The sequence below is a fragment of the Hibiscus syriacus genome, unplaced genomic scaffold (assembly GCF_006381635.1).
Source record: "Hibiscus syriacus cultivar Baekdansim isolate YM2019G1 unplaced genomic scaffold, ASM638163v2 tig00110812_pilon, whole genome shotgun sequence".
In the NCBI taxonomy this organism is placed as follows: domain Eukaryota; kingdom Viridiplantae; phylum Streptophyta; class Magnoliopsida; order Malvales; family Malvaceae; genus Hibiscus; species Hibiscus syriacus.
The window spans coordinates 525554-655841 of NW_024062870.1; the positions used below are offsets into that span (position 1 = coordinate 525554).

The 130288-nt window shown below is 35.4% G+C and overlaps 7 protein-coding genes, 1 long non-coding RNA gene and 12 pseudogenes across 12 annotated transcripts in view; 11 read left to right on the top strand and 9 right to left on the bottom strand.

The window, feature by feature from the left end:
* The first annotated feature begins 34827 nt into the window (after positions 1-34827).
* On the top strand, positions 34828-36509 carry LOC120141575 (annotated as a pseudogene).
* Positions 36510-36850: 341 nt separating this feature from the next.
* Positions 36851-45356, bottom strand: LOC120141550 (annotated as a pseudogene).
* Positions 45357-46178: 822 nt separating this feature from the next.
* Positions 46179-49629, bottom strand: LOC120141579 (catalase isozyme 2-like). Its single transcript, XM_039156403.1, has 8 exons — positions 49524-49629; positions 48874-48970; positions 48246-48523; positions 47225-48001; positions 46926-47015; positions 46719-46786; positions 46531-46624; positions 46179-46318 (listed from the first exon to the last, which is right to left on the bottom strand). The coding sequence occupies exons 1-8, from the start codon at positions 49536-49538 to the stop codon at positions 46259-46261; spliced, it is 1479 nt and encodes a 492-aa protein (XP_039012334.1). The 5' UTR covers positions 49539-49629; the 3' UTR covers positions 46179-46258.
* A 1050-nt stretch (positions 49630-50679) lies between these two features.
* Positions 50680-54671, bottom strand: LOC120141582 (annotated as a pseudogene).
* A 1810-nt stretch (positions 54672-56481) lies between these two features.
* On the top strand, positions 56482-58906 carry LOC120141559 (G2/mitotic-specific cyclin-2-like). Of its 3 annotated transcripts, none has more exons than XM_039156390.1 (8): positions 56482-56658; positions 56756-56891; positions 56993-57049; positions 57261-57309; positions 57423-57701; positions 57786-57875; positions 57965-58464; positions 58551-58906. In XM_039156390.1, exons 1-8 carry the CDS (start codon positions 56601-56603, stop codon positions 58693-58695), a joined length of 1314 nt encoding a protein of 437 aa, XP_039012321.1. In that variant the 5' UTR covers positions 56482-56600; the 3' UTR covers positions 58696-58906. The 3 variants fall into 3 exon arrangements, with proteins under 3 accessions (XP_039012321.1, XP_039012322.1, XP_039012324.1); XM_039156391.1 differs by having other exon boundaries at positions 56774-56891; XM_039156393.1 differs by lacking the exon at positions 58551-58906 and having other exon boundaries at positions 56482-56659; positions 56754-56891; positions 57965-58468.
* An 890-nt stretch (positions 58907-59796) lies between these two features.
* On the bottom strand, positions 59797-60572 carry LOC120141560 (annotated as a pseudogene).
* Positions 60573-61986: 1414 nt separating this feature from the next.
* LOC120141653 lies at positions 61987-63227 on the top strand (annotated as a pseudogene).
* Positions 63228-63377: 150 nt separating this feature from the next.
* Positions 63378-64863, top strand: LOC120141654 (annotated as a pseudogene).
* Positions 64864-66039: 1176 nt separating this feature from the next.
* Positions 66040-68663, top strand: LOC120141609 (annotated as a pseudogene).
* LOC120141612 lies at positions 68575-70253 on the bottom strand (annotated as a pseudogene).
* An 11103-nt stretch (positions 70254-81356) lies between these two features.
* On the bottom strand, positions 81357-83690 carry LOC120141611 (annotated as a pseudogene).
* Positions 83691-86192: 2502 nt separating this feature from the next.
* Positions 86193-88334, top strand: LOC120141655 (annotated as a pseudogene).
* A 4924-nt stretch (positions 88335-93258) lies between these two features.
* Positions 93259-94163, top strand: LOC120141656 (annotated as a pseudogene).
* Positions 94164-95583: 1420 nt separating this feature from the next.
* Positions 95584-96549, top strand: LOC120141600 (annotated as a pseudogene).
* A 1282-nt stretch (positions 96550-97831) lies between these two features.
* On the top strand, positions 97832-98928 carry LOC120141601. Its single transcript, XM_039156416.1, has one exon. It carries the CDS (start codon positions 97839-97841, stop codon positions 98679-98681), a length of 843 nt encoding a protein of 280 aa, XP_039012347.1. The 5' UTR covers positions 97832-97838; the 3' UTR covers positions 98682-98928.
* A 1011-nt stretch (positions 98929-99939) lies between these two features.
* Positions 99940-106862, bottom strand: LOC120141598 (protein S-acyltransferase 10-like). Its single transcript, XM_039156415.1, has 11 exons — positions 106630-106862; positions 106339-106453; positions 105967-106041; positions 105802-105873; positions 105501-105638; positions 105050-105083; positions 101486-101595; positions 101109-101195; positions 100849-100932; positions 100671-100736; positions 99940-100393 (listed from the first exon to the last, which is right to left on the bottom strand). Exons 1-11 carry the CDS (start codon positions 106715-106717, stop codon positions 100219-100221), a joined length of 1044 nt encoding a protein of 347 aa, XP_039012346.1. The 5' UTR covers positions 106718-106862; the 3' UTR covers positions 99940-100218.
* A 1565-nt stretch (positions 106863-108427) lies between these two features.
* On the bottom strand, positions 108428-111387 carry LOC120141597 (thiol-disulfide oxidoreductase LTO1). Its single transcript, XM_039156414.1, has 7 exons — positions 111214-111387; positions 110844-111129; positions 110232-110488; positions 110007-110119; positions 109736-109883; positions 108981-109118; positions 108428-108777 (listed from the first exon to the last, which is right to left on the bottom strand). Exons 1-7 carry the CDS (start codon positions 111370-111372, stop codon positions 108712-108714), a joined length of 1167 nt encoding a protein of 388 aa, XP_039012345.1. The 5' UTR covers positions 111373-111387; the 3' UTR covers positions 108428-108711.
* Positions 110402-121667, top strand: LOC120141603. Its single transcript, XR_005517785.1, has 3 exons — positions 110402-110533; positions 112254-112259; positions 121656-121667. It is a non-coding gene; the product is annotated as an uncharacterized LOC120141603 (long non-coding RNA).
* A 3339-nt stretch (positions 121668-125006) lies between these two features.
* Positions 125007-125812, top strand: LOC120141602 (protein IQ-DOMAIN 1). Its single transcript, XM_039156417.1, has 2 exons — positions 125007-125343; positions 125445-125812. The coding sequence occupies exons 1-2, from the start codon at positions 125113-125115 to the stop codon at positions 125598-125600; spliced, it is 387 nt and encodes a 128-aa protein (XP_039012348.1). The 5' UTR covers positions 125007-125112; the 3' UTR covers positions 125601-125812.
* The window catches only part of LOC120141596 (serine/threonine-protein kinase STY17-like), a 13315-nt gene continuing 8821 nt past the window's right edge, over positions 125795-130288 (bottom strand). For 2 of the 3 annotated variants that reach the window (XM_039156411.1, XM_039156413.1), the window contains exons 13-16: positions 126556-126636; positions 126361-126414; positions 126145-126279; positions 125795-126073 (exon numbers count right to left, since the gene is read on the bottom strand). In XM_039156411.1, coding sequence (XP_039012342.1) covers positions 125993-126073; positions 126145-126279; positions 126361-126414; positions 126556-126636 — 351 coding nt within the window. In that variant the 3' untranslated portion in view covers positions 125795-125992. The remainder of the gene's footprint in view (positions 126074-126144; positions 126280-126360; positions 126415-126555; positions 126637-130288) is intronic. The other variant, XM_039156412.1, reaches the window with a different exon arrangement.

Consider the following 130288-nt stretch of genomic DNA (forward strand, 5'->3'; position numbering starts at 1 on the left):
CCAAAAGTGAGATTTAAATTAAAATAAAATTTATAGAGAGATTCACATAGGATGTGAGTAAAGATTTTAAGTTTTTTTTAAATAATTGTAAATATTCAATTTATTTATTAATTGATCTGAATCGAGTGTTATAAGATCCATCATAAGGTAACTCTTTCAAGTTAATTTATTTCATTTACAATGTTAAGATTTAAATTTCAGATTTTATTTAATGAATCTAATATCTTATTACATAAGACCAACTAATTATAATATATTTATAATATTATTATTTTTATAGTGTGATGTTAACGTATGCTAACACGAAAGTTTAAAAAAATATTCTTTTTATTTCATCACAGAATCCTTTTTATCAAAATTATAATATTTCATCATAAATAAATAAAAATTAATGTTTCATTAATTTTAAATCGTAGTAGAAACCGTCACTTTTTGATATCTTTTATGTCCACCTTAAATATTAATAAACTTTTTCTATTACCTTTTACATTAAATCGATGTCTTTATCTCGTCCTCGAATTAATAAATTTATTTACCATTTAACGATGCTTGACATAATTAAATTTAAAATTTAATGTTACAATTATATAAATTTATAATTTAATAATATTTTTTTAAAAAAAATTACATAATATGATATGATTTATACTTAAGTTCATACTTGAGCATATTTATCTATATCAGAATTCAGAATAAATATTTAAAATTGATTATGGTAAAGCTGGGGTGAAACCCTAAAATAAAGGTTACAAATACGAACCCTGTAAATAATTGAGGTCACGGCTCAATGAAAGCCTGCAAGCCAAATCATTTCGTGACATGGAGGCAGAGAATTTTTTATCACCTCTACTTTATTTGCGTTTAATTTTAGTATTTCTCACTCTCTTCTATTTCATTCATTATACTTATAATTTTTTTATTTGTTTACTACCTTTCAAATTACTTCTATTTTGGTCATTTTGAATTATTTTATTATTATTTTGACATGATATGACATTTATTATTATTATCTTTATTTTAAATCATTTTTATATTAAATAATCATGATAAATGTCATATCATACCAAAATAATAATAAAATAATTTAGAGTGATCAAAACAGGAATAATTCAAAAGTTTATTGAGTAAATTGAAAAACTTAAAAGTACAATAAGTAAAATAAGAGAAAGGGTAAAATTTAGTGAGAACTAGTGTAATTTACCCTTTAATTTTTCTGGTTATCTTGTAATTAATTCTGTTGTTTTATGTGGTCCATTTCCCTCTTTATCAAAAAGATTAATTTTAGTTGTAAAAAATTGTAACTAAATTTGATAAAATAATTATATAAATAATTATTCATCAAACTGAGAATCTCTTATAATTTTAATATTATAATGTATTTCTTTCTTCTATATTTACTTAAATCTGGTGAATTTTTATTTTTTTTACGCTCGTTTCTCACTTTAGCTGTTATTTGAAGATATTAATTTTTTATCCATATTATTATTATTAATATTATTATTACTATTATTATTATTATTATTATTATCATTATTATTATTATTATTATTAAATATATATTAAACATATATATATAAATAATAATTACATACCAATTACAACTGGACCGGCCCAGTTACAAACCAACCATAACCGATCCAAATCAAACCAGAAACCCTAAACATTTGGGTTTCCAGTTAGGGTTTCCTAACCCTAATCTAAACCAGCCGCCTCATCACAACCGTTGGATCTGGCACGATCCAACGGTCCAGATGGCTCCAGAGGGAAACCCTAGGGTTTGATACCCTAGGGCCACGCGGCGCCGCCCCAGTTTCCACGCGGCTGTCGGCACTTTCTCGTCGCCTCCGCCGCTGCCACGTCCCGAATGAAGACTCCAGAAGATCAACGCTAGCCGTCCATGCAAGGCTACGGGGTGAGTCACCACTGGTAGTCCGGTGACTCACCGAGAGCCCTTCTTCGGACCGGTCCGACGGCTACAACGGTGGTGGCTATAAAAGCCACCACCCCATCTGCAAAAAAAAAAAAGAGAAGGGAGACAGAAACAGAGACAGAACCGGAGAGAAAAAAAAACAGAGAGAAAAAAAAAACAACAACAAACTAAACCAACGATCTCAGTCAGCATCAACGCAGCAAGGAAAAAAGAGAGAAGAGAGGAAAAAGCTTACCCTGTCATCGGAGAGCCCCAACCGTCACCAGATCTCACCGGAACCTTCGAAACACCGAAGGTACTTTTGTAGATTCGCTCCGATTGGGAGTTTTTTAGGAGGAAACAATACCGGAACCGTCATTAGGACGGTCCGATCTATCTATTAGTATAAAAAATAATTTTTCCGGCCACCGGATGCGGTGGCCGGCGGTGATAATCACGGCGGCACACGGTGACCGACCGGTGACCGGCTTCCCTCCGGTGAGGGAAGCTAGAGAGAGGCGAGAGAGTTTTAAAACTCTCTCGGTTTAGAGAGAGAGAGGGAAATGAGAAATGAAAACTGGCCCTTCGGGCCAGCCGGTTTGGGACCATATATAGTCCTTCCCGAACGACGTCGTTTCGGGAAGGACTATGCGCGTAATTATAAAATAGTTAAACCCCGTCCGCAGTCCTCCGTATTTGTAAATTTTACATTTTAGTCACTAAATTAAATTTATAATATTTTTAATTCAGTCTTCGAATTTTAATTTCTTTTATTTTAGTTCTTCATATTAAAATAATATTTAGGATAAATAACAGATTTAATCCCTTAATTTTAATAAATAATATTTTAATCCCTAGTTCATATTTTTAATTTATTTTATTCTAATATCTTAATTTTAAATAATTTTATTTTAGTCACTAAATAAATAAAATAAAAAAAATAACATATTTAATCCCTATAGTTTTGATTAATTATGAATTAGATTTTTAATTTTATTTTTACTGTAATTTAGTCATTTATTTTATATGTTTTATTTTATTTATTTTTTTTATATTGTTTTAATAGAATTTTTCTTTTATTATATTGTTAAATATTTTTATATATATTCATAAATATATATAATAAATAGTAACTTTTAAATATTTAATATCGAAGAAAAGGACAGTCTTAATACAACTGGATGTCCTATTTGATATTTTAAAATTAAAAATTAAACAATATTATTTTAATATTTATCAATATCAAAGAAAAGAGCTGTCTTAAGGCACCTAGAAGTTCTTTTCTGATATTTTTAAATAAATATATTTTTTGAAATAATAAGATTAGAAATTAAATATATTTTTGAATTTTTAAATTTTAATAATAGAGACAATTTATAATCAAAAAGTACCAATTTTGGGCGTTGTAGGGGTGCTAATCCTTCCCTAAACGTAACCGACCACGAATCCCTTTTTATTATTAAAAAGAATGAATTTTTGGTTATAAACGCAGATCAGTTTATTTTTTTATTGGTGTTCTATTAAAACTCTTTTAAAAAATAATTTTTAGGTATTCGACCTACCTGACCCAAAAGGCCGATGGCGACTCCCAAATTATTTTCAAAACCATTTATTCACATCACTTTTCCCGCCAAACAAATAAATTCGTGCCCGGACGAAAATCGGTTACGACAGCTTGGCGACTCCACTGGGGAGTGGTCAAACTTTTAAAAATCAATTATAAATTGTCTCTAGTATTAAAATTAAAAATTCAAAAATATTTAATTTTTTCTTTCAAATTTTTTTAATTTTTTATTATTTTTATAATATTTATATGTTTTATTTTATTTGCAAGTATTTTATTTCATTATTTATTTTTTTCTGTTAAGAAGTTTGAATATTTCTCACACACAACACTTGCATTGCATAACATAAAGCTCTATAATTGAGCTTGTCCCTTTTAAGTGGGAGTGAAAGCGACGTCTTCGTGAGAATTTATTCTCCGTGTCAGACCTAGCAAGTAACTTTCGGGGTTCATATGCTCTCTGTCTTCGTGAGAATTTATTCTCCGTGTCAGGCATAGAGAAATGTATCCCCTCGAATTGAACTCGATCCACTTTAGTCTGTGATGGACTAGGATTGAGGGTTAGCAACCCAAGGGGGCACTAACAAGGACAATTCGGGTACCTTTATTCCTAGAACTGAAACCTTGCATATAATAAACCCTAGAAACTCTCCCGATTTGAAACCATGCTAAAATTTTGTCAGTAGGTATACACAAAGGAGAAATAAGCTCTAGCTTTTAATTTATTTCCTTTTCTTTTTCCTGAATAAATGCATGCGAACTAGTAATCATGCTGTTAGGTTAATTTTTCCAAACAAAGCATGGAACTAGAAAGCATGAAGTTAGGAAATATTATATACCATGATAGGTAGAATATTTTCTTTTCATTAATTGGTACTCACCAATTTATTTATTTTCTTTCTCATCTTTATTTTTCATACATTTTGTTTTGTTTTAACTTGTTTATATTGATTTCTTTTGTTTTGTGCCTGCATTACATGATCATGGTATAACCAAAAGGTGTTGACTTAAAAGACTGTTCATCAAATTGGAAAGAAATCGTAAATGGACAAAAAGTTTTATGATCAAACAAAATATGATGCGGCCAAGGAAAGACATCTTGAAGAAATTACGAGGATCGAGGGAAGTTCTATACATAGAGAACCAGTTATATTAGTACCAAAAGTATTACACAAAGATCCTACTAGATTGATACCAAAAGCGGTCTATGGTAAGAGCATCAGTCAGGGCATTCAGAGTGGAGGAGGTTTTTATGAAACTCAAGCATGCTATTTGAAGAACTTGAACGACCAAAACGAGAAATTGAGCACAGAAATGAAAACCATGCATGAAGATTTTCAGAAGATCAGTCAAACCTTTCAAAATGCTGGCCTAGGAAGCACCCCAGAAGAATGGATAACAGGGGTCACCAAGCTGAAAAAGAACTGCAACATATATGAAGATCTTGTTCAAGAACTTCTTGGACAGAAAAGATCTCTTACAAGGGAAAATGAGCAACTCCGAGAAGTGATACAGAAAATGAAAGAGAATGTCATGGAAGAGGTTGCAGTCCAGACAAGCAATATGTCCCTTAAGTTGATAGACTAATTTGGCTTTGGAGAAGTTAGGAATGAAATATATCCCTATATGTAAAGTTTTGTTTGATGTACCGAAATTTTTGCGTTCAATGAAATCTGTTCTAAGATGATCACTCTTGAGTAACACCTTTTCATACATGCATTTGTATTTTGCATTTGTACATTTTTACGTTTGTATTTACATTTACATTTTTAAATTTACATCATGCATTAAAACATATTTGATTAAATAATAATGTTTATTTATTTTCAATATCAAAGAAAAGGGCAGTCTTAAAATAACTAGATGTCCTATTATGATATTTTAAATAATTTACATTTACAATTTTACATTTGCATATTTACATTTGGCATCTTTGCATTTGTATTGCACAATTTGTGTTCTTGTTATTACATTCACATATTTACATTTGCATTTGGCATCTTTGCATTTTTTATGTCATAATACATTAAAACATTCATTCATTAAAATAAGGATTTCAAACGAAGTGATCTTGGTTTTTCCTTGAAGCAAGAACGCTCAGCACGACATAAGAAAAATGTCTAAAGAAACTGAAGATAGGCTAGCCAAATTTGAGATAAAGCAGAAAGAAATACAAGAGGAATTGAGGAGCAAGTTGGCACAAATCGAAGCTAATTCTCAGATCGATCTACTGAACAATATGAAAGAAATGATTGATAAGCATTTGACTGCTGGAAAGAGTCTTGTCGAAAACCCCACAAATTCTTTGAGTGTTACACCTGTTCATATTCCTGAGTTCACCCCTGTACCCCAGGAAATTCAGTCACCAATTTATTTTGCTGTTAAGAACTCACCATATCAAGCTGGAGCATCGTTCCCCACTGATTGTCCTACTACTTCTGAGTTGAAGCCTGATGAATTTTGTAATGAGGTCCTTGACCTAAACAAATCAGTTGAGAAGGAAAAATTCACTCAACTACTGGAAAATATAGAAGAAGGGATAAAATCTATAGAGACAGTTGATACATTTTATGGGTTTGACGCCAAAGAACTAAATTTGGTCCCTGGCCTGGTTATTCCACCAAAGTTCAAGGTTCCAGATTTTGAGAAGTATAAAGGGACTACATGCCCTTCATATCATATCACTATGTATTGTCGTCGTATGACTGGCTATATAGAGAATGAAAAATTGTTGATCCACTGTTTCCAAGACAGTTTATCTGGGTCTGCATCCAGATGGTATAATCAGCTAAAATGTACTCAAATACGTTCTTGGAGGGATTTAGCTCAAGTTTTTTTGGGTCAATACAAGCACATGACTGATATGGCCCCTGATCGAACAATGTTGCAAAGCATGAATATGAAGTGCAATGAAAGCTTTCGACAATATTCACAATGATGGAAAGACGTTGCTTCTCAAGTACATCCACCATTGACTAAAAAAGAGTTCACTACTTTGTTCATCAGCACATCAAAATTTCCTTATGTTAATCACATGATAGGGGTTGTCCCTAATAATTTCTCTGACATCATCATAAGTGGAGAAATCATCGAAATAGCTATCAAGAATGGCAAGATAAGAGGCTCTGACAATACTAAAGTCAAGAAAGAAGCTGGGGTTAATACAATGAGGTCTTATTCAGTTAAACATGGTGTCAAACCTTATAGAGTGATCAAGAAAAAAAATGTGCAGGGATTTCAATTTCCTCCCTTCCACTGTTCGAGTGAAAAGTTGCATCCAAAAATGCTCTCAGCCAGATCAATTACTCCACAACTTGATCAATCACAGTGGCCTCCAAATGATAATTGGACCTATAAGGAAGTTCCTTGGATAAATCAGACTGGAATTCCAAATTGTTCAGTTAAGGTTCCTGGTAACCTTAAGAGAAATTTCCAAGACCCTTTAGAGCAAGCAATTCAAAAATATAAGGTAAAAGAAGGGGTGAAGTTCAATGTTCAGAAATTGTTTCTTCAACAGAAACTAATATAACCAAATCCTATGAAGAATATTGGGCACAAGAAAATGGGAAAAGAAATCAAAAGGCTCCCATGGATGTAATTCGAGATTGGCTTATAGGTCTAAGAAAGAATGAGGCAGATATAACCCAGAAGACATCTCAGATACCTATATCAGATTTTCCGAAAACCAGTAAGGCAAGGGGAAACTTAAGGAGTCTGGTTAATACTACCCCAGTTATAGCTGAAATGAGCATTCAGAACCCCCTCGATAACATGAGAGCATTCATTCGGTCAGAACGATCAAAGAAAGTGATAGCCTCGCGAGTGAGAAAAACTCTGAAGGTGTTTCAAGAATCTATCTCAGACCTGTACCCTCATTTGGTTAAAGGTCACTACATTACACCAAGATTGGTGAAGGTGTCACCAAAGCCTTATGCCCATTGCTATGATCAAAATAGCTTCTGTAATTTTCACTTGGGAGTATCCGGGCATTCTACAGGCAATTGTAGGCCACTGTTAAAAGAAATTGAGATGCTTGTTGACAAAGGGGTTTTGACACAAGAAATAATCAAGAAAAGGGGGGGCAAATAAGGATGAGAATCCTAATCCTATTACATACCCAACATTAGAGGAATAATGAGGCATGGCAAAATAAATAAGTGGAAGTGTTATCTACCACTGTAGTACCTTTCTACTTTCAGCATCTTGTTTGAACTTGTTTTTTGTTCCTTTCTCCGCCTTTTGTATAATAAATAAATTTGTGTTGCTTTTATGGTTATGAGCAAGGAATCAAATTTTAATCTTGAGATTATTGAATATCAAGTAGATTAAATATTCTTTTAATTTTTCAAGAGTTATAGATCTATTGGCAAGTGGTAAAATTATATCTTCAATATCCCATCCAATGCCAATTACTCGACCCTTACCAAAACCAAATCCTGACACTACATTTATCTGAGATTCTGAAGAAATGTCTCTATTTGTTTTTGAGACATCAACTCTAGATGTTCTCATTCTCGGGTAGAGTCGATTGATTGATGATACTACCTTCCACCATATACATAACTTTAAGAGTCACACATTTATCCTTCCAAACACAAAACCATCATAAACTAAAAGACCTCAAAAGAACCAAACTTTCAACTATTCGTGAATATTACTGCAAGAAGAGACGAGATGAGGCATCATGGACCAACTCATTGATGATAATTTCAAGTGATTAGGGCATACTCAAAGAAGAAGGGGAAAGTGATTGATTGAAATAAATATATCATGCATTAATTACATTTTTCATGTAAGTAAAATTAATCTTGAATATTCATTCCCCTGGAGATACCTCTTTTTACAAAGGTTTCTGTGTATGAGATGATGAACGGCATTGTTTCATTTATCCTTTAATATATATATATATATCCTTTGTTGTCCCCATTTGAGCCTGAATAATGTTTCTTCTAATTCAACCCTAACCAAGGATCACCCTCTACATTAGGGGGCAAGGTAAAGGATATTGTTTCACAAGAATAAAGATTGTCAATACATTTTTATTACGAAGACAAGTTTCCATGAAGTCATGAAAGTTTTGAACTACAAAGTATGTCAAATACAGAGTGCTTGAAGATCAATCCAATCAAGAATAATGGAAAACCTCCAAAATGCAAAAGGAAAAAGAGGTGCTCAAAGCAATTGAAGTATTATACTCATCCAACAAAGAAAGAAGAAGAAGAAAAAGAAAAAGAAAAAAAAAAGAAAAAGGAAAATCGAATAAAGATGGGTGATTTATTGAGCCTCAAGTTACAAGGTTGATCAAGTACAAACAAGAAGAGCAAGAAATGCTGAAGATATGAGAAATTGGAAACGAATCCAAAATTTGGCAGTCTAGAGGGATCCAAATGATGAAAAAAAATCCCCAACAAAGCAGATCCAAGTTAAGCAAGGCAAGATTGATGGCATCAGAATGAATTGATCCTTGGTTTGATTACCCTTAAACACTTATTTGGGCCTTTTTATCCCTTTCTTTCGTAACCATAAGCCATGGCCTACGTTACGTACCTGAAAAGTCCATTCTAATCATACATGGATTTCTAAGTAAAAGATGATATCTTTAGAATTCATTCCGCCTTCCAAGATTGATTGTTATTTGCAAAAATTGTTTTTTTAAAAAAATCTTTAATGCATGATATGAAAATGATAAAGGGGGGGTTCAAGATGTAAATTTTTAAATAACATCTTGAAACCAAAGGAGGATTCGAGTTGAAAACCTAAAAAAAGGCGGCTCGAATAATGAATGGTGCAACAATGACATAAGAGACGATCTTAAGCTCTTAATAAGTACGCACATCCCAAAGACGTTCCTGAGAGTAGGAAACAAGAAGCATCTCTACAAGTTAGTGTAAGCCAAAACGACATACTGAACCAACTTGAAAGAACCTACTTTACCAAAATCCACCCGCACCTCAAATCAGTCAATAATTTTGACACTTGCCATAGGACTATGATTTTTGAATGATTTAAAAGTGTAGTTGATTTGATATTTATTAAACTCATTGTTTATGATCTGATTCTATTGTGAACCTAAGAAGGGCAATACTTTGCAAAATTCTTTCATTCTTCAATAAAGAAAGGAGAAAAAAAAACATTTTCAAACAGGACAGTCTCAAATGAGAAAGGTCTTTGAAGCAATTGTTGCTTATTCTACCTCTGTTGTAAAAAAAAAGTAAAAAAAAAACAAACAAAAAAAAAGAATAAAAAAAAGAAAGTGATGGATAATTGAACAAGTTGTGACATTCTTCTATGACATTATCAGTAGTTCATTAAGAAAGATTATCGTTTATCTCATGCTGAGGGCGATAAGCATCACCAGATAGATTATTTTCCCCAACCATCAATTCATGTTCTCTAGAAGATTACATCATAAAGCCATGAATAAGTCACTACCTGCACTCTGGTTATACCGTGATGTTGGCTCAAGTCTTGATACATCATTGCTACTTCTTCTAGGCCGATCATTTTCTTTGTCAAGATGATATTCATTATGTCCTTCAGAAGATTGCTGAATTTGAATTTAAGGACTTATAGCACAGAATAAGACATTGGAACAAATTTTACATTTGTATGCTGTACAGGATTCCAAAAGTTGAGATAACCAGTTTTACCATCAACTAAACCTGTCCATGGTTAGGGAAGAGTATGTTATGGCAGTGTGTATTTTGAAGCAGCAAAAGAGATAGTTGTCGTAGCAGCCATTGTAAGAAAATGCACCAACAAAAATCTTCTATCTTATCACAATGATGTTTATTTCTTCCAGTAAGGTTGTTACGCTGGATGCCACTGACAACAAGGTCGAATTCGACAAAACTACTCACCAATTGCTCCAATCGATCACCATTCAGACAGTAGAAGGCAACTTTTGTAGCATTGATTCCAGCAAAAAGAAACAAGACATTGATATCACTAGGAAACATGTCTCTATACAGATCCTTGTATATGGTTTTTTAAGGAAACCTAGAAGCATTTCCACATCATCAGGTTCAAGTGGAGTAACTTTATTCCTTCCAAAACATACTAGATTCCATTTTTAGCACTCATCAAAAACATACTTCTGGACACTCGAAGGTAGTTCATCGTCATAAAGCTTCAAGAGCTTTACATATCCTTTCTGTCATTCTGGAACTTCTTGTACATGTTTGTAAGCAGTTCAATTTTGTTCTTGGATCCTATGAAGACTATCATTTCTTTGTCAATGGAAAAATATCATGTATAGTGCATGGAGAAAACAAGATAAGAGGAAATCTGTTCTTAATTGGCAGAATTATGAATATAGCCCTTTTTAGTGTATCAGCATGGAAATGCTTCGAATCTACAAATTCTGGCTCTACATCGAATAAATATTGTGATATCCTAGTCCAAACATTAACTGAAAGAGACTCATAGCATCTTCTGGAAGTGTTCTTTGAGTTATCTGATTTGGTTGGACAGAACCAATCATTGAATTTAGAAGATGAATCTGCTCATAGCATCTTCTGGAAGTGTTCTTTGAGTTATCTGATCTGGTTAGACAGAACCAATCATTGAATTTAGAAGATGAATGTGCTCATAGCATCTTTTGGAAGTGTTCTTTGAGTTATCTGATCTGGTTATACAGAACCAATCATTGAATTTAGAAGATGAATTTGCTCATAGGAGAAATAAGGAGACTCAATAGCATCTTCTGGAAGTGTTCTTTGAGTTATTTGATCTGGTTTGGTAGGAACTACAGAACCGATCATTGGAATTAAAATATGAACTGCATGATCATCTTCATTAAGAAGCTTCTTTTCAAGCTTCCTCTGCTTCTTCCTTTTCCAAAAATCATATCCCAAGTTTCGCCTTTGCTTGTAATTGGGATCATTGCATAATGGCTTCCTATCTTCTACCATAAGAAGTGCATCAGTAACCTTAGCCATTTGATCAGCACATATAAAATCTGTCAATTCTGCAATTGATGAATCTGAACCACATCTCTCCATGGTTATTGAAGCCTCAACCTCTGAGAATCCCATTTTTGTCAAGTATAATAGTTTACTCTCCTCATCAGAATCAGAATTCATGATTTCCTCGATATCAGAAGAACTATCAATATCTGTGAAATCATCCTGAAAGATCGCTTCATAATCAGATGAGTTGTTATCAGAATCAACATGTTGCATGGGTATGGATTTTTTATGAGCCTGTACCACTGTATATGTAGTCTTGCTATTGCATCAGATTACTGTTCGCATAAATTGGTTTCTCTCCCCACAGAAAAGTATATTTCAGAGATGGCTTTCACTGAAAGATGATAAGCCACTGTGTCAGCCTGGAACGGATTACCAAACTATTTTCACTGCTCTGTCTGACTAAATCCCTCCAGATACAGAAAATGGCCACCTCATTCAGAAGATACCTATCTCAGACGTTTCTGTCAGAATGATTGAATTCTTCCAGTTACCGGACAACACTACTGTTTAGTGACGCCAGAATGAGAGTATTCAAGATAAACAGATTTTGGGCACGAATAAAGCCACAAGTACCTACAACAGTGCATTGTCAAAATTGAACCTTGTGATGGATCATAACATTTCAGTCAAATAGACATTGAGAGTGAATCAAACAGATCTAGAGAGATATCTTGAAGGCCCATTTTCAACCAGAAATAGAATATTGGGGCATTTTGAAGGCTCGCAGCAATATGAATATTTGGTCATTTTGAAGGCCCATCTCAACAAGAAGTAATGTTGAGCATACTTTTAGCATCTGTATCAGCCAATGTTGGGGCATTTTAAAGGTTCCTTCAGACAGATCCATGTGGGCATTTTGAAGGCTCAGATTAACAAGAAGCAAATATCGGGGCATGTTGAAAGCCCATTTCAATCAGAATTAGGAATGTTGATGCATTTTTGAACGATCGTATCAGCAATTGTTGGGGCATGCTGAAGGCCCACATCATCATCTGTCAAGATCATTGACTTGAACAAATATTTCCAATGAGATATAAAGATATGAAGAATGAAAATGGTGAAACAATGACAATGAAGCTGATTATACATAATTGCTTCGTTCATCAGGCAGTTACATTATGATCATGTTGTTGAAAAAAATATCTACTCAGCAAGTATATTTTCAAAAACCTAATATTCTTAACCGTATGTCACATGACAGTGTGTTCTTTGATAAACTACATTACGGTTGCATGAATAAAGATGATCCCCAGGCAGACTACTCGATCCAGGGTTCAGTTCCTCAAGATCTCAGCATTGAATTTGGCCTTCTGTGTGTCGGTGATAATTGAAAATATTTCTTTGAGATTCCTAGCAAATAGTTTCAACCATACTATTGAGATTATGAAGCTGTTTTTCACATCAGTTTTTGCTTGCTTGATGACATTGAAAAGAGAGACTCGACTCTCACTTATATTACTGTTATTCCCGTTGTTATTTGGGATCATCATTACTAGCCAAGATGAATTGAGTTTCCATCTATTTTGGGTTTTATCATGTGTGTTTCATCCCCATCAGCAAGAATTCCACGGATATCTTTCCATACATAGCTCTTATAGTGGGTGTGTTTCTAATTCCTACAACGCTCATTACAGAAGAAAACGTGATCAATATCACACTTGCCCTTGCTCGAGATGATATTAAGATCAGTTGGTATCTTTTATTCAACTCGACACTAGCATATATCGTGAATTTGACCAACTTTTTGGTTATACCAACATCTCACTTATATCCCCACTGAGTTTTGTTCTCAAGTGATCTTGTGATATCATACAAAAATTTTGAACACTAGGCAAAGAGCTTTAATAATTGAGAAATCTGAGCAGAGTCCACAGAAAAGGATGAATGCGTTGTCAAATGTTTTACATCCCACAGAAAAGGATGAATGTGTTGTCAAGTGTTTTACATATAAGCTGAAACCACATGAGATGAAGAATATGTTATCAAATGTTTTACGAACCAGTTATTCAGATGTTGAACCAATGTTGTGATCATATGGTTTCCATTTTTGATCCAAGATGAAGTTTGTCTTCTTCAACTTCAAGATTATAAGATGAGATATGATGAAGATTTTTTTTTCCGCAAATGGAGAGCTGAAATTTTAACCACAAGAAACTAGTTAAATATGGAGACATATTATATGGTCCAAGTTGCTTTGTTCGGGAACCAATTAAATATGGAGACATGAAATGAATTGAGATAAATTCTCCTTATGATGTGTTTCAAGAGTCAAATCAGAACAGACTTTACTCTCCTAATTAATCCCCGCTGAGTCAGGCATACTCTCCTAATTAATCCCCGCTGAGTCAGGCATATCTACATCTACACTCTTCAAAGATGGTAGATTCCTTTTTTAAAGATGACAGATTCTCTTTTCAAAGATGAAAGCTTTATCGAATTTCTGCACAACTCCAAGCAAAGAAAATTGGTTTTATCCAAGACAAAATGGGGCATCAAGGTCATAGTTCTGACTACGACAAGAGTTCCACAAATGAAACAATTCTTCTAAGACTTTCATGAAGCAAAGAAGACATAAAGATACAAGTTGATCAGATGGTTCTTCAGAAATGCAAGCTTGATAGCATAAGTTGCTACACTGATATCCAGAGGTGACCCTGGCAATAAATGATGAAGTGGAGGAAAACCGAGTTCACCATTTTGAAGTTAAACGAAGATTGCATCAACATTCATGCATCATATTTAGACATTTGCAAAATAGGAGCATTTTCATTCATTTTATCCATGTTGAATATTTGACAGGAATTTCAAAGATTTTAGCAAAGTTCAAATCCATCATTCAATGGATCAACATTCCAGGTCGAGTTTATAATGAGAAGAACTCATCTGAAGAAGGAAGAAGAAATTCATAATGAGAAGAATTTGTTCAACCTTTTGCTCAAATCCATCATTTGATGGATTAACATTTCCAGAGAAAGTTCATAATGAGAAGAACTTATCTGAAGAGGAAGAAGAAATTCATAATGAGAAGAATTTGTTTAACCTTTTGCTCGAATTCATCACTTGATGGATTAACATTTCCAGAGAAAGTTCATAATGAGAAGAACTTATCTGAAGAGGAAGAAGAAATTCATAATGAGAAGAATTTGTTTAACCTTTTGCCTGAATTCATCACTTGATGGATTAACTTTTCCAGAGAAAGTTCATAATGAGAAGAACTCATATGAAGAAGGAAGAAGAAGTTCATAATGAGAAGAGCTTGTTCAACCTTTGTTTGATGCTATCACAGAAGGAAATAGATCAGTATCAGCATTTCCAGAAGAAGTTCATAATGAGAAGAGCTTGTTCAACCTTTTGCTCAAATGACACCTCCTTCAAATATCAGTATTTCCAGAAGAAGGTTCATAATGAGAAGAACTCATCTGAAGAAGGAAGAAGAAATTCATAATGAGAAGAATTTGTTCAACCTTTTGTTTGAATTCATCACTTGATGGATTATCATTGCCAGAGAAGGTTCATAATGAGAAGAACTCATCTGAAGAAGGAAGAAGAAATTCATAATGAGAAGAATTTGTTCAACCTTTTACCTGAATCCATCATTTGATGGATCAGCTTTTCCAAAGAAAGTTCATAATGAGAAGAACTCATCTGAAGAAGGAAGAAGAAGTTCATAATGAGAAGAATTTGTTCAACCTTTTACCTGAATCCATCATTTGATGGATCAGCTTTTCCAGAGAAAGTTCATAATGAGAAGAACTCATCTGAAGAAGGAAGAAGAAGTTCATAATGAGAAGAATTTGTTCAACCTTTTGCTTGAATTCATCATTTGATGGATCAACATTGCCAGGTAGAGTTCATAATGAGAAGAACTCGTCATCTGAAGAAGAAAGAAGAAGTTCATAATAAGAAGAACTTGTTCAACTTTTTGCATAATTCTATCGCAGAAGGAGATAGATTAGCATCAGCCTTTCTAGAAAAAGTTCATAATGAGAAGAACTCATCAAGAGTTTATTCAACCTTTTGAATGACTCTATCACAGAAAGGAGGTCATCATCATCCCCAGCAGAAAGTTCATAATAAGAAGAGCTTATCTGGAGAGAGAGAAGAATTTATTCAATATCTCCATTATGATCATAGTAAAGTCAAAATGGATAAAAAATTTTATTATCTTTTCATCTTTGCCCTATTCTTGTTAACACAAGAATGAGCAAAGAGGGGCAGCTGAAGATATTAATTTTTTATCCATATTATTATTATTAATATTATTATTACTATTATTATTATTATTATTATTATTATCATTATTATTATTATTATTATTAAATATATATTAAACATATATATATAAATAATAATTACATACCAATTACAACTGGACCGGCCCAGTTACAAACCAACCATAACCGATCCAAATCAAACCAGAAACCCTAAACATTTGGGTTTCCAATTAGGGTTTCCTAACCCTAATCTAAACCAGCCGCCTCATCACAACCGTTGGATCTGGCACGATCCAACGGTCCAGATGGCTCCAGAGGGAAACCCTAGGGTTTGATACCCTAGGGCCACGCGGCGCCGCCCCAGTTTCCACGCGGCTGCCGACACTTTCTCGCCGCCTCCGCCGCTGCCACGTCCCGAATGAAGACTCCAGAAGATCAACGCTAGCCGTCCATGCAAGGCTACGGGTTGAGTCACCACTGGTAGTCCGGTGACTCACCGAGAGCCCTTCTTCGGACCGGTCCGACGGCTACAACGGTGGTGGCTATAAAAGCCACCACCCCATCTGCAAAAAAAAAAGAGAAGGGAGACAGAAATAGAGACAGAACCGGAGAGAAAAAAAAACAGAGAGAAAAAAAAAACAACAACAAACTAAACCAACGATCTCAGTCAGCATCAACGCAGCAAGGAAAAAAGAGAGAAGAGAGGAAAAAGCTTACCCTGTCATCGGAGAGCCCCAACCGTCACCAGATCTCACCGGAACCTTCGAAACACCGAAGGTACTTTTGTAGATTCGCTCCGATTGGGAGTTTTTTAGGAGGAAACAATACCGGAACCGTCATTAGGACGGTCCGATCTATCTATTAGTATAAAAAATAATTTTTTCGGCCACCGGATGCGGTGGCCGGCGGTGATAATCACGGCGGCACACGGTGACCGACCGGTGACCGGCTTCCCTCCGGTGAGGGAAGCTAGAGAGAGGCGAGAGAGTTTTAAAACTCTCTCGGTTTAGAGAGAGAGAGGGAAATGAGAAATGAAAACTGGCCCTTCGGGCCAGCCGGTTTGGGACCATATATAGTCCTTCCCGAACGACGTCGTTTCGGGAAGGACTATGCGTGTAATTATAAAATAGTTAAACCACGTTCCAGTCCTCCGTATTTGTAAATTTTACATTTTAGTCACTAAATTAAATTTATAATATTTTTAATTCAGTCTTCGAATTTTAATTTCTTTTATTTTAGTCCTTCATATTAAAATAATATATTTAGGATAAATAACAGATTTAATCCCTTAATTTTAATAAATAATATTTTAATCCCTAGTTCATATTTTTAATTTATTTTATTCTAATATCTTAATTTTAAATAATTTTATTTTAGTCACTAAATAAATAAAATAAAAAAAATAACATATTTAATCCCTATAGTTTTGATTAATTATGAATTAGATTTTTAATTTTATTTTTACTGTAATTTAGTCATTTATTTTATATGTTTTATTTTATTTTATTTTATTTATATTGTTTTAATAGAAATTTTCTTTTATTATATTGTTAAATATTTTTATATATATTCATAAATATATATAATAAATAGTAACTTTTAAATATTTAATATCGAAGAAAAGGACAGTCTTAATACAACTGGATGTCCTATTCTGATATTTTAAAATTAAAAATTAAACAATTTATTTAATATTTATCAATATCAAAGAAAGAGCTGTCTTAAGGCACCTAGAAGTTCTTTTCTGATATTTTTAAATAAATATATTTTTTGAAATAATAAGATTAGAAATTAAATATATTTTTGAATTTTTAAATTTTAATAATAGAGACAATTTATAATCAAAAAGTACCAATTTTGGGCGTTGTAGGGTGCTAATCCTTCCCTTAACGTAACCGACCACGAATCCCTTTTTATTATTAAAAAGAATGAATTTTTGGTTATAAACGCAGATCAGTTTATTTTTTTATTGGTGTTCTATTAAAACTCTTTTAAAAAATAATTTTTAGGTATTCGACCTACCTGACCCAAAAGGCCGATGGCGACTCCCAAATTATTTTCAAAACCATTTAGTTGTAAAAAATTGTAACTAAATTTGATAAAATAATTATATAAATAATTATTCATCAAACTGAGAATCTCTTATAATTTTAATATTATAATGTATTTCTTTCTTCTATATTTACTTAAATCTGGTGAATTTTTAATTTTTTTTACGCTCGTTTCTCACTTTAGCTGTTATTTATAACATATTTTTACACGTGTCTACAAATTAAGTCAACCAATTATATTGGATATCAACATCTACTCCGAAGTGGGATTGTCTCAAGAAATGCGGGTTAATATACGGCTAATATACAGCATTACCGGATACATTAAAATGTATTTAATAAATTCGGTTTAGCGGTACCTATTATGTTGACAACTAATAATGTTTTAGGTAGAAAATATGAAAAACTATTAAAAAATTTGGTAACCGGTAAACTTTGGTTATCGGTAAGTATCTATCCTTTTTATAAAAGTGTCCATACGTTTAACATATCAAGTAAATTTTACCGGTTTTGTCATAATGAATCTGGTTTTGTCATATTTTACCTGTTATATTGTAAATTATCTATCCTTTTATAAAAGTGTCCTACTTATTCACTGTGAAAATATATTTATTATTATCTTTAGTTAATATTGTTAAATTTAAAATCTAAATAATATTTTATAAAATATCAAAACAATCAAATAATTTTTTGTGTAAATGAAATTATTAAATTAATATTGTAGGTGGAAAACATGAAACACTATTAAAAAAATTGAAACATAAATTACATAACTTTCAAAAAAGTATATATCATTTTTATAAAGTGTCCATACTTATTTCACTGTTGAAAACATATTATTATTATATTTGGTTAATATTGTTAAATTTAAATTCTAAATAATATTTTATAAAATATCAAAACAATCAAATAAAATTTTGTGTAAATTAATTATTAAATTAATATTGTAGGTGGAAAACATGAAACACTATTAAATAAATTGAAACATAAATTACATAACTTTAAAAGCAGTTTTAAATCCTAAAAGTGTCGATACTTTTAAAAAATATATCGATCCAAAACGATATACCAGGTAAAATATGATAAAACCGGTAACAAAATGATAAAACGGTAAATTTAAAAGTGTCGATACGTTATATAAGGATCGACACTTGTGAATTTAAAAGAGAAGCAGTTATAGCGCCTATAATGTGTCGATACTTTAAAAAAATATATCGATCCACAACGATATAACAGGTAAAAATATGATAAACCGGTATCAAAATGATAAAACCGGTAAAATGATACCGGATATATTGAAAGTGTCGATACTTTCGTAAGTACGTGTAATAAATTATCGACACTTTCAAAGAATAGGTAATTATCCTTTCGAAAGTATCGAGACCTGACATAAAGTATCGACACTTTTGTATTTGTATCGATTAAATATAAATAACATATCCGATGAAAATATAAAGGCCATAGCTAAATATCCTCTGAAAAAAGATAGAACGGAAGAGTTTTTGAAATCGAAGAGTAATTGTTGCATTTCAGAAGGCGTTTCTAAAGCGAAGTTTGTTTGTTTGTTGCTGCGTCGAATCGAAAAGTATGTTGTCGAAACCCTAATTTTTATTATTACAGTAATCGCGATAGGGTTTTTTTATGTGTTGTTTGGGGTTTTGGAGTAAGGAAGCATTTGGGACCGATTGCAGGTAGAAATAGATATTCAAGGAAAATATAAATGTCGATACTTTTAAATATTATAGGTAGAAAATGATATTATAGGTTGTATAAATGTGCCGACACATTTTGGTGTGGCCATTCAAATTCTTTTGAAGAAACCGTTTTACCACAAGAGTAGTTATCTATATTTGTATATTGAAAAGTGTATGTAACAAAATAATTTGATTTGCGTAAACTGATATATGAAGGAAAAATGGAGTCAATGGGTTGGAAAATTGTTGGTGGAGCATATGACTTTGAAATTGAGGCCGAGACTCGAAAGCAACCAAAGGGTGGATATATGTACTTCTAGTAAGTATCAATGTCTTTTTGTTATTATTGTTGAAATGGTAATTGGATTAAGTATCGATAAACTTTAAATTGATTACAAATTTTAAATGTTAACAGTATGGCCGAATGCAAAAGGATGAGGGAGATGGCACACAGAGCGGTTCGGTATGTAAATGAAATTGACATTGAGTAGTATTAGTATTTAGTGTTAATGTATTGATTAAGAAACGTTTATGTTTAATATTAGGTGAAAAAAGATGTGAGGTCCAAATGGAATTCAATGAGTGATGCTGAAAAGGAACCTTACATCACACAGTCAAGGAATGATAGTAAAGAATACAAAGACGGAGGAAAGCACATGAAAATAAGGTATTCATTAAACTTGTAAATACGTGATACAAAATATATAAGAACTATAACATTATATATTGTTAAAAAAATGTAGGAAGTGTCGACAAGATGCAGCATTAAAAGGGTGAATTTATTAATTAAACACCTTAAGGAGAAGGGTCAGTTGAATGTGCTGGGAAAAGGTTTTGGATCGTTGATCGGAGTAAGGGATCGACCTATTCGGAGGGAATTGTGTCGATCCTTGATGGCACAATTTGACGTCAGTCAATGTATGGCTAAGTATGGTGATTATTCATTCCCTCTGGGGGTATCGACTGCTGCAGCCGTATTGGGGGTACAAAACAAAGGCAAAAGTGTTATAGAAGTCTGTAGGAGTAAGAACTGGAAAGCACTTGCCTCCAAATATGGTTTGAATCATAAGGTGACATATACTGAAGTTGAAGAGGATATCAAAAGTGGATCTTACTTGGGGGATGAGCTGAAGGCCCGAGTTCTATTGTACCTTGTCGGTATATTTCTTTGTCCAACGGGTGACGTCAACGAACAAGGAATATATGAAGCTCATTTGCGATGAAGGCTTGAAGGGTGAATTCAATTGGGCTGAATATATCCATTCGAGATTGATTGAATCAATTATCACCTTTAAAAAGGGCAGCCAGAGATACCTCAAAGGGTATAGCAATCTTAGAGTAAATGAGTTTGAATCACTTTTTTGTGTTTTATATAAAAATATAAATTTTATATAAATGCAGGTTGCACTGTTCGATTTTGGTCGGGCTGTGAGGCAGTGCCGGCTTATGAAAGAACCGGAGTGGCACGCATCCGTGCATGGGAAGGAAGAGGTGGTTAGAGTGATGTGAAGTTGAAGTGGATAGAGGGAAGAAGCAAGAAATGGTAATAAATGTAATTAAATAATATTAAGATATAATCAATGTCTTAATATTGTAATTTAATTTTTTGAAGGTTATTGGCAAGGATGTAGGAGGCAGTGGAGGCAGAGGAGAAGAAAGGAGGGATGGTTTGTATTGGGGGATGAAGGTGAGTGGGACGACGGTGAAGCAAAACAGAGTACTTCGACATTTTGATGTCTGATTGGCTGATATCAAAAAAATCCAATTTGAAATCATGCAAAGACAATCAGAGTCGAAGAGAAACTTGATCAAGTCGTAGAGAAACTCGAGGCATAAGGGGGTAGTGGAAGGAAAAATAGATGGAGTGGTGAAAGAAGTAGAGGTGTGAGGGTGAAGTGGTGAAAGAAGTTTCGGTGTTAAGGGTGATATTAAGATGGTGACGGGAGAAAAATTTGAGGGAGTGGTGAAGGAGGTTGTTGATTTGAGGAGTGAACTTACGGGGGTGAAGGGGGTGGTTGATAAACTCGGATGAAGGAGCTCAATTGAAGGGTGAAATAAAAGATATGAAGAGCTATGTAGAAAAAAAAGTACGATGAACTGAAAAATATGAAGAAGAAAAGAGGAGGAGGAAGAAGAAGAGATGGAAGAAATGGAGGAAGGAAGAGTCGATCATTTATACCCGGAGAGTGTATAGCAGCAGTTTTGGATTCGGAATGTCCTGCACCCCAGAAGAAGAAGCAGAAGGTAAGTTTAATAAAAGAATACTTAATTGATTTTTATTATGTTGTTGTGACAAAATTTGTATGCAAAATTGTAGGTTGAAAAGCGGACATTCCAACCGGAATTGATGACATCGAAGCTGCAATTTGTGATTATTTATGGAATAGCGAGTTAGAATCGGGGTAAGTGAAATATATTGTTTTGTGAGTGATATTTAAATATTTCATGACAAGATATTAATCCTAATGATTCATACAGATATTCTGTAATATCAATGGGAAATCAATTCGCTACTGTATACGACGTTGCAAACGTTGAAGCCTACGGAATGGGTTGGCGGTGTGGTAAGTAGAAAGTAGAAAATAAATAAAACTTATTGAATAGTTCTGATTGTGTAATTAATTTTGTTAGGTTATCGATTTGCTCGCCTGGACCATATGCTACGATTCTCAAAAGTCACACCAGAGGATTGGCTACCTTCCATACCTCTTAGTGGTGAGTTAATTAATAAATATTGAAAAGTAGTGTTATAGACGGTAAATTAATAATGTTTGTTGCGTAATTACAGCAACAGGCGTTGGAAGCCAACAATAAAGAAAGTGTTGAGATATTTCTACCTTCTGGGGTGTTGTCATATTGGAAACTATGTGAAATTCACCGACTGTGAGAAGGTAAGACACCATACCAATTGCAATGATGTTTTCGGATATAGAATGTTGAATTTGTCAAATTGGGTGTGAAATTTGTTGCAGATAATGATCACAATAAACTACCATAATTCACATTGGTATCTGTTGGTGTTGGATATGGTAGATCATGTTGTAACAATATATGATAGTATGTTTACAACTGAAGCAGCTAAACAGAGAGTGAAGGATGCTAAGAGATGGGTAGTATGTATGTATGAAAGGACATTATGTAAATTATAATGCATAATTTTTTGGTGCATAACTTCTTATTTTAATGCAGATTAAATATTAGATTCTTAATAAGAAACGCATTTGGGTTGAGTCATGTGGATCTCTAGGAAAGTATCCCTTGAAAAATTCAAATTTGTGGAGCATAAGAAGAATAAGCAATTGAATGGGTATGAGATGTTATCACAAATAGAAAGCTTAATTTATGCAGTATTCATCATAATTGCCATGTGTGGTTTTCAAATTTGTAACAGATATGATTGCGGCATGTATGTGATGATGTGGATGGAATCGATCGGTTCTATAGGGGCAACTGGTGATTTTGTAAGTGGATAGAAAAAATTGTTTGTGGTAAAAAAAGTCGTAGATTGAATGCTGTAGTTGACAATACTTAACGTTCTGACAATTTGAATATAGGTTGTTGGAGACTGGGATCGATCGGAGTATTAAACGATCTCGTAAGCCACAATCAAAATGAACGAAGACAGGAGATAACAAAAGCTGCAATATTACATAAGAATAACAAAAGGATGCAATGATGTAAATGTCGAGTTAATTTTGTATAAGATTTATAATTTTGTATACGATTTATATTTGTATGTGAATATAATTATGAATGAGATGAGAAAAGTTAGCAGTATGTTGTTGTACAGTTTCTTATACACATTAAGGGTCATGTCGATACTTGGAAGTAAAAGGCAAATTTACAATAGGCCAACAGGGTGCACCCATAAGTGTCGATCCATATAAAAAAAGTGTCAATCCCAAAACATCGAAAACCAAAAGTATAATGTAATATGTAATTTTTCAATCTAACCGGTACAATTATACCGTTTTATGAGAGGATATGTCTAAATAATGTGTCGACACTAATATAGTTTGTGTCGATTTTTTTCCAGAATGAATGGAAAACAGGTGCACCCATAAAGTGTCGATCCATATATAAAAAGTGTCGATCCAAAATCATCGAACCCAAAAGTATAATGTAATATGTAATTTTTCAATCTAACCGGTACAATTATACCGGTTTTTTTATGAGAGAATATGTCTAAATAAATGTGTCGACACTAATATAGTTTGTGTCGATATTTTTTTCCAGAATGAATTAAAAACAAGGTGCACCCATAAGTGTCGATCCATATATAAAAAGTGTCGATCCCAAAATCATCGAACCCAAAAGTATAATGTAATATGTAATTTTTCAATCTAACCGATACAATTATACCGGTTTTATAAGAGAATATGTCTAAATAATGTGTCGACACTAATATAGTTTGTGTCGATATTTTTTTTTTTCCAGAATGAATTAAAAACAAGGTGCACCCATAAAGTGTCGATCCATATATAAAAAGTGTCGATCCCAAAATCATCGAAAACCAAAGTATAATGTAATAGTAATTTTTCAATCTAACCGGTACAATTATACCGGTTTTATGAGAGGATATGTCTAAATAATGTGTCGACACTAATATAGTTTGTGTCGATATTTTTTCCAGAATGAATGGAAACAGGTGCACCCATAAAGTGTCGATCCATATATAAAAAGTGTCGATCCCAAAATCATCGAACCCAAAGTATAATGTAATATGTAATTTTTCAATCTAACCGGTACAATTATACCGGTTTTATGAGAATATGTCTAAATAATGTGTCGACACTAATATAGTTTGTGTCGATATTTTTTTCCAGAATGAATTAAAAACAAGGTGCACCCATAAAGTGTCGATCCATATATAAAAAGTATCGATCCCAAAATCATCGAAAAACCAAAAGTATAATGTAATATGTAATTTTTCAATCTAACCGGTACAATTATACCGGTTTTATGAGAGGATATGTCTAAATAATGTGTCGACCTAATATAGTTTGTGTCGATATTTTTTTCCAGAATGAATGGAAAACAGGGTGCACCCAATAAAGTGTCGATCCATATATAAAAGTGTCGATCCCAAAATCATCACCCAAAAGTATAATGTAATATGTATTTTCAATCTAACGGTACAATTACCGTTTTATGAGAGAATATGTCTAAATAATGTGTCGACACTAATATAGTTTGTGTCGATATTTTTTTCCCAGAATGAATGGAAAACAAGGTGCACCATAAAGTGTCGATCCATATATAAAAAGTGTCGATCCCAAAATAATCGAACCCAAAAGTATAATGTAATATGTAATTTTTCAATCTAACCGGTACAATTATACCGGTTTTATGAGAGAATATGTCTAAATAATGTGTCGACACTAATATAGTTTGTGTCGATATTTTTTTCCCAGAATGAATGGAAAACAAGGTGCACCCATAAAGTGTCGATCCATATATAAAAAGTGTGGATCCCAAAATCATCGAACCCAAAAGTATAATGTAATATGTAATTTTTCAATCTAACCGATACAATTATACCGTTTATGAGAATATGTCTAAAAATGTGTCGACACTAATATAGTTTGGTCGATACTAATTTAAATATCAAGTGTTTTCCACCATTTATATAGTACTCTTAATCGAGAAACCCTAAACATAAATACAAAGCAGATCTTCCTCTTTTCTTCTACGTTATCATAAGTGACGATCAGATATTCAGGTAAATTTATCGATATTTTATGGGTTTGATTGATTTCTATATTGGAGTTTTTATCCTGAATGTGTTTGTGTTCCATTGTAATAGGGGTAGCATCCAACCAAAATGGCTCCAAACGGCAGCGTCAGAAGCGAGGTCTTCTCAAAGCTCTTCTCAACCCAGTTCTTCTCAACCACTCCTTCTGTAACAAACATTCTTTGAGGAAATCAGGTCCTTCGAAACTCTGAACTTTAGATCCCACATGGAGAAACAAAGATGACAGACGAGTTTTAAAGTAAGGAAGATTCGTCCCGAACGTGTCATTGACCTGGGTTCTTGTTTGATGATAAATATGCATTTAGTTTTAAATCCACATTTACTCTTGGGGTTGGCTTGAATTCCTTGGGTAGAACCAAGATATTATCCCAACCTAGTTAGAGTCTTCTACAACAATGCTTCCTTACAGCACGAGCCTAATAAGATAATATAATAGGAATTAATACATGTCATGGGGAAGGATATATATATCTCCAGAAACTATTGCGGAGGGTTTAGGTGTAGCGAATACAGGGATTCAGATGAAAATGTGTAGATTGGTCTACATTAAACGGGTTACTAGAAATAGCCCAATTCACCTCGATGTAGAGTCGAGAGTGTTTCACAAAATGCTCACATGGTATATCCGGCCTAGTGGGGGAAACATTCACGCTTCGAGACAGCGATTATGGTGGATAGCAAAGTATAAATCCAAAACGGCTCCAAACATTGCAAAACTCATATTTAATACAATTGTATATATGGTCACAAAGGGAGCAACAATTTCAACTACACTACCATATGGATGTGTCATCACCCATCTGTTGAAGAAGAAGGAAGTTGATTTTTCGCATGACGCCCCTGTTCGATTAACCCGCAAGATTGACATGGTATTTATTAAAAAGCGGGATATGATTTTGTTGAAAAACTCGATTGGAAGCGTGTCAAGGAGGGTCGGATTAGATCAAGAGAGGGAGGAAATGGACCCCGTTGGCCATGAAGAAGAGCAACCAAGTGGAGACGCAATGATGGAAGAAGCTCAAGTTGCAGAGGATGTCACAATTAAGACCGGATGGAATACATGGTCAATTTTCGGGAGCATATTGATTCCCTTGTGAGTGGAATGCGATCCGATATTCATCATTGCAACGTGAAGTCTCCATGTTGCGTAACGAATTACGTCAACGACATCAAACGAGTTAGGTAATTCATTATCTATGTTTCTTAACATTACACGTTCTGAACTTTATTTATTTTCTTTTAACAGATGTGGACAACCAAGCGGTCGCAGAAGATGAAGCTGACGATGAAGATGACGATGATGATGATGATGACGATGAAGCTGGCGATGAAGATGATGAGATGATGATGATGATGAAAGATGATCCAAACAGTATATCGTGTCTGCAACGCCGCCTTCAAGAAAACTTTTAATTTTTGATCTCAATGGTGTCCTTGCCTACATCCCAAGACTGCCGGCAGGTTTAATTCTTCTTTTGTATCCATTATTTTAACATATAAGCGTAGAACTTTAATCTCATTTTCTTCATGTTGTAGATGTTGTCCTCAGAAGAGGATATTTGAATTTATGCAATTTTGTGTCGACAATTTTGTTGTTGCCCTTTGGTCTTCAAAGATGAGGTTAGAACATGTTTGAGGCAATTGAATTACTGTAGTCAAAATCGTTAATAACATTTGAATGTTAACATTCAAACTTGATTACAATCTCAGGCATAACGTCGACCGTGTACTTGAGAAACTACCTGTATTTTCCGAGCATTTTCTATTCGTGTGGGGTAAGATGAATGTCATTACAGTTTGCTGACTTCTCGTTGTCTATGATTCCTACATATTTATGTTCGACTGTTTGTGAACAGGATCAAAAAATGCAAAACATACGATTCTGTTACCTACTGTAAAGATCTCAATGATGTTTGGAACGCGTGTCCAGATTTTTAACGAGCTAAATACACTTTGGTCGATGATTTCAGCGGGAAAAAATGATTTATAATCCGGTAAGTTGCATTTATGCAATATGTTTTTCCAGTTGAACAGGTGTTCAGACATTGATTATTTTAACAACTTTGTGTTTATATAGAAATACAATTACATATGTCCACATACCTTTGACGCTGCTTCCCATTCGAACGACAAAGCTCTAGGTATGACACCAAATTATTCATGCTTATGCGAATTTAATTTATTGTTAGTAAAATTGCACCTCATTAGTTTGATAATTGAAATTATTATGTATGTCCTCAGAAAAAGGCGGAAACATACGAGAGTATTTGGAAAATTTGTGAAGGCCTCTAATGTTCCGGACTTCGTTAGAAACAACCCTTTTTCATCGGATTAATTTTGTTTGTCGGTACATTATTTGAACATTCTTGTGTATTTATATTTTGGTGTGATTATATTGTATGTATATTTTCATTAATTATTCCATATTTGCTTCTATGTGTACATATACATTTGAGTGTCTATACTTTTTAATATATTGTAAAGTATCTATCCTTTTTATAAAAGTGTCTATACTTTTTTCACAGTGGAAAACATTAATTTAAGGTATCTTTGAGTGAGTTTTAAGATATTAATTAGTAATTATAGGCGTCTAATGATTAATTTTTTACGTTACGGTATATATTATTAAATTAAAAATTCTTAATATTTTATAAAATATCAAAACAATCAACTAATTTTTGTGCAAATGAAATTATTAAATTAATATTGTAGGTGGAAAACATGAAACATACTTAAAAATATTGAAACTAAATTACATATCTTTAAAAAAAGTATCGATCCTTTTATAAAAAGTATGGACACTTTCAACATATTATAATAAAATAGGTAAATTTGCAATATAACCGGTATAAATATACCGGTCTTATGCGCGAATAGGTCTACAACCTATATCGACACTTTTTAATAGTGTGTCGGTACTTTATGTACAATTGGAAGAAAAATGTGTCGATACGATTTAAAAAAGTGTCGACATTTTACACATCGCAACCCATAATTATAATGTAATAGATAATTTTGTAATATAACCGGTATAAATATACCGGTTTTATGAGCGAATAGGTCTACAACCTATATCGACACTTTATAATATTGTGTCGGTACTTATGTCCCCATTGGAATAAAAATGTGTCGATACCATTTAAAAAAGTGTTAGTTTGTTATAGGCTGTGTGCTTGTACTCAAACTAAGCTTGACTTGAGGACATGTTAGTTTGTTATGCCCCTCACCGTTGCAGTACCCACATCGCCTAATTTTCTTCTCGACCTTGTTCTTCGGCACTCTTTTCGCTTGCGTTGTTTTCGTTGAGGGTCACGAACATTGTTACTACAATGCTCTGGTTGACTGAATGATTCAAACCAAACGAGTTTTCTTCTTCTATTAGTTTTTTCATCTCATCTCTTGCGGTTTTGAAAGACTCGTCTGTCTTTGATGCAATTGTAGCATAACCTACTTGACGTTGAACGTAGAGCAGCGAACCTTGCCATTTGCATCACTTCTGGAGACACATTCAAATCAACATAGCTGGGTGCAGAAGCCTTCGCATCATTAGTCCACCTACTTTGAATCAAAGTCCCGGGCAAATATGTGTAGTCCAATTGCTTCAAAATGTGAAGTTGATGGCGACACGGAAGTCCAACGGTCTCGAATTTTTTGCAGGAGCAAATTAGAGTTTTCGTACGAGAATCAAAACTAATTTCAAATTTCCTATTTTTTTCTGCGTACTTTGACAAAATATAATGTTGACATTCATCTGATAAGGACTTAATCTCTGCCTCAATCTGGTACAATGTCTCCCGTATAAGTTCATCTTGGAACACACGAAAAGATTCGCGGGTAAAAATCGCAGCGGCATGGCTTTCAAGGTCGACCAGTTTTGTGATCTGGAAGGGCTTGGTATGGGAACTTAAGTAATCCGCTTTCAACTCGTTCAAACGCATTCTACTAATTCCATCTTCAATTGCACGAACAACATCTAAATATGTCTTCTTGTGTTTCAGTACAATAGCTAGTGAAGCATTCATAGACTCGCACCTTTGTGTTGACCGAATATTGGCAAAGAAATGACCGGTTAGATATGCTTGTGCCCATAAGTGTCGTGTATTTCCCTTCTCAATCACCCATGGATGCTTTTGGACGTGAATTCTGAAACAATCGAACGCCATTGAATATCAAATTCCTTGGTTGTCCACCAGGAAGCCATGCATTTTGAGAATGCTGCTGTAAACTTTGGGTCACCAATGTTAGCTTGTGCATTGCGAGAAGATGCCAAGAACATAATCTGTGCTTAGCATGAGGGATAACAGATTTGATAGCCCTCTGCATTGCCCTATCCCCATCGGTTACAACAGAAATAGGTGATTTATTCATCATGGCTTCTAAAAAATTCTGTAGCACCCACTCGAAAGATTGAGACGTTTCGTCAGCGATTATGGCAGTGGCAAACACAATTGTGTTATGGTGATGATTGACACCAACAATAGGCATAATTGGTCGACCATACAAATTATCTTTGTACGTTGTGTCGAACGCAATTACATCACCGAAGCATGTGTAATCCGATCTCGATGTAGAATCCGACCAAATAAGATTATACAATGCCCCCGATTCGTCTAGAGTATGTCATAAAAAACCCGGGATCATCATTTCTTATAATCAAAGTAGGCAATAAGCGCATTCACATCCCCATCGACGATTTCCTTTGCTTTACCTCTTTGAAGTGCATTGTAGAGGTCTTTATGTGTAAATCCAACATTATGATAGCCCCCTGCCTGCTGCGTTAAATAGTTCATTACTTGTGACGTGCCAACACCGACCTCTTTCAATGTTGTTGCCTCATCGATATCAGCCTTACTTACAGCTCGATTAGAACGCATAAATGGTGTCATAGCAGATGTGCACAATGCATGATTATGTTTCTGATCAGACTTACTTATAACCCACTGATCGTTTGTATTGTTGCTGTAACTACGACTCTAGCCTTACATCCTGTTCTTGTGACTGGCGTATGAGCACGTTGACGATCAACAGTATGACTTTTGATACTCGAAACCTCTTTGGAACAACAAAATTCTTGTGTCTTCACATTCCCTTCCACGTCAAGCCGTGTTGTTCCCTTACGTGCACTAAACCCATGTTCACGTGCGAATCCCTTGTAAAAGTGCCAAGCTTGATCACGTGAACAGAAGAGCTGACCAACCAATCTGTCAGATTCATCAACATATGTACTTCATGGCATTCCTCGGTTGGCTTAACATTGTCTACATCAGTATTATCCATGGCAAAAATTTGTTGTGTGCAAGTTCAGTGCTCAGGAGTTGATGGATATGTAAACGAAGGTTCATTTTGAACATGTTTCTGTCGTGCTGCTTTCAATAGGATGTGGATTGGTAGTGGTAGTTAAAGGGTGGGTACAACATTAAATTCGCAGTACATATATTTAGGTATGTACAATAACTACAAGTATATTATCATTTTAAATTCGCAGTACACTGTTAAAAAATTTGAAACATAAATTACATAAGTTTTAAAAAAGTATCGATCCTTTTTATAAAAAGTATGGACACTTTCAATATAATAGGTAAACATATGATGTAATAGGTAGCCCTTATATAATGTAATAGGTATCGTTTATATAATGTAATAGGTAGTGGTTATATTGTAAAGTTTCTATCCTTTTTATAAAAGTGTCCATACTTTTTTCACTGTGGAAAACATTAATTTAATATTAATTTTGAGTGAGTTTTAAGATATTAATTTAGTATTATAGGCGTCTAATGATTTATTTTTTACGTTACGGTATATATTATTATTAAATTAAAAATTCTAAATAATATTTTATAAAATATAAAACAATCAAATAATTTTTCTGCAAATGAAATTATTAAATCAATATTGTAGGTGGAAACATGAAACACTGTTAAAAATTGAAACATAAATTACATAAGTTTTAAAAAAGTATCGATCCTTTTTATAAAAAGTATGGACACTTTCAATATAATAGGTAAACATATGATGTAATAGGTAGCCCTTATATATGTAATAGGTCGTTTATATAATGTAATAGGTAGTGGTTATATTGTAAAGTTTCTATCCTTTTTATAAAAGTGTCCATACTTTTTTTACTGTGGAAAACATTAATTTAATATTAATTTTTGAGTGAGTTTTAAGATATTAATTAGTAATATAGGCGTCTAATGATTTATTTTTTACGTTACGGTATATATTATTATTAAATTAAAAATTCTAAATAATATTTTATAAAATATAAAAACAATCAAATAATTTTTCTGCAAATGAAATTATTAAATCAATATTGTAGGTGGAAAACATGAAACACTGTTAAAAAAATTGAAACATAAATTACATAAGTTTTAAAAAAAGTATCGATCCTTTTTATAAAAAGTATGGACACTTTCAATATAATAGGTAAACATATGATGTAATAGGTAGCCCTTATATAATGTAATAGGTACGTTTATATAATGTAATAGGTAGTGGTTATATTGTAAAGTTTCTATCCTTTTTATAAAAGTGTCCATACTTTTTTCACTGTGGAAAACATTAATTTAATATTAATTTTGAGTGAGTTTTAAGATATTAATTTAGTAATTATAGGCGTCTAATGATTTATTTTTACGTTACGGTATATATTATTAAATTAAAAATTCTAAATAATATTTTATAAAATATAAAAACAATCAAATAATTTTTTCTGCAAATGAAATTATTAAATCAATATTGTAGGTGGAAAACATGAAACACTGTTAAAAAATTGAAACATAAATTACATAAGTTTTAAAAAAAGTATCGATCCTTTTTATAAAAAGTATGAACACTTTCAATATAATAGGTAAACATATGATGTAATAGGTAGCCCTTATATAATGTAATAGGTATCGTTTATATAATGTAATAGGTAGTGGTTATATTGAAAGTGTCTATCCTTTTTATAAAAGTGTCCATACTTTTTTCACTGTGGAAAACATTAATTTAAGGTTATCTTTTGAGTGAGTTTTAAGATATTAATTTAGTAATTATAGGCGTCTAATGATTTATTTTTTACGTTACGGTTATATATTATTATTAAATTAAAAATTCTAAATAATATTTTATAAAATATAAAAACAATCAAATAATTTTTTCTGCAAATGAAATTATAAATCAATATTGTAGGTGGAAAACATGAAACACTGTTAAAAAAATTGAAACATAAATTACATAAGTTTTAAAAAAAGTATCGATCCTTTTATAAAAGTATGGACACTTTCAATATAATAGGTAAACATATAATATAATAGTAGCCCTTATATAATGAAATAGATATCGTTATATAATGTAATAGGTAGTGGTTATTTGTAAAGTGTCTATCCTTTTTATAAAGTGTCCATACTTTTTTCAATGTGGAAAACATTAATTTAAGGTTATCTTTTGAGTGAGTTTTAAGATATTAATTTAGTAATTATAGGCGTCTAATGATTTATTTTTACGTTACGGTATATATTATTATTAATTAAAAATTCTAAATAATATTTTATAAAATATAAAAACAATCAAATAATTTTTGTGCAAATGAAATTATTAAATCAATATTGTAGGTGGAAAACATGAAACAATGTTAAAAAAATTGAAACATAAATTACATAAGTTTTAAAAAAGTATCGATCCTTTTATAAAAAGTATGGACACTTTCAATATAATAGGTAAACATATGATGTAATAGGTAGCCCTTATATATGTAATAGGTATCGTTTATATAATGTAATAGGTAGTGGTTATATTGTAAAGTGTCTATCCTTTTTATAAAAGTGTCCATACTTTTTTCACTGTGGAAAACATTAATTTAAGGTTATCTTTTGAGTGAGTTTTAAGATATTAATTTAGTAATTATAGGCGTCTAATGATTTATTTTTTACGTTGCGATATATATTATTAAATTAAAAATTCTAAATATTATTTATAAAATATCAAAACAATCAAATAATTTTTGTGCAAATGAAATTATTAAATTAAATAATTCAAATTGAAAATTAAACAACAAATCAATTAAACATTGTTGTGGGTACATTAATTGAACATTGTTATGGGTACATTATTTGGATTAATTTCGTTGAGATGGGTTATGTATAACAAAACAATCTATCTCGCATGTGAGTACTTATTCCAACCATGTGACAAGTGTGACAACTCCATCAACTCACAACTCAGCTTTGAACTCAATCAATATTGTCTTTTAGCTTGATGGTTCATAAAGCATGTTACTTGAACAGTATGAATCAATTATGCAATTTTCATGTTGCATTTCAAATTCATTTCAAATTCATTTCATATGTAATTGGAGTTTGAATTTAAATTTCAATTTGAGTTTGAATTTCAATATATATTTCGGCTCCACTATAAATATTAGCCCAAGCCAATATGCATGTTATCATTGATTATTCCTAATTTCCATTGTTTTTTTTTCCAACGTATAAACGCGAGGGAAATCCCGACCTTTTTATTTTTGGTCAACTTTAAAGCGTCAGAAACGTTTCGGGCGTATGATCTGGGTGGTATACAAGAAATGTAACAAATAGCAACTAAAATCATAAGTTGAGTACCACCCAAATCATAAGTCTGAAATACTTCCGATGCTCATCAAAATCCAAAGCTCATATGGTGTCAAGCAAAAGGAAATCAAAATCCAAATCTCATATGATGCCAAGCAAAAGGAAATCAAAATCTACAACTTGAGTTTGAACATTGATATGATATGTTCAGTTGTTATCATGTTGGGATTTTCTCGTTTTTGATTGCTTGGATAGTTGTTCTCTTGCTTCTTCAAGTGTCTTAAGATATTAATTTTGAGTGAGTTTTAAGATATTAATTTAGTAATTATAGGCGTCTAATGATTTATTTTTTCTGCAAATGAAATTATTAAATCAATATTGTAGGTGGAAAACATGAAACACTGTTAAAAAATGAAACATAAATTACATAAGTTTTAAAAAAAATATCGATCCTTTTTATAAAAAGTATGGACACTTTCAATATAATAGGTAAACATATGATGTAATAGGTAGCCCTTATATAATGTAATAGGTATCGTTTATATAATGTAATAGGTAGTGGTTATATTGTAAAGTGTCTATCCTTTTTATAAAAGTGTCCATACTTTTTTCACTGTGGAAAACATTAATTTAAGGTATCTTTGAGTGAGTTTTAAGATATTAATTTAGTAATTATAGGCGTCTAATGATTTATTTTTACGTTGCGATATATTATTATTAAATTAAAAATTCTAAATATTATTTTATAAAATATCAAAACAATCAAATAATTTTTTGTGCAAATGAAATTATTAAATTAATATTGTAGGTGCATTCACATGAAACACTGTTAAAGTATCGATCCTTTTTATAAAAAGTATGGACACTTTCAATATAATATAATGTAATAGGTAAATTTGCAATGCTATCGGTATAAATATACCGGTTTACTTATAAAATAGGTAAATATAAGCTCTATCTATTACATTATATAAGCGCTACCTAGTATGTTATTGTACTTTATAATATTTCCGGTTAAATAATATAACATAACCGGTCTAAATTTTAACCGGTCACTTGTTTAACCGGTCACGCCGTATATTAGCCATTTTTTAGGCGCCGCACCGCAGAACCACCCCTGATTCTTCTCTTCTCCTCTCTACCATCATTTCTATTCTAAATTATCTGCTTTTCTTTGGTAAGTTGATTTATAGTTTTTTAAAATTATCTGTTTTGACATCTGCAATAATTCTTTTTTCTCCTTTTACCCTAGAGAAGTTTGTGTGTGTGTGTGTGAGAGAGAGAGAGAGAGAGAGAGAGAGATCGATTTGGGTGGAGACACTTTGGTCTCATTTGAGTCTAAATTTTCTGTTCGCGGAGAAAAGAGATCATCTTGGGTTGTTTTCAAAGCGAAGCTTTTTCTTGTGCTATGTAGGTGTATGTAAGAATGCTGCAACTAACCTTTTTTTATTTTTCCTTTTCTTTTCTTTTCTTTTCTTTTGCTGATTTTGTGTTTTCCTCCTTGTGCTGTCACCCATGCTACTTATTTTATTGCTTCAGTTGTCCTCCTGCTATTCTTGGAACTAAAAGCAATTGCTTTGACCAATTTCCTACATTTTTTCTCTCTTTCATGTTGGCATTGAAGATGTATACTCAACTGAATTTGCTTATTTATAGAGTAATAACTAATATATGTTCTCTATTGAGCAGGTTAATAATGGCAAATAAAATGGGGAAATATAGTGGCATTATCAATGGTGTGAATAGGCTGTTTGGTGACATAGCTAGTTTTCTGAGAAGATGCTTATTTCGTGTTCTATCGGTGGGTCCAATCCCCACTCACATCGCTTTTATCATGGATGGAAACCGAAGGTACGCAAAGAAGCTGATTCTGAAAGAAGGAGATGGCCACAAGGCTGGTTATCAGGCTTTATTGTCTCTGCTTCATTACTGCTATGAATTAGGTATCGAGTATGTTACGGTATACGCCTTCAGCATTGAAAATTTTAAGAGGCGACCCGATGAGGTTCAAAGCTTAATGCATCTAATGCTAGAGAAGATGGAGGCTTTGCTTGTGGATGAAAGCATTGTAAATCAGTATGGCATCAGGGTGTATTTCATTGGTAACTTGAAACTCTTAAGTGAACCTGTCAGGGCCATGGCAGAAAAGGTAATGAGGATTACATCTAACAACAGTCGTGCTGTGCTTTTAGTCTGTATGGCCTATACTGCATCCGATGAAATTTTGCATGCAGTGGAAGGATCCTGTAAAGAAAAATGGAATGAAATTCGACTGCACAAGTTGAACAATGGCGTGATAGAAGATGTAAATGTCAGTGAGAAGATTAACAGTATGGTTGTGCATGATGTTCAAAATTTTTATGATGATACATTGGTTGAATCTCGAGGATTAAAGTACAGAAGAGGTTGTAATGGGATGGCCAGCGGATTTCAGAATGGCATCGCAACATATCAGGCCCGCGAATCATTCGAGTCTAACTGGGACCAAGTTGTAACATCCAAGGCACGTAAAAGCGGTGAATCTTCAGACGGTTGCGTGAGTTTGAAAGAGGTGTATCCTGCAATAAAGCTGGTAGATGTTGAGAAGCACATGTATATGGCAGTTGTTCCTGATCCTGACATACTAATTCGAAGCTCCGGTGAGACCCGGTTAAGCAATTTTCTACTTTGGCAAACTAGTAAGTGCCAATTGTATTCTCCTGGTGTGTTGTGGCCTGAAATAGGTTTGCCACAGCTGGTGTGGGTGATATTAAAATTCCAGCATACCCGTTCCTATTTGGAGAAAAAGTAGCAGCAGTTATAGGCACACTTGCACTACTAAAGAAAATTGTGTTTACTGGTGCAGTGCTCCCTCCTGCGTGAGCTCTTACTTGTTGGCCTTCCTTGGCATTCAAATTTAGAACCGAATTGTACCTGTGGTGCAATTAATGTAAATCTGTTGGTTCTATTATATCCACCTAATTCCACCATCAAATCGAATCGAAACATTTGCTTCGAGCATGCCAATGTGCTCCATTTTAATTTCTATTGCTTTGGGGAAAAAAGAGGGTTCACAATTCCAATTAAACATAAGTTGTGAAAAATGGGATTGTAGTTACAACCATAAAACAAGGCAAGAGGTGAACAATTATAAGAACCAATGGTAAAAAAATAAACTTTCAGTTTGATTTTTAAGTTAATGGCAGAATAACAATGTGATTGAGATGTGAAAGCATTTAAATGATATCTAAATGGACTACAAAATAAGTGAAAAAATAGTTATGATTCAGCAAGGTGAAAGCTGTTGAACAAATTTTATTTCCCATGGCATTCAGAATATGCATCAATGACGAGGTTTATGCAAACGAGGGCGATTGCAGAAAATCCTGCCATTAGCCTGCACAACTGCTGCAACACCAATGCTTATGGCAGCCCACAAAGCTGCAAAAAATAAGTGTCGGAGATCATATCGAGCTGCATACGGTGAAAACAACGATTATGTCAATATCCCTTTTGTGCTAATGAAGCGATACATTATCATTAGATTAAGCAGAAAACCAACTAACCTTGTCCCAATGACAAGATTGTGAGAAATAACCCTACTGAGACAACACATAAAGCTGCTGGGAAGTGCTGCATAAAGAAACAAAGAAAATATGAACTTAAAAGACCACTAAGACAGCTAAAAGTATTCAACACAAATAAGAAACACATACAATTTACATGCAAAAGCAATATCTATGCATCTCTATTCAATCTTGCTACCAGCAACTAAAAAGCTGAAATGACACATGATAAATTCAAGAATAATATGTCACCTTCTGAATTGTGCCATAGCAATAACAGAACAAATCTTTAACATTGTACTAGGGTTGTAAAGATCAACTAAAACTAAAATATTCTTGAAAAATACTTTCGGATATGCATTAAATTCTGAGTTTAACTTTGCCTAGTAAAGCCATAATACCAACAACTTAATGCGGCTTCCTGCAGTGAAGTGTTGACAAATTGTATTGGACAAGGATAACTCAGTGAACAATAAACTGTAAATTTCTGTTCAGAACTGTAACCTAACATAAGCCTCTTGTATAATCCAAAAAAACAAGATAGCAAGCAATAGAATACAGTATAAAGCTTCATAGACATCACAATAATGCAGTGAAATCTTTAATGTCATTTTTTTTTTCAATCTATACTTACAGCCATAGACTCAAGGCCTCCTTTTTGTGATGGTGGTGTCATATCCCGGCTGACTGAAACAATGTAATGTCCTTGAAGGAGATCAATCGCATCCTTCAAGCACGTGACAAATAAATTAGAGAAAGTCATGTTCTATATTGAATACCGTCACAGAAATGACCATCTTTATTAATGGAGTAAAATAACAAAAAAAAATTCCAAAACAGAAATGACCCTTTATAAATGGTGATGATAAGTGAAAATAATTTAAAATATTAACCTATTTTCTAGTTATTGCAAGTACTACTTAAAGAAACAAAGAATTTGTACCTGTTTAGTTCCATCAACAAAGTTATTCAAATAATATCGTCCAAGGGCATTATAAAAATCATTGAGGATCCCTTGAACTGTTCGCTTACCAAACCTACAGCTCATATGAAACAGACAGGTTAAAATCCATCGATCAATGCCAAATGGGCACATAAAATATATGCTTCAATGATGAACAAAATAACCATATTTTCAGTTATGCACACAAAATGATAACAGAACTTATTCAAAGTGCCCAAAGGCTAATCAAATATCAGTTCTTGATTTCATTATGGTTCTAAGGTAGAATTCAACCATTTGGAAGTTCATCCCGGCTGTTGTTTTATGGTCAATTTGGATCGCAAGGAATCTGGTTGTGTTCGAAAATGGGAAACTTGACAGGTCGGGTTTGTACTTTATAATTAGATTCAGGTTGGCTAAATGGTATTTAGCTAAGCACCCTAATGTTCAGATTCATACTGACCTACTAGTAGGGGATCCTACGAGGGCTGATATTTTTCATCATCCATATACTCCAAAGAAGACTATTGGCTGGACTCCACCAATGGGTGCGTTTAAATTTAATGTGGATGGGGCAATTAATGGAGATGGGATGCAAGGTGGAATTGGAGGTATTTTGAGAGACTCCAACAGCTGTTCCTTAGCCTATTTCTCTACAGCAGTAGGGCCTGGTCTTTCTACTTTGGCAGAATTGAAAGCTAGGAATTGATTTTTTCTATTTATCTGATTGGGCTAATAAGGGAAGGCTAATTATAGAGAGTGATTGCAAAAATGCAGTGGAATGGATATTAAAAATGCATTCTGCCCCGGTCTTTTTCAGTGATCTGGTGGAGGAAATTGGGGCTGCAATTTTTGATAAGGGCTGTGTTCTTAAATGTATTCCTAGGAGTTGTAATTTGGAGGCTGACAGGCTTGCTAAGCAGGGGATTGGTTGAGTGTAGAGTGCCTTTTGTTGTTTGTTTTCTGTATTTTATTCGGGTTGTATAGGCTCTTAATTTGTATTGATTTCGCCAGTGTGGCAATCAGGACGCACCATCAGGTGATGGGGACCTAGGTTAGGAGGTCAAGTCTAAGTTAGTGTTGAAGTTTTTCGTTGTTTACGGGTACTGTTTGGTTTTTTTTGCTTTTGATAGGGGTGCTGTCCTGGTTGTATCTTATGTAATTAAGTTGTTGAATGAAATTCTAGGGCACTCTTTTCCTCCTTCAAATGATTAAGGAGCTTTCTATCAAGCTCCATTAATTAAGAAGGGGGTTTTTAATGAGGCCTTCAATTCTTATCAAAAAAAAAATTATGGTTCTAAGGTCAAATGCCTTCAACATGTTCTTAGTATGCTTTAAAATTGATCAAATTACTTAAAGAATTCCAATGCCTTATTTTAACTGCAAAACACAGTACTGTAATTCCTTGAAACACAATTGTAAGTATACCAAGAACTAGTAAGGCTTAATAATAACTATGTTTTTGGAATCTTATCAGTTTAAAGAAAAACTTCATTGAGCATAGCATTAGTATCCATCCAAATTTAACATTAATGACAGTATTCTCATAGAATGCAGCAACCTACATTTAGCAGAAAAATTTGAGACACTGTTCTGTAAAAAGATGCACCAACATAGCTTGAGACTGACATTTTTCGGATATAAAAATGAATTCTCAATGTGTAAAATCAGGATGCAAATGTACCTGACAAAATCTCCTTTCAGTGCAGGAGTGCCAGAATATTGTATGCTTACGTCATCCCCATGATTAGCCCACACTGAAGGTGTGCAAACGTTTAAAAGTTTTTTTTAGTTCACATGCTAGTATCAATTTTATACATTTATCAATATATCCAGAAACAAATAAGCAAAATGACAAATTATTGGAAGTTATAAAGTTTAAGAAGGAACATCCATATGAAAGAATTATTAGATTAGGAAAATGGAAATACTTACATATTTTATATTTTTCATCAAGATTTGGATGTGAGCTAATAGTTTCTTCAGCAGCAAAAACACCAATTCTCCTAAGTTGACTTTCCAACATTTTCCTACCGATCATGCTCTGCAAACATAGGTTAGCACATTTATGGAAGTGAAGAACACTAGAAATATGGCAAACATGAATAACTTGTAACTACATGCACCTCTCCTTGTGTATGTGTCTGTGTCTCTAAGAGAGAGATCTACATTGCAACTTAAACAACAAAAATAACATATATGCTAAGAGATAGTAAGATACATCAAATTCAAAACTATATGTGTCGTTGGTTTAGTTACACACTTTCAAAGGTCAGGAACATCTGTCTATGTATACAGTGATAATTGGAAATCATTGTGGTACTTAAGACACCTCCCATGAAATACCTTGTATTACTCTTTTAAGTAACAACCATTCGGGAGCAGCATTCAGAAAATAAACGTAATCTGAAGAGGTTCGGATTGGAATTGTCACGGAAGATGAGAACTAAGCATAAGCTTGCTATCCAAAAAGAAAATGCCTGGGTGAACATGTTGTGCCACTATAGACAAAGCCAAAATTAGGTGTATCTAGTTTAAAAAGCACCTGCGTAACATTGGTGCGGTCTAAGCAATCAATGCAATTAGTCCTTACAATTCCAAGTTGCTCCTTCATTTTCTCACCCTTGTCATTCAACAAGAGGTACCTATCAGTTTTGAACAAAGAGAACCCAACATTAATTACTATACTTCATTGCTATAAACTTTTACTAAGGGAACAATATTCCAAAACCTGTCCTTGCAAATCAATCAAATAAAAGTGCACTAGGAACAGTTATCAAATTGTACATCACAGATAAGTTTAGTTATCAAACATACCCATTTTATCAAGAAAATTTGCAATTTGATCATAGAGGAAGGAAAGGCGCTCAAAATGAACATGTCCACAGATCTTATGGAAATCAAAGTGAATATATCTGCAAGATTACAGGTCATTTCATAAAACACAACAAAAACAAAGAAACAAGAAAGATTTAGATAAACAGAAAATGTACCTTAAATCATCACTCAGTATAGGTTCCACTGCACTTGCAAACTTATCACTTAAGCGTCCCTCAGCTCCAGTCTGTAAGAGATAAAGTGGCACATGACCAAACAATTGAACTAATGAATGATGCTTGTCCAAATGCAAACAACTCGCTCTTTGCAAGGACAAAGTATATTGTTAAAAGGTGTTCTCTATCATTTCATAAGAGGATTCAAATACATTTATTATAATAAATTACAATTGCATACTGCACACCAAGTCATCCAATGCTCACCGAGTTGACAAGATCAATAGCTAGTACAGCTCCATATTTTTCCTTAGATCCAGAAAATGCCTCTCAGCCACTTGAGGCTACATAAAGTCATAATACCAGAAAAGTCAGTGAAGGAAGAAGAAATTCATGTGTTCAATAAAATAGTTGCAAGAAATGAACGCACTTACAGCTTCTTCAGGTTTTACAATCTCAAACTTAGGCTTATAAGTCAAATCAACAATTTGCTCCCAAAGAAACGGCATTGACCCACGAACCTGTAAGAGGAAAAACAAGGGAAGGAGTTTGTAACAATCTAATTTAATAACTTGTAGAACATGAAAAAAATATGGCCCCCACAACTTCGACGCGGAATATTTGCATACATCACCGATTTAAGCCTTCCCAGAAAGTATAAATGCAGTCTATCTCTTTGGACTTTGTTCAACTAATTGTACTCATTTCACTAGAATACCACTTCATGTAGTGAACTTTTGAAGTCCCTGATGTGGTTGTTATGATGCATATTCAGCATTGTGATTCAGAATCACTGGACGAACTTGTTTCTTCCTCTTTCATGTAACCATCCAAATATTGCAACGTAGAGAGTAAGCATGGAACATATCTGAATTTTTACAAGAAATCTTCTCGTTTAACATTAAGAAATATTCTCCTGAAGCTGATAAATTGGATAAGGCAGGAGTGGGTAGAGTCAGCCCACTGCTGATTGCACTTGGAATAGGTGGTTAATGCTTGTAACTTTGCTTTGATCTATCTGAATATTTTAGTGTATAAGCCTTTATTTATTAATAAATTTCTACTTGTCCGGAAAAAAGAACTTTTATGCTTGATACTTCTCTAAAACTTACAACTGAAAAGGAGACCAAATTTTGCAACATATTGGTTTTATACGTAGAAATTAAACTGGTAGTGATTGTTACCTGAACAAATGATGCTGTAAAACCATTCATCTGAACTATTTGCTCTGTTTCCACAAAATTTGCAACATACCCATCAGGATCCGCTCCTCTTCTCCACATTCGGGTTCCTTTCAAACGATGCATAATCAATGAGATTAAGTTGTCTACAACTAATGAACGGAAATTGCAAAAGGTACGGAGAGGGGTTTAACAATTAATGAATGGAACTTGCAAAAGGTATGGATTTGTTCATATTAGAAAGGAGAATCTGTATAATACTAGTCTACCAGATTTTCATTGTTTTTCACAGCATTCAATAATTGAATCCCTTCCCTCTCACAGAATAAATTTGAAACAAATTTGCAGGCAAGATAAAACCAGGCTAAACGATATTGAGAGGCATTTCTAGCTTTGACTACCATTTCTCCGGGTACATCTTCTACCAATCAATGTAACATCAACGATTTCTTTTCCAATGGCAGCTTGGAAGTTATGAAAACCTGATTAGAAGTTAAGGAATGCTTCAAAAAGGAATAAGAACTTTTCATGCCAAAAATTGCTGAAATTAATAGTTTCATCAAGGATACTCCCTTGGACAACTGGAAGCAAAAATGGATCAAGCTGCAGCCACAGAACCCAAAAGTAGTTAGCTAGTTCAAATGCAAACATTGAATATGTGGGGCATGAAAATGCAAAGCTACTAAAGGAAACGGCTCACCTTATGGTCTATAAGTACTTCCAACATATAATTGTTCCAAAGAAATCTGGGTTCTGCCTGTGGCAAACATTTGGTAACATAAGGAAAAGCCTCTCTGTAACTTAGTGCCAATGAAGAATCACATGGAAATTTTGATGAATATTTAACACCAAGCTTACAAAAACTACCATTAAAGCAAAACTGTTTGAAGCTTGTGGCAGATCATCTAATAATATCATAAAATAGAAAACAGATAGAATAATACATATACTAGGTACTTGAAAATTGAACAATTTACCTGTCTCCAAAGAGGAAGCAATTTAGATTCATCTCCCAGATCATTTAATCGCTGAGCACTGTTGTGTACCAATACTTATAACGGTTACTTCACCATAAATATAATATTTGAAGAAAATATAACGACTGGAAAAAATGAAGAAAAAAAATTACATAATTGCTAATAATTCCAATAGTGCCTAGCCTATTAATATATATTGGAAGTTTGCAAGTTGTTTGATCACATAGTATTGGCCTTCATTAACAAATTAAAATCTTGATGATTATACTGGAACAACGTAGTGGTTGATAGTTAACTTTAACATGTTAAAGGGCCTGTTTCCTGTTTTGCCTCACAACATGCCATGTTGCTCACAAATGTGCTCTATGTGTTATCTCAAACCTATATATAACAAATGCATATCTAAAGTCAATTCATTTTCCAATGAATCTAAAAGGAATTGCAATTTACCCCTCCTAGGACCGCCACATTTAAACTTATACTTTGCACGTGCATATATAAGGCTGATTTTTGTGGTGCAGAGACTTCATGTATTGGTAAATTGCTTTGGTCAGAAGTTTTGTGGCAAGAACATTTCACTCAGAAAGATTCTGTTGTGCAAATCAGGACCTTTTTTGCTTGATGTGTGACAGTTTTAAGAAAGAATATTGTTGTAAACATGCATACACGCAAGGCCTAAAGAAAGTAGTTCACCTCAGCGTTAAATTGGTGTCATAAGAGAAAAAGAGACCAACAGTCCTCTCTGCAACTTTTAGCAGCCCAGAAAACTCACTCTCCACCTTTTTCTGCCAAATATTGTATAAAAGATTCGAGTCATTCAATCAATTGAATCAAGCTTACTAAAAAAAAAGGTGAGGAACCAGCCATGTACCTGTTCTGGAGAAGAGTTTTTAAGCGAATGATCACAGGGGAGAATTTTCATGGATACGACTTTGAAGATAGCGTGCCCCAGGTAAGATCCAACACATTCACGCTCCGTTATAACAATTAAATATGATCCTAAACACACAGAATTTAACACATCAAAATTATTGGAGAACCCACCAGCCCCAATTGGCCAATTCTGAGAAGATAACCAAAATAACAAAGGGGGAAAAGAAAGAAAACCAATTGTTGTCTCATTGGATCTTGCAGATCAGTCTATGTCCCCTACTGATCTAAGTTCTAACCAGCCAGCCACTACATTTTTACTGATCATTTGGGTTTCATACGGATTTTTCCATTATGAAACCAAATGAATAGAGGATAATAAAAAAAAAAGCAAAAATGTTCAGAGTAACCTATCATACCTGCAACAAGCTTTAGCATTCCAACTACTCCAAAGATGGTCTGAATCTTAGGAACACGAACAGAGATGCTTTCTGCAATAGCATCTATAGAACAGACAAAGACGCCCAGTAAAACATCTAGCAATTTACCAACCAAAGACCAAAATAGAAAAGATAAAGAAACCCACCAACGAGCTTGATTGAGGCATCAACACGACTAATTGACAAAGAAGAAGCAGGAGAGCCGTCGGTGGGTTCGATCACATACTCATCAGGGAACTCCCATAACCTCAGTCTTGTATATAGCTTTTGGCAGGACTCTGCCCTCTCCATCATTATTGTAATTCTATTTCACAACAAAATCTTATTCCACGATCAAACACAAAAAATAAGTATTTTTGAAGAAGAAGAAAATCTCCAATGTATCTGTGTAGGGGGAGTTTGCTGAAAGGAATAAAATTGCTGGCATCCAAAGAGAGGAAAGATGAGAAAAAGGAAAGGGTACCTCGTAAAAAGACGAATAAATGCAAATATTCTACATGGATGGTGAGATCTAAGTTTCCTCGGTGGAAAACAAACAAAAGGGGGGAAAACCCTTTTTCCCCCTTCAAGTGCAAGTGCAGTATGTCTTGCAAAAACAGAAGGCTGATGGATTAACGTAGTTTGAATGATTTGTTTATGTTTTTCTTGCTTCTCTCTTAGTGTTCTGTTAAGTTTTGTTGAGCGGAGGATTTTTAACAGTTTTTGGCTAATAAAAGCAAAAATCAATGGCTGGACGACAAATATTATGGCGTTGTCTGGGGCTTTTACCAACTGATTATATGCTAACGTGGGTTCCATTCAATGCTTCCAATTCATGCCCATTAATGGGGGCATTATTGACATGGTCATTATCCATTGCTAACAATAGTATTCAATTATTCATTCTCTTCTTCCATTCCCACAAATCTCACCCCTCCATCCCAATAAATATGTATGTCGTTTTGGATCGAACGATAATGAATTCAATCTTTAAAAAAAAGTTTCAAGTTTGAGTTTAATGACCGAAACATAACACTTGAAGAGTTCAATATATTGATATATAGATATAAAAGAGAAAGTATTAACTTCCTCTGAAAATCATTTAGAGTGAGCAGAATGCAGATGATTTTTTTTTCTTCATATAATCACTTCTTTCAGTAAATCTACTGTCATGTTATTGATCTTTCTTACCAATTTAGTTGCAGTTTTGTTGGATGTTTTATTTCTAAATATATGAAAAACTAATGTTTTATCAGTTTTGTCTTCCTCAATCCTCAAGTTGGCCTTTGTCCTGGTTCTCTACGACAATCTTGTTAAAGCAGACCAGACTGTTCCATTTTCAAAACTAAAACACTTGACAACTCATAAAAACTAGATCAGAGCAAATGGTCATAAAAATGTAGTGTATTTGAATACTTCAAAACTTACATATACAACAAATGAGTATCACATCTAGTTACGCATGTTTTTACTCATGGAATTGCTACATCATGATCTTATTCCATTGCAGAATGCAAGTATTCAGCACAATATGATTAGTATAGCGGCACAATAATAGGCTTTGCGACTTCCTCTCCTCACACAAGGAAGCATTTTCTCCATCTGATTCCATCGACATCATTGATCAAATGCTTGGTCTGACATTGAGGCGAGAAGCAATCTTTTGACCCAAAGATTTGTCAGCCTGAAGTCACAACAAGACGATTAAATTATTAAGAACTACTTTATCATTCTTCTTTGGCATTACAACAGCACAAGGTGGTCGTATAAACAACCACAAGCTCATTATGGCCGAAGAAAATTAGGGTGACAAAGAACAGTAGAAAGCTTCATCTTTCCACATTGTGTATGGTTAAATATCCAAGCAAGCCAAAGATCAAAGAATGAGATTCTCACCTGAGACCAGTATGAGATCCAAATGCTGCAGATCTCGTGTGTGACCCTAGGATCAGACAAGGCGTCAATCCAGCGTTTAATAAAGCGTTCTTGCCTGAGAGACAATCATACAACCAAAATGGATTTCTGTAAGTAAACATGTAAAGAAATCAAGCAATTCTTGTCCACTATGAAAGTGAAAAAAAAACCTGTCGGGTGTGAAGGACCGGTATCTATCCCCGGCCTGCTTAAAGTTGTTTTCCTTCTCAATAATGCACTGGCAATAGTTAAAGAAATCATAAACTGATCATTATCTAGTTGGAAGTAGAAATCAAATCATATTCTAAGTTGGCATCGCTGAGACTCAAGCTTAAAACTTAAATTAGTTGAAATAAGATCTCAGGGAAATAAGTAACCTTCTCTCTTTTGCCGCTACAAATGGCAGAAGGAATAGGGTGCTGCTCAGCATGGCGAACTGGATCATACCTCGAAGGGAAGTAGTTCACCTGTAAGGATATTTGTCAACGATAATTATGCAATGATAAAATGATTCTTGATCACCGATAGATGCCGAATAAATATAAAGAGGTTACTTGACCATTCAAAGGACTCTACAGAAACTCGAGATCACTTAAGAGTCAAGTCTTTTTATGCTAGATCTGTAAACGTATGCTTATCTGCAGAACAGGAAAATAAAGAGAGAGAGAGATAATACCTCCTCATCTCTATGCATAAAATTCATAAAACCGTCATGGTGATTATTGTGATGAACACATTTGGGAGCATTTGCTGGAAGCTGCAGATAATTTGGTCCAAGACGGTACCTTTGAGTGTCAGAATAGGAGAAGATTCTAGTTTGGAGCATCTTATCATCTGAATAATAGATGCCAGGAACAATGAGGGAAGGGCAGAAAGCTAACTGCTCGTTCTCAGCAAAGAAATTATCAATGTTCCTGTTTAACACCAGTCGACCCACTGGTTGCAACGGGAAGACGTCCTCTGGCCAGGTCTTGGTTACATCAAGTGGGTCAAAATCAAACCTGTTCTCATCAGCCGGATCCATTATCTGAATGAATAGCTTCCACTCAGGGAAGTTTCCGGCTGCAATCGAGTTGTAAAGATCTTGTGTAGCATGACTGTGATTAGCTCCACCAACTCTTATGGCCTCATCCTCCAACAGAGATTTTACGCCGCAAGTGGGTTTCCAGTGGAATTTCACATAGTGTGACTTCCCGGCCTTGTTGATTAGAGTGAAGGTATGAACACCAGAGCCATCCATGTGCCTATAATCCTGTGGAATACCGATGTCATCAAAGAGGAAAGTGAACATGTGCAAGCTTTCAGGATGGTGCGAAAAGAAGTCCAGAATCCTCCAGTTCTCCTGAATGTGGAACTTTGGGTTGGGTTTGAGAGCATGGACCATATCAGGGAACTTCATTCCGTCACGGATGAAAAACACAGGGAAGTTGTTCCCCACTAGATCAAAGTTTCCCTGGTTGAACAACAAGGAATCAAAAAGTGCAAACAATTAACTTCACTTCTCATAAATGGTATTTCTCTGACTCAAATACCTCAACACATGTATATGAGGATATTTTCACTATATATATGCAGATAGTGTATATATATATACACACAAAATATACAAATAAAGAATAGCGTGGCAATGCTTACAACATTAGGAAAACAGAAGCAATCAAACAGAACTTCAGATATTGAACCAAATCTCTAGTTACCTCTCGAGTGTAAAATTTCACAGCAAAACCTCGAGGGTCTCTCAAAGTTTCAGGACTACCACGTTCATGAATGACTGTGGAAAATCTAACAATGACTGGGGTCTGAACTCCAGGGGCACGAAGGAAATCAGCACATGTGAGGTGAGATATATTGTGAGTGACCTCGAAGAACCCTTTCGCACTGGCTCCTCTGGCATGAACAACACGTTCAGGTATGCGTTCTCGATCAAAATTAGCTAGCTTTTCCACCAAATGATAATCTTCTAGGAGAATCGGACCTGTCATATGATATAAGTGTTACCTATGATTTTACCGCATGTATCTTTTGCTTTGCCATGGTGCTAGTCCTCCCTAAATCATATAGAACCAACTGAAGAACTTTACCAGCAAAAATTGCCGGCATGATGCAAGAAGCTTGGATGTCTTATAAGAAACACGATTCAAATCAATTGATGCTAATATTGTCAAAATCACCATCTTACTAAGTCTAAAAGAAGTAAATATGAAACGTGTCCAGATCGACCCAAAAAATACAACATTGATGGTTTAGAAAGTCTCATATTCATCTATGAAAACGCTGCAAGGAAAAAAATATGGTATAGGCTCAGCAAGAATCATATACAATTACCTCTTGCTCCCACAGTAAGTGATGAGTTATTGTTCCAAACTGGAGCACCTGAATTGGTGGTCCAGAACGGGGAATCAAAGGCACTTGAAGGACGCATCTGCATCCAAAAATAGCTCCAATAAGAAGTAAAAATAAATAGGCACAAGCAAACCAATTGAAAATCATACAAAATTATAAGAGGTAAACGAAAAAAACCCAGAAACTGAAAACCAGAACTAAAGGAAATTACACATGATAGAGAGCAAGAAAAGACAGGACAAGTGAAAAATAAAAAAATTAAAAGTATGCATTGAAAATAGACATTGGAACTACTTGATATAGATGATAGAAATAAAAACTCTCTGCTTGGTAGCTAAGAAAATAAGGGAAAATAGAAAGGAACTTAAAGATCACTCATTCTTTAGAGCAAGAGCAAACAAAAATCTTTCATGAGATAACTTTCTCAAGTTTGTTAAAAAGTTTCGACCATTAACATACTATATCTTCTTAAAATTTTCCCAACAAACAATCAAAAGACACACACACACACAAAAATCAGATTGAGCAATTAAGAAAACCACTGCTTTTTTTTCCGGACTTGGTAGATAGATATTAAGCATCCCAAAACAAAGAGAAAAAAAAACTTGGAGAACTACTTGGGTAAATGGTACCTTGTAAGGATCCATGATGAGAGAAGAGAAAGAAGGTAATCTAGATTGGTGTTAAGAGAATGAAGGGAACTATCTGTTTCTGTTCTTACTTATACATCTGGTGTTTCATTCTATAATAATAATTGCCATTTCTTAATATTAAAAATAACTTATGCACTGTGTATACCACAAAATATTGTTTATAGAAATGTGGAGGATGTTATCCTCTTTAGTTTGACCATATTTCAATAAAATAAAATTAAGTAAATTTGTGATTTAATATCGGATTCGATTTTACTTTTAAAAATCTAGATTAAATTAGACAATTCATTCAATTAGATCCAATCGTATATATATTGGCCTAAATCCGTTCAATACTGATTAAATCAATTGAATTGGAGTAATTCAGCAGCAATTGGTTGAGGCCAAAAAGAAAAAAAGAAAAATGAAGAAGATAAGTTTGGAAAAGAATATGCGGACGTCATAGATTAAGGATGGAAGGCCACAAGCCCTTATCCTGGTTTTGGCCTTTGAGAACCTTTTGAGTCACCAATGGTTGGTGGGTTCCTTGAAAACTTTTTTTTTTTAAAGTATTTTTGGCGTTTAACAATCTTCGCTTGCATGCATTTTGTTTTTGCTCAATTGGATTTGTGGCTTACAAAACACACTCCGCAATGGGTTGATGAGGTGGAAGAGCCACCACGCTTCCAACACATTCCACAATTATTTTCCTAATCACAAAATATATGATACAAGAAATTACCTCAAAAATAAAGGATGAGTCTAAAATATAACTAATTAATAAAAAATTAAAAATCGAAAAATATACTAAGAACATAATTCTTGTAGTGTAAATAATATTTTACATTAAAACCGAAAATATTACATTCTCCATAATAAATCATGTGAATTGCATCATTCTAATTGTGACGTATAAAGTTACCCTCAAGACATTCTTAGTTGTAAGTGAAATTATTACCAATTGTGTAACTTTGAAAATTAAAGCTTGTCGTAATATAATATTATTGATTATTACAAAAAGTTATTATCAATTAAATAACTTTTAAAATTAAACATGATAACATTTTAAGTTAAAATCCGTAGTCAATTAACCTTAGAGTGAAAAGACTTGCGGCCTTGGTCCATTCAAGGAAAACCCAGATTCATATAGAGCAAGCTTAATATCCAGATTGTACAACACAATTTCCCTGAGCTCTCAACAAAGAGACTACGCCACTTCCTAGCCCTACTTCTTTGGTCCTTCCTCTGCTCATGTTCAAAACTCACAGTTTTCTACATTAACTACATATTGATCACACATTACTGACCATGATTTCCCAGTAACTGTTCCACTGCAGCATGAACATTCCCTGAACTCGCAATCAATGCCCGAACATTCTCTTGAGAGTCGATGAAACCCATTTCATGAAGTTGCAACAACTGGGTGGCGTATAGGTCCTCTGGAGGTACTAATATGATGGAATGGATATTTGTTAATTAGTGAAAAGGAAAACAAAAGTAAATTGATCCCCCAAAAAATAACTGCACACACTAACCATCAGATCCATTAGGAACAGCCAAGCTGCCAGCTCCAAGTCCAGCAAACATGCTCCTCAGTGCCTCCAAACCCATGTTGTTGAGAGTTCCTGAAAATATATATTAAGAATATATAAAAAAAAAACTCTCGTTTATCAAATCCTTTCTAACAAAATAAAAATTGTTTCTTGTATACCCCCTTATATTGTTGATGAAGGAATGAGATGAAATTCGCTCCACAACATTTTTTATAACAATCCTAACTCTCATGTAATCCAAGTCTCACATTTTTGAATTCTCAATTCACCAATAGTTAATACTAAACCATTGTCAGTCTCTTCGATAAAAATGAAACAAAATTAATTGCCTCAAAACATATAGATGGAGAAGATTTGACAAAGTCATCTCACTCATTATACGACGATGTTGATTTCAATAAACAATATGGTAGTATTGTGATCATTAATAAGAACAAGGGTGAATTGTGATTCTGTCAAGGCAAAAAACTACCAAAAACCAGTAAGAGTAATCGAAGAACAACAATTTCATTCGAAAGAAAAAAAAGAGTAAAATGATTTTGGATAAATGATGTCTGTACCTGCACCTCCACCAGTATGAGCAGGCTCCCTGCGAGCATATTTGGGGGGGGGGGATTATAAGCAAGAATAAATGTTTCACGCAAATCCAGGAATGATTTTATTACCAATGAGCAAGAATACCAGCACTTCCAGAAGCCCTCATCTTTAACAATTTTCTTTGATAATGAATGTTTCACTTCACTCTCAAGCATTTGGTTTTTTCCCTGTAGTAGCTACTTTTTATTTGTTTATTTTTTGGCAGTTTCAAAAGTAAGTTCATAAAATATAAAACATCATAAGAAAAATACTTACAAGAAAACAATATTCACATGTCCGGTCCAAAATCAGGTTTATGAATATTGCAGCTAATAGTAATCTAAAATTGATTTTCATCTTAAAATGTGCCAATATCAATCAAACATTTTGACAATGATTCAAAACATTAATTAAACTACATCCAGAACTAAACTAGATAGAATTAAGCTATGCAATTTGAATTGTTCCAGAGTAATTAATTTGAAAGGAAACAAGGGAAACAATTATGCACTCACTGGGTTGATTGCGGCCGACTACTCTGTGAAAGAAGAGACTGCTGCAAAGTCAATAGTTGATGCAATAGGAAGAACCAGAATGGTGACATATTTCAATCTTCCTTTTGGAAATAGTTTATCTTATATCCTAATTTTAACAACATTCCTAAACAGAACATTTCAAGTGAAAACATAACTATAGTTTCAGATTTTACTTTTGCATGCTGAACAACTTGTTGGCAATTCGAAGCACACAACTATGTGTTTTCATGCAAGAGAAAGAGAGCGTATAAACTGCAAACTGGATACAGTTACCTGCATCATCTCGGGAGAAGTCAACTGACAAAGAGATTGAGAGTTTTGCATCAATTCTGTTAGTTGAGAATTAGAGCCAACCAAGCTTTGAAGTTGAGGACTAAGAGCAAGAACCTGGCCACTGGAAATGTCAGAAAACAAAAAACTTAACCCAAACCCCACTTATAGGAGAATACACGATAAACTAAAACCTGGTTCATGTATTGAGAGTTGGACAGGAAGCTTTGCATCATTTGTGAAATAATGGGTTTTGCATAAACTGATTCAGTGAAATAGTATATTGCATAGCACCAAACAAGCCTTCAAACGATGGAAGACCAAGACCAACTAACCCAGCAGGTGCCTGTGGCCTAGAATCTGCACTAGGATCCGACCTTGTAGAGTTAGTTTGGGCACCTCCACCTGCAAGATTTCATTCAACAAGTAGTTTATTGGTAATAGTTCCCTATGTCATTTTTCAAAAAGGGAACTATAACTCATAAACCATCTTCAGAAAGTAAATCAACAGAACTAAAGCCCAGATAACTGCTTCAAAGGTAAAACATTTTCAAGAATGATTTGAGATGAAAGGGGAAGAAGCTGCAAGAAAGCAAGAGCTTACCCGCAGAAGAAGACCAGGGGTTTGGTAGTGGATTTGTATTAGGAGCTGGTGAATCAGTAATTCCAGAAGCCAGCGAGGACTGGTTAGTTGACCTATCGCTGACTTGATTCCCTCCTTGAGATCCTAGGAGGGCAGTAAATGGGTCTGTACCACCATTTCCAGTAATCCCAGCCAAAGTGGTTGCATTCATGAAAGGCTCTTGAACAGTTTCATAAATACGGCGAAGCGTGTTAAATCCTTCAGGTGATGATTCTATGTTGCTCTTTGCTCTGTCTGAATTCCTCAACATTTCACGCATGAGCTCAGGGTTTCTTGCAGCTTCAAGTGTTCGATGGATAGCAGCTGGATCATTAAGTATGTGTGCGAGCTCAGGATTTCAGTCAATTTACTCTGCAAGTTGAGGATTGTTCATGATCAAGTTTCCAACCATATCAGTATCATTTATTAAATTCCGAACAGCAGGCATATTCATAAGTTATGTCATAATGTCAGGGTTTTGAGTCAACTCCTGTTGTACTTGTTCAAAATCTGGGAGCCCAGCTCCAAATAAACCAGCACTGCCACCTAAGCCGCCAAAGCCAAGTCCCGGAAACAATGAAGCCCTTTGACCAGCTCCTCCTGCTCCCAGTGCCCCTTCAAACCCCCAGAACTGCTTGACCTAGCTGCATTGTTTGTTGTTGCTGAAGTTGTTGGTGCAAAACGACGAACCAAGTGAACGGTGTGATTTGCCTCAAAACCTGAAGTATAAAATTAAATATACCATCAAACATTTAAGTAGGTGTAACTGGTGGAAATAACATCTGGGTTTTCATTCAACTACCCTCCTCTCTACCTTAACCTTGGTGCAGTTCCATTAAACAAAAAGCAGAACTTACATAACAACAAGTATTGTAATAACCAATAATGGTATCGTTTTTAAATACGTGGAGCTACCCTGTTGAACTAGCTAAAAAAATAAAAGGTCAAGCAAGCAGTCCCATAGAACCTCAATACGGATTAACTCAACCACAAGAAGCATAGCAAAATGTTTAAGGGGGACAAGCTTCAAAACATTCGTTTTAGAATACTGGATTATAATTATTCTGCCTTACAAAATGTCAAAAGGGACCAACAATGAATCCAGTGGCTTTCAATTAAGGAAGAAATGAGAAAAGCAATATGGAGGATGAGTTAACGCACCATAGCTTTGAAGGGTTTGGTCATCCTTCAAGATCCGGCCCTTGTAAATCAAACACTGTTGATCGGCGGGAATATCACGGTTGCGCGCCAGAATTGCCTTGAAGGAAAGGACAGTGGAATCTAGGTTGACCTGAACGGAGAATTTGGAGGCGGAGGAACAGATGATATTGACGGCAACAGCATCTCCGGCGTCGGTTTGGCTGACCGCTTTCATAGCAGAAGTAATATCACTTCCTTCCATAGTGTACCCCACTCACCGCCTCAAACACAAAAGCTCCCAACTTTGGCCAGCTACCATCTTATATGGGTAAGCACTAAGCAGGGAAAGGAGTGAAGAATTTTGATATTATGGTAAAATCCAAGTAAAATGCAGCTGTAAAGAGAAATGAAACCGCAATCCGAGACAAATGTCAAGCAAAGTACCTATTTTTTCAGGGACAATGAACGAAACGTAAACAAAAACGGTTGCAAAAAGGGATATCTATGTAATGCTGGGAGAATTGGGTTCGAGCCATAATCATCCATTAGCTTCCTAAGTCCACTTCATGGGCACTGAGCCCTTAACCCAACCACGGTCCTCAACAAAATAGGCCTTTTAGGTACATTTGGTTTAGGGTATTGTTAGTTTGTTACAATAGTTCTATAAAATCATCAATAGTAAATCTTATTTGAGAATAAAATTAGAGTATTTAAAAATATACGGATAAATAACTCATTAATTAGTCTTAATAATTAAAAAGAGTTCATCTCAGAAGTCCTGGATTCGAGCAATTATCTTTGCGGGCGTATGTACATTATCGAGGTTAAAAAATTCTGAATATATACGAACTTATAATCAATCATAGACTATTAAAATATAAATTTTGTTTAATTCAAGTTAGTATGTTTTTAAAGGGACTAGAGCTTCAAGGAATAACGCTACTCTCTCTACCTTTCGGATCACCTCTGCACAAAATTTAAAGCGATCAAATGTATAGGAGAGGTTGTTTGTACGTACTTCATTTAATTAACATTTATGACTGTTTCTTTTATTATTATTATAATTGTTCATACACGTTATTGTTTTCTTCACATAAAACAAATATAATGGTTATATTTAACATAAAAAAAAACATTGTTATATAGCTATAATAAAACATAACATGACTATTTTAATTTAGTCTCATATAATATAATAGTGTCCCAAAAAGAGCCCGCAGTGTCGGTGGGAGAGCGCCTGGAATGCGCGTCTTGTAAACGATTTAAACTAAAATTAAGAGCCAATTGCGCCATGCATCCCCATAATATAACTTCATTTTAAATTGATCCCTATATCCCTAAATGCTCTATTTCATTCTCAAATTATGAATCGCATTCTAAATGGTCTTCAAATTTTTGAATATTTTAATTATATTCTCGAGCTAGAAATATTTGTTAATCATATCCCCTGTTACTAATTTTGTTAAAAATATTAATTGATATGTATTATGTAATAATTGATATTATATCATACCTCTCGAAATCATCATTTAAAATAAAATTGGGATGTTCTTTAATTTTTGTTCTCACGTTTTATTAATAAAACTTTTTCAAAGTTAAACCATCATTAATTATTATTTATGTGACGTCATATTATTCCACAATAAACGTCAGTGTTTATATAACACTTAAACAATTTTATAATGATTTTATTATCAGATGATATGATTATTACATATTGATAGTTTGAAGATAAAATTAAAACGTTCAAAAGTTTACAATGAAACGTTTAAAAATTTGGGACCAATTTCGAATAACAATCATAATTTAGAATGAACTTGAAATATTTAAAAAATCATGATCAATTTAAAATGATAATTCAGAGATATAATACAATTGACTCTAAAATTAAACTTCTAATCTCCAAACCTCTTATTATTTATATCTAAAGTGATATCTACGTTAACAGTAAAAAATACAAATCTTAATGTACTGGATCTTATCAATTAACCAAATTAAACCAAAAGGTTAATAATATTTGAAAACCACTCACATGCAGCAAGGCAGGCACGTCACACAAATTACAACCCAGATGACCGTTGTTAGGACAAAAACTTGTAGAAATCATCTAACGGACACTTTTCAATAATTAGCCGTTGCCCTTTTTTTAAAATACTCATCCATCCCTCCCTTTTCTTTCAGACAGACTTTATTTATCTACCTGTATTTGTAAGATCTCCGCTTCTATGGAATGAGAGAGAGAGAGAGGCTTTTTAACTTCTATAAATGTTCATTCTCTCGCTAATTTAAAGAGGTTCCACTTACATACATTGGCCTTGTTCGTTTGGAGGGGGGTGGTGCTTTTGTTTGTTCTTTCAATACACGGGATCGATAAAAAAAAATGGAACATTTATCTGATGAGAACAATCCTAATCTCACCAAACCCACAAGTTTTCTAGGTATTTTTGGTTTCAGTTTCTTCTCAATTCAATATTCAAATCTGGGTGTGCTTACTTAACCCACCCCATGGATCTAACGTGTTTGTTTTGAATAAAGGAGGCGGTGGTGTTATAGGTTGCAGAAAGTTCGGGCAGGAGATTAAGCACAACAGAAGAGCTTTAAGTTTGATTAATCAGAACTTGGTGGGAGCTAAACCATACCCTTGTCTTGTTAATAAGAGAGGCTTGTCCAAGTAATATATCTCACTTGCTCTATTCTTTCTTCTCTCGATTGTTTCTCTTGAGAATATCTGAAGAGTGTTTATGTTTTGTTTTGTATTGTTTTTTTCCTCAGAAGAAATGGATGTTCTGAAAACAAGCAGGTTGATCCTGTGCACAGACCAATTACCAGGTTAGAGATTTTGAAATTTCAACCCCCTTTGGCTTTTGCTTTCCGGCTTTCTTGTCAAATGAGCAAAGGTGTATAAGGGAAAATAAGTTCAAATTTTGGATCTTAGATCTCAGTCAACTAGAAAAGTCCTGTCCTTTTTAAATCATTTACGAATCAAAATAGCATACGAGAGTAATGTTCAAACTCAAATTCTTTCATTTTTTACATTCAGGAAGTTTGCTGCCCAAGTTTCCAGTACTAGTCAACGGCATTGCCCCGAGGTACCACAGATCTCCATCTCTCTCGCAGCCTCTAACGAATGACAGTAACTCAAGTTCGAGTACCATAGACAACAGCATTATTTCTAGATTCTGATGGCTTGTCCTTTTAACAGGAATCTAAGAAGCTGAAACCATCAGTTCCAAGCTCAAATGAGTTTGGAGATTGTATATTCATAGACGTGGAGGAAAATAAGGCATGTGTAGACCATCCTGTACCCATGTTCTTAGAAGAAACAGAAACTAGCTTAAGTGAAGCCGATGAGATGGAGGAAGTCGAAATGGAGGATATAGTTGAAGAGCCGATTGTTGATATTGATGGCTGTGATGCAAATAATCCACTGGCAGTCGTCGAATATGTTGAAGATTTGCATGCCTATTACAGAAAGATGGAGGTAAATAATATTCCATATCCATTTGTTTCCTAAAGCAAAATTTTAGTTACCATGTTTGACTTAAAATCAGTTCATTGTATGCAGAATTTTAGCTGTATTTCACCTAACTACATGGAGCAACAATCTGACATTAATGAGAAAATGCGGGCTATACTGATCGACTGGCTTATTGAGGTATTTGAAATGCCCCCTACTGAACCAATGCCATAAATGCTAAATAGTTAGTTCTGCTTCAGTCTTTTAATGGGTATAATAATGAACAGGTGCACGATAAATTCGACCTCATGGGGGAGACACTGTTTCTTACAGTTAATATCGTGGACAGATTTTTGTCTCGACAAACAGTTGTGAGGAAAAAGCTTCAGTTGGTTGGACTTGTTGCTATGCTCTTAGCGTGCAAGTACGAGGAGGTTTCTGTTCCTGTGGTGGAAGATCTAATCCATATATCTGACAAAGCTTACTCCAGGAAAGAAGTTCTGGAAATGGAGAAATTGATGCTCAACACATTGCAATTCAACATGTCGTTGCCGACACCCTACGTTTTCATGCGGAGGTTCCTCAAGGCGGCTCAGTCCGACAAGAAGCTCGAGTTTCTATCGTTCTTCTTGATCGAGCTGGCACTGGTGGAGTACGAGATGCTTAAGTTCCAACCATCGCTGCTAGCAGCTGCTGCCATCTACACTGCTCAATGCAGCCTATATGGGTTCAAGCAATGGAGCAAGACGTGCGAGTGGCATAGCAGCTACACAGAAGATCAGCTATTGTGAGTTTTTATCATTTCTTGCCAACAAAAAACATTGTACCAACACAAGTTACTAATGATGTTTGTTGTTTTTGTTGTTGTTACAGGGAGTGTTCTAGATTGATGGTCGGTTTCCATGAGAAGGCGGCAGGAAAACTAACAGGGGTACATAGAAAGTACTGCACATCCAAGTTCGGTTTCACAGCAAAATGTGAAGCTGCGATGTTTTTGTTAGAGACCCAACAACCATAGTACATGCAGCTACTGATTGACTATACCTGATTTGCTGAAGAGAGTGGGGCAGGAGGACACCTAATTTTAATAAAATTTAGCAACTTTGGGTTGTTTGAAATGTCTTTACAACTATGCTTTATGTATGTTCAAATTGGACATTTTTTTTCTCACTGTAATTTCAAGTATTTCCTTGATACGCTAATAAATGAAACACCATTCTTTCTGAATTCCATGCAACCTTTTATCTGAAATTTTCGGAGTAAAATTTTAATTAAGTCTGAAGTTGAGTCGGATTAAACCCTCTTTTTGGAGTTGCAAAAGAAAAAAAAATCCAAACTTTATCACTGGAACGGATCCGACATGAGCGTTATGGAACTGAGCCACCGTAACAAAGATCTCCGTTCCATCATTGAAGAAGCCGAGGCCGATCTTCCCCTGAAGACACAACCCAGTTCGCTGCTGTCCCTTCGATCTTTGTGGCCCCGATGACACACCGTTGATTATCAGGGGGCTTTCAAGGAAGCCCATAAATATTGCAAGCCGATAGTCATTTGGTCTACTTCAACTTCAGACCAAAGACGGTAGATTCCATGACAATTTCAGACAAAAGCAATAAGAATTGATCATTGAAAATGAAGACATACGTTGATCCTTCATTTTAACCCATTGGCACTACTTCAACTTCATGAGAAAATGAACAGCCAATATTTCAATTTCACGTGCATGTGATATAGAGAAACTGAAGCCATGTTAATAATCAAAACCAACTTAACTGATCATGACACAGAAATTAAAAACCGATCAATCTTAGTTTTGTTACAAGAAAATAACACAACCAACTTAGTTATCTTGTTTAGTCGATTATTTTAATTACTATGATTATTAGGTCGGAAATATTTATAAACATTTTATCCGAATATATTTTAATTACTGATTCATTTGATAAATATTAAAAAATTATAATTAATATTATAAATATAAAAAAATATAACATAATAATATTATAAACAAAATATTATAGTAGTAAATTTTGGATTATAATAAACATTCTACTAATTGATTTTATCACAGCTATATATATGCGCGTGTGTTAGAAATAGGTTGCTATGACTATGCTATCTAGTTCGAAAATGCTTGGTACTAGTGTTGCTGCAACTTTGGAGTGTCAGTTCCCGGTTCATAGGATGCGTTGCAGCTTTCATTTTGACCTACCGTTACAATTTTTATTACTAATCTTTGAAGACGATGAAGTTGGCAATCTTTTAATATCCTCTGCTTCTTGGTCTGACTGCACCACTTTTCTCCGCCGCAAATTATGGCCAGCCAACCGCTCCCGGCAACTCCTTTTGGTACCATCGAACTTTGAAATTTCGTGAAACCTGCGTTTACACTCCCAAAATTCACCAAATTGCGAACATAATTAGCAGGAGAAACGTGAAAAGGCACAGCAAGTGCCAAAATCTGTTTCTGAAACAGAACAAAAGGACTTAAATTTGGACATTAATGTGTAACCTGCTACACTGCTGGCAGAACCTCTGGCCAATGCCCCTAACCGAAAACAAAAGCAGCCTTGGCGTGTGACTCGCAGACTCTGTGCCGCCGATGATATTGCTTTTCATCTTTCAAATCGGCACCACATTCATCAGCTTGACAACCACCGCCGCCGCCGCTACCGCCAGCATCTGTGCAGCAGCTTGCAGAGTTTGAGTAGTGTATGAAACTCGTACTCTCAAATCTCTAACGGGGCACCACCCTTATCATGACTCTCATCTCATCTCTTTGCTTCTCATCTCCACTATCTGTCTCTCCTTCTTCCTCCGTGAATCCCATGTCATCTTCTTCAACCCCATCAAACGACCTTTTAGCCATTTTCATACTAACAACGATAAAAAAAACTGAAACTGAGAAGTGTCTAATGTTTAGGGTATGTTAATTTGAGGGAGCTGAAAGAAGAAGAAGAAGAAAGGCACAAAAGTGGGGTAATGAAAGAGGACAATGGGATTAACAGTGAGAGTGACCCACCATATAAAAGAGGCAAAGTGTGTGTCATATATTATATAGTCGGCAACATAAAAAGTTGGGAAATTTAGGTTTGTGTTTCCGTTTTGAGGGCGAAAGTACCTGAATGAATCCGAGCAGACACGTAACATAATCACGTTTTTTCTATGACAAAACAATGACAAATATAAGAAAACTGGTAAAACTTTCGAGATAATGTTTTGAAAGAAATTAATTCACGAGCTAATGCACTCTCAAGATTAATTGCTCAAATAGGATGAAATTCACAGTATTGGCCGTAGGTCGCCATGCACTCCGGGCGACCTACCCTTGCTCAAACAGAGAGAATGAACGTGTTGCATGGCATATGCACGTCCCAACACATAGGTCTCCATGCCTTCCGGGCGACCTTGTAGGTCGCCATGCACTCCGGGCGACCTATCCTCGCTCGGCTTCCCTCGGATTCCCTCGCATAGCTCGCTCGGTTGCCCTCGGATGTCCTCGCATAGCTCGTTCGGATGGCCTTGGTCGGATGGCCTCGGATGCTCGGATGGCCCTCGGATGCTCTCGGATGGCCTCGGTCGGATGGCCTCAGATACCCAGCGTGTTGGGACGTGCATGACACATGCAATCTCTTGTAGTTCGCCGGGAAGACATGGCGACCTAGTAGGTCGCCCGGAAGGCATGGCGACCTACGATCAACACTGTAAATTTCACTTTATTTGAACAATTAATCTTGGTAGTTCTTTATCTCATAAATTATTTTTTTCCAGAACATTATCTCGAAAGTTTTGTAAAGAAAACTTGGGCGACAGATACAACAGTCAGAAGAACTGTGCGGCGCGAGCTGTTTCCGGGAATTTTGTTTTGATTTGTCCAAGATAGCTGACCCAGATTGAAGGTGTCCACGTACATATCAATATCATCACGTTGCTTTTAACATGATAAAGATTTTTTCCTATATAAATAACTGTATCATTTTTCGAGTTTATTGGTGAAAATATAATGTTGTTGGATTAGGTTATGTCATCTCATGTCACGTGCAGGTTTTGCTATAGTTATGGTCGTGGACATATCCAGTTTTTCCTTTTTGTTCATATCTCATAGCCCAAACTCCAAACACAATGTGAGGGACGGCCAAAGACTCATTTCTTTTTAAAAATTGGTTAAAAAGTTATTAATAACAGTTTAATTTTAATTTTCTTTCTATAAAGAAAACCCCCTCTTCCCTCCCCTTCACACCAACAACTAGAAAGAAAAACCCGGAGTTGCAGTGCTCATTTTACCATTAGTCTCACCTCAATAAAGAATAAAAAAGAAATGACTGGCCTCACCATTGGAGACACCGTGCCCAACCTTGAAGTAGAAACCACCCACGGGAAATTCAAGCTCCACGTCTTCTTCAACAATGGCTGGAGTCTGGACCATCGTCTTCTCTCATCCTTGTACATAGCTATCCTTTTTATCATATTTCTTCGTATTTTGTTGCAGTAATTTATTTTATGTTGGATTTTTTTTTTGCATGCAGCTGATTTCAAACCTGTGTGCACTAAGGAGCTTGACAAGATGACGGCTTACCTGCCGGAGTTCGAAAAACGAGGGGTTAAGCTTCTGGGTTTCTCTTCCGACGATGTGTAGTCACACAAGGAGTGGATTAAAGACGTTGAAGCTTATACTGTAAACCTTTTCTTGAGTTTCCTTTTGATTTAAGCTTTTGAGAAATCTGTCTTCACATGGTTGTTTCTTTGTAAACTGGTTCAGCCTGGGTGCAAGGTGACATACCCGATCGTGGCAGATCCCAGCAGAGCAAAAAAATTAACAGGGTGGACCCGAATGAAAGAGACTCGTCGGGGAACCAGCTCCCTTCTCGAGCTATGCACATTGCAGGAACCAACAACAACAAGGTGCAAGGGTTGTTTTTTTTTACACGTATGTATAATATCTTTACTAACTCAAAATCAAAATGAAGCCATATCGAAATCATTTTAATGTTGATGTGTAGATCAAGCGCAGCTTTCTGTATCCAGCAAAGACGGGCAGGAACATGGATGAAGTGTTGAGGGCCCAGCTGTGGACTCCCTACTTGAGGTATCCAAGTACAAGGTTGCGACTCTCCACTCTACTACTCAGTCTTTGATGCTGCTATTGTCTTTTTCGTCCACCAGTTGGTCCCCACCACCACCCGCCTGCTCGACTCATCCGTTGCTCAAAAATATCGCCATTTCTCTCGCTTTGCAGGGGATGGTGACGATGACGATGATGATTTTCAACGCCCTGGGTCATGGAAATCGATGGAGAGTCTCCTCCGTTGCTCTGCCAATTACGTGCCTTTGTCCCCCATTAGCTTCCTGGAGAGAGCTGCAAAGGTTTACAGAGACAGCACATCGCTTGTTTATGGTTCTCGTAAGTTCACATGGAGTGTGACGCATCAACGTTGTGTCAAGCTTGCTTCTGCCCTGTCCCGCTCGGGATTTCTCGGGGTGATGTGGTTCGGCTCTCTCTCTCTCTCTCTCTCTAATATAGCTCTCCAGCTGGTTTATATTTATTTTTAATTAATCCAGATAAGTATTAACCTAGGTTTCCATAAAAGAAAAAGCACGTTTCGCTCATTTTTAGTACCTAATGCTTGTCTTTCTCGCCTTTTGCTTTCGTGCTGATAAAAATTTGTTTGCTTTTGTTGAATTTTAAACAATATTATCCTCATGGAGGTGCTGTTTTGAATTACATAATCAAATGAGATTCCCAATTTTTTGCTCATAAAGTGTTTAAGCAGATTTCGACCCTGGCTCCCAATGTTCCAGCATTGTACGACCTGCATTTTGCGGTTCCGATGGCTGGAGCCATGTTTTGTACGCTTAATACACGCCTTGATTCGGCGATGGTTTCGGTCCTACTGTCCCATTCAGAAGCCAAGGTCCTACTCGTAGACCACGGGTAACTTGAAATTGCTCGTAGTGCACTTGATCCTCTGAATAAACCAAACACAAAGCCACTCATCTTAATTTTGATTTCCGAAAGGGACGATTCATCTCCAACCAGCATTGTGCCGGGAAGTTACGACTATGAAAGCTTTTTAGAAACTGGTCATGTTGGATTTGAGATAAGGAGACCAAAAAGTGAGTGGGATCCTATCAGTGTAAATTATACCTCCGGTACAACATCTAGGCCCAAAGGAGTTGTCTATAGTCACAGGGGAGCCTACCTTAACATCTAGACCATCATGGTATGAATTCGATGCCGGTTTATCTGTGGACTGTGCCTATGTTTCACTGCAATGGTTGGTGCCTGATTTGGGGTGTCGCAGCGCAGGGTGGCACAAACATATGCCTGAGGAAAGTTTCACCCAAGAAGATATTCGAGAACATCGTCCTCCACAATGTGACACACATGGGAGGAGCTCCAACAGTCCTCAACATGATTGTGAATTCATCCGTCACTGATCAAAAGCCACTTTCCCGCAAGGTCACAATATTCATTGGTGGCTCACCACCACCCCCACAGATCTTTTCTAAGATGGAAGAGTTGGATTTCAGCGTGAAGCAGTTGTATGGCCTTACGGAAACTTATGGTCCAGGCACATACTGTGTAATGAAACCGGAATGGGAGTCCTTGCCTCCTCTGCAGCAATCAAAGTTGAAAGCCCTACAAGGAACGCAGCATGTCGGAGGATGCTGACATAATAGATCCCATCACCATGGAAAGCGTACCAGCTGATAGTAAAACCATGGGCGAGGTTATGTTCAGAGGAAACACTGTGATGAGTGGATACCTCAAAGACTTGCAAGCAACAAAGGAGGCATTTAGAGGTGGATGGTTTGGGAGGGGGGATCTTGCTGTGAAGCATCCAGATGGTTATATAGATATAAAGGACCGGCTGAAAGATATCATAATTTCCGGGGGAGAGTATATAAGCACGTAACGGTTTTGTACGGTCATCCAGAAGTTGTCGAGGCTGCAGTTGTTGCACATCCAGATAATCACTGGGGGCAGACCCCTTGTGCATTTGTGAAGCTAAAAGAAGGATCTGATATCGATGCTCAAGAACTCATCAGGCTTTGCCAAGATCACTTGCCACATTATATGGCTCCCAAAACAGCGATCTTCGAAGAATTGGCAAGGACCTCGACCGGAAAGATACAGAAGTTTATGTCGAGAGAAGAAGCAAAGGCACTAGGCAGCTTCTCTTAAGGAACAATGAAAAGTATCTGAAGTTTAATTTGAGGGAGTTGAGAGAAGAAATGAATATAAAATGGGGTAATGAAAGAGGACAATGGGATTAATAGTGAGAGTGACCCGCCATATAAAAGAGGCAAAGTATGTGTCATATATCCAGTATTTTAGAATATTTTAGAGTTTATTGATGAAAATATGATGTTGGATTAAGTTATGTCATGTCATGTCACGTCCAAGTTTTGCTTTTGTTCGTCATGGACATATGCAGTTTTTCCTTTTTGTTCATATCTCTCATAGCCCAAACCCCAAACACAAGCTGAGGGTGGGCCAAAGACCCATTTCTTTTTTCTTTTCTTTCTAATGTTTGTAAATGATTTTGATTTTTAGGGACGGATTTAAAAGATCATTATTTTTTTTTATTAATTTAGAGCGATTATAAAATAAAATTTATTTGAAAATAAATGTATACATGTCTGTTTGAATCTGAATACTCTTTTTAACAATTGATGTCGCTTAATGAGTTCTATTTAGAAAATTATTAAATATAAATTTAAGAAGTGTTTCAATAATACAGATGATATTATTCATTTTAAACAAAGATCTATTAATTAATTGAGAATGTTTATATTGGTAAATTTTGTGCGAGTTAAAGCGATATTTGTGTTTTTGAAAAAATAAATTTTGAGATGTAATGATTGAAAGAAATAGAATATTTGGTGAGATTGGAAATTAGTTGGGGGTGAGTCCTACTATAGGGGATATGAATTATTGCCCAACCTTCTAGGGTTTATCCTTGAACGGAAATAGCTTCTTATGTTGGGAGAGATAGAATCCATACCAAGTTATCACTACCGTTCATTTATTGGAGTATTATCTTTTATGTCCAATTATTTTAGGTTTGCTGACCTTTCTCCCGATCTTATCTTTATGCTAACTTCGTATCTTATTAGAGTTTTTAATATAGACAAATTTTATTATTAAAGACTCAAAATATAAAATATAACCTGTGGATAAAAAAAAAGCACCGTGCATTCAACATTTCGATTACAAAATATAAATAAACATACCAGATAATATGGAATCAATTTTTTGATTAAAAAAAATACAATACCGTATCATATCATCTGTATGATATGATCGAGGAAGCCCCGACTGAAACCTATCCCGATGAACCAGATAACGTATCCGTTACATTTTTGCCCAATAAAACTCGAACACCAGTCAGTATTTAAGTTCCGTTTCACCTAATCTCTTCTCTTTATCTATCCTGAGTCCACTATATTACTCAGTCTTTGATATTACTCAGTCTTTGATATTGCTCGTCTTCTCCGTCCACCATGATCCGCTTCGTGAAATATTCGTGGACTCGGTTAGTCCCCACCACCCCCCGCCTGCTCGTCTCATCCGTTGCTCAAAATTATCGTCATTTCTCTCGCTTTGCAGGGGATGTTGGCTATGATGATGATCTTCAACACCCAGGGTCATGGAAATCGATGGAGGGTCTCCGCCGTTGCTCCGCTAATTACGTGCCTTTGTCCCCCATTAGCTTCCTGGAGAGAGCTGCAAAGGTTTACAGAGACAGAACATCGCTTGTTTATGGTTCTCGTAAGTTCACATGGAGTCTGACGCATCAACGTTGTGTCAAGCTCGCTTCTGCCCTGTCCCAGCTCGGGATTTCCCCGGGGTGATGTGGTTCGTCTCTCTCTCTCTCCCTCTCTCTAATATAGCTTGCTTCTGCCACTTAGTTTTTGTTTTACTTTTGCATCTTATTTTACTATTTGGTGATGGTTGATATCTTCAAGGATTACTTCTACTGGATTCTAGTATGATTTTAAGTTTATCTTCTGATTTCTTATAATCAATCCGATGAAAAATATCAAGGTTGTTTTTAAACAAATTTAGTTTCAGAATTTATGGAAAATCAAATTGTATGTTGATTGGACTAAATACTAGTTTAGTTGTAATAAATTCATGATTTTTACTTGCACACAGTACCTTTGTGATTGATCTGCCGTCAACATTCAACATGCAGAATCAAGCTGGCTTATATTCATTTTTAATTCACCCTGATATGTACCTAATGCTTGTCTTTCTCGCCTTTTGCTGTCGTGCTGATGAGAATTTGTTTGCTTTTGTTGAACTTTAACCAGTATTTTATATAATACTTCATGGAGGTGCTGTTTTGAATTACAGAATCAAATGAGATTCCCAATTTTTTTGCTCTTTGTTTAAGCAGGTTTCGACCTTGGCTCCCAATGTTCCAGCAATGTACGAGCTGCATTTTGCGGTTCCGATGGCCGGAGCCATTCTTTGTACGCTGAATACACGCCTTGACTCGGCCATGGTCTCGGTCCTACTGGCCCATTCAGAAGCTAAGGTCCTATTCGTTGACCACGGATTACTTGAAATTGCTCGTGGAGCACTTGATCTTCTTGCTAAAACAAATACAAAGCCACCCATCTTAGTTTTGATTTCTGAAAGGGACGATTCATCTCCAACCAGCATTGTACCGGGAACTTATGAGTATGAAAGCTTTTTAGAAACTGGGGACGTTGGATTTGAAATAAGGAGACCAAAAAGTGAGTTGGATCCTATCAGTGTGAATTATACATCCGGTACAACATCTAGGCCCAAAGGAGTTGTCTATAGTCACAGGGGAGCCTACCTCAACTCCCTTTCGACGGTTTTCCTTCACGGGATGAGCTCGATGCCTGTTTATCTGTGGACTGTGCCTATGTTTCACTGCAATGGTTGGTGCTTGACTTGGGGTGTCGCAGCGCAGGGTGGCACAAACATATGCCTGAGGAATGTTTCCCCTAAGAAGATATTCGAGAACATCGTCCTCCACAATGTGACACACATGGGAGGAGCTCCGACAGTCCTCAACATGATTGTGAATTCATCGGTCAGTGATCAAAAGCCGATTTCCCGCAAGGTCACAATATTCACCGGTGGCTCACCACCACCCCCGCAGATCTTTTTTAAGATGGAAGAGTTAGGTTTCAGCGTGAATCACTTGTACGGCCTTACGGAAACTTATGGTCCAGGCACATACTGCGTATTGAAACCAGAATGGGATTCCTTGCCTCCTCTGCAGCAATCAAAGTTGAAGGCCCGGCAAGGAACGCAGCATCTCGGTTTGGAGGATGTTGACATATTAGATCCCATCACCATGGAAAGTGTACCAGCTGATGGTAAAACCATGGGCGAGGTTATGTTCAGAGGAAACACTGTGATGAGTGGATACTTCAAAGACTTGCAAGCAACAGAGGAGGCATTTAAAGGTGGATGGTTTCGGAGTGGAGACCTTGCTGTGAAGCATCCAGATGGTTATAGAAATAAAGGACGGTTGAAGGATATCATAATTTCCGGGGGAGAGAATATAAGCACGGTAGAGGTCGAAATGGTTTTTTACGGTCATCCAGAAGTTCTCGAGGCTGCAGTTGTTGCACGACCAGATAATCATTGGGGGCAGACCCCTTGTGCATTTGTGAAGCTAAAAGAAGGATCCTGTGTCGATGCACAAGAGCTCATCAGGTTTTGCCGAGATCACTTGCCACATTATATGGCTCCCAAACAGTGATCTTCGAAGAATTGCCGAAGACCTCGACTGGAAAGATACAGAAGTTTATACTGAGAGAAAAAGCAAAGGCCCTAGGCAGCCTCTCTTAAGCAACAATGATAATGTGCTAACCCCAAATTTCCTACAAAAACTGGAAGATAAAATTGTCTCAAAAGTTTTTCATTTATTATCCAATGGCTCTTTAAATTGTGATGTGTTTGCCAATCACAGATAGTTGAACAAGCTACATTTTTCACTGCCATTTGCATTTTGCAGCATTGAGTACTACTTGCTCTCACGAGTGGCTCTTGCAGGATATTGAGCCAGATTGAGGCTGAGTATGCGGGGTGAATAACAGAGCCACAATAAAGACGATTTCCAATCTTTGTCCCACTCGTGATCATCGATAATTTGTGATCATGGTAGTGAGCAACTGGCTTTCCTTCCAAATCAACGGCCAAGACACCTGCATTTTCCTCCATATGTAGTCGTCCAGTATACTTCTGCACGACTATCATAGCCTTTCGGATGAAAGGATACTTGAATGCTAAGTCCAAAGGAACTGAAGTTGCCTGCCCAAATTGTACAATAAGAAACAAACTACCAACAGGTCAATCAATATCAACAGCATGCAGCTCATATCTGGAAATTCATCGAATCTGTGAACATTCTTGTGAAATAAAGAATAAATTGTCATTACCGCGACTAATGCAATCCAATAGTGGCCATCACCATCATATTTGATATTATCAGGGAAGCCAGGTAGATTATCAATAAATTTCTCCACCTCTCCCTGTTTGTTCCCCTTTATGTAATACTTTCTGCACCTTCTCCTGCAATCAAAATTTCTCATCAATCCATGTCCAACACTTGAATCACATAAGCATTAAAAGATTAGCAACAATGAAACATACATAACGGTTTCGCAGAAGATCACATAATCTTGACTAGGAGAAACTGCAACACCATTAGCAAAGTAAAGCTCGCTGACCAACACCCTGGTTTTTAAGGTAACTGGATCGAAGCTCAAAAATCGACCGTGAGGTCTACCCTCCATGATGTCTTTAATGTCTTCATGCAAGCTGTATTTGTAAGAAGCGTCTGTGAAATATCACACCATTGTCTGCAACATCTACACCATCAGTAAGTTTGAATTTCTGGCCATCAGCCTCATCTGTTAGCAGCTCCACCTCACCATCTCTGCTTATATTCAGCAGCCCCTGATACATTATCGACTCTGTTCAGTGGTTTGATTATGATATTCATCCTTCTACTATATTGATAATCATCCAGGCCATGAATAACATGTGTAAGAAAGATGAACTAACCTTAAAAGCATCAGCTACGATGAGTTCATTGTTGTGGCCGAGAGCGAGTCCAAGCGGTCTACCGTGGGTGTTAACCAATTTTTCCACGGTTGAATCATTTAACCTGACTCGCTTGATCCATCCATCGTGGCAGCCCGTGTAAACGAGTTGCGACTTGGAATCATATGCGATATCTTCCGGTCCTTGTAACTCCCCCGCCCCCAACAACTCCGCGCCTTGTAGCATCCGATCGTTGCGCAACGAGACAACCAAGGGTCGCTTCTGACCCAGCTCGTGGATCGGCAGAGGAGAAGGGTCGAATGAATCAAGCTGGTACACAACCATAGCCGCCACCACTGGGAACAAAGTGGATAGCAAAATGGTGAAAGACCATGACCTCCGTTTTGGTTGATTAACGGGGCTGGAAAACCCAGATTGCGAATCCGATTCCGGTCTTGCGTCGGCCATCACAAACGTCACAATAAGTGGTTGATAGATTCTTCTCACTGTCCTCTTTTATCCTTTTCACGAGGATGGGTTGGGTGGTTCTCAACCTCCTCGGTTTCCCAAAGATCGTGGTTCCCGATGACTTGTAGTACTGAAATAACAATAATAAATTTGTCGCAAGCTCAAACTTTTTGGAATTTTGTGTTAAGGCTATATGCCGTTGGCGGTCATACTCTTCCAAAACTTTATCCGAACAGATTAGTCCGTAAACGAATCGAAATCAGTAAATTGTTTGTGAATTATTTGATGGAAAGTTTGTTTATGTTATTTATTTATTAAAAGAATAATATAAATAAAATTTCTATTCATTTAATTAAATAAACGAATAATATCAAAACAAATTTGATGATGAATCAACAAAACAATATCTATTTGTTATAACAGTAAGACTGAAAATTCTTGTATGACGACAAATTTGATGATGAACAACAACATGACAGCATTTGAAAATTTCATAAAACGTATAGTAATTAAACAGATGATGATGAATTGAAACCTTTGATGTTGAAAAAGTCAAAGAAGATGATAGGTTTAATTTTTGAAGATAAAATAAGTAAATTTGACATTGGACGATAACGAAAGGATTAAGAAAATTGAGGATACAAACAAGTGAAGAATTTCAGACTTTGACAACACAAGCAACCATTTTCTTGAAGAAATTGACGGCATACAGAGACTTCAATTAAACGGTAAGTTGTAAAATTAAATTTGTTGTATGTGTTTATAGTAAAAGGGGGAGAGAGAGAGAGAGAGAGTTACAAAATAGAAAAGTGAGTCTTCTATATAATTATACACAGCTGTATTAACAAATATTTGTTCGTGTATCTTGGTCGTATTAATATATTACTAATTTACTATATAGTTATAAATTATATCGAGTTCTTCCAACACAAATAATGCCAAAGTATATCTAATTGTTATATTTTGATTCAAATTTAATTGGTAATTAAATTAGTTTATTAATTGATTTAGGTAAGAATTTTTATGGATTAAGAATTCTTGGATCAAGTATTTGACTTTACAAATGGAGATAATGTCTTAACATAATTAGTAAAATAAAATTATTTAGATATATGTAATTTTTTTGAGATCTCCGTAACTTTTGAGGTTTATGTTACAGAAATAGTTTTGTAGGGATTGAGAGAGTTTTTGGGATACACCGGGTTTTTGGTATCTATACAGGATTTTGGGATACAGTGATATCATGTATTTATATTCGTGTTCTTTACATCTAAAGTAGATTATTGTTCACGTCCATGTAGGTAGATAAAGCCGAACCACATTATATCTCGTCTCATGTACATGTCTAATTTTATAATGATATCGCTTTGATTATTTTTCTGATTAACTATCATAATAGTTGGAAACAATTTACTTAAAAAAGCCTTACTTTTGGAAAAATATCAGTATTATCATGCTCTACTCTGTATCTGTCATGATTTAAGAAGTTATAGTAAGAAACAATCAACTTTTGTTTACGGGGTACAACAGACTCGAGTGTATATAAAGTAATTCCAAAGGAAAACAGAACATAGTGTCCACTCCTATAAGCGGTAGACTAATATAAACACGCAAGACCAGCAGTTGCCGACTTGAGTTCCGCCGGATGTTGATCTACATCGACGGAAATATAAGGGGAAACAAGGGAACCCAAATACAGATGATTTTTATCTTGATTCCAGCAGTAACCATACTCTCAATCCAACATCCTGATAATGTGCAACGGGTTTTCCATTCGTGTCGACGCTCAACACCCCACTGTTTTCTCATTTTTCGGTCGCCCTATCCACCTCTCGGCCACTGCCGCTGCCTTTCGACCATCGATATCTCAATGCTAAATCCCAAAACCTGTAGTTTCCTGATATGATCCACCAAATGCTAAATCAGAACCAGTCATTACGATGATGAAAGAATTAACAATAACTGCTCATAGTTATCCCGTCATACCGTGGGGAATGCTATCCAATAATGTCCTTCTCCATCATAGTTAATGTTATCAACCAGGCCAGGTAAATTATCGATAAATTTTTCAACTTGTCCCTTTTTATTCCCCTGAATGTAATACTTTCTGCTTCGCCGCCTGCACATATTACTCTCATATATAAGTAATGTAAGATGCGGATTTATTGAAGGGGATTAAGGAAAACGTACAGGCGGTTTCACAAAAGACCAGAGATCTTGAAGAGGCGACACGGCGACGCCGTTGGGAAGTAGAGATCGGTGAGCAGCACATTGGTTCGTTTCGAAATCGGATCGTAGTTATAAGTCGACCGTAGGGCCGCCCTCCATAATGTCCTGGTAGAATTGGTGTAGGCTATGCTTAGAGGAAGCATCATGAAATAGAGCGTGCCATCTTTGCTACGTCTACACCATCAGTTAATTTTAGTTTCAAACCGTTGACTTCATCCGCTACCACCTCCACGGCACCATCTGCACTTACGTTCAATAGCCCCAGTATCCAGCCAGGCATGATAATTAATTAGTGCATTAATTTTATTTCTGTATATTTAAAGACAGACAAATAATGAAAGCAGTTCATGGATATTAATGAACACTAAAGTACAACCTGCCTACCCATTGATCATATGTCCTTATCGAAAGGATATTATGTATGTTTAACCGGAATTAAAAATTGTAAATGAAAGTAATTACATATATGTTCGAGGTCGGGATAAGGATAAGGATGAGTGTTGAATATAAATAACTATTGGGTAAACTACCTATTTATCACTCGCATATTCCTACAATTCTTTTTAATCACCAATTATTTTTTTCAAATCATACTTAATGTTATGTTTTGTTTTTAGTTTAGTTACTCACTATTAAAAATAAATAGAACTGCTAATGTAAGAAAATTTTATTTTTTAATGATTACGTGACATTTTCTTATGACACATCATCATCATAGTTAATTTTTTAACGGTGGTGATAAAAGTATAATATTGGGTATGATTTTAAAAACAAATAGTTTGATGACAAAACCGAAATCCTGAGAAGAGGTGAGTGGCTAGATAGACAGTTTACCCATAACTATTAATGTTTTTTTTAAAATTTGTTCTTATATGAGGACGCCGTCATGCCGTAACGTGAACGTTATCCTACTTCAAACACATGGCTACATGAAAAGAAATTGCACACCTTATAGGCGTCAGCGACGATGAGTTCATTGTTTGAGTCCGAGAGCGATTCCGAGCGGTCTACCACCGGTACCATTGCCGGCGAATTCAAGAAACATATTAATGAACTTCACATAGTTCCTATCAATTAAGGGCTCCAATGACGAATTCGTTGGGAACAGGCTCAACAAAAGTAAATGCTCGAGATGCGATCATTCGAGACTTTGGACCAGTACAAAAAAACAACCAACATTTTCACGGTTCATCCAGAGAGGCCGGACGGTTCGACAGGTTATTCAACCGGTGAAAGACGAAAGCAGAAGACTAGTCAACATGTCAGAAGCTGTCAGGATTTTTTTTCTCTTAAAAGATAAAACATTTTGTCCCCAATAAGGATTATTCATAATAACAGTCACATTTCTTGGATCAATGCCTCGAACATTTCATGCATTCTTGCATTCTTGCATTTTTGCATCTTCATCTACATTTTTAAGCATTTTCATAAACATGAAATTAAATCACGGATGATTCGATGAATGGTCTTAACCACATTACACACATGGAAGCCAGATTTTAACAATTAAAGAAAAACTGAAATCAGTACAGGGGGAGCTGGATCAGCTGATTGTAGGACTAAGCCTGCCAGGATGATCTGAGAAAAGTACCCATCTCCTAAGGGCTACGATGTTGAAGTTGTTGCCACATAAGGATTCCCAAACATTTTCTGAAAACTGTAAGGCGCTTGCCGAAAAAGGGCGGCATGACATATACCATTTGCACTTAGAGGATTATTTTGTTTGAACACATCTTTAAACGATTGAATCATGTTACTTTCTAAGGTGGAGCAATTGAACAAATTTTAATCTTTAGTTCTTTGAATATTAAATGAATTAAGGATTCTTTTAATTCTTCAAGAATTATAGATTTTTGACATATGACAAGATTAGACATTTCTTACCCTGTCTCAAACCCTAGAATAAAACACCTTGATTCTTTACCCAAAATAACTCATGGTCATTATCAAAAAACCAAATTTTGACATTACCTCCATTTGAAATTCTTGAACATTACCTTTATCTTTTTGATACACCCACACCTTTCTTTGAGTCAATAAGATCACACCATTGTCCTTTTAGACTCAAAATTGACATTTTAATACCCAAGGCATTGAGGTGTTCATTTGAACATGAGCATTCTTCTAAGACACAATTTGGGGCATCTCGCCAGGAGCCTGAACATTGAGATATGTTGGGAGCAAGGAGGCAAAAAAAAAATTCATTCGAAATAATTCTATCACGCATTAACTACACTGTTTTCATGTGAATGAAATTAATCCTGAAAATCTATCCCCCTGGGGATACCTCTTCTGTGAGGACTTCCATGTATGAAATGATGAACGGCTTTCTTTCTTTATCCCTTCACAACAGGAGAAAATATATATCCCTTGTGTCCCCTTTTGAGCCTATAGTATTTTTTTTCTTCGGATTCAACCCTAACCAAGGATCACCCTCCACACTGGGAGGAAATATAGAAGAAATCTGCTCACATGAGTGAAGACATCAATCCAAAGGAGATACCACGAGGTGAACCAAATGCCAAGTGCGATGATTCAATCAGAACAAAAAGGGCAAAAAGAAAAAAGAAAAGAAGCAAAAAAGGAAAAAACAAGAACAAAAAAGAAAGAACAAAAATAAAAAAGGGAACAAAAAGTACATGCAAAGATTCCCTAAAGACAAATGGCACATCAAGCTTCAAACTACGAGATTGATCAAGCACAATCATTCCCGAATCACTTCACTCGAAGATCATAGAGCATCAAGAGAAAGAGACATTTGAGCAAGACAAGATAAAGGCATCAGAATGAATTGATCTTGGTTCAACACCTGAAACACTTGTTTGGGCCTATTTATCATTTTCTTTCATAACCATGAACCCTGGCCTACATTACGTGCCTTAAAAGCCTTTCTAATCATACATGGATTCTAAACAGGAGAGACTATCTTCAGATTTCATCCGCCCATCAGGATTAATCTTTGTTTGCAAAAAACAATGTAATTAATGTATGATAGAGAAAAATAACAAAGGGGGGTTCAAGACATAAATCCTGAATAACGTCTTGAAACCAAAGGAGTGTTCGAGTTGAAAACCTGAAAAGGCGGCTCGAATATAAAAATTGTGCAACTGAGGCGATCACACAATTCCTCGATAAGGCATCACACAATCCGAGTGTGACCATAAAAGCTGGGAGTCGGAGAACACTTCTAGTAGATGAGCATGCAAGCTACCCCATCAAACCTTTGAGCATCAAATGCCAAACCTTTGACCAAACACAATGACCTGAGACTTTTTATCCTTTCCTTACTTGACCATTTATCAAAGATAGCTTTGATCTTGACACTTGTCAAATAACTATAATTTATTGAAGGATTAACATTATAATTAATTCTTGATATCCAATGAAACTCTAGTTTTATGATTTGTCTCAATTGTAAACCGTGAAAGGGGCAATATTTTTAAAACTTGGGATTAAACATTTTTGAAACTCTTTTAATTGATATTAAAAGAGAAAGAAAAACATTTTTTTCAAACAAGACAGTCTCCTAGAGTGGATCTTGGTAAATGACATGTGACTTAGACTCAAAACTCATGCTCAGAATCAATGCTGAAGCAAGAAATGAGGAACATTTGGGGCATCTTTGAAGATTCAACATGAAATATTGGAGCATTTTTTTAGGCATCTTTGGGGATTCAACATCCTAATGCGAATTATCAGGCCTTTTTCAAGAGATAAAATATAACCAATTCATGTTATATGCATCTTATGCATACATTTTAGAGCATCATTTTTCCCACATACATAATTTTTGCAGATTTTAAAGTCAAGTTTCGACTTCAAGACGAAGGATACTCGAATCAAAAGCACCTTTAAAGATTTATGTTGGTTGCTTAACTCAGCAGCAGAAGCTACACTTCACCAATTTGACATATTGAAAGATCGACAGATCTAGAATCAACTTCAGACGAGTTCGAGAGATAATTCAGAATCGATCCAGTTCGTATTTTCAAGTTGGATTTCAACTTCACGACGAAGGATATCCAATTCCTGGCTCAAACTTCACGACGAAGGGGCCACCACGATTTCAACTTCACGACGAAGGGAATCGTGCTCATCATTGTCTCTCTTGAGACAGTTTCCCTTGAAACAAACTTTGTCTCTCTTGAGACAGTTTCCCTTGAAACAAAATTTTTTCTCCCTTGAGACAGTTTCTCTTGAAACATAAACATTGAAAACATTTCCTTGAAATGAGTTTGTCTCTCTGAGACAGTTTCCCTTGAAACACAAAATATTTGAATATGTTTTCTTTGAAACAAAACCATTTCCCTTGAGACAGTTTCTTTTGGAACTAAGTTTTTGCTCTCTTGAGACAGTTTCTCTTGAAACATTTTCGTCTATCTTGAGACAGTTTCCCTTGAAACAAAATCTTTGAATTTATTTCTCTAAAACAAATTTTGTCTCCCTTGAGACAGTTACTCTTGGAAACACAAAATCTTCAAATTTATTTCCCTTAAAACATAATTTGTTTCCCTTGAGACCGTTCTCATGAAACAACAGATATCTTTGAGATCGTTTCCCTTGAAACGAATTCTATCTCTTTCAAGACAACTTCTTTTGAAGCATCATCTGAACCGTTACACTCAGCTCAGGCACATACTTGAGATGGTCGAGAAGTATTCTCAAATCAAAAATAGAATGTGCACATCAGATTTGAACATTTGAAGATTCAAGATCAGAGATCAAAATTTGAAGATTCAAGAATCAAGATTCCAGACAGGCAAACTGGAGATCGAGATTTCTCTTCCAGAGCCCCAAGATAACATATGTTGCATATGCATTTTAGGCACACCTAAGAGCATTGCATCCATAGCATCACATATGCATAACTTTTTCAGGTTTTAGCTAGAGTCAATTTCAACTTCGCGGCGAAGGATATTGCGCTCAAAGCGACACATTTGCTCGAGAGTGGATTTCAACTTCACGACGAAGGATATCTAGCTCGAAGCTAAACTTCACAATAAAGGGGTCTCCACGGTTTCAACTTCACGGCGAAGGGAATTGTGTCCACCCGCAACATACAATACTTGGATTTCAACTTCACGACGAAGGATATTCAAGTCAAGGCTCAACTTCACAACGAAGGGGCCATCCACGATTTCAACTCCACGACGGAGGATATCGTGGCACTCGAGACAACACAAGTTCAAACTTCAACGAAGGGACGGCTGGTTGTCAACAAACAACTTCTCAATTTCAGAGCCAATTTCAACTTCACAACGAAGGATATGGACTCAGACAATGCAAGTTTAACTTCACGACGAAGGGACCGCTGGTTGTCAATAAACAATTTCCAATTTCAGAGCCAATTTCAACTTCACAGCGAAGGATATTGGATTCCAGACAACGCAAGTTCAACTTCACGACGAAGGGACCGCTGGTTGTCAACAACAACTTCCCAATCTTAGAGCCAATTTCAACTTCACAACGAAGGATATTGGACTCAGACAATGCAAGTTCAACTTCACGACGAAGGGACCGCTGCTTGTCAACAACAACTTCCAATCTCAGAGCCAATTCAACTTCACAACGAAGGATATTGGACTCCCAGACAACGCAAGTTCAACTTCACGCGAAGGGAGCGCTGCTTGTCAACAAAATTTCATTCAGAGCCAATTTCAACTTCACAGTGAAGGATATTGGACTCAGACAATGCAAGTTCAACTTCACGACGAAGGGACCGCTGCTTGTCAAACAACAACTTTCCAATCTCAGAGCCAATTTCAACTCACAACGAAGGATATTGGACTCCAGACAACGCAAGTTCAACTTCACGACGAAGGGACCGCTGCTTGTCAACAAAATTCATTCAGAGCCAATTTCAACTTCACAGCGAAGGATATTGGACTCCAGACAACGCAAGGTTCAACTTCACGACGAAGGGACCGCTGCTTGTCAGCAAAATTTCATTCAGAGCCAATTTCAACTTCACAGCGAAGGATATTGGACTCCAGACAATGCAAGTTCAACTTCACGACGAAGGGACCGCTGTTTTGTCAACAACAACTTCCCAATCCCAGAGCCAATTTCAACTTCACAACGAAAGATATTGGACTCCAGACAACGCAAGTTCAACTTCCGACGAAGGGACCGCTGCTTGTCAACAAAATTTCATTCGATTCAATTTCAACTTCACAACGAAGGATATGGACTCGAGACAACACAAGTTCAACTTCACAACGAAGGGACGGCTGGTTGTCAACAAACAATTTCCCGGTGACAATTTCAACTTCACGACGGAGGATATTGGACTTGGAACAATGCTACTTACTGGATTTCAACTTCACGACGAAGGATATCCAACTCAAAGAAAGATATCTGCCATCAAAATTGTCGAGTTCGACTCCATTCAGCTCGATGACACATCAATCACACTACTTTCCGGTTGCAGTCCGAGGTTTTCAAGTCGAGAAGAGGACCTGGGTTAGCCGTGCCTTAGTGACAAGCAACCATTTTCAAACAGCATAGCTTAAGTCAAGAAAAAGCTATCTGTCAATGAAGATTTCTGAGTTCGATTCCGATCCAAGGTCTTTAAACCGAGAAGAAGACCGCAGGGTAACGGGAAGCCACGTGTTGATTCAAATTCCGAACTACGGCTTTAATTTCATATCATTTCAAGATGAACTCGACTTCACGATGGATGAGTCATCCGTAACTCAATTCGACAGGGAGTTATTGAAACATGAATTTTGTTAGGATTCAAAAATAGGATAGAGTTCTACTATTATTTAAATTCTTAAAGATAGGATCTACAAGCACTATAAATAGCCATTGTAACTCACCATTTGAGGACACGATTTACAAAACATAGAGAAAAGCACGGGAAGATACAAAGGCAAAGTTATTGTAAAGGATTCGAAAAGGAATAAAGGTAGCATTTTCTTTTTTCTTTCTTTTGCATGTGCACGTTATTTTTCTTGAGATTTGGTTCGAATAACCCAAAACGTGGGTTGCGCCGATGTCCAAATGGGTAGGGTTTCGAAGTTTCGAACTAGATCTACCCCGAGGCTTATTTTGAAAAACCGGTTTGATTTTCGGTTAAAGGAGGGGAAGAGCTTTTAAAAATCTATATTAGTCCCTTTATTTATTATATGGATATTTATTCATTTATTTTTATTATTTATGTTATTATTATGTATATATATATATATTTCTTTAATATTCTACTTATAAGTCTATTATTACTATATATATTGTAATTATCTTTATCTAGTCATATATTTTTTATACTTTTAATGGTTGATTTATATACATATTATTAATATATATATATTCTTAATTATTTTTATTTGATTATTTTTTATTTACGTAATATTTATAACTTTATATATATATATATATATAATATATATATTATTTTCGTTTTTTTATTATTATTATTATATTATTTTTAAAAAATCTTGTGTCTTTATCATTTTATTATTAAACATTATATATTACTAACCTAGAGGACCCATTTTTTGTCTTATTTCTGACTAAAGCCCCTCACTTTCGGTGAAGTGAGAGGATAACTTTTCTATTTTTTAATACTTTGATGTATATATATATATATATATTTTTCCTTTTTCAAATATTACTATATATAATTATTACTTTACTATTTTTTCCTTTATCTTATTTATTTATTTTATTATTTTTTTTTTTCCCTTTTACCTTATTGTTTTATTACCTTGTTATCTAACACATTTCTCGATTTTTAAGGATATTTTCAAATCAATAAAGGGTAAGTAATTGGTCGAAACTTTACCTTTTAATTTAACTTGTTATTTTTCTAATTAAGACAACTGGAAATACGTAGTACCGAAAGGGCGGTTCAAGGGTGCTATTCCTTCCTGACCGTAACCGACTCCCGAGCCCGACATATTTTCTGGTAAAAACGCAGATCAGGTAAGAAATAGGTATCCGATCAACCTATTTATTTTTAAATAAATGATCGGTGGCGACTCCAATCCATTTTCCTAAGTCGAAGCCCAATTCCGGGGCCCAACCGAAAGACGGTTGCGACAAAGTGAAGAAATTTCAGAACTTTGACAACACAAGCAACCATTTTCTTGAAGAAATTGACGGCATACAGAGACTTCAATTAAACGGTAAGTTGTAAAATTAAATTTGTATGTATGTGTTTATAGTAAAAGGGAGAGAGAGAGAGAGAGAGAGAGAGAGAGAGAGAGAGAGAGAGAGAGAGAGAGAGTTACAAAATAGAAAAGTGAGTCTTCTATATAAATTATACACAGCTAGTATTAACAATATTTGTTCGTGTATCTTGGTCGTATTAATATTACTAATTTACTATATAAGTTATAAATTATATCGAGTTTCTTCCAACACAAATAATGCCAAAGTATATCTAATGTTATATTTGATTCAAATTATAATTGGTAATTAAATTATAGTTTATTATAATTGATTTAGGTAAGAATTTTTATGGATTAAGAATTCTTGGTGATCAAGTATTTGACTTTACAAATGGAGATAATGTCTTAACATAATTAGTAAAATAAAATTATTTTAGATATATGTAATCTTTTTGAGATCTCCGTAACTTTTGAGGTTTATGTTACAGAAATAGTTTTGTAGGGATTGAGAGAGTTTTTGGGATACACCGGGTTTTGGTATCTATACAGGATTTTGGGATACATGTGATATCATGTATTTATATTATTCGTGTTCTTTACATCTAAAGTAAATTATTGTTCATCACGTCCGTGGAGGTAGATAAAGCCGAACCACATTATATCTCGTCTCATGTACATGTCTAATTTTATAATGATATCGGTTTGATTATTTTTCTGATTAACTATCATAATAGTTGGAAACAATTAACTTAAAAAAGCCTTACTTTTGGAAAAATATCAGTATTATCATGCTCTACTCTGTATCTGTCATGATTTAAGAAGTTATAGTAAGAAACAATCAACTTTTGTTTACGGGGTACAACAAGACTCGAGTGTATATAAAGTAATTCCAAAGGAAAACAGAACATAGTGTCCACTCCTATAAGCGAGTAGACTAATATAAACACCGCAAGACTCAAACAGTTGCCGACTTGAGTTCCGCCGGATGTTGATCTACATCGAGACGGATAATATAGGGGAAACAAGGGAACCCAAATACAGATGATTTTTTATCTTGATTCCAGCAGTAACCATACTCAATCCAACATCCTGATAATGTGCAACGGGTTTTCCATTCGTGTCGACGCTCAACACCCCACCGTTTTTCTCATTTTCCGGTCGCCCTATCCACCTCTCGGCCACTGCCGCTGCCTTTCGAACCATCGGATATCTCAATGCTAAATCCCAAAACCTTGTAGTTTCCTGATATGATCCACCAAATGCTAAATCAGAACCAGTAGTCATTACGATATGAAAGAAATTAACAATAACTGCTCATAGTTATCCAGTCATAATTAACAATAACTGCTCATAGTTATCCAGTCATACCGTGGGGAATGCTATCCAATAATGTCCTTCTCATCATAGTTAATGTTATCAACCAGGCCAGGTAAATTATCGATAAATTTTTCAACTTGTCCCTTTTTATTTCCCCGAATGTAGTACTTTCTGCATCTCCTCCTGCACGTATTACTCTCGTATATAAATAATGTGTGAGATGTAGATTTATTGAAGGGGTTAAGGAAAACGTACATGGCGGTTTCACAAAAGACCAGAGAATCTTGAAGAGGCGACACGGCGACGCCGTTGGGAAAGTAGAGATCGGTGAGCAGCACATTGGTTCGTTTCGAAATCGGATCGTAGCTTATAAGTCGACCGTAGGGCCGCCCCTCCATAATGTCCTGGTAGAATTGGTGTATGCTATGCTTAGAGGAAGCATCAGTGAAATAGAGCGTGCCATCTTTTGCTACGTCTACACCATCAGTTAGTTTTACCATCATTTAGTTTTAGTTTCACACCGTTGACTTCATCCGCGAGCACATCCACAGCTCCTTCTCTACTTACATTCAATAGCCCCTGTATCAAGGCATGATAATTAATTAGTGCATTAATTTTATTTCTGTATATTTAAAGAAGACAATAAATGAAAGCAGTTCATGGATTTAATGAACACTAAAGTACAACCTGCCTACCCATATGACATATTGTCCTTATCGAAAGGATATTATGTATGTTTAACCGGAATTAAAAATTGTAACATGAAAGTAATTACATATATGTTCGAGGTCGAGGATAAGGATAAGGATGAGTGTTGAATATAAATAACTATTGGGTAAACTACCTATTTAGTCACTCGCATATTCCTACAATTCTTTTTAATCACCAAACTATTTTTTCAAAATCATACTTAATGTTATGTTTTGTTTTTAGTTTAGTTACTCACTATTAAAAAATAAATAGAACTGCTAATGTAAGAAAATTTTATTTTTTAATGATTACATGACATTTTCTTATAATGACTCGTCATCATCATAGTTAATTTTTTAACAGTGGGTGATAAAAATATAATATTGGGTATGATTTTGAAAACAAATAGTTTGATGACAAAACCGAAATCCTGAGAAGAGGTGAGTGGCTAATAGACAGTTTACCCATAACTATTTAATGTTTTTTTTTTAAAATTTTGTTCTTATATGAGGACGCCGTCATGCCGTAACGTGAACGTTATTCTACTTCAAACACATGGCTACATGAAAAGAAATTGCACACCTTAAAGGCGTCAGCGACGATGAGTTCATTGTTGAGTCCGAGAGCGATTCCGAGCGGTCTACCACCGGTATTGACCCAATCGTCAACAACCGTTTCACTGGAGGAGCTGTTCAGCCAGACTCGCTTGATCCATCCATCTCCACACCCCGTGTAGATTACCTGAGAGCTGGAATCATACGCAAAATCTTCGGGTCCCTGGAGCTTCCCCGCACCCAAGTACTCCGCCCCTTGTAGCAGGCGGTCTTTAAGCAGCGAAGGGGGCTCGAAAGGGAGAGTCAACTCGTGGAGGGGCATGGGAGCGGCGTCGAAGGAGTCAAGTTGGTAGACAAGTATAGCTGCAACAACTGGGAGCAGAATCGCGGAGAAGAAGAGAGGCAGCAAAGGCCATGATCTCGTTCTTGTATTAATATGGGAGTATTGGGATCCGTAGGCATAGTTTAAAAGATAATTCCAGGAAGGCGAACTGTATTGTGATTTGTGAAGCAAATGGATGTGGGTAGAAAGAAGTGATGATGAGTTTGATATTTGAATGAATGAAACAAACAAATGGTACATCGGAACCCCTATATAGAAGAAAACAGAACTCACCGAAATCAAATTTTAAAACAAAATTTGCATCTCTTCAAATAATTCCAAACGTAAGCCACAACTAAAAATTATTACATAAATTTAAATAATAGCAATTTATTTAAGTTTTTTTCATTCTTCATCTATAATTTATTGTTGGTTTAATTTTTTAAATTAATTTTTATATACAATCCCTAAATAATATATATATACATATATATTATTAAAGATTAGTCGGCTACATTTAAAACTCAAAGCCCAACAGCTTTTATTTAAGAGGTTACTCGAATTTGAGCCCAACTAAATCGGGCCTTGCACTTTTGAAGTTCCATTTGAAAGTCATTAGGGCATTAACAATATTTCATGAATCATGTATCAATTCGTTACACGATATAAAAGACGACGTGTCTTTAATGGCTAATCACATTTCTTGCTTCCAAAATTATTGCATGTTTGTCTTTTGATGTTAAAGAGAGGTTATACTAATTCGTTTATCTTTATTCCCTCGCATTTGGGATAATAAATAAGACAAAATAGATTGTGACTTACTCAAAATCGATTCGGTCAAAGTTTGATCAACTCTTGAATCAAATAGACTCAATTTGAGCTCGAACTCGACTCAAATTCTTAACGAGCCAAAACAAACTACTTGATACATGACTTGAAAGGCTCACGAGCAACTAAAAAAATATATATATTAAATTTTAAGATTTTTTAAATTAAATTATTATTAACATTAACATTTTTACGTTGTTCTTTATTTTTAAAATACAATATAAGGTTTTCATGTAGTTAAGGTTTAGGTTTAAGCTCGAGTTTGAGCTTCAATCTAGCTAAGTCTGAGAATATTTCGAGTTCAAGTTTTTTCGAGCTCGAGTTGAGCTTGAAGATTTTAAGCTCACAAGCTTTCAAGTTGAGCTTGGCAATTTTAAGCTCGTGAGTTTTCGAGTCTAGTCGAGCTTAGTTTTATATTTTTCGAATTGAGTCTAGCTCATCATTACTCAAACTCGACTCAACTCGTTTACAGTCCTATTCATATTTTCTTAGGTCTTGAGTTCTAAACTCACTAGGAGCAGTCTCCTTCCATTTCTTAAAGTCACCCCTTCCGTTATCATCTTAGTAGGATTAAGATTATATTTAGAATTTGTTAAAAGAAACGAGGTTATATATATATTTTGTATAAATATTGTCATCGAATCTAATATATATATATATATATATATATATATATATATATATATCTATGAATATTAATCAATCAACTTAAAAATTGAAAATTCTTAAAAGAAACTGTTAATATCTTTTAGGACATAAATGGGCTCAAGATTATATCTTGGGCTTGAAGGTTTGAGTATTTTATAGGACGAAGGGTGAATTATGAAGAAGTCGAAATTGCGAGAATTTGCGGGAAGTAGATAGTGATAATGAATATTGATGGATTCTAAATTCTAATAAAGCAATAAAACCTAAGTGTTATACAAGGGAGTTTATAGTTGTCTAGGACCGTCTCTTGCATGCAATACAAGTACATGAAAATTCAACCGTCAATTACATGCGATTGATACGGGACTAGAATTTTGTCTAATATTAGACGATAAAACTTGAGTTAAATATCTAAGTTACAAGCAGAGCCGAGCCGTGCCGAGACGAGATGGCGGCGGCGGTGCGCAAGAGTCCCCCTTGTTCTCTATCACTCAACAAGAAAGTGGGAAAGCCAAGCCTTAAATATTATTCCCAATAGTATTTCTAATACTATGTGGGATTGAGCATTACCAACACAGAGTACTTTTGATATTATTATTTGAGAATTGATAGTCGCTTCTTGTGTGAAGTGTAATGTTTCACCTTACGTCATTAAGCTGTTTATAAAGTTTAGGTTTCTTGACCCACTCATTTCATTTGATTTGAGGCATGTTTCCCTAGGCTAGGCTGGTATAAAAATAAATTAACATTTTATCAATTTAAAAGAATCCACTGATCAAATAGGTTTAGATATTTTCAATCCAATGTGAACATGTTCAAGATTAATATTAGACAAGATAATAATGCAATAATAACACAGCCGCATGCAACAGCCAAGCGGCCATTATCGAACGTAGATAGCATTTAATTAATTTTTCTTCTTCATTTATTTGGGATAATTTTACATGTCAACTCAAGTAATCAACAACATCCAACGTCAAGAATACAAAACAAAACTCCAAAATTAGGGCTAGAAAGTAGAAAGATGGAACTAATTTCTTAGCCCGTCGGCATAATTTTAAAAAAAGTACGACACATTGTTGTTCGGACACGGCTGCAACATAATAATGTTTGGTTTAAGCTTCGAATTGGTTACTTGTACGGTGCATAGGCAAAACGTACATATTGTGTTCATCCTTGCGGCCTTTATAAAGGATGACCGCCTCCGATCCAAAATGCACGATAGCAAAAGCAAAACGTGGGGGGTCAATTATCAAAATTATTGGCTTTGGAGATTGATAACATCGTTTGATCAAATTATTATTCATGGCGGAATCAGCTGATCAGAGGGAGAGGGTTCTACCAAAATTGAGTTGTGAACGATCCGTCTACGGTTGAAGGGATCACGATGATTTTCGCAAAGGCTGGCAACGAGAAGGAGGACGCCGAGACCATGGGGAATACACCGTTGAAGAAAATATTACAAAATACATATCAATAAGAATCGAGAAGACAAAATTGGTTTTTTTACCTTTAAGGTTGAGTATTCTATCGAGTCGGGTAGAATAGAAAAACTTGTGTTAGTCGAGCTCATGAATATTATTTAATCATTCAAACTTTGTTTGAATTTTTTTTCAAGTCGAATTTATGAAATTCGATTTGAGTCAAGTCAAATATATATATTCAAATATAAATGTAATTATTTGTAATATTATAGTATAGCGCAAGGTTTTTAACCTTGTAGTCGTGGGATCGAGTCCCACGGTGGGCAATTCATAATTCTGACTGTCGGAGGTCTTCCACGGAAACTGCTCTCAACCTGGCGTTGGGGGCAGCCTACTACCTTACCTCCCCTCACCCCATTACATATGAGAATAGGGTCAACTAATTTTTATTTATAATATTATAGTAGTAGTAATTAATTCCAATTTAAACTACTCTCTCAAACTATATATATATTCAATTCTTTTTCTTATACATAAGATTTGTAATGTTATTTAATAAATATCATCTAAAATTATATCATTTATCTATAAGACTAATGTTACTTTAAGAAAGAAGAAATTTTGAGGATAATTGATGGAAGTATAAAAAGAGTCAAATAATTGATAAGAATAAATTTTTTTATAAAAAAATTATTGAAAAATGATCAAATTGGAATAAATATAAAATTAAAAAATTAAACTATAAAAAATATATCAAAAAGAAAAATTAAAGTTACAAAAATATTATACATATCATTATAAGAAAATCAAATAAATTGAAACTTTTTAACTATATGATATATATTTATAATGTTACGTATTTCACATAACGTATAAAGAGTAAATGAATTCATTAAGTGATTTCAATGATTAAAAAGAATATTGTCTTATTTTAAGGTATTAAATTCGAATAATTACATTTACATAATGTATGTATATTATCAATAATAAAAAATAATTATAAACATATATTATTTTATAATCTTCTAAAACTAAGATGTATAAAAATATAAGAACATTGGGCCCACATAGTGGATTTAGTAACCCTTGGATAATAAATATCCATGTCAGATACTTTGAAAAATGTCCGATTGACATTTATCCACTAAAAATTATCATGTTTCTAGTTTAGTCATCTAACTTTAATTTTTTTCTTATTTTATCACCTAACTTCCGAATTCTACCTTTAGGCCATCCAACTGTTAGTTGTATAACGAATGATATGAAGAGCTTGTTTGGTGTAAAGCCTGATCTTGTTAGTACTTATACTATATTGATCGATAATGTTTGTAATTCAATTAATTCACGGGAGGCGATGAGATTGGTTGGTGTGCTTAATGAGTCTGGGTTTAAGCCAGATTGTTTTTGTTTATAATACCAGTATGAAAGGGTCTTATGAAAGGGTCCTGCATGTTGAGCAAAGGGAGTGAAGCAAAAAAAATGAAAGAGGAAGGTGTGGAGCCTGATCTTGTGACTTATAGTACTTTGATTTTTGGCTTGTGGAAATCTGGGAGAGTAAAAGAAGCTAGGAAGTATTTAGATATTTTGGTCGAATCCTGGCATTTCCCGGATGCCGTTACGTACACGTCTCTGATGAATGGAATGTGTAGAGAAGGGAATGCATTGGGTGCAGTGGTTTTGTTAGAGGAGATGGAAAGAAAGGTCTGTGTACCTGTACCCCAAACTCATGCACTTATAATACGCTGCTTCAGGATTGTGCAAGTGTAGATTGATGGAGAAAGGAATGGAATTATATGGGGTAATGAAGTCATCTGGTATGACGCTTGAGACTGCTTCTTCTGCTACTCTTGTGAGAGCACTTTGTCGGGAGGGCAGGATTGCAGAGGCATATGATGTGTTTGATTATGCTGTTGAGAGTAAGAGTCTAACTGATGTCGCTGCTTACTCAACACTGGAGGTTACTCTTTAGAGGCTGAAGAAAGTTAGAGAACAAGGGCTAGCTGTCTAACTAGTATGCCCATTTTTCTGTATATCAGTCTCTAATTTGTAATTCTTATTGGTTGTTGCAATTTTTACACCCCTTGTTAATGGATACAATATATGGCAGAATTGGCTCGTGGCATCATAATTTCTGATACTGCAAGTGCATTATACTATATGTAACACCCTTGAACCGTACCCGACCAAGATACAGATTTGAGGTGTCACATTGACTTTTCAATACTTGACTCTTTAAAAGATCTGACAAAAATTGTACATTTTACTTTTAATTGAGTGGTGAAGCCCTCATTAACACTTGTTAAAAATCAACTTAATATTTGACAATGAAAATAAATACTAAATATTTTTATATAACCTTAATAAAACATAGTTACAAGACATATAAGAACATTTATGATTTAAACATTTATAGTACATGCCAACAAAATTTCAAATAACAAAATCACATACTATTCAAATCATTCTGATATGATATTCTTCAAGGATATGCTGTCCTGTCCTAGCTTACTCTGCTGACTTCTATGAACCTATGTATGAAAACACTCACACGCTAAGTCTTTGATTTAGTGAGGCATAATTGAGTAAAATAAAACATTAAACATTTTCTTAACATTTCAAGAGAATATTTAATACGAAAAACAAGATGCATTTCCTATATATATATATATATATATTATTCACTGATCAATTCATATTAACTTGTTTAAATAGCCTAACGCATATTACTGAGAACTCAATGTATGTTAGTACTTTGAGGTTGTGCACTATAATTACAGTTGAAACTGACGTGTAGAATTTGCACCGAAATGCCACGTAGAATATGCACTGAAGTGCCACATAGATTTGTCCCGAAGGACCTCATAGAATTGTCCCGAAGCACCACATAGAATTGTCTTGAAGGACCGCGTAGAACCATCGACTCTTGGCATGCCAATTATACATCTAATTCTCATAATACATACTTTGGGCTTTAACCATATAATTATTCACATAGCATTATTCAACTTATTATTTTCTCACATAGAGCATATACTCATAGTATTTCACATAGCATTATTCAAATGATCATTTATTCACATTGAACACATATACTCATAGTAACGAAATCAAACCATGCTTTTGAATTACAATTTAAGTAAAATCATAAAAATATAAATAATTATTAAAAATTCTATTTTAGTTAAAAATCATTAGAAGCCGACTCATCACAAGTCTTCTTCCCTTGTATTAATACATTAAAGTAGTATGCACTCACCTTTGCCTTACTTAAGTCCTAAGCAAATATCCTCTTCACTTTCGCTCACTATCTTTATACGTCAATTCGTTCCACACTTACTTTCGATTGAATCTACACGTTAACATGAACAATATGAATATCGAAACTCAATTAATTGTTAACCAACCATTATTTACATAACTAAGTAAAACACCTAATTCACAATTTCAGACCGAACAATATCGGTACTCTACATCCAGTACCAATACTTCCCTTATATGGTACTAATACTTACTTCAGTATCGATAACCAAATTGCATTCTGAAATCTCCTCTTCAATTACAGTATCGATACCTTACTATTGGTATCGATACCCCCAGTATCGATACTACCCCTTCAGTATCAATTATGTTCATCCGATTCATATAGTATCGATATTGTTCTTCCAGTACCAATACTCTTGCCCATAATTCACTTATTTCATTTCAAATTTGACCCAAAACTCACCTAAATCTCATACTTCTAACTCCATTATGCCCTTAAACTCAATAACACTTGTCATAACTAACTTATATAAATTAAATTCCCTTTTAACATCCAAAATTTTCACTAGAACAGTTAAAACTAAAAATCAACCCCATTCTTCAAACTTATTTCCAATCCTTTCTAATACTTCAAACATCTTATTCAGACCTTTAACAAGTCAAATATACCTTTAAAATTCAAATATTAACCAAATTTCATCAACTCCATTAAAAATCCATTTTACCAAATTATCATTAACTCATCATTCTCATAGTTTTTAATCATATTTAAGCTTTCTTAAGCTTATATACTGTTGAGTTGATCGATCGGATGACATAGCCAAGAGGGGGTGAATTGAAAATTAAAAATTTTGGTGGAAACTTTGACAGAAAATAGAAAATATTTGCACAGCAATTTAGAGTGGTTTGACTTTCTCAACCAAAGTCTACGCCCACTACCTTAGCTATCCACACTAAGGATTTTCCACAAATTCACTAATTTGTCTTTCTTTTGAGAACAAAGAGTAACCTTATAATCCCCTCAAGAATTATACCCCAAATTCTTGAGACACTCTCTTCTCAAAGAGAAAATTACAAACTTTGCAAACTTATAGAAAGACCTCACAAGGTAGAATGTTTGCACAATATAGTACAAAGAAAGAACACTCAAGAATAAATACAATTGAACACAAATGGTGTTCTTGAAAGCAAAATGAATATTGAATGGATTTTGGCTTGAATTGCTCAAACTTGATGTTTAAGGCTTTCTCTTTTGTTACTCTAGCTTCTCTTATTTCTTGTTTTTCATCAATGACTTCAAGACTTGTTTAAATACACCTCTGATCAATTCTAGACGTTAGAGATGATCATTGAGTCAATAGAGTCGTTGTAGTGTGAAATCCATTTGAAAAGGCTATTGGAAGCGTATGGGTAGTACTCCTTCATAGGGGTATCGATACCTCTCATGGAATCGGTAACCATTTTGCATTCGATGTTTGTCTCAGAGTCAAAATCATGTATGTAGTATCGGTACCCATAATCATGGTATTGGTACTACTATATAAGGGTATCAGTACCCTATAGGATATCGGTACCTCTTTTGCATTTGATGTTTTAGGGGTATCAATACTGTTGAGGGCCCTTATGAAATTTTAATGTTGACTCGATTGTTGTTCGAAATACTTTGTCAAAATTGTTTAAAAAATATTTAAAGTATAAATCACAAATTTTTCATTTAGCAAAGAGTAATTGATATTTGAAAACTTTGAGTAATAATTGAAATATTCGAATAATTGATTGGAATATTTGAAAACTTTAAATCAAATATAAAATCTTAAAATTAATTTACATTTTATTTATTATATCGAAATATCAAAATGTTTTCAACATATATTACCTAAAATCTCAAAACCAACTTAAAAATACAAGAAACGACCAACTTTAAGATTACTCATCTTAGCATGGAGGTTCACAGTAGAAGAAGGAAGAAGAGAAGATGAAGAGCTTCTAGGCTTTTCTTTCCTTTAATTCAATTCCATCACATGTTAAATAAACTTAAAATGAATTTTAAATTCATTTCATGCTAAAAAAAAGACTATTTTACCCTCCTATCATTCAATATTTGATAATTATTCCTAAAAAAAATTCTAAATCAATCCTTGAACATTTTAATTTATCAAAATCAAACCACTAAATTTTAAATTTTTACACTTTAATCACTGACCCGATATTTAGAATATTATTGTATGGTTCGGTATCTTCAAGAATCGGCACATGGAAAGTTTCTTATCCTGCTTTTGCCTGATTGTCTTTGTCTGCTAGCATTTTTATAGGTTCAGGCGGTAATACCAATACCGCATCATGCTTGTGCTCATCCAGTACCAGGAGATGAAATCTAGAGGTTCATGTGAAAGGCAGAAAGTTAATGTTACATAGAAGAAATTTTAAATGGAAATAAAGGGGGAACAAGGAGGTCACTTTCATTCTTTAGATTCTAAAATTAGCATTACCCGTTTTCATTGTTAGCAAAGTGGGGTTTATTCCACCGGTGCAACTGAACCTTCTGTGTAAACATGTAATTCGTGGCCTCCATGTTATTTCATGTTGTGTTCCTTCAGCAGGAGGATGAAGATTTATGCTTTTGTCGTATTATCCTTCATATGAACCACCATCATGCATGAACAAGCAATATTTGTGTTTTAAGTTTATAGTTTTATATTTTGTGAAGCCAGTACGTATTGCCAGGTACATTTATTTGTAATATTGACCAAGAAAACATAACCACAAAATCAAAGAAGACCAGAAATATAATTGTACGACAACTGCGGATATGATGGATCCGGTGCAAAAGGACACTGGCACCCTCCAATCTACATTCGCAGATGGCGAGATTGTAGTGGTATATATTGGCCTACACCGAAATCTGGGCAACAAAATTTACACTAGATTGATGTCCTCTGCTATGGAACGTACATAGCAAAGACAAAGAGATGAGGAAATGCCAAAAAATTCTTAAAGAAATTATTGAACCAAGGGGATAAAAAAAAGTTTTTGCCGAGAGTACAGTGCATTTGGCAACTACAATAATGTTAATGTACCATTAGTTTATGGCTAGGATACGGAAAATCATGGGAGACAAGGAGAATCACGGCAGTCCCTTGGCTCATGTGATTTTCTGCTTTACTGTATTAAACTTTGCCTAGGGGTCAGCTCCAGATTCGTCGTGTGGCTTATTCTAATAGTTTTTACGCTATGATTTGTGAATTGGCCTCATATCTCTGGCTCTAAACTATTGGTGAATCATGACTTGCCAGCCTTGAGTGTTCTTAAACTAATTTTTTAAGGACATGAATAAACTCTGGTTGGGAACAAGGGTATCGCACTAAATCATTGAGTAGGCAAGGCAACATACGGTTCACACGGCCAGTACCGGTTGTTTATAATTTCCGAATCATAAAACAAAGAATAAACATCCCTATGCATTGTTGTTCGTCTCTCCAACGTAACATTAAACAAAGATAAACGGTTGCAGATTGTAGGCAATATGTGCTACAACGATCTTCCAATTGTAGGGCAATCACATGGCCAATGATTGGACTTTGGCGTCAAATTGCTTTCTCGAAAATATATACAAGAGGTATGGATGTCTGAGCTTATATCGGTAGACTTTCGAGCTGTATATTTCGAGCACCTCTTGTGTGAAAGATATGACAAGCTCATCTGTTGCTCATGCGGTGAATGTTCCGGTCAGATCGATTAGCTTGCCGTCCAGATTGCAGCTTAATTCGATTGAAACGGAGCTGAACGAGCTCAAAACTTACGGAGTATTGTCTGGTGTAGGAACAACTCAAGGTGGTGGTGAGACGCTATGTGAAGGTTTAACTAGGCTTGCAAAGTTGTATAACAACATTGAGGAAGTCATTCAGTCTCCATTCACTCACCAGGCACTTCACCATCAGCAAAATGTAAAACCAGTAGAGCAGGCACTCGATGATTCGGTCGGATTGCTAGATGCATGTAGCACCGCGAGAGACCTAATTACGATGATGAAGGAACAAGTTCATGACCTTCAATCAGCTTTACGCCGGAGGGGCCGAGATTCGAGCATTGGAAATGATATCCATGCTTATATCAGCTTTAGAAAGAAGTTGAAAAAGAATCGCTAAAAGCCTTAGAGTACTAAAGCGATTGGAATGCAACGATAACGTTGCATTTCCTCTCTTTGATGTAGATTGCCATCTATTAAGTGTGGTAAAATCACTGAAACAATCCAATGCCGTCGCGATTTCCATATTCCGGTCACTGCTTTCGTTCCTTTCGATGCCTGTAACGAAAACAAAAGCCGGAGCTTGGTCTTTGATATCAAAATTCATACCAGTTGTTGCTGGTAGAAATCAGGAGTTTTTCAATGAGGTCCGAATCGTCGACCTTACACTGTATACGCTCCGGGAGCGAGTTCAAAAAAGCGATGCCAAGATCGATGCAGGGGGTTGAACTAAGGAGACTAGAGACACTTTCTGCAACCATAGAAGGTCTGGAGGAAGGTTTAGATTTCCTGTTTAGATGCCTAATCAAAATGAGGGTGTCTTTACTTAATATCCTCGTACTTTGAACATACTACTGTACTCCTTATTGTTCATGGCATCTGAATTGAAGGAATGGTCCATGTTCAAGAACCAGATTTTGTAAGAGAATTGTATAAACAAAATATATATGTTACAGAAAATGCTGTCAAAACCATTGAGGATTCCATGATTTCAAATCTTGCTCAGTAATTAGCTTCTTCATTCCAATGAATACCATTAAGGACGAATCTTTGTTATAATTTCTAGAAATCTGAGTCAAGGAGAAAACCAAGGCAATTAGGTGAGAGAAAACCCTTTTTACCACAGAGAGAAATAAATGTTTTCTTTTTATCCCTCAGTAAAAAAATATTACTTTATTAATAAAAACTCTTCAACTGCACACTTAATTTAAAAATCATAAAATATGTCGACATGAAATAAATTATAAACAACTCTTTTTAATAAAAATATAAACAACTTAAAAACAATATAACAAACTGCTTGTAATATAACCCTCCTAACACAAACAATACAAATGTATAAAAAAATGTTGAGGTAATTGAGATGATGAGTATTATGTTATTATTTAAATTTTGTTTAAAAAAGTTTAAATTCAGTCGAATTGTTTGAATTTTTCTTGAAATTTAATTATAATTATATATAATATTATGATTCAAATTAGTTTAAATTTAAATAAATTTTATCTAATCATATAAAGATATTCGTATATATATTTTATATATTTTTCACTCGTATAAATAAGATTTCTAATGTTATTTATTTAATAAATTATATATCATCTAAGATTATAAAGTATATTTACATCTAAAACTATAAAATATATTATAATGTTATTTTTAAAGAAATATATTTTTTTGAACCAAGAGTGCAGCACCTGTCCTTACGCCCAGCTACCAAGTGCCACTCGTGCACACAATATTATGATCAATACAAGCGTCGGCCACTTATTGCCGTAATCAAGATCTTGAAATTATAATAAACCTATAAATGATTGTATTTGGTTTTATCTAACGGATCTGGATCCCAATCTCAACAAAAATACTATTCAATACCTTTTGCTGTTCAACGGTTCTTAAATGCTGAGACAAAACCAGGTAAGCCACCTATATAGAAAGTGAGGCACCTGCAATTCTTTAAACTTTGAAATGGTATGGCTGTGTGTGGATAATGTGGCACCTAGGGAGGCAAAACAGGTGATGACTATTTAGGTTACATGCAGAAGGAGACAAAGTAACAGGACACCTCATGCATATTTGATATTTCAACAATATTATATATTTTTATTATATGAATCAAATGAGCCAAACCCCAAATTTGAATACTTTATTATTTGAGCCTTGCCGGTGAAGTGATGTGACAAGGTATCCGAATTCAAAGGACAAAACCCATCCTGGTTCATATGGTGATCACATTTTAGCATTCAATACCCTTGCTTTGTTATAAAATGGATGTTGATGTGGTTTGGTTTTAAACCATCTAAGATTCAAGCTCTGAAAGAGAAAACAAATGCAAATTAAAATGGGTGGCAGATACCATGTAAGATCAATTAGCTTGCCTTCGAGGTCACATCCTACGACTCTTAGAATGGAAGATGAGCTGAACCGGATCAAAACTTGGGAAGCATCGGCTTTGTCGACATCAGAGTCGATATCTGCCGGTCTTTCGGGGCTTGGAGACTTGTATCAATGCATGGATGATCTTCTCAACATGGCTTCGGTACAACAAGTACTATCCGTTCATCGACACGAGAAATGTGTCGATGAATTGTTGGACGGATACGTAAGACTTTTAGATATTTGTGGCATTGCGAGGATTACATGTTTCAGATCAATGAACATGTTCGTGTTCTTCAATCTTCTCTGAGGAGGAGGAAGTTTGTTTCGACCATGGAGGATGACATCCTTCGCTACACTTCCTTCAGGAAGCAGATGAGGAAGCAGGCGAAGAAATTGATATTGGAGTTGAAGCAAATGGATGATAAACTCGATGCATCACCTTGCCTGGACCAGGACCATCATTTCTGGGCCGTGATTCGAGTTCTGAGACAAGTTAATGTAACGAACACATCCATCTTTCGATCCCTTTTCTCGTTTCTGTCGGCACCGGTTTCGTCTAAGCAAACGAGATGGTCTCTGGTGGCAAAGCTGATGCATAAGGGTGTGGTAGCTTGTGAAGAGAAGCAGGATGTTGTTAATGAATTTGAAAGCGTGGATGCTGCGCCTTGCAGACATGGATTGGATGTTGATAAGATGCAAATTGCACATAAAAGATTGGTGGCGTTGGAGAGTAGCATTGAAGGCGTAGAGAAGCGTGTGGAGTGCCTGTTTAGGCAGCTGATAAAAGCAAGAACCTCTCTTTTGAACATCTTTTCTCAATAGAGTATTGTCATGGCTAATTTCTAAGGCCAAATCCTGCTGTGGCATCCAAGTTTTAGAGGACATGCTAGGGGATTTCAATTTCAATGTACATCATACAATTTTTTGTATAGTTACAGAACGAATGACAATTTGAAGTCTTGCAATCCAAATTATGTGGATTTATTCTTTAATCTTATTTTTTCTTGACAACTTTTAAGAGACTATTATCTTAGTTTATATTAGAGTTTAACTTAAATTCCATTCGATTAAATCACCCGTGATTTTATTTAAAAGGTATTCTATTGTGAAAATAAAACTGTAGGAGGTTTGAACCTAGCTACTCCCATATTGGCAATTGCATCTGGAACTAAAATCCGACTTAAATGCTAGGCCCACTACTTGAACAGTTGAAGATGGGTACTTAGGTCCACACTCTGCTTCATTGGTTTTTAATCTTCACCGAATTTTATGCCAAATGGCTGCCTGCAACTTCTTTTCTTCAAGTGAAGGTTACTGCTGTTGTCTTCACTTCCCTCCACGTGTTGGCCATGAAACCTACGAATAAGGGCACTCGAAACAAGACATCAACACGTGTCAAAACCAGATTAGTTCCATATATCCTTTGGTTGATTAATCTTTACTCAAAATATTGAAGCTCCTTTTCGATAAGGTACGGCATATCTGCTCCCTTTTTCAAAGCAAAAGAATAAAGCCACTTTGTCATTACAGGTAAAAACAATAACATCCGCATTTCGAATCCAAGTAAGCTGGCCAAAATCCATACCAAGATCCTGCTCAATGTACTGTAGTAGCATTCATGTACCCATTTAAACATGTTATCTGGCAAGTCTCTGCTTATTATTATGAGGTACCACTCGTACAACATTATTATAAGGTTCCAAATCCATTTTTCGGATCTTAAATCACATAGTTTATGTGGTGGTGGTGCATTATTTGTTGCTGAACGATGAATTTCCAGGTCGGCGTTCGACAATGGTGGTGGTGGTGCATTATTTGATGCTGAACGATGAATTTCCAGAAATATGTGAGAAAAAACAAAACCCCAAGAGTCAGATACACCGTATCCAAATCAGAACCCTGGGATTTTTATTAAATAAGGCAAGTTTATCATTATAGGCCCTTTCTTTATGGTGGGATATGTGACGACGACATAATGTGTGTTCTACAGGAAAATTACCCCACAATATCATCATCACATGCAATCCACATTGGTGCATGGGCCTACAGTGATTTCTGGCTGCTTTCCATCTCCCCCAACTCTTTTGGTATAAATAAATGCTAATGGATGATTATTATTTCAACTTGATTAGCTTTCATCATAGAATGAACAGAGTGACAATGGCTGCTTTCTCCTCAAAGTCTACGAAAAAACACGGTGTCCGGTCGGTTAGTTTCCCTGCTCGATCGCATCCGAGCACGCTTCGATTGGAGGAGGAACTGAATAAGCGTAGGTGTTGGCAGGGTGCTTCATCATCATCAAATGCTGAAACACTTTGCACCGGTCTATTCGGCCTAGCAGAGTTGTATATTTGCATAGAGGATCTTCTGAATTTGCCCCTCACTCGGCAAGCTTTAGCTCAGCATCACAGTGAGGAATGGGAAAATGCATTGCTGGATTGTTCGTTGAAGCACTTGGATCTATGCGGTAACACGAGGGATGCCGTTCTGTCGATGAAACAAAGTGCTCGAGAACTTCAATCGGCTCTTCGACGAAGCAAGGCAGGGGAGCTAAGCATTGAAAGCAATATCAGTGGTTACATCTCCTGTAGGAAGAATATGAAGAGGGAAATTGCCAATTCTCTTGCATCATTGAAGCAAATGGACGACATTTTCGGTGACTTTCCCCTGTTAGACCAAAACCGTCACCTGTTCGCGGTCGCTGAGTTGCTTAAAGAAGCAAGTCTGATCACTGCTTCAATCTTTCACACCTTACTATCGTTCCTCTCTCCATCGAGGCTGAAGCCAAAGCCCTCGAAGTGGTCATTGGTTTCGAAGTTGGTGCGGAAGGGTTCGACAGACGAGCATAAAATGAATGAATTAGACAGAGTCGATGTTGCGGTTAGCAACTTACTGATGCAGGGTTCGAAAGAGGACTCTGAGGAAAAGAGATTTCAATCAGCACTGCTGAATTTGGAATCTTTGGATGGTGTGTTTGAAAGTTTTTGAAGATGGATTAGAGTGCTTGTTTAGGAGCTTTCTCCATGCTAGAGTATCTTTCCTCAACATACTTCCTCATTAGGATTTTTATGTCCTCCAATCTATTGAGATTCGAGAGGTGGATCAACAACACTGACATGTAATTTCAAATGTCTCACCTACGGGAGATTATGTACAGTTGTTATAGGGTGCATTACTTGATACATTGCTGAAGCAGAGCATTTGTACATTTTGTTAAGTTCCATCACTGAATTCAGGCACTGATTTGTATTTTCTTGCAATGGAGACAGTAATCGATTAAGTTATACGTCTGTTGCTTTTGGGTTGTTTTTAATTCAAAGAAAAGATCATTATCAAAAAAATATTCTTTTCCGAAATTATATTTGTACGTTTGATTTGTCATCTTTCCCCTAAGATATAATAACTTATTATTAACAATAGCCCTTTTCGATTAAAATGGTGGAATGTCATTTCTCAAAATTTAAAATATTAATAATTTATGGTATTTTGGACAAAATTATCCTTAAAATAACGAGTTTTTTTTCCTGTAGACCATTCTCAATTCTTTTTCTCTAGATTTTGCATAAAATTATATACATAAAATAGTATATTATATTATATTTTAAATTTTTAATATATTAATCGTTTATAGTATTATGAGGTGAAAAATGATATTTGTATTAAAACAAAATTAATAAATTTTAATTATAATCTTTTATAAATTATTATTACATAAAATCAATTAATAGAATATAAAATTACATATTACATACAATAAAATTAATAAAAATTAACCAAAATAATTGTCATCTTGAAAGTTTAATTTATTGAAAAAACATATATCACAAAGATAGTTTGATGAAATATGCATCCAAATAATCATATATTTTTCAACCAAACATAATAATCTTATATTCTTTAAAAAAAATCAAACGTAATAGTACATCATTTACAAAATAATATTACATTCGGATAATCTTATTCTCAATAATAATCTTATATTTGATGAACCAAAAATCTCCTTTCGTCATCTCAAATGAATGGAATACAAAACTTCCATGAAATGGAGCTTCTGTTCAAGAAAACGATGCATCCGTTGGCTCTAAGCAATGTTCCAGGACGTATTCGGATTTATCCCAGTTGAAGATCTATTCTTTGTAAGCATATTAATACAAGAAAAGTTCATATATAGCAATAAGAAAAAAAGGTTGACAAGTTCAATTTCTGAGGTGAGAGCACATGCTGTCGGAGACTGTTCAATAACAGATTGAAATGCTCGGACTCCAATGGCGTTTCCATCATGTTTTTGGATGAATAAGGAAGATACAAGACACAATTTAAATGTTGGTTGACAAATTTTCCAACTTCTTCAACACATCGGAACGATAAACAACCATGACTCACCACCACTAAAACGTGAACCTGACAAGCAAACTCAACCTTCAGCCAACCATATATCTACTAAACTAGAACGATTGCTTCTATACAACCTCACACTCGATATATATATATTTTTTTTTGCTGAATGCTACATTGCCCAATAATATCAGCAGCAACGACAGGTTAAAACATCTAAGCAAGTGTAAGGCCTCGACTTTTCTTCAAGTTCTTGAGGAGATGGCAAAGATTCCAAACTGTAATTGCTGCTTCGTGCGCAGCAGAATTCACGTAAATTTCTGCAAACCCCTTTACTAAATGGAAATACTCGTTCCGGAATCTGCCTTCATATAATGGAAATGGAAACCAAGTACAACGTCAATCACTTGATAAATATTCCATCTGTGCTAAAGAAAATGTCCTGACCATCCTCACTTTGTACCAACAGATAACTAAAAAATGTGTTCTATCAAAATCAATCATGATAGTCTGTTGATCTGTAGTTAATAATCCATTGATATACATAAACACTGCATTGTATTTGTTTTTCAAGATGAAACTAGTGCGCGCACAATTTGCATGATGCAAAATAGAATAAAGAGAATAAAAGCACCAACTTACCTTAGATATGGGATACGCCTGCGTCTAACGAGTTCGTATGTAGTCTGATTTGTCAGAACAAGATAGCTGCATGAAAAACAAAGGTCCCCAAAATAAAGCCGTGCCCATGGTACATAACATTAAACCAATCATCAAAATCAGAAATGCAATGCTAAAAACAGTAAAAATGACAACTTACCTGTGAAAGAGAAGCAGTAGTAGTAGAAATAATATGGAAATTGACAAGGCGACCAATAATAGAATCATGATGGCATCCTTCCACCTGTGTCAACAAAATGTTTTGAAGTCAAATTTTCAGAATAGGCACAAACAAACACTCCGGTCCAAAGTAAAAGTCAAATAATCCATATTTAGCCACGCATTATCTCACACCATAAAATATTGGACTGTCGTACCAAGATGGAAGAAAAGAGAAGTAACTTCAGTAATATAACATACCAAGCCCTTGAAATATTGGCCTTCAGGAACGTAATGTACAAGATGCCAGTCCAAAGGCACAATGCAGTCTCTACACAAATATACCACCTGAATTTATAGGATTGTGAAGGGAGAAGACAAATCAGTTCTAAATTAGAAAATATATTTCAACTATATGAATTTATTAAAATAGCCTAAAAATTAACCAATTCGTAAAACAAATGGGAAAAAGAAAATCCTCTGTCAATATATTTCATGGGTTTATGTTATGATAAGTAACTTTTTTGCTGTTTGAGCACCCTTCTCATTAGATTATAGACACCTTATGCCATAGAAACAAAAGTTCACAAACTATAGGTAAGATCATAAAGAACATGTCAAAGTTGATGTAAACTCACCAAAATTTGCAATGATTATCCCGGCCAACACATGTTCCAAGCCATACACAATGATGATCAAACTGAAGAACACATTTATCACAATCATGGCAATGCTTTGCTCGTGGAGGCTGCAGTTGTACACAAAGAAGCATATCACATGCCATGTTAGGTACTAAGTGCAGGCAAAGTAACATCCAAAAAGATAGCTGAATAATCAGAAATGATTCGTTATAGTTTTTGCGATTAACATGCAATCAAAAGCAACAATATGGGTTAACAAGTTTCCTGAGTACATGGAGCACTATGCTCACCATCAAAGCTACAACTATAATGCTAGACATTATATAAAGTCAACAATAAACCTCCACCATAATTATCAATTTGGTAATTTTAATTAGTGAGAGAAGCTCCAACTTTTCTCTAGAGCTCAGGCATTTTTAAAAAGTATTTTCTCTGAAAACCTCATCCCCGGCGTCACTCCCTTCTCAACCCACCAGTCGGCCACCGCTTCGCTGACGCACCAGTAACCGTCATTAAGCTCCGACCGTCGCTCGTCGGCATCGGAAAAGTAAGAAAAAGTCACCATTTGAAGCCTCTTCACCCCGATCATGAATTTGACGTTGGTTTTCTCAAAATCGAACTAGATCGGCGTAGATCTAGAAGAAGAATTTCGAATCTACCGATTTTCCTGAAGGTACCAGCTGCTGCTTTGTGAAAATTGTGAATGCAACCGATCTAAAAAGGTAATCTCCTCCACCGACCGCCGCAACCTCCACCGCCACTACCTCCTCCTCCTCTTCCCTTCTCCATCTCCTCGATCACTTCCACCCCAAACCCACCTCCAAATTTCAATGCATCAGCCTTTCCCACTGACGGAAATCAAAGTCAAGCTACGCCCCCAGGACGCTGCCGCCCACCGTCAATTAACCACCATCCTTTCTCCTTTCCTCTCCAAAACCCTCCATCAACAAACCTCTCCTTCGACACTCCAACAAATACCCTTTCCTCCCAACTTTCCGTTCTTCGCCTCCGTTTCCTTGACAAGCCGCTTGGAGGAACTATATCCCTGTATTGCACGCACTTGCATAAAGTACCCTGTATTGCACGTGAGGTTGGTGAAGATCAAGCCGAGCATTCTGAAGAGGCTTAAAGAGGAATTTGGGTCCTTTCTGATGGTGGTGGCAATATCCTGTATCTGTGTGGGCAATATCAGACTGATATTTGCATCTTCTGGTTTCCAACTTCCTTGTATTCTATGGGGCAGGTTATGAGTTTGATTTCATATTTGACTGGACAATTCTAAAGTACCAGCATGCTCAAAGGACAAAAACACATCCTCAATCATCTGCTAGTATTTTCTTAATTCCTTATCGCCTGCGTTTAAAGATTCAAAGCCGAAAGCTTTTCCGAGTGTTAATCGTTTGTCCCACCTTCTACGTTTCTCAACATCTTTCGCCGTTCGCCGCGATCTCTTCTAACGTGGGCGTGTCTCAATGGAGGCTGGGTATTGCGGTGACAAGTCTGTTGCAGTAGCAAAAAGTGGGAGAATTGGTTATAATGATTGGTGGAAGGCCGCTCAAAAATCATAAATGGGTTTAGAATTGGATGCTATATGTTATACATTGAAAACTTACCAGAGATGATCCATTGGAAGAGGTTTGGATCTTTATTTTGCACCCATGGTACGATGATTGATGCATTCATTCCAACCAAAACAAATACAAAGGGGTTTCATTCTCTTCGCAACAATTGCAGAAGCAAGAAAAGCGATCTTAAAGATGATTGGTTCTCACATTGAATGTAGCAAAATTGGTGTCTCTATGGCTAAATACAACCCCCGACGATATTTTTGGAGAAAGTCCTCGCCAGCTGTCCAACGAGAGCCGGAGAGGGCAGATGTTACGAGAAATAATCTCTATGCAGTTGATGGTGTTGTTGACGAAGATAAACTTCAGGTACTGGGAAACTGTCTAATTGGGTGGTGTAAGAATATATCAAAATCGGTAATCTTGCTAGCCAGAGGCAAGACAAAGGCCTCGCTGGTTTCTCGTTGATGAGAGCTGTTGGGAATGTCGTTCTATTGATATTTGAAGACTCTGCTACGTTGAGGAAGGTAAAGAATGAAAAATTAGAGACTCTTGCAAAGTGGTTTTCCAAAGTTGCTGCTTGGTCGGAGAGTCTGGTGGTGGAGTGTCGTCGAGTGTGGTTAGTTTGCGAAGGAATTCCTTTTCACGCCTGGAATTGGGATACTTTCAAAAACATTGCAGCTAGGTGGCGTAATTTATTAGCAATCAACGAAAGCTCTCAATTTCCTTCATCTTTTGATCGGGCAAAAATCCAAATCCTCACAAAGGCTCAAGTGAGAATTGATGAGACGTTGGTTTTGAAGGTCGGTGCTAATTTCTTTAAAATAATGGTTCATGAAATTGAGCCTTCTTTCAAACCAAAGTCTTGGGTACCAGAGGAATGTGATGACTCTTTAGATCTTGTTTGTTCTCTTGGGGATTCGCCAGACAATTCTCAGTCAAACGGTGTTCTTCTCAGGATTAAAATGCTCCGATCAAGATGTTGCAATTGAAGCCACTAGCCTAGAAAAGGTTTCACTTAGGAAGAGTGCCAAAGGTGTTGAGAATTCGAGTAACAAAATTGGTGAGCAAGATGTAATTAAAAGTGGGTCTGTCGGTGTTGGGTTAGGATTGTCTTCATCCCATTGTTATGATTCAGGGTTTCAATCAACGAAGGATATGGATCATTCCGACTTAAATATCGTGGAGCGTCGTGTTCATAAATCAGTTAACCATTCTGATGGAGTCAGTCCCCGAGCCTCGGAAGATGTTCTTATGATGGGTCTCTTTCCTTCTAATGGTCTTTTCGATGATGCAATACAATTATAGAGATATTCCTCAGCAGTACCCCCTTTCCCTGGGAAACAAAGAAGAAATCGTGTTCTGAAGAAATGCAAGCAAAAGAAAGGAGTTTTGAATTAACTTGCAAGGACATATTGAATGATGGGAAGGAAGTCCGGTTTTGTTCCATTGACGATTTCTTTAGGACCTGAATTTTTTTTGGTGGCTTTGGTTCGTGATGGTGCTTTCAGTGGAGTTCTCTTTAAAGTCGGTTGATTTCGTTTTTATGAGTTAAGGTGTTGTTTATTCTGTTCTATTATGTCCTTAGGTGTTGGTTTGTTTTTTCTTTTATTGGAGGTGCAACTTAGCAATAGTGAGATTGTATCTTGGGATTTGTGGTTAAGGAGGTGAGAGTTTTAGGTGATTCTGTTTTTTCGTAATGGTGTCTATCACCTTTTGAGGGTATTCTGTGTTTTCATATGTGCTTGGTGTTTTATTTAATGAAATATGAGGTACTCTTTTCTTCCTTCCAATGTTCATTACCATACTTGTTAGTATGTGGACGAATACGAAGGGAGTTTTTAATGAGACCTCCAACTTTTATCAAAAAAATAAACCTCCATCTAGGTAAGTAGCACAACATAAGCAAAGGTCATCAAGAGGTCCTGATTCAAATAAAACGAGTTGTATTGAATGAAGGAAATAAAAATTAGACATAAAAGTTAGATCTCAATACCTGCTCAACATTACAATAGGAGCAAGTGCAAGATCTGCAAGATCCAAAAGAGGGTCGGTAGTTTTGTAGTATTCAAATAAATTCTACATAAATGCATTCTACTTGGTGATTTGCATGACACAACGCAGATTAAACTCAAGCTTATGGGGTTAAAACAAGCAAAACATCAAGATTCATATGCCATTTGTCTAGCAGACAAGCTTAGAAATATAAAATTAAAACTAGCATAGATAAAGTGGTAAAAAACTTCAACCTGCAGTGCACTTGTAAGATTTGTAAAAGCAACAAGCATAAGAATGTAAAAGGCAAGAGCAGCAATAGATACACGAAAGAAAATACTGTAAATGATAAACTTCGTCGGCACTTAGCACCCTGGCAGATCTATAAACATAAATTCATTGAAAAGGTAATTGAAAGAGATTATTCACAAAGTCAATAGTATATTACATACCTAACAGATGTTCCAGGGGAATACATGTCCATCACCAGCTTTGTCCAAGATGAGGGATTACTCCCTTGAAAACTTCTACCCGATTGACTCCCTTCAACAAAGACAATCAAGCTTCCATTTTTGCTCGAAGCAGGCTGTCTTTGCTTAAACATTATAAGAACATGATAAATAGTAAGATTTCAAGCATAAATCCACTTCTATGGCTGTTAGATCATTGTAGCCAAAACAATTTAGTACAAACTTCTGAAAGATGGAAGGAATAAATAATGGAGAAGGACCAATAAAAGGAAAAAATGCTTACTTTGAGGCCACTGCCGACTTCTGATATATCACGTTTGTCTCATTAACAGCTCTCATTACATCAACGGCATAACTAAAAGCAGAAAAAAACATTAGAGTAATAATGCAATCAATATTTTATACAGTTCAAAAGTTTGATCTAGAGTAAAAGCTTATTGGTATTTACCCGGGAGAAGAACTAGAAGTAATAAAGTATTGAACCAATGTGGCAAAAAGCAACAACAAATATAAAACTGTGTACCTGACAAAATGAAGAAAGAATTAAATTGAAGGTTCCACAGATATGTAGCATTTACAAGATATAAAGTTCAAGAGAAAATACTAAAGCAAGTGGATTGGAAAGAAAGAACATAAAACATCAGAACATCTAGTTAAGGAAGATGCATGTTTTATACTTTATTCATCGATGTACTTATGATATAAAAGCATTATCTTGATGTTAAAGTGGGCATAAAAAATGAACAAACGAATCCAAATTTACATTTTTTTAAAGCAGAAAATAGAACTAATAGCAGTGAATGAAGTCCGTTATACATACCAGGGTTCTTTTCTCGTTTTCTCAATCAAACCATCATCGAAAAGAAAGAGAATGCCGACGAATATCAGATGCAGCATCACTAAATTCACTTTCAAACCCAACGATGATCTCCGAGCTTAGAACCCACCATCAGAAAATCCAAATTAATTAGAAGAAAACGCTAAAAACCGTGAAAAACATAAAACAATTCGAAAAAAGGAAAGTCATAAACTAATTATCCGCAACTCAACTGGATTATGCAAAACAAAACATAGTAAAAAACTTATTTTATTGTAGGGAAAAATAGGATACCAGGATTGGAGAGACAAGGGAAGCAGTGGAAGCATCGGGCAAGAGCTCGATCGCGAAAAGAGCGGCATACACCTACGACCGTCGACATCAAACAAACCCACCCAAGAGCAACAAAAATTTTCAAATTTCAAATCAAATCACTAAAATACACCGGTTGTAACATCAAAATGGTCTTGGTAAAGTTATAGTTTTGGCTTTTTCTTTTAATTTCAAAGGAAAAAGGAAAGTTAGGAGCAGATTAGAAATGTGGATAAAACCAAACTCAAAGCAGAGAAGAAAAGAAAGAGCGAGCTCGTAGAAGATTACATTTGCAATTTGTATGGAAAATCAAAGTGCAGCTGTCGGTCAGATAATATTTTGGGTAAACTACAATTTTAGTATCTAAACTATTATTTTTATTTTGTTTTGATCACTCAATTTTTTTTTCCATAATCATACTTAACATTACGTTTTGGTTTCATTTTAGTCACCTACTATTAAAAAAATTAACGATAATATTAACGTGTCACCATAAGGTTATTTTATGTCATCATTGATAATATAAAAATAAATCTCTAAACTATATTACATTTTTTAAAATGATACATAAATTTTTTTTTATTACTCCAAATACTTAACATTACAAATATTATCATTTTAAGTATCTCAACTATTTATTTCATTGGGATTCGTGACTATTAATGGCTGCTTCGTGGATTGTTAAACTGCTTATCCTGAGATTATTCTCACGCAATGCCTTCCACGTTCTATAGCATGGGTGGTTTTTTATGGAAAAAAAATAGAAATATAAATATACGACATAGTTAAAGTTTCCAGGTATAAAAAACATTCAAAATATTTTCACATTCAGAGAGTTGAGAATTTATTCCATCCAGTGAGGTATTTAGTACTTAGAAAATCTTTAGCGGTTTTAGTTTTTGTGTAATTAAATTCGAAATGTTCGACGGTGATTCATAATGGTTAATGGTAGTTTGACGCATTGATCGGTGATGCAATCACATCTCAAATTCCAACATACTGAGTAGGCAATGACCGAAAATATTTATAATCAATCCTTTTCGTTGCGTCCATGCTCGATGTATGCTTACGTGTATATATATATAATCATTTTCAAAATCCAATGAACTTGTTTATTCAGGTTTCAAGAACATTGCAGTAGCTTGCTGCGGCAATGGAACTTATGATTGTAATCGAATGGCCAGCTTTTGCTCGAACAACAACGAGTACTTATTCTGGGACCGGTTTCATCCGTGACAAAGGGCATCGGAATTGGCAGTCTTGACACAATTTGGTGCACCGGAACCACTTGTGGCTCCCATGAATTTCAGTCAGTTGTTGGGAGTTGACATTTAGGATCCACACAATGAATCTCTCATCTTCACGTCACTTTGTTTTTAACACCAAAGAAAGAATCTGGCATGTTCCATCAGATGTAACCCAAGCATGATTATAATATGAACCTTTTTGCAATACAATAATTACAGAGAATCCTATGTATTTTGTACCAAGTATAAAACCTTATTTTAATGAAGTGCCACCCTATTTGTCATGTAATATACAAGCTCTCACGAGTATCTTCAACAACATTAATTAGTTTTGCTTGCTCATTGATTTATGTTTAAAACAGTTCCATCTAAATTTTACATGGGGTTTTCTTTCATTCTTCCAAACCAAAATGAAGAAAATGCATTGAATGACGACCATTAATGCTTGGTTGGTGAGCATGTCCCAGAAAATAGTCTACAGTATCACCACGCCGTAAATTATAGCTTATGTTAAATCATGGCAAGCAAATAAATTGAGCAGTAAAGTTTTAAGCAAAGTCTGTGTGACATTTTACGGCTGGGTTTTGGGACACAATGTAAGCTGAATTTCAAGACTGCTACTCTCATACATGAATTACAAGAGAGATCAAATATGTACCATTATCATCATATCTTTGAGCTTCTCAATTTGTTATTAGACCAATGCTACCTTCTACGTCCCGTGAGTGCGAGAAACCGACTTCATCCTTCAAAATCTTAGCCGGGGCAAGCATACCTTCTGTAAGCTGTGCAAATGCCCCGGTGTAGATTAGTCTGCTTATCCACTGAATTCAAACCCGGATACCTCGGCAAGTTTTTCCAATTCCATCTCTCCACTCAAAACCTGGAAACAGGTACATCGTATGTTCTTATATGAGAATATAAACGATTCTGAATGAAAAGTTTACAGTCCATTACATGATAGGTGCACTGCTCATGACACATTAAACATGATATAGAAGAGGAAACTTTGCAGTTAAAAGATGTATTTAGAAAATATAAGGTCGAAAGATGAGGAGAATAACGAAAAGAGAAAGGTTTCCTCACCTGGCCATTGATAACCCAAGTTGGGAATCCTTCTAAATTTGCATCTGCACAAGCCTTGATCATTTTAGTTCCAGTTTTATATCCTTCGGGAAAGCATTCGACATAGTCCAACAACTTTGCTGCCTCACGCCCAAACATCTGCATCAAAAGAGAAATCAATGCTGTTGAATGTCGTAGTTATAAAAGAATCGAAGTAGCAGACATTCCCATTATACGGGAAGCAGGTGATCATATATTTAATGCACCTACTGTATAAGAAAAGAAGCAGTAGATTTATCTTTCCAATCAAATCTAATATAAGAAGCCAAGAGTGACTTTATTCCCAAGGGGATTGATGAAGGCAAGGAGAACTGGTTCTACATAAAAACAGATATAAATACCCCATAGATATCCAGCTATTGATTAACCGACCAAATAATTTTGTGTTAGTATGAAACTGGACAAGAATTTCAAAGATACTCATCGGCTTCATATTACTTAATACATCTAAAGAGATCACTGCCATTTTGGAAGTGACAACATTACTGAAACCAGGTATTTGGTACAACGGGAAATCCAATGGTCGTCTTTTTCTCTCTTTTGGCCAATTCTTCATGAACTCTTAGAAGTAATAATTATAATCAGTGGATGTGTTTGAAAATTGCATTATCTCTAAATAATTCATCGGGAAAGTTAATAAATATCCTGACTTCATTAGATAATTAGAAGAGTACCACATTACAACTGCTAAGAAAGAACTAAAAGCAAAAAAGCACCTGTTTTTGTTCTTGACAATGAGAGCACCAGAAAGCCCCATACATCTTAGCTCCTACAGAATGTAAATGCCTTGCAAGAGGAATAGCAAAAGGACTTGAATCTGTTGTTATCTCAGTCGTAAAATATGGAAGGTTAATGTTACCCGTGCTGTCAAGGGAAGACAAAATTGAGAAATAAGCATAGTGTCTGTATCAGAAGATGAAAAATGCAAATAAACAGATATCTGTCCAAATAACCAAGAGATGCTACATGCAATTAACGCCCAATCACCTTGAAGGCGCAGATGGTAAATTGCTGTACGAGGTACTTAACGTGGCAACCACCAAGCTTGCTATGCACACCTGTAAACCCACCACTTTCTGTACCTCCTGCAACCCAACATCCTACAATGGAATGGAACATCAGAGAATACTTAGTTTTAATCATAAATCCAGCACAAGCATATCATCTAACCGATCAATACTGGGAATGTAAGAAAGAATAAGCAAAGAAGACCTTTAGGCTGATGAAAAATAAACTAAATGATAATAAAGCCGAGATTAGACAGTAGGAGCAAGAAGTTCCAGCAAATTGTGTACTCAGTATGTACAAAAAGTATGCACTTGCAGCAGCCATGGAGGTAGTGCTCCCAAGCAATAATAAACGCCCGTCCGTTTCACTGATCCCCAAAGGCAAGTTCTTCCTGGTCAACTGCAGGCTGAGTGTTGTAACGAATCCATAGGCAATCAGTCCCAGTAGTGGAAGAGGCACACCTGATAAATTCAAAAGCACAAATCATCTTATCCTCTGAAAACATCGTGCTTACTCAACCAACTTGAAATTTCATTCTTACACTAAGATTATATTTATGAGATTACCACTCGCAACAAAATGGTAAAGCATGTAATAACACAAGAAATTGACGATACAACTTTTGTTTTTGTTTTTGAGACTAAAATATTCAGAGAGCAAAAGGGAAACAAATGAAAGTGATAAATATAAGAATAAACTACAAAAGAATTATGATTCGGAGGGTCGCCGGATTAGTCATCGGATACCGGTGGTTAAACCAAAAAAATCAAAATTTTCCAAATTCAAGAGAAGAAATTTATATAGACAATTAAATACCAAAAACGAGGGCGTAATCACTGTTGAGGACATCTCCGCAACTGCCACCACCGAGAGGGCAAAAGGCATCGGAACCGGAAAGCTTGAGGTAAGTCAAGTAGGCAGTTTCAAGAAGACCGACAGCACCAATCCCTGCACGCCAATTATACGTGGAATTGCTCGAAGCCAGTGAAACGGAAGAAGATGGAGCCGACATCGTTTCAGCTTCCGACTCGGTCTCTTGACTCGGCCCTGGAGATGAACACTTAAGTGGAACCACAAGCAGTCTCCGTACTGGCGCTTGCTTCTTCAATAAAGGGGAAAAGGAATTAAGTAACGTTTAGATTCAAGCAAGGATATAGAAAGAGAGCGATGGGGAAAAGAAGAGTACTTTGAAATGAAGTGGAGACGAAATGGAGGCAGTAAAAGAGATAGGTGGAGAGCAGCGACACAAGATTTGAGTTTGAGAAGCTGATAAACCAGTGAAGCTTGCCATTTCTTTAAAACCCAGATTCCGGGGAGAAGTAACAAGCTCAACGCAAGGGTTCATTTCCTAGAAAATCTGGAAGCCAAGTTCTAAGATATCAACCACACCTATTAAGTCGTGCTGCTACAAGCTAGTTGCTCGAAGGTCGTTGAAGAGAAAAGAGGGACAAAAATTTCCATAAAAACGCCCACACCCAATCAGATGGATTGGATCATTGGGCTCAATGTGCAGATGTGAGAAAACGAATTTACCCAGAAAAATTCCAACTTGGAATGGATTCAACTTTAGCCCAAATAAATTGCTAACGTCAGACTTGTAAAAAAATGATTTCTGTCGTAAGGATGCTAAAATAGATATAGGCACAAGGGAAGGAAGAAATAATAGGATACCAGTCTAAAAATGGACTCTCTTTTCTTCACTTATTTTAGGTTAAATTGTGAATAGAAGTTTATGTTTGGAGTTGGGATACACTAATTTTCTGGTGGCAAAGTTGATACATTTTTAATCAAAGTTTTCTGATCAAGATATACCATGTGTTTAGTTAATAGTTAATCAACCATTGAAAATTTCGGCTGCCGCTTATCCTTTTTTATTTGAAATCTTAGACGCCGTTTAATTTTTTTTATCTTTGATTAATAGATGACGACACTAATTTTTATATTAGTTATCGTTACAAATATTTTTTTTATTAAAAATCTATTTCGTCTTTTAAAAATTTATAAATTCGTCATTTTTTAAAATTTTAAAAGTTAATTTCCCTACCATAAAACTATATGTATGTCTTTTATCTACATTTAGATAACAAGTATCCTTTTTGTCGATTGAATCTTTAGAAAGCAAAGGATTGTAAGATTTGAAATGTTTATGAAAGAGTTATTATGTACTTTTCTTGACCTTCTTCTCTCTTTGGTTTGGCTCTATGCAATTTCTCTTATACTCGAGAGTTGAGGGTTATTGCCCTATGTTATTCTTTAGTTGATTTATTTTTAGGGATGGTAAAAATACTTGAACTCGATGGTTTCTGATCTGATCCGACTCTATAGGAAGGGTTTTTTTAAAAACAAAAAAAGATTCGGGACTCGGGGTGAGACGGGGGTGGGTTATGTAGTATATAAGTCAGGTGCGGGACGGAGACGGGTTTAAAGTGAAAAAATCATCTACCTAACTCGATCTGGTTTGTAGCACTCCCAACCCGTACCCGACCCGAATACAAGTCCGAGATGTCACATTGCCTTTTTAAAACAATATTCTTACCAAATAACATAATATTTGAACTTATTTTAAGAAAATATGATAATATACTATTAAATAATGTTTGTTATAAAATTTTGAGGCAAAAATGTATTTATGAACAGTAAAATATGGTATGAACAGTACCGTGAACAGTAATGAACATTACCGTGAACAGTACCGTGAAATCAAATTTTTCCAGATTGCAAACAGGGAGCCGATTCCTTGCTAGAGTACTTCCATAAAACGTACATAAAACTCGTAAAAAATTTAACCGTTCATTACTATACATTTACATTTACATAAATACGTTCAAAACATTAGAAAAGTCGATCAGAGCGTTAGAACTAACAACTTATTACATTTTTTACATGCCAACATACTTTATACAATCAAAATACATACTTTTATCAGTTACTTCTGATCTAATCTTCTAGCGGTGTTGTTGTTCTTGCCACTCCTATTTCTGTTATTCTTGGTTCTTGGTACCTACGTGTAAATCACTTACACGCTAAGTCATAGACTTAGTGAGGCATAATTAAATATATAACAATGAATTCATGAAACATGCACTCTTACCGTTCAGTCGTAACATTATAACATGCACGTATCCATTACACTACAACATATATGACCATGTCATGCATATATGAAATTTATCGTCTATGCAAGTTTCACTTCACTTTATCTTTGTATTACCCATGTACATTATTGAGAACAAGAGGTAAATGAGTACACTGAGGTTGTGCACGAATGTTGTCACCACAACTCGAATAAATTCCCACTAGGGGCACTGAATATTTGTCCCGAATGACCACTATGTCCCGAATGACCACTGTATAACCCTCGACTCTTGGCATGTCAATTATACATACAGCTCTCATATTAAATAACATGGGCTTAAAATATGAATACATTTCTCATTTTCATATCTTTTTCATCACTTTTCATATAAAACACATATTTCACTTCACATGTACACATATGATCATTTCCATTATTTCACATACCTAGATTGATTCTCTGACAATTGCATTCTTTCATATTATATCATATTAAAGTATAAATGAATTATGCAAGAAATCACTGTATTCAATATAGATATATTGATGCATGTATATGAATATGAAATCATGAATTCAACTATAAGAGATAAACTTATCACAAGTCTTATCTCCATACAATTCTATCTAGTATGTACACTCACCTTAGTCTTGCTTAATTTGACTCGATTCTAATCCTTCGATTGTTCTTACTTGTCACTTGTTCCGGAACTCGTTTAGGCTTGATATCTACATAAACATAATTTATGAGACAATTATCAAAAGTCTAAACCTTATAACTTGATACTAATAGCTTAAACGAATTTAATGAACCAAACATCAACTTTCCTTTAGGGGGTATCTATATCCTCCCTATAGGGAATCGATTCCCCCTACATAATCTGTAAAAACCCAGAATTTATTGTTCAAACCCGAAAATCATCAATTCTTCACTAAATTTTTCTTATACAAAGTTCCTTTCATACCACCAAACTTAACTACAACCATTTTAACTAACTTCTATCATTTTAACACTTTAGAATCTCCCATACTTCATTCAAATTCTTAAAGCTAAGAATCATACACAAATTTTCAACATGTTTTAAATCCAATTCTAACACTCAATATTTCTTAATTAACCTCTTAACAAGTTGAAAATCTTATTCAAACTTCAAAAACCTCATCCATATCAAAATTTCATCTAAAAACCCATTTTTCAAATCTATATCTAAAACACATATCTTGTTGTTTTAATGCCATATAAGCTTTCCTTTAGCTTATATAACATCCAAACAATCAAAACCCTCTCTAAAATTCTAGAAATTAACCATAAAAATCCAACTTACCTTGTAACCAAAGCCACCGTGAAGAAGAGGAAAACAAGGAGAAGAAGAGAATGAGAACTCTGGAACAAATTTTGCATTCCTTTCCTCTTCCACGTGGGTTAATATAAACCCATCCAAATTTTTAATTATTTTTTTTTGCAAATGACCATTATCTCCTTTTACTATTCCTTCATTTACTAATTAATCATATACCAACATCTTTCAATTAATTCTTTCACTTTTCAATTTATTTAATTTGGTCATTGAATTTAAAAATCTTACACTTAAATCATTAACCCAGTAGTGAGGATGTTACAAATCTCCCCCTTAAGAAAATTTGTCCTCAAATTTTCATGGTACAAACAAATAGGGGTACTGGTGCCACATAACTTCTTCACGTTCCCACGTTGCTTCCTTTATCTTGTGATTTCTCCATAGAACTTTGACTAAAGGAATAGTCTTATTCCTCAGTTGTTTCACCTCGTGAGCTAATATTTGAACAGCTTATTCCTCATACGTCAACTCCGATTGAACTTTTATCTCTTCTGATGACACAATATGGGAGGGATCAGATCAATACTTTCGAAGCATTGAAACGTGGAAAACATCATGAATCTTTTACATTTCAGGTGGTAAAGCTAATTGGTATGCCACTGGTCCCACTTTCTCAACTAGGCCTGTAAATGAACTGAACGTTCAGCGAACCGTTCATAAACTGTGCGGCGGGAAGTTCGTTTATGTGTGTTTATTTATTAATGAACGAACATGAACAAGATTTTGTTCGTTTAATTAAATGAACGAACATGAACATAGGTCTCGTTCGTTTATTTACGTTCGTGAACGTTCGGTTATGTTCGTTCGGTTATGTTCGTTTATGTTCGTTCGGTTATGTTCGCTTATGTTCATTCATTTATGTTTAACCCAATCTTCTTAAATCAATTTTGGTGACCAATTTGTAAGTATCTTAAAAATATTAATTAATCTGATATTCTGATGACCAATTCCATAATTAACCCAATTTTATTCGAAGATTAAATCCAATATGTTAACCCGCGAGGCACCTCACACCTATATTCATTTCCCCCATTTTTTCCCAAACCCTAGTGTTCACTAGAGAGTGGAGACGATCGCTGAAAGCTTCAAAACAAGTTATATTATAGTGCAATCTGAAGTTTTACAGATATGCTTTCATCTCTTTCTCTGTTTTATTTGACTTAATAGTTTATATGTAAAGTTATTGTGGGTATCTTCACATCTAAAACTCAAGAAAACATTATACTTCTTTCTAGAAATAGACGGGAAGATAAAGGTGACAATCGGAAGTATATGAGCATCAGTAAAGAGAAAAATATATAGAATTTTCCAGAAAACAAAACAAAGGTTTATATGTAATTTCTGCAAAAGAGTGTAATAGCGGAAGTAATGAGTTTTCCAGGAAGAACCCATTAATAAGTAGAAAATACACTTTGACAATGAAATTTTGTTTTCATAGTTCTTGTGTGACATTTAGTTGTGGAGTAGACTTTAGGTACGTTAAAATTTTGAATGGTGGTTTAGCAATAATATCAATTACGATATGTAGCATCGAAGGGATTTCGGATCTATGTTATTGCCTTGTAGTCCAATTTGTACCGTTCTAAATCTTCATGCTGTTAAATTTTCTACTCTTCCAACGGAAATGACCATTATTAACAAACCTCACTAAAGTCTGACATTGATGTCACAAAACTTTTAGCCGACGAATTTATTAGAATAACGTAGTGGAAAATGATTGTTCATATGTAATCATGGACCACTAAGATAAATGTTATATCGTTAAATTAAAGTCGTGTGAATCATTTAATATCTTTAAAAGATCGATCGAAATATTTGATATCTTCAAACATTTCATCACTGCTAATCAGCTCTTACGCTATTTATCACTGTAGATTTAGTTGATTTGCATTGTCGACTATTTTTCATGAAAGAACAATGGAAGGTAGGGTCTCCAACGTTTATGTTCGTTTATGTTCGTGTTCATTTATATTTGTGTTCGTTTATGTTTGTGTTCGTTTATATTCGTTTATTTATTAAATGAACGAACATGAACAAGTTATATTCCTTAATAAACGAACATGAACAAAAAAAATTTGTTCGTTTATGTTCGTGTTCGTTTATTTATTAAATGAACGAACATGAAAATACCTCCGTTCGTGTGCGTTCGGTTCGTTTACAGGCCTATTCTTAACGATCTCATAAGGTCTGATGAACCGAGGACTCAACTTTTCTTTTCGTCCAAACCTTAAAACTTTCTTCCATGGAGACACTTTTAAAAACACTTTATCTCTGACTTGAAACTCAATTCCTTTTTCTTTTTAGGTTTGCATACGATTTATGTCTATCAGCTGCTGCTTTGAGATTACTTTGAATTATTTGGACCTTTTCTTCAACTTCCTGGATCAACTCAGGACCAAGAACTTCTTTATCTTTAAGCTCGAACTAATTTAGGGGCGTACAACATCTCATTCCATAAAGAGCCTCATAGGGTACCATTTTGATGCTTGATTGATAATTATTGTTGTAAGCGAACTCAGCAAGTGGCAAGTATCTTTCCCACGATCATTTGAACTATATAACTCATGCTCTCAGTATATCCTCTAGAATCTAGATAGTTCGCTCAGATTGCCTATTTGTTTGAGGATGGAATGTTGTACTGAAATTCAGTCAAGTGCCTAATGCTCCATGCAAGGTCTTCTAGAATCTCGAAGTAAATCGAGGGTCTCGGTCAGAAACTATAGAAACAGGTACACCATGCAATCGTATAATCTCCCTGATATACAACTCAACATATTTATCCATAGGGAAATAAGCTCTTACTGGAATAAAATGGGCTGACTTAGTCAATCTATCTACAATCACCCAGATTGAATCTCTTTTATTTGGAGTTAAAGGTAACCCCGTTACAAAATCCATTATTACGTTCTCCCATTTCCATCGAGGAATCGACATTGGTTGTAATAGTCTCAATGGAACCGATGCTTAGCCTTGACTTGCTGATAAGTCAAACACTTAGATACAAATTTTGTAATGTCTTTCTTCATTTCAGGCCACCAATATCGACTCTTGAGGTCCATATACATTTTGTTTCCTCTTGGGTGCATCGTAAATGGACTACAGTGAGCTTCCGTTAATAGATCATTCTTTAACTCATCATCATATGGAATCACTAGCCTCCCTTGATAATATAGGTTCCCATCAACTTTCATCTCATAATCTGTACACTCTCCATTTCTTATTTGTTGTAGCTTATATGGACACTTTTCATCACTAGCTTGCAATTCTTTATTCGATTAGCATGATGGCTTGAGAGTCATTCAGCACAGATAGCACCATCTTCACTTAATGATAGTCTAGCATACAAAGCTCGTAAGCTGCAAATGTCTTTCGGCTTAAAGCATCCGCTACCATATTTGCTTTTCCGGATAGAATTCATCACAACATCATAGTCCTTGAAAATTCTACCCATCTTCTCTGTCTTAAATTCAAATTTAGAGTCATTAAGTATTTTAAACTCTTGTGATCTTATGTAAATAACATCTTTCACCATCAAGTAGTGACGCCAAATCTTAAGAGCGAACACTACTACACCATCTCCAGATCGTGTGTTGGATAATTCTTTTCGTGTGTTTTAATTGCCTCGATACATACGCTACCACCTTACCCTTGCATCAACACACATCCCAAACCATTATGGGATGCCTCGTTATAACCATGAAATTCTTGCCAGACTCAGGTTGGACTAATATTGGAGCTTCTGTCAAAATCTTCTTTAAACATTTCAAACTCTCTTGACATTCCTGAGTCAAAAAAAAATTTTGCTTTTTTCTCAGCAACTTAGTTAGGGGTATTGCTATTATCGAAAAGTTTTTAACGAACCTTCGGTAATAGCCAGCTAATCCCAGAAAACTCCGAACTTCTGACACATTCTTTGGAACTTCCCACTCTAAAATAGCTTTAATCTTTTGGGGATCCACTCTAATTCCTTCTGTAGAAATTACGTGTCCAAGGAATGTCACGTCACTCAACCAGAATTCATATTTAGAAAGTTAGCATAAAGCTTTTATCTCTTAAAATCTGTAAAACGATCTTCAAGTGCAAACTATGTTCTTCTTCCGACTGTGAATATTTAAAATATCATCAATAAACACCATCACGAACTGATCCAATAGGGTTTGAATATTTTATTCATTAGATCCATGAAAATAATTGGTGCATTCGTAACTCCAAACGACATCACGATAAACTCATAGTGGTCATATCTCGTTTAAATATCGTCTTTGGATGTCTTTCTCTTGAATCTTTAATTGATGATAACCCGAACGTAAATCAATCTTCGGAACACTGAAGCTCCCTTTAATTGATCAAATAAATTGTTAATTCGGAAAGTGGATATTGTTCTTGATGGTCACCTTATTAAGCTGTCTATAATCAATGCAAAGACGCATTGATCCATCATTCTTTTTTACGAACACACTGGAGACGGTGAGACACTTGGTCTTATAAATCCTTTATCTAACAAACCTTGTAACGTATCTTTAACTCTTGTAACTCTTTTGTAGCCATTCTGTATGGAGCCATGACAATAGGCGCAGTTCCAGGCATTATTTAAATCTGAAATTCTACTCTCGGCTGGAGGTAATCCTGGAAACTTTGCAGGAAATACATCAGAAACTCTTGACTATGGAATTTCTTCGATCCCCTTCTTTAGCTATAACATCCAGTACATTAGCAATGAACCCTTGACACCCTGTAGTAGTAACTTCTTTGCCGTCATCCTGAGATTACATTGCCAATGGATTCTACCATTCAATAAACACCACGACTTACCCCTTCCGGACTTCTCAACGTTACCCTTTTCAGTCTACAATCGACATTAGCGTAATAATGATATAACCAATCCATTCCCAATATCACTTCGAATTCTTCGAAGGGTAATTCCATCAAATTAGCAGGGAATTCATTCCTTAACTGTATGGGATCCTCGACATACCATATTGACCCGACACTATGCCCTAACGATAGTCACTATCACCTCATTGCTAGTATCTTCTAACTGAATAATCAATTCTGAACCCGAACGTAAATCAATCTTCGAGAACACTGAAGCTCCCTTTAATTGATCAAATAATTGTTAATTCGGGAAAGTGGATACTTGTTCTTGATGGTCCACCTTATTAAGCTGTCTATAATCAATGCAAAGACGCATTGATCATCATTCTTTTTTACGAACAACACTGGAGACGGTGAGACACTTGGTCTTATAAATCCTTTATCTAACAACTCTTGTAACTGTATCTTTAACTCTTGTAACTCTTTTGTAGCCATTCTGTATGGAGCCATGACAATAGGCGCAGTTCCAGGCATTATTTAAATCTGAAATTCTACCTCTCGGTCTGGAGGTAATCCTGGAAACTTTGCAGGAAATACATCAGAAAACTCTTTGACTAATGGAATTTCTTCGATCCCCTTTTCTTTAGCTATAACATCCAGTACATTAGCAATGAACCCTTGACATCCCTGTAGTAGTAACTTCTTTGCCGTCATCACTGAGATTACATTTGCCAATGGATTCTACCATTCAATAAACACCACGACTTCTACCCCTTCCGGACTTCTCAACGTTACCCTTTTCAGTCTACAATCGACATTAGCGTAATAATGATATAACCAATCCATTCCCAATATCACTTCGAATTCTTCGAAGGGTAATTCCATCAAATTAGCAGGGAATTCAATTCCCTTAATCTGTATGGGATATCCTCGACATACCATATTGACCCGAGCACTACGCCCTAACGGATTAGTCACTATCACCTCATTGCTAGTATCTTCTAACTGAATAATCAATTCTCTCACCAACTTACTACTAATATATGAGTAGTAGAACTCGGATCAATCAACACTAAAACACTTTTGCCATATAATTGAAAAATACCTGCTATTATTTCCGGGTCATCTCGATCCTCATTGGTCTTAAGATTGTACACTCGACCAGTGGAGCGTATCTCCTGTTGAGTAGAGAATTTTGCCTGATTCTTCCTCATCCTCTACCTCTTCCCCTGAATTATCGAAACAGACCTCTCTGGCTGTACAGATTCACTGGCTATCATAGGATAATCTCGAACAAAATGCCCGGTGTCCCCACACTTAAAGCAGGCTCCCAAAATCATTTTGCATATTCCTGAGTGATTTCTTCCACAATATGGACATTGTCTGACTTGACTCGGATTAGATCTCCCAGTTCCAGATCCCACTAACTGGGTTTGTCTACCTCTAATCGAATTTGATCCTCTTGCGGAGGATGCTATCGACTCCGATCTAGCTTGAAGTCGAGGACCAACATCTATGCCTCTTTTTTATGGTGCAAAACTCAATGATGCACTCATTCTTTTAGATGTTTGAATTTTTGAATCTCCAAACCTCTCGTTCTGAGCCCTTTCCAAAGCTTTGGCACGGTTTATCACCTCTTGAAATGAAGACAGGTTCAACACAATCAGCATTTCTTTCAATCTTGGACGCATTCCTTCTATGAACCACTCACAAGCATCCTTCTCTGTAAGAATAAGCTCAGTAGCGATGTGACTCAACTTGTTGAAATCACACTCGTATTCATACATTGTGCGGTTCCATTGCTTCAGGTTCATAAACTCTTGCTTCTTTTGTTGGATGAACTGATCTCTGATGCATTTATGCTTAAATTCTTCTAAAAATAAGGACCAAGTTACTTGATCACCAGACATTCTCAATGTAACGTTGGTCCACCAAATCCTTGCTTGCCGCCTCAGCAAGGAAATCACTCCATCTAGCTTCTAAGCATCGGAACAATGAAGTCCCTCGAGCATAATTTTCACGTCATTGAGTCAAAGGTCTGCAACAACAGGACCTTCTTCGGCTTCACCTCTAAACTCTGGTGCTACTAAGCCCTTTAACTCCTTTGCAACATTCATTTTTGGATTTGAAGTAGAAAAAGGTTGGAAACGCGTCAATATCGCGTCCAATTTCCTAAAGAACACATCTTGATCAGCTACAGGCACTCCCGAGGGTACATGTTCTTCACTCTGCCTAGCCAGGGCAGGTGAATTACTGCTTTCAGCGGGCCTATTATCTCTTGCTTCACTTCTAGAGCTATCATGTCTGGTCATCTATAAAAAACATAATCATATAGTTCTATTAGCAAAATAACATACTTACTAGTCTATCAGATCAGAAGTTTTCACTATTTTGTTGGTATGTATACATTATACGACACTCTAGACTTCGGTTTATGCCGAGAATCAACTAAACCTTAACACTGATACCATTAAATGTAACACCCCCAACCCGTACCCGACCCGAATACGAGTCTGAGATGTCACATTGTTTTTTAAAATAATATTCTTACCAAATAACAGAATATTTGAACTTATTTTAAGAAAATATGATAATATATTATTAAATAATGTTTGTTATAAAATTTTGAGGCAAAACGTATTTATGAACAGTAAAATACGGTGTGAACAGTACCGTGAACAGTAATGAACATTACCGTGAAATCAAATTTTTTCAGATTGCAAATGGGAATCGATTCCCTGCTACAGTACTTACGTAAAACGTACATAAAACTCGTAAAAATTTAAACGTTCATTACTATACATTTACATAAATACGTTCAAAACATTAGAAAAGTTGATCAGAGCGTTCGTACTAACAACTTATTACATTTCTTACATGCCAACATACTTTTTACAATCAAAATACATACTTTATCAGTTACTTCTGATCTTCTAGCAGTGTTGTTGTTCTTGCCACTCATATTTATGCTATTCTTGGTTTTTGGTACCTACGTGTAAATTACTTACACGCTAAGTCATAGACTTAGTGAGGCATAATTAAATATATAACAATGAATTCATGAAACATGCTCTCTTACCGTTCAATCGTAACATTATAACCTGCATGTATCCATTACACTACAACATATATGACTATGTCATGCATATATGAAATTTATTGTCTATGCAAGTTTCACTTCACTTTATCTTTGCTTTGCCCATTTACATTATTGAGAACAATAGGTAAATGAGTACACTGAGGTTGTGCACGAATACTGTCACCACATCTCGAATAAATTCCCACTAGGGGCACTGAATATTTGTCCCGAATGACCACTGTATATGTCCCGAAGGACCACTGTATATATCCCAAAGGACCATTATGTCCCGAATGACCACTGTATAACCCTCGACTCTTGGCATGCCAATTATACCTACAACTCTCATATTAAATAACATGGGCTTAAATATGAATACATTTCTCATTTTCATATCTTTTTCATCACTTTTCATATAAACACATATTTCACTTCACATGTACACATATGATCATTTCCATTATTTCACACACATGGATTGATTCTCTGACAATTGCATTCTTTCATATTATATCATATTAAAGTATAAATGAATTATGCAAGAAATCATTGTATTCAATATAGATATATGGATGCATGTATATGAATATGAAATCATGAATTCAACTATAAGAGATAAACTTATCATAAGTCTTATCTCCATACAATTCTATCTAGTATGTACACTCACCTTAGTCTTGCTTAATTTGACTCGATTCTAATCCTTCGATTGTTCTTACTTGTCACTTGTTCCGGAACTCGTTTAGGCTTGATATCTACATAAACATAATTTATGAGACAATTATCAAAAGTCTAAACCTTATAACTTGATACTAATAGCTTAAACGAATTTAATGAACCAAACTTCAATTTTCCTTTAGGGGGTATCGATACCCTCCCCATAGGGAATCGGTTCCCCTTGCATAATCTGTAAAAACCCAGAATTTACAGTTCAAACCCGAAAATCATCAACTCTTCACTAAATTTTTCTTATACAAAGTTCCTTTCATACCACCAAACTTAACTACAACCATTTTAACTAACTTCTATCATTTCAACACTTTAGAATCTCCCGTACTTCATTCAAATTCTTAAAGCTAAGAATTATACACAAATTTTCAACATGTTTTAAATCCAATTCTAACACTCCATATTCCTTAATTAACCTCTTGACAAGTTGAAAATCTTATTCAAACTTCAAAAACTCATCCATATCAAAATTTCATCTAAATACCAATTTTTCAAATCTATCTCTAAAACACATATCTTGTTGTTTTAATGCCATACAAGCTTTCCTTTAGCTTATATAACATCCAAACGATCAAAACCCTCTTTAAAATTCCAAAAATTAACCATAAAATCCAACTTACCTTGTAGCCAAAGCCACCGTGAAGAAGAGGAAAACAAGGAGAAGAAGAGAATGAGAACTCTGGAACAAATTTCGCCTTCCTTTCCTCTTCCACGTGGGTTAATATAAACCCATCCAAATTTTTAATTATTTTTCCTTGCAAATGACAATTATCTCCTTTTACTCTTCCTTTATTTGGTAATTAATCCTACACCAACATCTTTAAATTAATTCCTTCACTTTTCAATTTATTTAATTTGGTCATTGGATTTAAAAATCTTACACTTAAATCACTAACCCGATATTGAGGATGTTACATGGTTAATTTATAATTTTTTATATAAAATATTTAATATTTTAAGAATTTTAATTTTATATTATTAAAATATGTTCTTTAATTATTAAAAATATAAAAAATATATTATAAATTATATTATTTTACCCTTTTAAAATATAATAAATAATTATAAATATTTTATTATAAAATATTATTTTAATTATTTTAAAAATTAAAATTTATCGGGATGGGACAAAATTGGTTATAAAAAATGTTTTTGGATCGGAATCGAAATAGCAAAAAATCTGGTCTGACCCGCCCCGTTCCTATCCCTAGGTAAATCTCTCAACTTATTTTCTTTCATGCAAAAATGGGGACATCGACTGGTGTCTAGTGTCTCAAATTGCCATCCTTGATTCTTCAACCATTCACCAGAGCGCTAACATCACTAATCCATGCAGAAAAAAATGGTTAATATACAATTTAGGCTCTGACCTATATCTCATTATGTAATGTGGTTCTATAGGGTAAAAAGACTTCTTAGGCCCCTCTCACTTTTGAAAGTAATTAAAGCCAATTAATCATAGTTTGATCAGTTTTCATCAATTTATATAATTTTAATTGATATAATAATAAATTTAATCATCAATATTTATATATTGTTTTACTTTTATTCTAATTCTAAAAATTCAAAACATAATTTACACGATATGAAAATGTTGAGACTAATTTTATTGATTTTTTTTAAATGTAAGATCAAATTGACAAAAATTATAAATTTGTAATTGATCATCTAATATTATATCAGCCGGATTGCCGGCGTAACCTGCAAGGTAACCATTTGAATATATATATATATATAAAGAAGATTTGGCACATTGACTTATTATTGGCCAGAGCATTGAAGGTAGCTAATGGTTGGTTGGACTGAGGCTAGCCGTGTTGTAGAACGCTTCAAACCAGCACAGACTGGTGGGGGTGAGTAATTCATCCTCCCACGTTCTTAGTCTGACAAGCATTGTTCGGCAAGGAAAAACTAAACTATCACAAATGTGGTGCGCACGGCACTACTTCCTTCCTTTAAAGCCACCCCTTCTTGGGAATGCGACATTAAATCATACCTGAAGAAACAAAAACCAGCAGACTTTGCAGACATGGGCACAGCTAGAAACTGGTTCAACACAGTTCGAAAGAAGTTCATCAAATCATCCCACCAAAGAGATATCGTCATTCTTCACAGCGAAAACCTAAGCCGGCAGCCAATGATCAAAGAAGCTAGAGATTTCCCTACCTCAGCTCCATCAACATCATCATCTCAGACAACACATTTAACCAGAGAAGACATTGCAGCAATTAAAATCCAGTCAATTTTCAGGGGTCATCTTGTAACTATATTAACTTGCACTTCTTTCTCAAACATTTTCAACATGGTTAAAACTAACCTTTTCGTGTTCTGGTTTTGATAATTAAAATCTATAATGAACAGGCAAGACGAGCATATAGAGCATTGAGAAGCCTAGTTAAGCTGCAAGCAGTTGCCCGCGGGGCGTATGTAAGGAAACAAACACAAATAGCAATGAATTGCATGCATGCACTTGTGAGGTTACAAGTCAGGGTTCGTGCCCGCCAACTCCTCAACTAGTACAGTGACTGACAGCCGATGTGCCCAGACAGCGTCACCTTCATTTTCCACTAACCATGAACACCACTTGCGACAGGTTTAGGTCAAAACCTTTTATACCGTAAAAGTTTCCAATACAGCAATTTCTGTACTCTCGTCAAAAATGGTGAGCAATTTTAAACATTTCCAGTCGCAATCCGGGAATGTGACAATGATGAACGTCAGTTTTCAGATGATCCATTTTACAGTTTGCATAAATAGAAGAAATGAAAAGTCAAGTATTAGGGTTTCACATAAAAATGTAGGAACCAAGAGAGAGCAAACTGCTGAAAATCATTCATAATGCTATATAAAATACGATAAAATACGGAAAATAATACTTGTAGTTCACAGCATCCTCTTTACTATTGGAGTTAATGCTGTCCCCTCAACATAGATGAGAAAACACCGCTGGACGACTTGCTCATGTTGCGATCTTCCCCCTTATCTGCAATCTGCCACAATAGTAACATGCTTAGAAATGTTTGATGGGACAAAACAAAAGCATGCCATATGAATATCGTACCTCTTTATCTATTTGTTGAAGGATTTCTATAATTTCAGAGAAGTTAGGCCTTTGAGTTGGGTCCTGCTGCCAGCATCTCTCAAGCAATTCCCCTAGTCTTGGGTGTGTATTCTTTGGGATCGTAGGCCGTAGATTCTGAAAAGACCGTTAGATTGTTATAAACAAAATATCCTCAAAATTTTCTTATTTTTTGTATTTATACAAAAATAAAAGTACCTTTTGCACTACACCAACTGCTGCTTGTAGTGGAGTCAAGAGAGAATACGGGAGCTAGCAGTTGCAATGTAAGAATAAATCAGTCATAAAGATACAAAACCTCAAAGTATTGCACGTGTAGATGAAAGAAAGTTCGCCACAGACAAGTATCCACAACCTAAAACCAAAATTCTTCAACATAAAATAATGCCTTACTTCTCCTGTCAGTAGCTCCCAGAGTGCTATTCCAAAGCTAAAAACATCTGCCTTGTGATCATATGGTTTGTGCTCAATAACCTACATTAATTAAGATAGGGGAATGCAATATTAAATTAGAACCCCTTTCTTTTTTTTTAATAGGAATGGTAGGCCTCGTTAAAACCCCCTTCTTGATTAATGGATCACAATGTGCTCCTTAATCAGCGGAATGAGGAAAGAGTGCCTAAAAAACTTCATTAATAACCTCCAGTTACATAAGACTTAAAAACAACCACACAGACTCCTTTTACAACAAATCAAACCAAAGCGAAAAGATAACCTAAAACAACCAGAACAATGTATCTATCCAATACCATCCTTTGCTAGAGTATCAGCCTCAACATTGGCTGACCTAGCAACCCATCTAATAATACCATTCAAACCTCTAAACTTATCACCAATATCATTCACTAAATCAATGTAGACCAAGGGACATCGTTCTTTATTCTGGACCCAAACCACTGCTAATTTACTGTCAGATTCAACGATTAAACGTTCCTTAAAACGTTGTTGAATCGAAGTAAAATAGGATAAGCCCTTCTTAATTGCCATAAGCTCTATCAAGATAGGAGGACCTGGACCAGCAGCCTCTTCGAAAGAACCAACCACCGAACCATCCTCAACTCTAAGAATGCCTCCAACACCACTTTTCCTCCAGTCTACAGTCACTGCCGCATCCACATTCAACTTTATAAAGCCCTTTGGAGGATGTGACCAGGGCACAATTTTGATAATAGGAGAGCTTGAATAAGAGCAACTATCCCCAAGTGATGGATCACTAATGAGAGAGTCCTTAGGAATATAAACATCCTTGAAGTTAGCTAAGAACCAAGACGCCAACCTACTTCTTGCCATAAAAAAATAGATCAATCTGATCTAACCTCCCCCCATCGAACACAATGGCATTCCTCCACTTCCAAATTGACCATAGAACCACACTCGGAATGAAGGACCAAATTTTAGAATTAGGTACCAAATCCTCCCAAGCAAACAAAAAATTTTGAGCATTGGCTTGAAAAGCTGAACAAACTCCCCAGAAATTCAAAAATTTATTCCATAAAGACCACGCCACAACACAAGTAAAAAATAAATGTGTTGAGGACTCATCCGCCTTGTTACATAAAGGGCAAACACGTCAACAATAGCTGAAACTCCTCTCCTCTGTAACTCTAGTTTAACTGGCAATCTCTGAAGCACCACTTGCCACATAAATACCTCCACTTTCGGAGGCACCAAACCCCTCCAAACGTACTTCATCCAAAAAGAGTCTGTTGTACTTGCAGGACAACATGACTTTACACTCGAGTTGACATATATACTCCTTCCCCATTCCCTCTCCAGACTAACCCATCAAACAGTCATGTGAAAGAGTGATATTATGAATTAAAGCCATTAAATCAGAGAATTGATCCAGTTCCCAATCACTTAAATTCCTTCTAAATTGAACATGCCAAGACCAGCCTGCAAACCGAAACTCATTAAGCTTCCCATACTTGTTTACCGAAAGAACAAACATTCTCGGGAAAACCAGATTTAGAGGGGTATCATGCGCCCAACAATCATACCAAAATCTGATACTCCCTCCATCCCCCACTCTAACTTTAAACAAACTTCGGAACTTTGCTCCAAACTGATCCTGTTTGAAGTGATTATTGACCACCGATTTCCATATCCAAGAAGCATATGCAGGTAGTTCCTCGTTAAACATCAGAGAATTAGGGTCCAGATTATATTTATAGCAAATAACCTTCTTCCACACTGACTCCCTATCGTTTGCAAATCTCCACGACCATTTCCCTAGGAGTGCTCTATTCATATACCTAATATACAGAACACCAAGACCCCCACAGTCTTTCCAGCGCACACAATCGACCAATTAACCCAGTGAATTTTTTTTGCCTCCACCCCTCCTCCCCATAGAAATCTGGCCATGATGGAATTAAGCTTCGCAATCACCGAAGACGGTATCTTAAACAGAGACATGAAATATGTAGGCAAGGAGCTCAAAACTGCCTCAATAAAATCAACCTCCCTGCCATTAACAAAGTATTAGCCTTCCAACCTGCTAACCTCTTATAAAAATTTTGAACAACCGGATCCCACAACAATAGCGAATTCCTCTTAGCACCAAGAGGCAACCCCAAATATTCCGCAGGGAAATGTCCTGCTGAACATCCAACAGCATTAGCCCACTGAAGAACCTCTTCCTCATCAATATTTATCCCAAATAATTTGCTTAGACAGATTCAATTTCATGCCTGACATAACTTCGAAAACACGTAGGATCCTGTTAACATTAATTACCTGTGTCTTCGATGCACTGCAAAAAATAATCAGATCATCTGCGAATTGCAGATGAGATAGATTAACTGAAGCCTCGTCGCAACCAACAATCAGGCCACAAAACAGACCCGAAGATACTGCCTTACGGAGCAGCAGATTAAACAGTTCTCCAACAAAATTAAACAGCAATGGGGAAAGGGAACAACCCTGTCTAAGACCTTTAGCCATAGGAAATTCAGCAGTAGGAACATGGTTAACTAAAACTGATACCAAAGCAGTTGTAACACTTTCGAATCCAATTACACCACTTAGAACCAAACCCCATTTTATTCATGACTTTAAAGAGAATGTTCCAATCTAATGAATCATAAGCCTTCTTGAAGTCCACCTTAAAAACATAACCCTTCAATCCTTTCTTCCTCCACAAATCAATTCCTTCATTAGCAATAAAAGAGCAGTCCAGAATTTGTCTCCCAGTTATAAAAGCAAACTGTTACTCACTGATAATATCATTAATACAACATCTCAACCTTCTCGAAAGACAGTTAGAGAGGATCTTGTACATCCCACAGTGAAATAGGTCTGAACTCATCTAAACCCCCAATATTAGAGCCCTTGGGGATGAGAGTTATGAAAGAATGATTTATGCCATGTTCCCAATCCTTCCCCAAAAAGAAATTATGAAAAAACTTCATAATATAACCTTTTAAGTAAGACCAGAATTTTTTAAAAAATCCACATTCAACCCATCGGGCCCTGGAGCTTTATTACTATCACACGAGCTGATGATTTCCCAAATCTCATCTTCCGTAAACTCCTTTTCTAACATTAAATTCTGCTCCAGAGAAATACGAGAAAAATTCAACTCAAAATCCTCCACTACCAAAGTTGAAACACTGTTATAGGCTTTAAAGAAATGCTCTCTGACACTAGACTTGATAATGACAGGATCTTTGATAATTACACCATCAACATTAATAGCATTCAGAGAATTTATTCTCCTTCTAATTGAAGCGCATGTATGAAAAAATTTAGAATTTCGGTCTCCATCTTTAACCCACTTCTCTCTAGAATTTTGGCACCAAATTTGCTCCTCGATTCTGTATAGTTTCCAAAGATCATTTTCTTAACAACCTCAACTCTGACGCATTCTCAACAACATTGGATGACTGATTTTGATGCATCCTTATTTCTAACTGGTGAATTTTGTCTTCAAGAACAAAAATATCCATACGTGGGAACTGTTTCCTATCCCCAGACCAGCTTTTAATGGCATTCTTTGTATTCCTAAGTATACTCAAAATTCCAGCTCTTTTCTTGTCTTTTTTAAATTCCTTAAATGACTCCACAACCTTCTCCTCAAACCCATCCTCAGACATTAAATAATTGAACAGCCTAAAAGGTCGCT

Coding starts and splice junctions, on each gene's coding strand:
- LOC120141579 (XM_039156403.1), bottom strand. Junction 48,002..48,245: donor TGAAATTTTACACTCGAGAG/GTAACTAGAGAT, acceptor TTGTTCAACCAG/GGAAACTTTGATCTAGTGGG. Junction 46,625..46,718: donor CGGTCCTTCACACCCGACAG/GTTTTTTTTTCA, acceptor ATTGTCTCTCAG/GCAAGAACGCTTTATTAAAC.
- LOC120141559 (XM_039156390.1), top strand. CDS start 56,601: ATGGAACATTTATCTGATGAGAACAATCCTAATCTCACCAAACCCACA. Junction 56,892..56,992: donor AATAAGAGAGGCTTGTCCAA/GTAATATATCTC, acceptor TTTTTTCCTCAG/AAGAAATGGATGTTCTGAAA. Junction 57,310..57,422: donor GTCAACGGCATTGCCCCGAG/GTACCACAGATC, acceptor TCCTTTTAACAG/GAATCTAAGAAGCTGAAACC.
- LOC120141601 (XM_039156416.1), top strand. CDS start 97,839: ATGAACAGAGTGACAATGGCTGCTTTCTCCTCAAAGTCTACGAAAAAA.
- LOC120141598 (XM_039156415.1), bottom strand. CDS start 106,717: ATGTCGACGGTCGTAGGTGTATGCCGCTCTTTTCGCGATCGAGCTCTT. Junction 105,639..105,801: donor AAGTCGGCAGTGGCCTCAAA/GTAAGCATTTTT, acceptor GTTTAAGCAAAG/ACAGCCTGCTTCGAGCAAAA. Junction 105,084..105,500: donor TCCCCTGGAACATCTGTTAG/GTATGTAATATA, acceptor TGGATCTTGCAG/ATCTTGCACTTGCTCCTATT.
- LOC120141597 (XM_039156414.1), bottom strand. CDS start 111,372: ATGAACCCTTGCGTTGAGCTTGTTACTTCTCCCCGGAATCTGGGTTTT. Junction 110,120..110,231: donor TATTTTTCATCAGCCTAAAG/GTCTTCTTTGCT, acceptor ATTCCATTGTAG/GATGTTGGGTTGCAGGAGGT. Junction 109,119..109,735: donor ATTGTCAAGAACAAAAACAG/GTGCTTTTTTGC, acceptor CTTTTGATGCAG/ATGTTTGGGCGTGAGGCAGC.
- LOC120141602 (XM_039156417.1), top strand. CDS start 125,113: ATGGGCACAGCTAGAAACTGGTTCAACACAGTTCGAAAGAAGTTCATC. Junction 125,344..125,444: donor CAATTTTCAGGGGTCATCTT/GTAACTATATTA, acceptor TATAATGAACAG/GCAAGACGAGCATATAGAGC.